Source organism: Raphanus sativus, chromosome 3 (assembly GCF_000801105.2).
Source record: "Raphanus sativus cultivar WK10039 chromosome 3, ASM80110v3, whole genome shotgun sequence".
Lineage (NCBI taxonomy): Eukaryota > Viridiplantae > Streptophyta > Magnoliopsida > Brassicales > Brassicaceae > Raphanus > Raphanus sativus.
Window position 1 is genome coordinate 17566430 of NC_079513.1, and position 140519 is coordinate 17706948.

General features: G+C 34.4%; 22 protein-coding genes, 1 long non-coding RNA gene and 6 other non-coding genes across 43 annotated transcripts in view; 19 read left to right on the forward strand and 10 right to left on the reverse strand.

Annotated features, from left to right (window-relative positions):
- Positions 1 to 210, reverse strand: part of LOC130510046 (uncharacterized) — a 1775-nt gene extending 1565 nt beyond the window's left edge. Inside the window, exon 1 of the mRNA XM_057006386.1 lies at positions 1 to 210. This exon is cut by the window's left edge and continues 86 nt beyond it. Coding sequence (XP_056862366.1) covers positions 1 to 210 — 210 coding nt within the window.
- Positions 211 to 12106: 11896 nt separating this feature from the next.
- Positions 12107 to 12367, forward strand: LOC108845361 (precursor of CEP4). The gene has a single exon (XM_018618581.1). It carries the CDS (start codon positions 12107 to 12109, stop codon positions 12365 to 12367), a length of 261 nt encoding a protein of 86 aa, XP_018474083.1.
- A 6900-nt stretch (positions 12368 to 19267) lies between these two features.
- LOC108845362 (serpin-Z1-like) lies at positions 19268 to 20047 on the forward strand. Its single transcript, XM_018618582.1, has one exon. The coding sequence runs from the start codon at positions 19268 to 19270 to the stop codon at positions 20045 to 20047; it is 780 nt and encodes a 259-aa protein (XP_018474084.1).
- Positions 20048 to 20081: 34 nt separating this feature from the next.
- On the forward strand, positions 20082 to 20748 carry LOC130510047 (serpin-Z3). Its single transcript, XM_057006387.1, has 3 exons — positions 20082 to 20125; positions 20243 to 20246; positions 20428 to 20748. Exons 1-3 carry the CDS (start codon positions 20082 to 20084, stop codon positions 20746 to 20748), a joined length of 369 nt encoding a protein of 122 aa, XP_056862367.1.
- An 838-nt stretch (positions 20749 to 21586) lies between these two features.
- On the forward strand, positions 21587 to 23071 carry LOC108846448 (serpin-ZX). The gene is made up of 2 exons (XM_018619677.2): positions 21587 to 22051; positions 22281 to 23071. Exons 1-2 carry the CDS (start codon positions 21650 to 21652, stop codon positions 23010 to 23012), a joined length of 1134 nt encoding a protein of 377 aa, XP_018475179.1. The 5' UTR covers positions 21587 to 21649; the 3' UTR covers positions 23013 to 23071.
- Positions 23072 to 23672: 601 nt separating this feature from the next.
- LOC130509593 (protein BASIC PENTACYSTEINE7) lies at positions 23673 to 25224 on the reverse strand. The gene is made up of 2 exons (XM_057005746.1): positions 25063 to 25224; positions 23673 to 24548 (listed from the first exon to the last, which is right to left on the reverse strand). The coding sequence occupies exon 2, from the start codon at positions 24510 to 24512 to the stop codon at positions 23835 to 23837; it is 678 nt and encodes a 225-aa protein (XP_056861726.1). The 5' UTR covers positions 24513 to 24548; positions 25063 to 25224; the 3' UTR covers positions 23673 to 23834.
- Positions 25225 to 27084: 1860 nt separating this feature from the next.
- Positions 27085 to 29908, forward strand: LOC108836567 (bZIP transcription factor 16). 3 transcript variants are annotated; one of them, XM_057005515.1, is made up of 12 exons: positions 27085 to 27208; positions 27442 to 27566; positions 27657 to 27713; positions 27808 to 27882; positions 28090 to 28182; positions 28265 to 28327; positions 28407 to 28570; positions 28709 to 28763; positions 28844 to 28874; positions 28966 to 29207; positions 29274 to 29399; positions 29489 to 29908. In XM_057005515.1, exons 2-12 carry the CDS (start codon positions 27498 to 27500, stop codon positions 29600 to 29602), a joined length of 1089 nt encoding a protein of 362 aa, XP_056861495.1. In that variant the 5' UTR covers positions 27085 to 27208; positions 27442 to 27497; the 3' UTR covers positions 29603 to 29908. The 3 variants fall into 3 exon arrangements, with proteins under 3 accessions (XP_056861495.1, XP_056861494.1, XP_056861496.1); XM_057005514.1 differs by lacking the exon at positions 27085 to 27208 and having other exon boundaries at positions 27215 to 27566; XM_057005516.1 differs by lacking the exon at positions 27085 to 27208 and having other exon boundaries at positions 27215 to 27566; positions 28975 to 29207.
- Positions 29909 to 30084: 176 nt separating this feature from the next.
- Positions 30085 to 32151, reverse strand: LOC108836566 (uncharacterized). Its single transcript, XM_018609709.2, is given in 6 exon segments — positions 30085 to 30338; positions 30425 to 30658; positions 30757 to 30894; positions 30997 to 31184; positions 31187 to 31258; positions 31582 to 32151. Coding segments are annotated over 6 exon segments (1230 nt in total). The 5' UTR covers positions 32096 to 32151; the 3' UTR covers positions 30085 to 30254.
- An 8978-nt stretch (positions 32152 to 41129) lies between these two features.
- Positions 41130 to 42288, forward strand: LOC108830415 (endochitinase At2g43590). The gene is made up of 2 exons (XM_018604011.2): positions 41130 to 41544; positions 41702 to 42288. The coding sequence occupies exons 1-2, from the start codon at positions 41166 to 41168 to the stop codon at positions 42109 to 42111; spliced, it is 789 nt and encodes a 262-aa protein (XP_018459513.1). The 5' UTR covers positions 41130 to 41165; the 3' UTR covers positions 42112 to 42288.
- Positions 42289 to 48860: 6572 nt separating this feature from the next.
- On the forward strand, positions 48861 to 50162 carry LOC130509762 (uncharacterized). Its single transcript, XR_008943725.1, has 2 exons — positions 48861 to 49448; positions 49542 to 50162. It is a non-coding gene; the product is annotated as an uncharacterized LOC130509762 (long non-coding RNA).
- LOC130510292 (small nucleolar RNA U61) lies at positions 48960 to 49052 on the forward strand. The gene has a single exon (XR_008943969.1). It is a non-coding gene; the product is annotated as a small nucleolar RNA U61 (small nucleolar RNA).
- LOC130510304 (small nucleolar RNA snoR14) lies at positions 49123 to 49210 on the forward strand. Its single transcript, XR_008943981.1, has one exon. It is a non-coding gene; the product is annotated as a small nucleolar RNA snoR14 (small nucleolar RNA).
- Positions 49278 to 49369, forward strand: LOC130510285 (small nucleolar RNA Z101). The gene has a single exon (XR_008943963.1). It is a non-coding gene; the product is annotated as a small nucleolar RNA Z101 (small nucleolar RNA).
- On the forward strand, positions 49418 to 49503 carry LOC130510286 (small nucleolar RNA Z101). The gene has a single exon (XR_008943964.1). It is a non-coding gene; the product is annotated as a small nucleolar RNA Z101 (small nucleolar RNA).
- Positions 50163 to 50986: 824 nt separating the features above from the next.
- Positions 50987 to 52682, forward strand: LOC130509512 (eyes absent homolog). 2 transcript variants are annotated; one of them, XM_057005641.1, is made up of 6 exons: positions 50987 to 51074; positions 51233 to 51493; positions 51571 to 51738; positions 51829 to 51922; positions 51991 to 52158; positions 52238 to 52682. In XM_057005641.1, exons 2-6 carry the CDS (start codon positions 51260 to 51262, stop codon positions 52498 to 52500), a joined length of 927 nt encoding a protein of 308 aa, XP_056861621.1. In that variant the 5' UTR covers positions 50987 to 51074; positions 51233 to 51259; the 3' UTR covers positions 52501 to 52682. The 2 variants fall into 2 exon arrangements, with proteins under 2 accessions (XP_056861621.1, XP_056861620.1); XM_057005640.1 differs by having other exon boundaries at positions 51236 to 51493.
- Positions 52683 to 55671: 2989 nt separating this feature from the next.
- On the reverse strand, positions 55672 to 56940 carry LOC108830423 (AT-hook motif nuclear-localized protein 21-like). Its single transcript, XM_018604021.2, has one exon. It carries the CDS (start codon positions 56759 to 56761, stop codon positions 55943 to 55945), a length of 819 nt encoding a protein of 272 aa, XP_018459523.1. The 5' UTR covers positions 56762 to 56940; the 3' UTR covers positions 55672 to 55942.
- Positions 56941 to 62698: 5758 nt separating this feature from the next.
- Positions 62699 to 64426, reverse strand: LOC108830417 (uncharacterized). The gene is made up of 6 exons (XM_018604016.2): positions 63995 to 64426; positions 63832 to 63900; positions 63643 to 63745; positions 63490 to 63555; positions 63205 to 63293; positions 62699 to 63092 (listed from the first exon to the last, which is right to left on the reverse strand). Exons 1-6 carry the CDS (start codon positions 64424 to 64426, stop codon positions 62943 to 62945), a joined length of 909 nt encoding a protein of 302 aa, XP_018459518.1. The 3' UTR covers positions 62699 to 62942.
- Positions 64427 to 68202: 3776 nt separating this feature from the next.
- Positions 68203 to 69427, forward strand: LOC108830418 (multiple organellar RNA editing factor 6, mitochondrial-like). Its single transcript, XM_018604017.2, has 4 exons — positions 68203 to 68691; positions 68768 to 68865; positions 68930 to 68995; positions 69163 to 69427. The coding sequence occupies exons 1-4, from the start codon at positions 68279 to 68281 to the stop codon at positions 69303 to 69305; spliced, it is 720 nt and encodes a 239-aa protein (XP_018459519.2). The 5' UTR covers positions 68203 to 68278; the 3' UTR covers positions 69306 to 69427.
- Positions 69428 to 69749: 322 nt separating this feature from the next.
- Positions 69750 to 71105, reverse strand: LOC108830425 (protein HAIKU1-like). Its single transcript, XM_018604023.2, has one exon. It carries the CDS (start codon positions 71050 to 71052, stop codon positions 69844 to 69846), a length of 1209 nt encoding a protein of 402 aa, XP_018459525.1. The 5' UTR covers positions 71053 to 71105; the 3' UTR covers positions 69750 to 69843.
- Positions 71106 to 72433: 1328 nt separating this feature from the next.
- Positions 72434 to 72518, reverse strand: TRNAM-CAU (transfer RNA methionine (anticodon CAU)). The gene is given in 2 exon segments: positions 72434 to 72469; positions 72481 to 72518. It is a non-coding gene; the product is annotated as a tRNA-Met (tRNA).
- Positions 72519 to 73657: 1139 nt separating this feature from the next.
- Positions 73658 to 76195, reverse strand: LOC108830412 (novel plant SNARE 11). Its single transcript, XM_018604009.2, has 10 exons — positions 75760 to 76195; positions 75581 to 75673; positions 75390 to 75483; positions 75255 to 75292; positions 75031 to 75125; positions 74877 to 74956; positions 74678 to 74734; positions 74471 to 74563; positions 74293 to 74367; positions 73658 to 74061 (listed from the first exon to the last, which is right to left on the reverse strand). Exons 1-10 carry the CDS (start codon positions 75834 to 75836, stop codon positions 73966 to 73968), a joined length of 798 nt encoding a protein of 265 aa, XP_018459511.1. The 5' UTR covers positions 75837 to 76195; the 3' UTR covers positions 73658 to 73965.
- A 1723-nt stretch (positions 76196 to 77918) lies between these two features.
- LOC108830427 (protein NARROW LEAF 1) lies at positions 77919 to 80985 on the forward strand. 3 transcript variants are annotated; one of them, XM_018604026.2, is made up of 6 exons: positions 77919 to 78100; positions 78781 to 79292; positions 79376 to 79519; positions 79583 to 79823; positions 79909 to 80409; positions 80493 to 80985. In XM_018604026.2, exons 2-6 carry the CDS (start codon positions 78789 to 78791, stop codon positions 80861 to 80863), a joined length of 1761 nt encoding a protein of 586 aa, XP_018459528.1. In that variant the 5' UTR covers positions 77919 to 78100; positions 78781 to 78788; the 3' UTR covers positions 80864 to 80985. The 3 variants fall into 3 exon arrangements, with proteins under 3 accessions (XP_018459528.1, XP_018459529.1, XP_018459527.1); XM_018604027.2 differs by having other exon boundaries at positions 78784 to 79292; XM_018604025.2 differs by having other exon boundaries at positions 77920 to 78100; positions 78747 to 79292.
- Positions 80986 to 81597: 612 nt separating this feature from the next.
- LOC108830413 (glycine cleavage system H protein 2, mitochondrial) lies at positions 81598 to 83041 on the forward strand (the record flags this gene model as incomplete). Its single annotated transcript, XM_018604010.2, has 3 exons — positions 81598 to 81862; positions 82157 to 82419; positions 82711 to 83041. Coding segments are annotated over 3 exons (657 nt in total), but the record flags the coding sequence as incomplete, so codon positions are not given.
- Positions 83042 to 87878: 4837 nt separating this feature from the next.
- Positions 87879 to 93807, reverse strand: LOC108830426 (serine/threonine-protein kinase STE20). Its single transcript, XM_018604024.2, has 9 exons — positions 93645 to 93807; positions 90098 to 93089; positions 89942 to 90001; positions 89507 to 89659; positions 89013 to 89173; positions 88777 to 88924; positions 88573 to 88695; positions 88379 to 88466; positions 87879 to 88270 (listed from the first exon to the last, which is right to left on the reverse strand). The coding sequence occupies exons 2-9, from the start codon at positions 92948 to 92950 to the stop codon at positions 88080 to 88082; spliced, it is 3777 nt and encodes a 1258-aa protein (XP_018459526.1). The 5' UTR covers positions 92951 to 93089; positions 93645 to 93807; the 3' UTR covers positions 87879 to 88079.
- Positions 93808 to 95427: 1620 nt separating this feature from the next.
- Positions 95428 to 95501, forward strand: TRNAT-AGU (transfer RNA threonine (anticodon AGU)). The gene has a single exon. It is a non-coding gene; the product is annotated as a tRNA-Thr (tRNA).
- Positions 95502 to 102660: 7159 nt separating this feature from the next.
- Positions 102661 to 104013, forward strand: LOC108830419 (receptor-like protein EIX1). The gene has a single exon (XM_018604018.1). The coding sequence runs from the start codon at positions 102661 to 102663 to the stop codon at positions 104011 to 104013; it is 1353 nt and encodes a 450-aa protein (XP_018459520.1).
- A 2144-nt stretch (positions 104014 to 106157) lies between these two features.
- On the forward strand, positions 106158 to 111869 carry LOC108830420 (receptor-like protein EIX2). Its single transcript, XM_018604019.2, has 2 exons — positions 106158 to 108828; positions 110674 to 111869. Exons 1-2 carry the CDS (start codon positions 106158 to 106160, stop codon positions 111867 to 111869), a joined length of 3867 nt encoding a protein of 1288 aa, XP_018459521.2.
- Positions 111870 to 121548: 9679 nt separating this feature from the next.
- On the forward strand, positions 121549 to 123063 carry LOC108830424 (receptor-like protein EIX1). Its single transcript, XM_018604022.2, has one exon. The coding sequence runs from the start codon at positions 121549 to 121551 to the stop codon at positions 123061 to 123063; it is 1515 nt and encodes a 504-aa protein (XP_018459524.1).
- Positions 123064 to 128340: 5277 nt separating this feature from the next.
- LOC130509111 (DUF724 domain-containing protein 5-like) lies at positions 128341 to 136030 on the reverse strand. Of its 10 annotated transcripts, none has more exons than XR_008943271.1 (6): positions 135663 to 136030; positions 135449 to 135555; positions 135185 to 135255; positions 134655 to 135066; positions 134457 to 134544; positions 128341 to 128817 (listed from the first exon to the last, which is right to left on the reverse strand). XR_008943271.1 is itself a non-coding variant. In XM_057004754.1 (4 exons), the coding sequence occupies exons 2-4, from the start codon at positions 135460 to 135462 to the stop codon at positions 128621 to 128623; spliced, it is 282 nt and encodes a 93-aa protein (XP_056860734.1). In that variant the 5' UTR covers positions 135463 to 135555; positions 135663 to 136030; the 3' UTR covers positions 128341 to 128620. The 10 variants fall into 10 exon arrangements, 2 of the variants coding, with proteins under 2 accessions (XP_056860734.1, XP_056860733.1); XR_008943265.1 differs by having other exon boundaries at positions 134457 to 134552; XR_008943266.1 differs by having other exon boundaries at positions 134457 to 134552; positions 135185 to 135258.
- Positions 136031 to 140519: the final 4489 nt, after the last annotated feature.

Here is a 140519-nt window from a genome sequence, read left to right on the forward strand (position 1 = left end):
AGCAAAAGGAGCGGTCGGCGGCACCCGCAACTCCGGATGAATGTATCCGGGTGCAACCGGATCTGGAACCGCCTGAGGTGCAGCAGGTGGGGGTGGTGCACCAGATGGAGGAACCGGTGGTGGCTGTGACTGAGACTCCGGGACAATCTCCGGGATGGAGGAACCGGGAGCTGAAGATGATGATCCAGCAGCAGGATCACCACAGAACATCTGACTGTAGTGGGGGGGTTTTCTTCTGCTTGTTCTTTCTAACCATCTGAAAAAAATTCAGATTGTTAGAAAAAACAAGTAGAAGAAATCAAACTAATCAAAATTCTCTACACTAACCACCTAATCAACTATAAACCTATCTAAATTCACTAAACTAAACCACCTAATTCTAGAGAGAGATTAGAGAGAACCTTGGGAGGTGTAGGAGAGGAAATTGGGACGAAATGAAGTGGCTGGTTCTCGCGGGTATATATAAGATTACATAGGGACGTAAAGTCCTCGTAAATTTACGACGAAACAGCAAGGCCCGTGTCATAATTTATGACGATTTTGCAAGGCCCGTCTTTTTAACTTTACGACGAAATTGCAAGGCCCGTGTTTTTTGTTCACGTGGATATTACGACGAAACCGTGGATTTAGCATTTGTTTTTTACATTCCCTAAACCCTAAACCCCAAATTCCTAATTTTTATTATTTTTTTAATCATGAAATTTTAATTATATAGGTTTAATTTATTTTTTAAGTGAATCGAAACCGTATATATATATTGAGGTTTGGGGTTTAGGGTATAGGGATTTCATAAAAACATGTTAATTCCTCGTAAACAAGCGTGGTTATTACGACGAAAAAAGAAACAATCCTTGCTAATTCCACGTAAGCAAGTTTCGTCGTAAAGACCTCGCAAGCTTACGTGGAATTAGCAATGATAGTTTCTTTTTTCGTCGTAAAGGACACGTTAATTACGAGTTTTTAACGAGGTTATTTTGTAAATCCCTAAACCCCTAACCCTTTACCCTAAATCCCTAAATCCCTAAACCCCTATCCCATTACTAGTAACATCTATATGTGTTAAGTTAATTTAATCAAGAAATTTTAAATATGCATGTTTATTAAGTCTTCTTGAGTGAATTGAGTTTAGCAATGTAAACCTTATATATGATTCACTTATAAGTTAAGGAAGTTTTGGTTAATTTTGGGTTTGATGTTTTAAATTCTTAATTTTTTTAATCATACAATGTTAATTATACAGGTTTATTGTGTCTGCTAAGTGAAAACATATATAGATTGAGGTTTGGGGTTTGGGGTTTAGAGTTTTAGGGATTTAAACACGAAACTCGTTAAATCAACGTAAATTAACGAGGTCTTTACGACGAAACAGCTAAAAGGCTTGTTATTTCCACGTAAGCTGATTTCGTCGTAAACACCACGCACGCTTACGTGGAATTTGCAAGGCCCGTGTTTATTTTTAACGTGTGCTTTACGACGAAATCAGCTTACGTGGATTTTGCAAGGCCCGTGTTTTTCTTTACGAGGAATTAACGTCGATAACCTTAAAATCCCTAAAAATAAACCACAAACACCAAACCTCAAACATCCTTTAACTTATAACTCAATCTCAAACACCAAACCCCATACCCTAAACCCCAAATGCATTAATCAAGTCTGAAAATAAATAATATTTTTAAAAAATTACATCATCATTCAGATACATCATCATTCTCTTCAACACTAGAAACATCATCACTTTCATTAAACTCGTCCTCAACAGCATCGTCAGTGGTATCGTCGGGAAGATCTTCATACTCATGATTATGCGGATCAATGAGTAGGATGTCTTCCATTTGTTGTTCAGGTTCTTCGACTTCATTGATGTGTTCTTCTTGCAAAGGTGGTTCTTCTCCACCGATTATTCGTCCACGGGGTGTAACTTTGATAACAGCTAACCAACTTATTCCAGATTCTCGCAACCTCGGGTATGGTAGGAAGCTAACTTGGTCTGCTTGCGAAGCTAATATGAAAGGCTCGAATTTGTTGTACCTCTGTCCACCATTGACAGCAACTACACCGAATTTGTTAAATCGAACACCTCTGTTGACCACAGGGTCGAACCAGTCACATTTGAATATGACGCATTTCAGCTTCAATAACCCAGGGAATTCCACTTCAATAATCTCCTGCAAGATCCCGTAGAAATCGGTTTCGCCTTTCACACAAATTCCATAATTGCTGGTCGCCCGGTGTTTACCATACTCGTATGTATGAAAAGTAAAGCCTCGTGAGAAATACATTGGTGATGTGGTGACCTTTGCAAGTGGACCCTGAACTAATTCATGAAACCATATGGGATAATCTGGATCCTCATATTCAACTTGCAAAATTAAATTAAAGAGAACATTGAAACAAACGTCTTTTGTTACACCCCGTGGACGAAACAAATATCGGATTGGAGTAAATACCTGACTCTTCAACCATTTAATAAAGTGTCGATCTTTCCTTTTATCTACCTCACTTGTGGATATACCTGGGATAGCTTCTTGGACTTGACTAACAAATAGGCTGTAAAATGCACATATTTTATTAGTTATATCATCATTTGAAAAATATATTTTAATTACAATTAGTTTAGAACTTTCCATATATGTTACCTTTCAAAATAGCGCATAAATGGATCCTCACAATTAAGTAGAATGTAAGTGTGTGCACTATAGGCGTCTTCATCACTCGACCACCAAACCTCTTTCGTTTTCCCACCCATTCGCCCAATCTGGCTAAAGATATCCGGAACACCAGCAACTGCATATGTTGGGGCAACACCACCATCATCATATCTTCTTGGAGCTCTTTGTCGGGTCCGTACATTAGGTGCAAAGTAGTACGATGTGAAGTGAGATGTTTCTTCCGTCAAACTTCCAGCAATTATAGAACCTTCAACCTTTGCGAGGTTTTTTGCCTTTCCTTCAAATATTTCATTGCCCGCTCATACTGATACATCCATCCATAATGTACTGGTCCTCGAAGCAATGGCTCATACGGGAGGTGGACAGCTAAATGCTCCATGACGTCAAAAAATGAGGGAGGAAATATCATCTCCAAGTTGCACAATAAGATCGGAATGTTCTCGTGAAGTTGTTCTACGACATCCTCTTTAAGAGTGCGAGTGCTCAAGTCCCTGAAAAATGCTCTAATGGCTTTGTATATTCTAAAAACAATTAAGCAAATTATTAGTGCATATTTTTGAAAAATAAATTAAGAAATTAATTAGTGTGAGTAATAATATATTACCTGCAAGTGCTTCATGTACTTTTGTTGGAAGTAGCTCCGCAAATGCAAAGGGAAGTAGTCTTTGCATAAAGACATGACAATCATGACTCTTCATCCCGGAGAACTTTTGGCCCTTTTCAACACATCTAGAGAGGTTTGAAACATACCCATCAGGAAACTTCACTGCTGATGCAACCCAGTTGAACAAGACCGACTTTTGTTCTGAAGACAATCTGAATACCGGTACAGGAACTTGTCCATTGCTTTTTATATGTAACTCGGGTCTTGAGCAAATATCAGGCAAGTCCAACCTCGATTTTTGATTGTCTTTTGTCTTCCCTGGAACATTCAATATTGTATTCATGATGTTCTCAGAAAAATTCTTCTCAATATGCATCACATCTAGGTTGTGGCGCAAAAGAAGATCCTTCCAATACGGCAACTCCCAAAATATACTCTTCTTGTGCCAGTTGTGCTGAACTCCATAATAATCAGGCATATTACCGGGAACATGCCAATTACCACCACAACGAACTGTTTCTTGAGCTCCGTAGTAATCGATTTGCTGTTCAATTTGTTCTCCAGTTAAATACGGAGGAGGAGTGTCTCTCACAACCCTTTTCTGCCTAAACAATTTCCTGTTTCTTCGATAAGGATGATTAATGGGAAGAAATCGCCGGTGACAATTGAACCCACTTGTCTTCCTACCGTTCTTCAGCTGAAATGCATCTGTCGTTCCATTACAATATGGACAAGATAATCTCCCATGTGTAGTCCACCCAGACAACATCCCATAAGCAGGAAAGTCACTTATGGTCCACAAAAGCATCGCTCGCATCGTAAAATTTGTCTTCGTTGAGCAGTCGTACACCCCTGTTGACCACAAATCTTTCAACTCTTTTATCAGTGGCTGTAGAAAGACATCCAGAGACCTTTTTGGATGGTTCGGACCAGGTATTAATATGGTCAAGAACAGAAACTCCCGTTGCATGCACATATCTGGAGGCAGGTTGTATGGCGTCATAAAGACTGGCCACAATGAATATTGTCTCCCTGACATACCGAAGGGACTAAATCCGTCCGTGCATAATCCCATATACACATTTCGGCTATTGCTAGCGAATTGTGGATATATTTTGTTAAAATGTTTCCAAGCTCTTGCATCTGATGGATGAGTCATCTCACCATCCGTCTGAGTATGCTCGGCATGCCATCTCATTTTTCCAGCAGTCTCCTCAGATTGGTACAATCTTTTCAATCTGTCGGTAATTGGTAGGTACCACATCCTTTGGTACGGTACCCTATTACGTCCTCGTCCTTGCGGTTTGAATCGTGGCTTCTTGCAGAATCGACACTCTTCTAACTTCTCATCATCTCCCCAGTAGAGCATGCAGTTGTCGATGCAAACCTCTATCATCTCAGAAGGCAACCCCAGACTATAAACTAGTTTCTGAATCTCATAATAAGAATCAGCAGAGACATTGTCTTCCGGCAAATACTCTTTAAACAAGTCTGTCCATGCATTCATGCAACTTTCAGGTAGATTATGATCAGTTTTAATACTCATCATTCTAGCAGCCAACGACAATTTAGAGAGACCTTCTCTACAACCACTGTAAAGTGGCTGATTCGCAGCATCTAACATTTCATAAAACTTTTTTGCATCTATGTTAGGTTCTTCAACTTCATCATCATCATGAGCAACAAATGCATCAGCTACCATATCATGAACCCTATCATAATTATCTACCATCTGCTCCTCCTGATGGTATCTATGTTGATTATGCAAATGATCAACCGGTTCATTCTGAAAATTGCTATTAATACTACTAGCTTCATTCTCATAATTATAACCTTCTCCATGTTGAAACCAGATATAGTAATTTGGCATGAAACATCTATTTATTAAATTCTTCCAAACATTTTCACGAGTTGCCAGTTTTGAATTGTTGCATTTTCGACAAGGACAAAACATATTACCGCTTTCTTGGGCGAGCGGTGTAGAATCTGCTTGATGCATAAATGTCTCTAGTCCTTCCAGATACTCTTTCGTCACTCTCCCGTTAGCATCTCTATGCGTGTACATCCATCTCCGCAACTCTAAATAATTTCCATCACCAGACATTTTTTTTCACGTTTTTAGATTTTTTTTTCTTTTGCATGTGGTGTGTTTCAAATGTTCCTCAAATGACATATTTATAGGAAAATTCGAAATTGGTAGGTGAGATTTTACTACGAATTAACGACGAAATATGGGTAGTTAGACAAGATAAAAAACGTGTGTCACCTAAAATTAGGTGACACTCGCAAAAACCACGTAAATATTTTCCTCGTTAATTACACGTTAATTATTACGTTTTCATTACGACGAAATGCTGTTTCCTCGTAAAAACGACGTTCCTTTACGTTTGGTTTACGACGAAACTCTTTCGTCGTTAATTAACGACGAAATAACGTGTTTATTGTCTTTTCACGTAACTTCCTCGTAAAGGCCTCGTAATTTTACGAGGAAATTATTTCGTCGCTAACTTTCGTCGCTAAGCCCGTGTTTTTTGTAGTGAGTAGATTAGTGATATCTTGTGATTTTCTTTGTATTTATCATTATTTTATCATGTATTTGATCATATAAACTAGTGTCTAGTCATTTTTAGGTTGCATTTCCATGCATGTTTCTCTATTAGATGATGGAGCATTCTTAAGAAAATTTTTGAGGAATTGGGAGCCATTTCAAGTTAAAAAGAAATCAAGAATGGTCGCTGATCGAGTTGGTTATATAGAAAGTGCTTGGAGTGGAAGCCTGCAGCGGGTCATGTACCTCGCTGGTACTATGGCGAAGCTATGAGCAGATCATCGCAATGGTTTGGTGAGATTATAGCTGTAAAAGAGGTGGGATGATCACTGGTTGTCCATGTCCAGATATAAATGGATATCTATTTTGTTGACACTCATTTGTCCATGTGGATTATAAATGGACAAAGATCACAAGACCAATGGACAATGGGCATTAGTGGATTTGGACTATATGGACGCGGTCGGTCCAATGATCACAAAACTGTAGGATTTTTAAATTTGAGTTTTTCCATCAAAATCGTAAAATCGAATTCTTCTGCTAAAATCTTAATATTAAAATTTTCCGCCAAAATTATTAAATCAAGTTTTCAGCTAAAATCATAAAATCGATTTTATGTCAAAACCGCAAAATCAAGTTTTCCGCCAAAATCTCAAAACCGAGTTTTCCGCCAAAACCACAAAATCGAATTTTTCGCCAAACCGCAAAACCGAGTTTTCTCGCAAAAACTGCGAAACTGAATTTTCCAGTCAAAACCGCAAAACGAGTTTTCCAACCAAAACCGTAAAATCGAGTTTTCTGTCAAAACCAAAAAATTGAGTTTCCCTCCAAAACCGCAAAATGAGTTTTTCCACCAAAATCGTAATATCAAGTTTTCCCACCAAAATTGAAAAATCGAGTTTGCCCGCTAAAATCGGAAAATTGAGGTTTTCCGCCAAAATCTTAATATCGAGTTTTTTCAAATCAAGTTTTATGCCCAAATCAAAAATTAAGTTTTTCGCAAAAATCAAGTTTATAGGTTTATAAATTGAAATTTAGAATTTCTTATATGGTCGGTCTATTATGGATCCCATGGCAGTCCAAATAAACATGTGTGTTAGTGGATTTGGTTCTTAATGGACATGAACACTTTTTGTCCATGAACAATAAATGGACAAATGGATATGGGCTAATGGACGTGGACGAGCCCAGTTTACAGCTCTAGGTGAGATCACTCCAGCATTTTCAATCTTCAAGATGACTCAAATGGGAACAAGCAAGTGGTAGAGCAGGATGCGGGAGTGAGTTACGACAGCCACTCTACTGCTGCGAGTTCAGAAGTGGGTCATCAAAGCGGTTTGTAGCACCTGCCGGATGCAGGACAAGATCATGCGCTCTCGATAAACGAACAAGTGTTGGAGCGAGTCAGCACAGTGAGGCATCAAGATCAATGTATCTTCAGCGAGCCATGGAGCGAGGCCACACACCAACTACACCAAGCCGCTCTCACCCTCCGAGTGAAGACATCTCGAGAAGTGCAAGAGCGGGTTAGCGCAGCAAGTCGAGGCAGTCACTGTGGTCGCAGCGAGTATTGGAGCGGGTTGGCACAGCGGGATGACAAGGCCGCTCCCACGTCTTTATTTGGTGGAGTTTTATTTGTTTTATGAGCTTTTTCAGATCTGTTAACTGGGCCCATTAGAATTTTAAGAGTCCTATAAATATATTTTAGACTTAAAAGTTGAGACTTATCTTGTTTTCGCAAAACTTCTTTGCAATTTTGGTGAAAACTTGAATCTTTATCTATCTAATATATCTTTCTTGAGAATCTAAGTTTATTTCATCTTCTTATGATGATTATTCTTAAATCTATTATGGTTTTAAGGTTAAGCATGGTTATTAGTGACTAAACTCCTTTTGAATTCATGGGTTAGGGTGATTATACGGTGATTAAGAGAAGAACTATGGTGTTTAGTGTTAAATCTCTTTGTTTTCTTGCTTATATATTACTATTAATGCTAGATTAGTGTTGACCACTCTGATCTAGATCATTAGACATTTCATACCCGAAAGCTGTTTGATCAAATGTTTGAACCAAGTCAAAAAAATTTCTTTTTGTCTTCCTAGCCAAGAAATTGAGGCTAGGGTGCTTAGATAGTTATTAGAGTAGCTCTTAATAATTACTCGAGTTCATCAAACCAATGGGAAATGATGTTTGGTGATTCATTGCAAATGATCATTCATCTTGAGAAATAACTTGTTTAAATTCGTGATCTAGACTAAGGAAATATTTTAATTGATAATTTACTACTCTAGATTGAATCTTAGTCACCTGAAATCAAGTCCCTAAACTCATGAGTCTTCTTTGCTCTTACTTATTGAAAGTTGTAAGTTATTTGTTCTTATTTATTTAGTTCTCGAACTGAAATCACTTAACTACCTTGGTTGCATTCATTCTCTTAAATTTTCTTTGCATTATGATTGCTTAGAATTGGATTGACATCTTTGTATACTACTTTGATACTTGGATTCAGTTTGTATCAATTAGAGTATATGGATTTAATCTGTTTTAATTAAGCCTCTCTGCCCGGTTTACGAGTGATTCAATACCGACTAATCACTGGCAATGAATCTCTAACTAATGACCATGATTCTTGTACATGAGATCTACAACCTCTTGCTTGTTCTGACGTAGTCCTTTCTTTCCATGCACTGATAGCTGCTTCTAACCAAATTAATGTCTTAGAGCTGCATGTTCGCTTACCAACCTAAGAGCATCTCCAACCATTTCCTATATTTGCCTCTATAATAACATTTAGAACCAAAAATACTCTAATCCTACACTATTTATGGAGTAGTCACTTTTTGTTTCTTCATTACTCCATTTTCCACTCCATTTTACAGTAAATTATGGAGTGGGGTTGGAGATGCTCTTATTCATCTAAAATAGAGATTGCTATATTTTTCTCTATTTATAGAAGAAGAAATAGCATTGCTCTATATATGGAAATCTCTAGTATTCCTCTATATTTTGCTATATATTTGGGGATCTCTATTTTTTTAAAAAAAATATACTTTGAAACAAACCACATTTCTATTTATGGAGTTCTTCTATTATAGAGAAAAAATAGCAAAATACTCCGAGGCAGTACATTAGAGATGGTCTAATAGAAATAAAGATTTCATTTACCGAGTACCGAGGCAGACTCTGAAGCCAAGACTTTGGACAGTTTGTACCCAATGGCATGTCTTTCATCAAGACTGTAAAAACCAATGGAATAATTCATATTCTTTTGACATTCAACAAAAAAAACAAGCTTTTACCTTGGGCGATGCATCCTTAATAATAGTAGGAACTTAATATTATTATAGTACTTTTAATTCTTTTCTTTTTAAACGCCAGAAAGATAGACACTACGAACCCAGATAATATTATATTTAAGTATACTACATTAAAAATTCTATAAATTAGTAATATTGAGACTATAATATTTTATTAATTTATTAAGTTACTAATTTACAAAAAAAAATTTATTTTTATAATATTTTTTATAAAATAAACAAAATAATTGACTCTATCGTATAAACATTAATTATTTTTTTTTAAATTCGAATTTCATGTAATCTTTATTTTATTATTTACTCTATATAAAATATATTTTATAAATTTTAAATGTGGTTAAGATATAATTCTACTAAATATTAGAAAAATATATTGAAATGTTAAGAAAATATAGAGATAATTTTATTGTGAAATAAATGCAAATAACACAACTGTTGGTTTGTATTTATATAAAATATTAATTTATAATTTTAGTGGGACTATATATTTACAAAATATTTTCTAAAATATTATTATCTTACTTTCTTCGATTTGTTTTATATTTTGAACCGATCCAATTCGGGAACGGAAAAATTTATTAATTTATAATATTTATTAATTTTTGATTATTAATCTATAGAGTTTTTACTGTAATCATTTTTAGACTGTAATACATTGATACGTATTCAATTTCAAAACAATTTTAAAATATACCGCTTTGGGAAGAAACGGTCTAAGCATTTAAGGTAACTGTAAAAAAAAAAATAGTAAATCACATGTAAACTATACAAGATTTCAAGAGTGAATTTTATAGGGTTGGTCGTTGAGCTAAAAAGTAATGTGTTTCGTTTAGACTTTAGAGGAATACCGTAATGATACATATATTTTAGTTTTAACGTCAAAGTTCTACGTTAATTTTGGAGGTTTCCGGCTGGTTTCAAAAATGTTTGGTATGTTCATTAAAAGTTGGAATATCACAAGAAATCCCTTTTTCAAAAAAAAAAAAAGTTGGAATATCATGATGGGTACGTAGCCATTTCCCATTTGAAACCCTTGCCACTAGGGACTTCGTTCGAGCATCGTTTGTGGATGAGCAGTCTATATTAAGAAGCCAAAACCTACAGGAATTTTTAATCTAATGAATGAACACATGTTCTCTTTCATTTAGTAAGGATTTTTTAATCTAATGAATGGACCATGGTACCTGACTTCCTGCAACAAATAGAATATGCCAACACTAAATTCATATCGAAACAGACTATGAAAGTACTTACTAAAATACTAGAGAAAATCTTTGAACAGATTATAGAACCCTAGCTTTCGTGAAACAATAAAGAGTACACATGAATTTATTATCAGTATCCTGTAAAATAAAGTTATTGGTTTGCTTACAAAGGAGAAAATAATAATCACGGTCTGATTTTGTAAGATTCGAAATAAATATAATAGTCTTTCCGTGAATATAAACGTACGTAAAATCGAATATATGTACTATTAGCTTTTATGCTGGGATTCCTTGAATAGACCATTTACGGTAAGGGTTTCCTTAACAGAAAAAGAATTAATCTTAGTGATGGTGACGGCTTGGAATTCCTTTTTTATTCTGATTGGCTGAAATTCAAAGTTCCATGATGTCTTAATATATGGAGTATAAACAAATGCCTTTAAATTATTTCTTTTCGCATTCTCTTTGTTTTATACTACAATTAGGCCAATTATTTTCATATCTAGAAGTGAAGTCTCTGGCCTGTGTACAATTCAGAAAATTAATTGTTCGAATATTTGTGGTGATAATAATATACGTAACTCTTTTTTTCAAAAAAATAATAATATACGTAAATATAAACAAAAATGCATAACGCCGGAACCTAATTAAATACTGTAAAAAAAAAAAAAATACTGTAGTTTACAAAAAAGGAACCTAATTATATACTAATATATATACATATTATAGGGTTGTGTTATCAAGAAAAGTGCTTCTAAAACCAAGAAAGATGCGATCGAGGAGATAGAACTTACCATTTTAGGAAAATATTCGAGGGCGAACTCGCTTTCTCTTTAATATTGGAAGCCAAAAACAAATTGTCCAAAGTATAATACGGCGGACAATTAATGTTCCATGTGTTTGTACAGAGGATCAACTTAATTGAATTACTCCTTCTGTTTTTCCAAAGACTGATATTCAAAAATTTAAAACTTTAAATTAATTATTAGACTTTATTTATTGTATTTTAAAAAATAAAAAAATTACATAAACTGTATAAAAGTGTTGAGATATTTATTAAGAAAAAGATAAAACAGTACAATAATTAAAAAACACAAATAACAAAGAAAAGAAATATACTTTTTAGTGTACAGAAAAAAAAAATCAAAAATCATTTCAAAACCGAGAAAATATATTACGTACGTTATATATGTCTTGATCTATAATAGTTTTTTTTAATAACTTCTTCTTAGTAAACATACACAAAAAATTGTAGAGTTGACTGTATATAGTAGACGTAAAATAAAATTAATGGAATAACATTGGATGGATGAAACAACATGAATCTATCTAAAAGTTTTTCAAAATTTTCCATTCGAGAAACTTTTTGATAGTATTTTAAAATTTTAATAATTTATCAACTATTACAATATTTTTTCTTCAAATGTGAGGGTTTTACCTTAGATAGTCCCAGTGGCAATTGTGTAAAAAATCTTAAATGTGTTTAAAAAAAATCTTAAGTGTACTCCTCTACGCATCTTCAAAAGATGCCTTATATATATAAGATATACACTATTTACTTTAAGAACTACCTATATATGTGCCCATGTTCTAACATTAGTCTTGAGCATCGAGTCATACGGTGTTCTGAGGTCCTTAAACCCTCTATCGATTCTTCTAAATTTACATATTTCCCTCTTGTTTCGGAGAAGAAAGCAACCACTTAATTAAGCATTCGCTTTAAAAGGTTTAATATCCTAACCAAAACCCAAATTTCTCAGTGATGATGAATCGTGGTTGTTCATTCACGCTTTTGTCTGGTTTTCTTATAACTCTTTTGGTGACACAACTACACTTTGATCCCACAACGGCAGCTCGACATGCACCGGTTGTTTCCTGGTCACCACCTGAGCCGCCAAAAGATGATTTTGTGTGGTACCACAAGATCAATCGCTTCAAGAACATAGAACAAGATGCGTTCAGGCCAACTCACCAGGGTCCTAGTCAAGGTATCGGACACAAGAGCCCTCCTGGTGCATTTTAAATATGGTTCTGGAGAAATCTACGGCTTTGTCGCTCGTTCGTGTCTGTTTTTGATATTTTGTGTTCCGTTTTACGATGGGTAAAGTAAAATAAAAGAAGAAGATAAGAAGTTACATACCAGTTTCTTGTGGACAGTACATGAACGTAGATCCACAAGAAAATGATTTCAGAGTTTTTTTTTCCTTTTCTAAGTGATACTTCGTCCTTAAAGAAAAGGCCATGAAAATATCTCTGTGGTTGCTTATAGTGTTTTTGGTGTTTTTCTATGTTGAGATGTAAGATTTCCATCTTTTCTAGTCAATTTATATTTTGTCACTTTAAATAAAATTAATGATTGATGGCATAATTTTATCATCTATTAAAAAGTTAAATTTGCATTTATCAAAATTTTATAGCTACATATATGAATATGTAAATATAAATGTTATTACAAATATTTATAATATCCGTTAATTTTTTTAAAATGTTTTTTCAAGAAACTAATAAATTGTAAATATTCCTTCACAGAGAAATCAATCAGATTGTCTTTATATTTAAATTTTAAACTTGCCATACAACGATAAATTAAAAGGAAATTATTCTTTTCGTGTAAAAACATTTAAATATTAGTATTACATAACTTCGAACAAGTTAATAATAGTTTTATCATCATAGATTCTCTATTCAAATTCAGTGAGACTCTTTAGTGTTGTTATTCAATCGAATTTTAGGTTAGCATGCAGAGGTTGTCTTGAAAAAAAAGTTCTTACCAAAAAGGTAATATTCTCGACAAAATTGAGCTGTATAGTACATGTGCAAATGTTTGGGTAGCAACTCCTATAAGGCTATAACTTTAACAACAAGCAGATATACAAATATTACGTGATGCATAGTAAATGGGAATGTACCATATATTAATACATAAATGATAATATGGCATTTACACGCTTTCAAGTTTTCAAAAAAATGTTTCCATAAATACATATTTTTTAATAAAACGTCTGAAATGATCAAATGTAGAAAACCAAGAATTCATATTTCAGTTTATTTTGACATTTTGTTTTTAATTTTTATAGCACAGAAGCTTAATTTTTTTTAATTAATATTCCCTCCATTTTAAGTTAGATGACATTTTAGTTTTTACACGCTAATTAAAAATAGTTAAATATTCAGTTTTACTTTTATTTAATTATCCAATTCTTTTCTAATTTATTAGTGATATAAATTGCATTAAAATACACAAAATGAGATATATTTCATAACAAAAAAATTATTACAGAGACACTTAATATAAAATGGAGGGAATTGTAATTTTATGTTTTTCATTTGTTTTACAGTTTTACTTATATAGTTTTTTAGTCTACAAGTGTTCTGGTTTCAGTGATTTTATTTTATAGTTAAGGTACCATTTAATTTTTGTTCCTTCATATTTAAAATGCCAACTTATTAGTGCATCATAGCCTTCAAAAAAAAACTTATTAGTACATCATTTGGCACCTTCTGTTTAACACAATGAACTGGATATATATAATCTAGGGTTGAACATAAAAAGAAGAAATATTTTAGATTAACTATCGTGGGTGGAGGTGGACCTAACGCTTTTTCTTTGGAGTTGGATTTAGCAAAAGGTTAGTAATGATGAGATACATAAATGGAACTTGTACTAGGTTATTAATAAGTTGGTTACAACTATAGAATAGTTAAATTAATAGAAAACATTTATGTTTATATAAGTACTCAAGAGGGTTATTAAATATTAAGACATAAAACTTTTTAGTTTTAATATTCGAGCTTATTATAATAAATAAAAAGATTGTACTTGTGCGCTGGTTCTTTATTCATGTGTGGGTATGCGTTTCGGAGTGGACGAGCCTATATAAGTATTAAATATACAAAAGAATAAATAAATAACGGTCGAGTATTGAACATCGATTGAAAAGAAGATTTATCCTTTTTAATATACAAACTAATGAAGAAGTTAACGTTTGTATATTTGGGAAGGAAAGTATTGAAGTTAACGTACGTCGCGCGAAGTCATCCTAATTGGTTATTTGAAGTCTTTGTGAATGAGAGCCGAGGTCTCTAATTTTTTTGGGGAGATTGGACGGGTGGTCCTTACAAGTGTAGGCTTGTGGAAGTAATTTTGTTGCTCTTGTTGTTGTGGAGCTTAAGCTGTGTCATCCCTTATATTCAAACGATGATATATTTGGGAAGGAAAATTTAAAATGTGTTAAAAAAAATCTAGAAGTTAACGTTTCTTAGTAATTAAATTTATTTGACATTAATGTTCAAAAAAATAAAACTTGGCATTTGGATCATCCAACTAAGGAGGTTAAGTTTCAACAAGGTCACTTTCTGTGGAGACTCAGCAACACTTTATGAGCAACTATCCAAAAGAAACCAGGGAGAAACTGAACTGAAAGCTCAATACAATCATCACCAGACCTATGTTGAAGACATCCTAAACCTCATAAAAGGTTCCCATTTTGATTTTAATTTCTTTAAGATTCCAGGAATTGCCATTGATGTAGCTTATAAACTAGCTAAAAAGGGTAGAATGGAAAACCCTAGCTGTGTAATAAAGTAACTCTTGTATGTTTTAACTTATGGAACGAATCAAGTAAAATGTTGAAACCAAGAAGTATTCGGCAATATTGGAATGTAAACTTACATGTTTACCAGTTACACCCAAAGAGAGTTCTTATTTATTCTAAATCCTAGATAAAAAGCGTGCGGAAAGAAAGTCGGATTTTCATTTGAATATGAGAAGAGTCTTTTTATTTATTCCATATCCTAGATGAGTGAGACGAATAGTAAATTAGTAACTAGTAAGCATATATGACATGTCGATTACTGCCTCATGTTTATTTCACCTTGGAATTCCTCTTCAGTTATTAGTTTACCAAGAGATTCAACAGTCTCAATTCGGGTTATTCGAAAAAAAAAAACCTATCAAATCAAATCACGTATACTCTATAAAAGATATAAGTTGGACTGTTTGAATAACAGAAAACCCAATGCTTTTCTCAAAAAGAAAAGAAAAGAAAAACGAGTGCTAAAGTAACGAATAAGCATCGACTTGCTCAAAACTACTCCCTCCGTTTCGATTTAATTATCGTTGTAGAGACATTTTTCGTTTTAAAATAAGTGTCGTTTTAGAATTCCAATGCAAAATTTATTAAAAAGATTTTCATTTTATTTTTCTATTGGTCGAAATGTAGTTAGATATATAGATAATTGTATTTTTATTTTAGAAATATATAAAATCATGTATTTTCTTAACATGTGTGTATAAACCTAGAACGACAATTAAAATGAAAAGGAAAGAGTATTAAAAGAACTTTTTAGTACATGTTGGGTAAAGAAGCTAATTTTCTAAGAGTTATTAATACTAAGAGGCAGTTTTCATGTTTTTATTACAATATAAGGCAGTTTCAACTACTGAGGTAGTTTTTTCTAACTAAAACCAAAAATAGTTAACAAAATAAATTCATGTGACCAAAATAGTTTCACACTTTGCAACTTACATTATCTCTCTCCTCTCTACATAATCATCACCACGTTTTTTTCTCCAACTTGCATTATCTTTCTCTTCTCCTTTTTTTTCTCCTTCGTCTTCTTCCTCATTCATTCTCTATTTTTTTATAAAATTCATATTTGATTCTTAAATTTCTTTTTTCAATTTTTTTTATGAAATCGTTTTCTCCATCACTCAATCTATCTTTTGAGATCTGTGAAGCTATAGTTTTGAGATATATGTTAGATGCCCAACATGTTCTAAACTTGTGTACATTCATTAGTGTACATGTGTACAATAAAGGTTAATGTGTAAAGTTGTATATAGTTGTGTATATTCGTTAGTGTATATGTGTACATTCGTTAGTGTACATGTGTACATTCGTTAGTGTACATGTGTACATTCGTTATGCTCAAAAACAAAAAATGGTGTTACATATGAGTGTCTATGCATCGGTGTACAAGTGGACACAATTATTCAAGTGAATCATTATACATGATAGTAATATTTGTATGTACACATGAACTTCATTTGGTTGTACATCATTTGGTTGTACACATGTGTGCAGGGGTGAGAGTTTTGTTTGTAAATGATACTCTTTGTATTGAGAATTGATTTTGATTTGTGTACATATAATGGAAAGTGATAATAGTATAGGTGCACAATGTAAATATTGTACACAAATAAGTGTGTACATGTGTATTATGTTGCATGTTTATCTATGTGCACAATGTGTCAAATTATATTTGGGTTTGTACACATGTACACCCTCAAAATTAAGAGCCGAATTGAAACATCTACAAAATTCAAAGACCCATTTTATGAAAAATATGGCATGTACAATTAAAAAGTATGAAATCAATTTGAAATGATATATTTGCAAATCAGAAACGTATGGGTCAGAAATGAATATATCCAAAATGTCTAGGGACCAGATGTGCAATAAAATCAAAATTGGCCATTGTTGCTCATCGAGCTTTTACAACGAAGGCGGCGAGATGGAGGAGATGAAAACGGCGAGACAGAGGTGACAACGAGAAGCAAGCGACGAAGACGATGAAAAAAAGGAAGCGACGAAGACGATGACGAAAAGGAGGCGCTGAAAGAGTGACGAGAAGGATGAGACAAACACGGCGACGAGAATGAGACAGATGACGAAGCAACAGAGGAGACATGGCCGTAAAGAAAGGAAGTCGTGACAGATTGAAAGCTGATGACGGCTAAGATTCAAGGTGGCTTGGACATAAGAATGTGTGGGTCTGGGTTGCAGAAGTAGAAGCTAGCGGAGTGATGGAAGATGATGTTACAATTTGAGGTCTAAATTGTGTCCACTTGTACACCGATGCATAGACACTCACATGTAACACCATTTTTTGTTTTTGAGCAATAACGAACTAACGAATGTACACTAACGAATGTACACATGTACACTAACGAATATACACAACTATATACAACTTTACACATTAACCTTTATTGTACACATGTACACTAATGAATGTACACAACTTTAGAACATGTTGGGCATCTAACATATATCTCAAAACTATAGCTTCACAGATCTCAAAAGATAGATCGAGTGATGGAGAAAACGATTTCATAAAAAAAATTTGAAAAAAGAAATTTAAGAATCAAATATGAATTTTCTAAAAAATAGAGAATGAAAAATTTGAAAAAAGATTTTTTTTTAGATTCGTTTCGGCTCCGAAAGATGATTACGATTTTGATCTTCAAAACAAAAGAAAATAATACAAAGTGGAGATGGTGAATGTGGTTTTTTGCAAAATAATAAATCTCAACCATTAAAATAAAAAAAAAATCCAATGGTTAGAAAATGAAACAGATATAAATTTTGTCAATTATGTCAGATTTAATCTAGACCACAGAATGAGAAGAGGGATGTGTGGTTGAGCTTATACTTAGTTACAAGTTGACTAATTATTTAGAAAAGAAAGACGTTGTTAGAAGAAAGTGTTCTAAGAGTTGAAACTGTCTTTTTGTGTAATAAAAACTTCAAAACTGTCTTACAATGTAATTGTTTCATTTTCTAAAAAGGACACCAGTGATTCCATCACGATGGTTGATATGTTGTAGTCGTGACTGTCTTCAAAAAGATGGTAAATCTCGAAAGGACCTTAATCCATGAATCATCTATATTATTAAAACTGAAGTACACATTAAGATTGTTTGGAAACATGAATAGTAGTCTAAATTAAAATTGTTTGGAAACATGGATAGTAATATTACATTAATTGGTTTCAAATTTTACTTAATTTAACAATTTTATTAATTATATTATCTTAACAATAATTCACATCATTAATTATATTACTATAATAATAATAATGCAGATTTTTATTTATTAATTAATAAATATAAACTTGTCCAATTATAAAATCAAAATATAAATAATTATATTTTCTATATGGTTAAAAGTTCGGTTTAGTTTGTTTTATTAAAATATTTTTTATTTTAGTTTCAATTCGTTGGAAAACTACGTAATCAAAAATATAATTTAAAGACATGTTTTTGTGAATAAAATAAAAACATAAAATTAAAATATTAAAAAATGTGTTACTTTTACTGTCACTTCAATTTTCACTCCATAAAATATTTTACTAAATAAAAGAACTTTTTATTTCACTTAATTTAGTCAAACACATAAAAAGATTTTTTTTTATTAAAATCAGTTAGGCATGAACATTGGTTATTCATTTATGTACAAATTGTTCATTTTGGGTATTGTTTTTTTGTTTTAAAATTAGGTCAGTTTCAATATTATAAATTTATGTATGGGTTTTTAGTTGTATCCTTTTGGATCTAGAAGAATTCGGTTTTGATGTATAGAAACCTAAAAAATATCAAAATAACCAATATGTCTAAAACTGGTTCAAATAGTATATCAAATAACCATATTACCCAATTCAGTCATGGTCTTTTGAATATAATTAGTTATATTACATGACATCTTAAACATATAGCACTAATTATGAAAAATAAATATCAATATCTTAAGAGAAATTGCCAAAAATATCATTTTCATAGTACCACTTTTCATGTTTACACTAACCATTTTTACCACTACTTTTAATGAAGGCTTTAGATTTGAAGGTTTAGGATTTAGGGTTTAGATTTGATGTTTTAGAGTTTAAGGTATATAGTTTAAGGTTTAGAGTTGAGGATTTAGGGTTTAGAGTTGAGGATTTAGGGTTTAGAATTGAGGATTTAGGGTTTAGGGTTGAAAGTGGTATTTTTGAAAATTCCCCTAGATACTTTCGGTTGGATTTCCAGTAATTTTTAGAAAACCACAATTAAATATACTAATATTTATATATACTAATTTTAAGAAGCCTTCTCTAATACATATACATTGGTCCACATTGTGATTTTTTTATTGAAGTGTTTATGGTCCCCAAAATCTCTATGTTTGATGTTGATAGCTTTGTTTTTTTTCTTAAAAAGGCTGATGAAGTGTCTAAAGAGGTGAATGCATGGGTTGAAAAGCAGACAAATGGACTCATCACTGATCTTCTTCCACCAAAGTCTGTGTCTCCTTTGACTGATTACATATTTGCTAACGCCCTGTTCTTCAACGGGAGGTGGGACAAACAGTTTGATCCGTTGCTTACCAAAGATTCTGACTTCCACCTCCTCGATGGAACCAAAGTACGTGTGCCCTTCATGACCGGTAACTTCAGGTACCATCTCGATGTTTACCCAAGTTTCAAGGTCCTAAAGCTACCTTACAGAATGGGAAGTGACTGGAGAGAAGACGGTCGTGGTTTCTTGATGCAAATCTATCTCCCTGATGACAAAGATGGGTTGCCTGCAATGCTGGAGACGTTAGCTACCACCCCTGACGACAAGGAGATTCCTAGCTACAGGGCAGATATGAAAGAACTCAAGCTTCCACGGTTTAAGTTTGGATTTGGTTTCAAAGCCTCGGAAGCTCTGAAAGGTTTGGGGTTGAATCTACCGTTGGAGACTATCTTACACAAGTCTTGCATTGAGGTTGATGAAGTGGGATCCAAAGCTGCTGCTGCTTTGAGGAGCATCGGCGCTTGTGGTCCTGCGGAGAAGAAGTATGACTTCGTGGCTGATCATCCTTTTCTCTTCCTTGTTAAAGAATGGAGAAGTGGAGTGGTTCTGTTCCTTGGCCAAGTTCTTGATCCTTCCATGCATTAACCTGCGTCTTAAGAGATAATCAGACAATGTTATAATGGCTTTTCAACAATGGAGCATTTCAAATAATAACTTCACCTAGTCCTTGGATTATATTTCTTAATTTTTTCTTTTTCATAATATTAAGTCTGTTTTTTTCGTCTTCTTTTGACATTGAATCACTCTTCAATTGGTGGTTATATTTAAGAATTAATTAAGTAAGGTGAAATATGTTGTTCGAATTTCTGATTGGTCCAATAAAACTAATTTTTTTATCAAATTATTGTCATATAAGTCGCCTTTTATTCTTATATCTTTTATGGAAGAATTGATGAAGAATAAATTTCCTAGAACCAATAAACAAAATAATCACAAAATAATTTATTGATTATTTTGTCCATTAGATCCCTAGCCACCGGGCAGATGTAGAAGAGCTTAAGATTCCAAGGTTTAAATTTGGTTTTGACTTTGAAGCATCGGAAGCTCTGAAAGGGTTGGGGTTGAATCTACCATTGGAGACTATCATCCACAAGTCTTGCATTGAGGTTGATGAAGTGGGATCCAAAGCTGCAGCAGCTGCAGCTGTGATCGGCATCGGCGCTTGTGGTCTTGCGGAGAAGAAGTATGACTTCGTGGCTGATCATCCTTTTCTCTTCCTTGTTAAAGAATGGAGAAGTGGAGTGGTTCTGTTCCTTGGCCAAGTTCTTGATCCTTCCATGCATTAACTTGCGTCTTAAGAGACAGTTAGACAATGTTATAAGGGCATCATTATTGGTGGGCAGCCCTTAACTTTTTTTTTTTTTTTTTTTTTTTTTGTTCATCAAACACTTAAGGGCACATAAGGGCAGCCCTTATCTAAGGGCTGCCCTTATGTGCCCTTAAGTGTTTGATGAACAAAAAAAAAAAAAAAAAAAAAAAAGTTAAGGGCTGCCCACCAATAATGATGGCCTAATGCCTTTTCAACAATGGAGCATTTCAAATAATAACTTCACCTAGTCCTTGGATTATATTTCTTTTTTCTTTTTCATAATATTAAGTCTGCTTTTTTCGTCTTCTTTTGACATTGAATCACTCTTCAATTGGTGGTTATATTTAAGAATTAATTAAGTAAGGTGAAATATGTTGTTCGAATTTCTGATTGGTCCAATAAAACTAATTTTTTTATCAAATTATTGTCATATAAGTCGCCTTTTATTCTTATATCTTTTATGGAAGAATTGATGAAGAATAAATTTCCTAGAACCAATAAACAAAATAATTTATTGATTACTTTGTCCATTAGATGGTCATCGGTTTTATTTTTATATTTAATAAATAATTATTTAAATTATAAATGAGATTTAATTATATTGTTATTTTTACTTAATAAAAATGTTAGATTTCAAAATTTTGGAAATAGTTAATTTTCATTAATGAAAATAATCTAATTATTAAACCATTTATACCTACTTAGTATTAATTTTTAAAATAAAGGATTTAAATTTGGATGATCTCTGAAATCAAAAATTAAATATAGATTAGTTCTTTTTTTTTTCTTTTGGTACATGTATATATAGGGATTAGTAACCCTACTTGACCTACTCATATCTAGGCTTTCAAAGTTACCGTCTCATCCGCCCGTAAAAGATGAACGTGCGAGACCTTCGAGAATCAGTAAGTTGTCAAAACGACAACCTGTGGAGGCTGGCTAAGCACGTGATCGCCACCACCGCCGGTAAAACCTCGAACCTCGTGTTTTCGCCTGCGTTGATCAATGTTATCCTCAGCTTCATCGCAGCCAAATCTCCCGGAGCCACCCAAGAAAAGATTCTCTCCTTACTACAAGCTTCTTCTACCGATGAGCTTAACGCCGTGTCGTCCCAGATCGTAACCAAGGTCCTCGCCGACAGCACAGCAACTGGCGGACCGATGATCTCGGCAGCGAATGGTGTATGGATAGACAAGTCTCTCCCTGTCGAGCAGTCTTTCAAGAATCTCTTGGAGACTTCGTATAAGGCTGCCTTCAACCAAGTTGACTTTCGCACAAAGGTATATTTTTCTAGACAACCTACTCCTTAGCAATGCCGGACACAACCAGTTAGGTTCGGCCCCATAATTTATGTTTTATACATATCTGTGTTTAAAAAATTGCTAGGTTGCCTATATTTAGAACACTAATACATATACATAGGTCCGAATTGTAATTTTCATTTATTTAAGTGTTTGTCCTCAAAATCTCTATGTTTGATGTTGATAGCTTTGTGTTTTGTTTTAAAAGGCTGATGAAGTGTCTGAAGAGGTGAATGCATGGGTTGAAAAGCAGACAAGTGGACTCATCACTGATCTCCTTCCACCAAAGTCTGTGTCTCCTTTGACTGATCTCATATTTGCTAACGCCTTGTTCTTCAACGGGAGATGGGATAGAGAGTTTGATCCATCGCTTACCGAAGATTCAGACTTCCACCGTCTTGACGGAACCAAAGTACGTGTGCCCCTCATGACCGATGACGTCTTCGGTTACCATATCGACGTCTACCCAGGTTTCAAGGTCCTCAATCTACCTTACAGAGAAGGAAGTGACTGGGAAGAAGACGGTCGTGGTTTCTCGATGGATATCTATCTCCCTGATGACAAAGATGGGTTACCTGCAATGCTTGAGACGTTAGCTTCCACTCCTGATGACGAGGAGATCCCTAGCCACCGGGCAGATGTAGAAGAGCTTAAGATTCCAAGGTTTAAATTTGGTTTTGACTTTGAAGCATCGGAAGCTCTGAAAGGGTTGGGGTTGAATCTACCATTGGAGACTATCATCCACAAGTCTTGCATTGAGGTTGATGAAGTGGGATCCAAAGCTGCTGCTGCTGCTGCTGTGATCGGCATCGGCGCTTGTGGTCCTGCGGAGAAGAAGTATGACTTCGTGGCTGATCATCCTTTTCTCTTCCTTGTTAAAGAATGGAGAAGTGGAGTGGTTCTGTTTCTTGGCCAAGTTCTTGATCCTTCTATGCATTAACTTGTGGCTAAAGATAAAGTTTTAATCCTTTTCAACAAATGGATCATTTCAATTAATAACTTCACCTAGTCCTCGGAGTTTTATTGTCATTTTTTTCCATAATATTATTGTCTGCTTTTTTTTTCTTTTGACACTGAATCACTCTTCAATTGTGTGGTTATATTTTAGAAATAATTAATGATGAAATTCCTTGTTTTTCAAAAATTTTACTGGTCCAGTTAAATTAATTTTTATTATATTGTTGTCATATAAGTCCCATTGTATTCTTATATTTTTATGTACGGAAGAAATTATGATTGTTTAGTGTATATTTGGAGATTACAGTTTCATCATTCAGGATTATTTAGTGTACATCTTGGAGTTTTACATATTCAACCTTTGCTGGAAGAATTGATCTATTCTCTAAAGAGAAGTTATCCCAAAAAGTTTTATTAGGCTATTGAAATGTTCATGTTTGTTTTAAAAATTTAGATGAGTAAATTTGCTTAGACAATAGAGAAAAAAAGAGATTAAATTAGGGAAAGACTGTATTGTTTAGGCTTAATCACCGTGGCGAGGCCCTTGTCTACAGACTACAATAATACTCTGTTGTGTTGTTTTGTTTTACGGTTTCAAGTCCAGTTTCCACCGAACAATAATGTTGATACCAATTCGCTGCAATACTAACTAACATTCCATCTAAAAACTAAAACTTGTCTTGGCCTATTATAGACACTGAATCTCCTTCATGATTTTAAAGCCACTACGAAACATATGTACGAAAAGATACATGGAAATCACAAAAGCTAAAGCCTAAAACCAAACCCTAACAGATGAAAAGGACTACTTGATGGTCACGAACTTGTTAGTACCATGCCTGGCCCAATGGTTCCTGAGGTCAACCGGGCAAGTCAAGTCATAGCCTTCACCAGCAAGTCTCATAAGTAGCTTGACATAAGCACCATTGCTCATTTTCCTTCCGGCGAGACGAGTTCCAGGCCTCGTGGTGCTCATGGGCAGTGGGAACGTCGATATGCTGATGGTACAGCACGACGATTGCCAACCGCCCATGCCCCATTTGTAGCAAACTTTTGGAACGCCTGTACACGAACAGACAGGAGGAGGAACACCGGAGACATCGAAGCTCGAGATGTCAACAACGTTGATGTCAGGATTCTTTTTCTCTCGCTTTATTTCGGGTACGCTCAGTGTCTTCTTTGGGGTTTTGGGTGCAGAGCGTTTCTTACTTTGTGGTTTTGGCTTCAACGCTTTCGAAGGAGACTTCTGCTCTATATCGTGTCTAGATTCTCTTGTAGGAGGAGGAAACAAATGAACCTGAGGCACCACGACAACTTCAGCAGGCTCTGCTTGAGGGACTTGAGAAAGATCAAAGCCTGTGGTCCTTGGAACAGGGAAGTAAGAATGGAACCAATGAGGATTAGAAGTAGGCAAGCTTGTCTCCTTGGTTGTGCTTGTAGTAGCAGGTTGTTGCATATGATTTCGTGATGGATATGAATTCATCTCGTGGTAAGACCCGCACCCTGAAGCAGTAGCTTTCTACATTGATTTTCAAGAGCAGACAAGATTAGCCAACAACACCCCTAATAAAAAAAAACTGAAACTAAGATTATGAAGCAACAACACAAGGATCCAGGAAGCAAGACAACTATAAAAAAATACATTCCACATCCTCAAACTTAATGCCTTGAGCATAATCTACTATGTTATCAGTCAATCAGACAAAGGTTTACAAGACAGAACAGATATGAATATGACTAATTATGCACAGAAACATCTTCAAGAAATAGCCGAACTAACTCTTAACTGAGATATATAGCTCAAAGCTCCAAACTTGATGCAATCAAAAGACATGACACACAAATACAAACATCTAAAGCGTAAAAAGAGAGAACTTTCTATCTTTCCTGATTTTTTTTGAGTAAAATTTGGCAAACCCAGAAGAGATTACGGAAGAAGAAGCAAGACCCGTGATCGAAAAATCTCAACTAGCAACAGTCAACCATGAAAAATCAAAACTTGGGGGGAGGATAGGGTTTCGAAGGAGTCATACCTCGAAACAGAGTCGAATCCAAGAGCAAGAGAGATATCGACGAGAGTTAGTTACCAACGGCAACACTTTTACTGCTACGCTCTCGCACTCCACTCTCTCTCTCTCTCTCTCGAATTCTAGGGCTCACCGATTTTCAAAACAATCCGCTTCTTATTCGCCCCACGCCACTTTTATGCGATATTGGAAAAAAACATTGGGCATATGATGAAATTAAGAGAAAAACTGGGCCCAAAGAGAAAAAGAAACCAGGTGTAAGCCCGTATAGTTCATAATGGGCCTTAAATCCACACTGAATGTTGGAAATGTTTAAACATGTAGTTTAATCTGATCTTATATATAGATGACAAAAAAAAAAAAAAAAACTGATCTTATATATAAAATAATTAAGGGAAAATTCCATAAAAAACCTCAACTAAATTTTGTTAAGTTTTTTAATATCTAAAGTTTTTCTCTACCCAGTTTAATACTCCAATTAATTATTTTTCACATTTTAATACACAAACTATTAAAACTTTATCTATTTTAATACCCAAACTTTATATATTTTTATAAAAATACTAATTATTTGCAAATAGAAATTAGAAAAATCTCTAAAATTTCAAAACAAAATCTCAGAAAATTCTAATTTTGTTTTTTGTTTGATAAACAAAAGTAAATAAATTGTGTATAATCTTAAATATTGTAATAAATATTTTAAATTTTTAAATATTTAATTTAGTTTGTTTTCTGAAATAAAATAAAATTTTATTTTTTCTTACAAAATTAAATTTTCAAAATTTTCAATTTTCTCCATATATTACTTGCCTTCTCTCCTAAATCCTACAATAAAATTAGAATTTATTTTATTTTTTCTTAGATTTTATAATTTTAAAATTTCGTTTGAAACTTATTAGTATTTTAATTAAAATAAATAAAGTTTGGGTATTAAAATAGGCACACTTTTAAAAGTCTGGGTATTAAAATGAGCAAAATAATTAGTTTGAATATTAAAGTGGGTAATGGAAAAGTTTGGGTATTAAAAAGCTTAACGATATTTAGTTTGGGTATCTAATTTTGTCGGTTTTGTATATATTTCCTAAAAGTTAACATTAGTATTAGGTTTGTAAAAAAATCTGAATCCAAAGAACCGAACTGAACTCAATCCAAAAAGATAGTTCCAAATCCGAATAGAAATTAACTACATATTCAAATGAGTTCAAAATTTTATTATTTAAAAAATTGAAATATTTTGAATATCCGAATGTATCCGAGATAGATTTATATATCTAAATATATTAATTATTTTTAGATCAAATATATATTAAAAATATCCAAAATATATAAGATACTTTTAAGTTGTCCAAAATACTTGAAAAATACATATAAATAATCAAAACTAAATGTCTAAAATAACTATAGTGTACTTAAAGCACCAAAAATAGTTAAAAAATATCTAGCTAGAATATACTTAAAACACCTATTGTTTTTCTATCCAAATATTCAAACCAAACTAATTTATATGTTAAATTTAGATTTCTTGACATATGTTATTCAAAATTATATGTAATATATTATTTTGTTTATATATTTCGAGAAGTTTAAGTATATTCTGGATTTTAAAATTTTTAAAAATAATTTAAATAGATTGTCCGAATTTGAACCGAACCTGTAAAAATCGAACGAAACCGAATTAAATTTTAAAAATATCCGAATAAGACTAAAATTTTTTACCCCGAAAACCCGAAATCCAAATGGATCCGAACCAACCTCAAATGGGTACCCAAACACCTACCCCTAATTAGTATATCTATTTCCTAAGTTGATACACCAATTAGTCGATTATTGTTTTTACCAATATGATTCCTGTACATAACAATTGATATACATTTTGAATTTCAAACTTTTTCATATGCATACAATTTTGGGTTAGTGGACCTACTTTTTCGATCAGAAAAAGAAAAAAAGAAAAGAGAATTTACTTTTTTTCCAGTTGGGTAAAATTCATGAACAAGTTTTAAAAAGAAGGGCTTCTCCGTCAAAATAACGCAAACAATCAAAGCCAAATTTTACTTTTTAATTCTCTGCGAAACTTAAAGGTCATAGCTCTTTATACAGCGTCTTTTGACTGTGCTCAGAGTTTTTTATTCAGACACTACCCGGTCGTTAGGTATATTCATTCCAATTCAAGTTTCAATCCTCGTATTAGATTCTGCGGTTGTGTTCTGAATGTTGTCTGAATCCATTAGAGAAAGAGGCTAGAAACCTTTAGGAATATGGTCTGTAGATTGTAGTGCTTAGGAACTGTATTGGTCAACGATTATTTGCTGGATTCTTGGCTGTGGTAGGGTTTATGCATTAAGTTAGACCTCGTAGTGAACTAGCTGAGTGTTAATCTTGCAGGTAGCTCTCACTGGTTGTTTTCGAAACTTGTGAGTGTGGTAATTACTAGCAGTGAGATGGAGAAGTCTAGTACTGAGAAGGAACCTAAACAGCCTTCTTCTTCTGCTGCTCCTCCCTCTTCACAGGTTTTGCGTTTTTCTTTCCCCCTTCTCTACTTCCGGATTTAAGAGAAGAAGGAAGACATAGGTTTCGTTTGGAATATTCTGTGTTTGTAGGAACCTACTTCTGCTGTGAGTGCAGGCATGGCTACTCCAGATTGGTCTGGTTTTCAGGTTTAAGACAGATTCATCCCTCTATGAACCTGTGGTTCTGTTTTCTTATTATATATGATTGTTAAGTGTTTCTTTTTTTTTGCTCCTCTGACAGGCATATTCTCCTATGCCGCCTCATGGTTTTGTGGCATCAAGTCCTCAACCTCACCCTTATATGTGGGGGCCTCAGGTAAACTTGCTTACAATCATCACTTTTCATTGTGTATTAGTTAGTGTTTAGAGTGCTGGGAAAAGTTTCAAATGACTAGTTGACTGTTCTTTGTTAGACTTATTGGAGGTTTAGTTTGATATTTGGTATATGCATATGCTTGGGGGAATTGGTTCAGCTCTTTATCATCATACCGTTGATTGATTGCTGAATGTGAATCTTTTGCAGCATATGATGATGCCTCCTTATGGAACTCCTCCTCATCCATATGTTAAAATGTATCTACCAGGTGGCATGTACCCCCATCCTTCAATGCCTCCGGTACTAGCCATACTCTAGATATCTGGTTGCTATGGACATGTACTTGAAAACGTGTCTGTTGATCATCTCTCTAACTTCTCAGGGTTCTTATCCATATAGCCCTTACGCTATGCCTTCTCCAAAGAATGGAATGACCAAAGCTTCCGTGAGTTCTCATTTCTCCTCTAATAGTACTTGCTTCCTTTTTTTGTTGGCTTATAACTGAGGGACATGCTTATACGCAGGGCCATTCTAGTGGCGGCGGCACTGAAGGTGATTCTAAACGATCTGCTGTGAAAGAAAAATTGCCTATCAGAAGATCAGAAAGAATATTGAACATGAAAACAGGAAAGAACAATGGGACTGGAGAAAACTCAGAAACATCAGCTAATGAAGCTTACTCTAAAAGGCATGTGTATATTCCTTGACTGTATGTGTAGCATGTTTGGTTGTCTCTGCACTTATTCTTGCTTCATTTGATAGTACCTTACACTATTTTACTGCTCTGACATTGTCGGAAATTTTGTTTTTTTTTTTTTTGTTACAGTGGGGAGAGTGCTTCTGATGGTTTGAGTGAAGGAAGTGATGCAAACTATCAGAATGTAAGTTCGCTCTGCCTATAAAGGGTGAAGAGTTCTTGTATATAATTATGATAAATGATTTGCTTTTGTAATCCTTGTAGGACTCAGGATCAGAACAAGACAGCAAGGATGGTTGGTCTCTATGATCCTTTTTCTATTTTTCTTTTCCACTTCATTTTCTATTATGTGACTAACACCGTGAAAGCTGCAAATTCACCTGAAGCATCATCAGAGAGTGGTGGTTCTGCTAATGGTCCAAGAAATGGAAGTGCTGGTAGTAGTACACCTCTTCCACCGGTTAGCCAGAACGTGCCAGTTATGCCAAAGACAGCTGCAGGTGCTCCTACATCAGCCCCTATCCCTGGAATGAATAGGAAAGTATATCAGGACGAGAGAGAAGTTAAGAGACAGAGACGGAAGCAAACCAATAGGGAGGCTGCTGAAAGATCCAGGTTGCGCAAACAGGTACTATTCAGAACTGTGAATCACGTCCGTGTGAGAAAATTATGGACGTTTTTGTTATGTTTTCAGGCGGAATTTGATGAACTGGCAAAACACACAGAGGTGTTGAATGCAGAGAACGCAAGTCTCAGAGCAGAAATGAACAGGCTGAAACGCCAGCGGGAAGAGCTCACGTCTGAGAATAACTCTCTCAAGGTATAGAAGAAAAGCTTCTCAATTTTTAGTTTTTAATGTTCAACCAAAACTAAAACAACAACTAAGTGGTTTTCTTTGTTGTTTTGCAGCTCCAGCTTTTATCATTTCCTCCACTTGAAGGTATAAACATAAAAATAGAGAAGGACGACCAAGAACCAGACACCTATCAAACAGACTTCACAGAGACAAAGTTTGTTATGTAGACTCAACGTTAGAAAGCAAAACCAATTCTTAACGTAGGTATAAAAAAGTAGGAGACAACAACACTAAGCGGTTCTTTGCTAACAGATGGTTGTAGGATTTTAGGGGTCAGGGACCAGTAGGTCGGTCCAGTGGTCTGGTTGCAGAAGCGAATTTGAGGCATCGATTAAGGCAAATATCTGTATGAAATGCAGCCTTTTAAGATTATCATATGATTCGATTTTTCTTCACTTTACTTGACGAATGTGGTATAGGTGGTTTACAAGTCTGCACTAAATAGAAAAACAGCAAACGCTAATTGTTTTTGATAGTATGTAACCATGTCTTATTATTGATTTATTAATTTAGGATTAAGTTGATGCTCTGATAGAATCATGAAGCTGTGGGGACTATCATATGTTAGGATGGATATTGTGCATGCTGTGACTCTTCACTTCTGTTAGCATTCGGATGTTTGCAAAATAAAAACTAACACAAAACAAAGAATAAACAATTTCCGCAATGCTGTTTGTCTGATAACATGCTAATGCAAGTTTTATTACAAGAGAAGTTCACATGGCAGCAATGAGTTTCATTGCTTATTAATAGCATATGGGTGAGCAAGAGAGAACTGTGTGGTGTGTCACACGGACCCTTGTAACTCAACCCTCTCTTTCAGGGGGAAGAGTATGATGTGTAAGCCTTGATGATTGAGACATACATATCAATGCCCTTCAAATACTCAGCTTTACTCAGATACTACACAAAAAGCAAGATGAAAGAAGAGCATTAGACACCGATCAACCAGATAATATAGGCAAACAGAAGGATATTGACAGTAGTACCTCATTGTGATCATGAAGCAAACTTGGGGTGTTTGATATAGGAGAGAACCCAAACGCAGGCAAGCCTGCTTTCCGGAAATACCGAGAATCTGTTGATGCAGGGAAGATCTCAGGCTCACTAGTACTCCCTCCAGCTTCATTCACAGCGTTTTGTAAGAGCTCCCACCATGGATTTGAATCATCTTTTGCGGTAAGTAACTGTTTCCCTGAAAGATTCTGGTCGAACCGCCGCAGCTGACATACCGAGAGAACTCTTTCATCAGATACACACACAACTTTGTCTAAGTCCTGACCACAACAGTACTAAGAATATTCAAAAAGAAAAAAATCACCTTATAGGACATGTTGCGAGCAACAGGTGCCCATTCCTCCACCAAACGTTTTTCTAGTGCTACTAGATCAGCAGTGGGTGGGATTCGGATGTCGAAGCCAGCTTCTGCCTCGGATGGTTGCAGATTCATCACAAAACCCTTCATTCAAAACAGGAGGGTTCGTCAGGTTCAGACACAAAGTTACAACTATGGTTTGGTCATCATGTGTGAAATAAAAAAAAAAAGAGGAGAGAATAATACATCTGGAGAAGGAGTGCCAGCTTTGAGGAAGACCATGTTGACAGAAACAACTCCACCGTCAGGCTTCAAACCAGCTTTGAGCATATCAAACTGAGAAGCTCTGAATCTCATCATGCTCTCAATGCTTTTAGTGAGATTCTCCGAGGCTGAGTCGTCATAGAGCTTTGATCCATGGCCAGGTTGTCCTACAGCTTGATCTGAAGCGACCATGGAATCCTCTCTCCATTGAACACCCTGTAGCTCTCCGTTGGAGATGGCAAGCCTGATTCATTCATTGCCGTTAACAATAGTTATAAGCTCATCTCTTCTTTTCAAATATATTTCTTGTTTTTTAACTAACTAAAAACGTAAAATCCAATGACGATAGTTCCATTTGTATCACGAGACCAATATTTTTTTTTTGTATTACTCAGATTTGGATAATACAATTTCGAGTTGAAATATTTTTAGTGATCATAACAAAATAAACATGAAAATTATACTTATTTTAGATATATTAGGATTTTCAATTAATTTATTTGGTTCTTTTTGGGGTTTGTATGAATTTTTCCTGATATTAATAAGCGTTACTATATATGCTTATACCTTCGTCGAGCACAACTGCAATGCTCAAGCTCTTGAATATTTCCGACTCCACGAACCTCCCAACACCATCAGCGCCGCCGATCTCTTCATCAGGAACAAACGAGACATAGACCGAACGAAGCGGCTTATATCCAGAGGCTACAAGCTTGCGAATGGCTTCTAGATACTGCATCCCAACGCTCTTCATGTCCTGACTTCCCCTCGCGTATATTCTACCCTCTCCATCTATCTCTGCTCCTAGCGGAGGATGATCCCACTTCTCTGCCTCAAAAGGGACCACGTCGACGTGAGAGTTCAAGAGAACCGCGGGTAACGAAGGGTCTGAACCGGTCCATTTCAGGAGAACGATAGGCTTCCCCTGGACGAACTCGATTGATTGGTATAGGAGAGAGATGGACTGAGCTTGGGATATAATGAAGTCTGCGGCTGCGGTGTAGTCAGGGTTGGGTTGTACGGTGTTGATACGGAGGTAATCTTGGAACCTGGATATGATCGCCTTTGATTCTAGAGCCATTGGTGGACAGAAGTATAAGCAGAGTGGTGAAGATTGAAGAAGCTTATATCTTGTAGCTATATGAAACCGCGGTTTTATAAAGCAGGTTTCAAAGTTGAAACAACGTTTTCCACGTGACCAAGCACATGCAACTCTCCACCCAAACCGGATCCCGCCTCGTTATTTAATTCATGACTAGGTGATTTTCCCGTGTTCATGCACGGATCCAAATATTTATAAATTAAATATGTTACAATAGTTGATTGTTATTTAATTTTGAATTAATTTATAATTTGTATGCATGATTTAAACTAATAATATTATATTACTTTAATCAGACATATGATTTTAATAAGTTATTATTTGGGTATATTGGATTGCATCAGTTTTTCTAAATTCAATTAATATTTTTTTTATTTTAAATATATGAAAACTATGATTAAATTTCTTATTTGCATTTACGTTGGTTGTTATCTTAGATATGTAAATATATTTGAGAAAGATTATGTATAAATTAAGATATATTGTGCTTGGAATGAATTAAAAATAAACTAAAGTATTTGATTAAAAAATTACAAAAACTAAATTATATGTTGATTTTTAAAATAAAATATTAGAAAGTAAAACGATAATCAATAGGAAGTTACTTACATAAGTAACTAATACATTTTTATAGAAGCTTATGAACACATATATATATTTACAATAATTAAAATATTTATAAATTATAAATAATTTTATGCCTTATATTATTAATTGGTAAACTGAAATATATTTTAAATAATCCTAAAAATGAGAATTCAGATTTGCTTTGGTATTTTGATCATGGTTATAATAACTTTGACAAACATAAAATACAAAAATTAATATTATTTTTTAAAAAATAATTATAATATATAATAGATCTACTTTGTTAAATTATATAGTGTTATGTTAATTTAAAATATTTTAATTATTTTATCAAAATTTAATTTACTTTATTTTTAATATCTCTTTACAATAAACAGTTTTATTTTTTGTGATTGTATTTGGGAAATCATATTATATAAGTAAAATATAATTTATAGATTACGAAATCACATTATATACAAACATATATTTTCATCTAAGAAAATATAGATATAAATAAATATTTTATTACTTCAAAAATATATTTTATGGTATTTAAAATAGTTTAAAATGGAATATTTCTATTTTGTGAAATTTTCTTTTTTAATGAAATCATATTATATAAACATATATTTTCGTTTTAAATTTGTTTTTAAACTTTATAAATTTTTCTTTTTTTATTATATATGTTATTTGAAATTTTTTTAAAGGAAACTAAATATAAATTTCAATAATAGTATTTAAATGTAAATATTTTAATTTATTAAGGATATCAGCGTAATCAATCATCATAAAAGTTAACGTGAGAGCGACACATAGGAAATTGACTTTTCAAATAATATTATAGAGATTTGGATTAACTATAGAGTAAATGTTTATGTAAATAAAACAATAAAAAGGTAGTTAAAGACATGTGTTAAATCTAACTTTAAAAATCTTTTATTTCAGAATAAAATGATATTCTATTATCGGTTTACATTTCTTGAGAATTTAATATGAAAATTCAGTGTGAACATATTCCACCTTCCTCGGAGATATAAACATTGTTCCAATAAAATAATAGTTAAAACTAGATGTTATGTACTAGATTGTGATCACATAACCGGACCGACCAGGACCGTAACGACCGCATGAGATAATGTTTATCGACTGTTATACTTATCCACTTAGAATAAATACGACCTGATGTATATATATATATAATATATTATATATATATATATATAAGACCCTGGTCAAGATTAATAACAAAAAAAAAACATGTTTCTCCACTTAGTTTTATAACACGTTATCAGCACGAGACTATGAAATCCCGAGCTACCTAAAAAACCCTAATTGACGGCGCCACTTCAAACAGTTTGTTCTCTCCAACCGTAAGGATCCAGACGAGGAGCCACATACCAAATCGAAGCTATTGACGAGACGAATCCAACGCCGTCGGCCTCGCCTCTATTTGACTTCGAACGCGCCCTCACGTTCTATTCTAAGACGCGCCGTCAAGTGACCTAAAACCCTGAAATTCTAAAAACTCATCCGACGACTTCAAACCGCCGTTTCTCTCAAACCGTAAGGATCCAAACGACGTGTAATATATCAAATTGAAGCTTTTGACGTGAAGAATCCATCGCCGCAAACCTGGTATCAATCCGATCTCAAACGCGCTCTGAAGATCCGTTCCAACCCGCGTCGTCAACTACCCTTAAACCCTAATCAAAAGCCTAAACCGCAACCTCTCTCTATACTTTGTTATTTTCTACGATTTGCTTCATCTATCTATACTAACTTGTTTTGATTCGTTTTTGATTAAGGTTTCTAAATCTACAAGAGGGTTTTTGCTCAACCTAAAACGCGACCAGATCCTGATCCGTTCCGGTCATGCAGTTCGCGATCCGACTTGTTCCAGCTCTCGGTGGTCCAAATCTACACTTCGAAATTCTAAAGGTAAACTTTGAAATCCTAAAAGAACACATAATCAAATGTGGTTGATTGATAAAGGTTTAAGACCACTAAAATTTGCAAAATCCCAAATCCTAAGATAATAGATCCCAAAACCCCTTTGAGTAAGTTGGAGCTTTTTAAGTTCAATAGAGATTGTTTCTAACAATTAAACTCGAAACCCTAATGGTTTTGAATCTCACAGCCTGATCTATTGATCTATAAAGTAACTAAAACCTTAAATATGACCTATTATGTATTATGGTCCAAAAATTAATTAAAATTCATGATAATCTCCTAAAAATTCCCCAAAGTTAGTTTTCCATCATCAGAATCCGACCCATTGGTCTGGAACTATGTGGAAAACGATTTTTTCGGTTTCTGGTCAGAAATTGACCTCTTCAAATAAATTCCGAAAAGTTAATTAAAATTCACCAAAACTCATGATAAATCCTAACTAAGAAACCCTGTAAGTAGTTTCATCAAATTCATTTTTAATCATATAGGCATAGTGTAAATTTTTTATACCGAAAAAACTGCATAAAAAGCGTGTGATTGTTTGAAGTGTTTGAATCACCTAGAAATGATTGTTAGGATCTCATTCTGATTTTGGTTGAATCATTAGAGATTGCTAGAAAAATTTCAGATTTTTCCAGATTGCTAAATTGCAAATTTTACTTTTTCTAAAACTTTCCGGTTTTGTGAAATTGACTTTTATGGTTTTTGAGAATTTCCATATTAGTTTTAGAATAATGGAAGATTGCTAAAACTTGTTTAAAACCATAATTGAATGTTTCCAGATTGCTAGAATGCAAAAATTAACTTTTCTAAAAATTTCCATCTTTGAGAAATTGTCTTTTATAAGTTGCTGGAAACTTTCCATTTTTCTTTTGAAAGATTAGAAAAATGCTATAATTGTTAAGATTGATCTGATTTTTTTTAAGTCATATATTGACTATTTAGATCAATGGTTTCGAAAGTTTTTATAAAAAAGTAAAACCCTATATTTTCGAAACCCTAAACCATATTTTCTCTCTCTAGAATCCAATTACTTTTAAATCATCTAGAATCATTTATTTGATCTGATTTATTTTTTTACCTCATCTTGATCATATAGACATTGATTGCTAAGGTTGCATCATGAAACAATTTTTTTTGATTGATCATATGGGAAAATCGGATTGCTAGATTGAATGGAAAATTGGATTGCATTGCATAAAAATCAAAGGTTGAAAGAAACCAAAGTTGCATTGCTATATTGACTAAAAGAAATCGGATTGAATTGAATAATTTAGAGGTTGAAAGAAACCAAATCACATTGCATAAATAAAAGGTTGAAAGAAACCAAAATGCATGGTTTGAATCCGATTATAAGTCAAATAATAAGACTCTAAAATCTATATTTTCAGATGTCGAATTTGGATTATGCAGCCCTTAATCTCTGTGGAGATAATTATTTAAAAATGGCAATGAACACTGCAATTGTCCTGAAGATAAGAGGATTTGACAAATTTATCATCAAAGGCGAGTATGCAACTGAAAATGAAAAATATGGGGCAGTAACAATTATTCGCCAACATCCCACTGAGGATCTCAGAGATCAGTATCTAAATATTGCGAACCCTCTAGACCTTTGGACATAGTTAAAATCCAGATACACAATAGTGTTATTACCAAAGGCTAGGCATGAGTGGATAAATCTCAGATTTCAGGACTTTAAGTCCGTAGATGAATATCACTCAGCTCTAAATCAAAATCATTTCTAAATTGAAACTATGTGGTGAAGAGGTAACAGAGGAAGATTTACTGGAAAAGACATTCCTCACAGCTGATCCAAAAGGGATCTATTGTTACAATATACCTACAGAAAAAATGTTTCACCACTTATACGAATTTGATCTCGTATCTATTACAAGCTGAGAAGAATAATGAGATACTAAAGCAAAACCAGTGAGATGAGACTTCCTGAAGCCAATAAAGCTGGGGAGAATAAGGATGAATCCAAAGAAGCCACGTCCAGAATAATAAAAGGAGTGGCCGGCATATACATTGCCTAAGAATCGAGATTTCGACATTCTGATTTTATGTTTTGATTTGTTTGTCATTTACGATTTTTTATATAATAAGAGTTGTTTTAGTTTTATATTATCATGTTTGACTTGCTTGATAATTTATTGATTGATAAATGACAAATGAAAATTTAAAAATGAGTATAGTAATTAAAATTATCCAACCAAAGGCATTGCCTAAAGGGGGCATGAACTATTAACCCAAATAAAAAACCCATTTGAGTTATAAAATTTTGAAAATGAATGGTTTCCACATTGAACCAATGGGCAAAGGAAATAAAAAGTTCCTTCAAAATTATAAATAAGAAATCGCCCAAGGCATAGAAATGGTTGAGACTGTACTCCCAACTGATCTAAACTATGCTAAAAGATTAGTATGATAAAGGCAAAAGGCCTAGGTAACCAGATAGGTTGACCACGAAATTTCATACACTTTATGGCATGACTGGACTAGCCATCCATGTCTTTAAAATTGATGCAAAGATTGATATCGAAAAAGGCACAAAAGAGTTATCCCAAAAAATCTCACGTTGTGTAACATGTACACAATGGAAATTCATAAGGCTATAATGTTCCAAGCATCTAAAAGATTTATCAGCATGTTCATGAGGGGGAGAAATGACACTCCCGTTGTACATGAACAACACTATAAATCCGAGTGACATGGTTTATGACCATGGTAGAACTTGGCCGAATTCTTTGTGATACAAATATCACTAGCTAATGGTTGGGAACACATGGATTTACATGTAATAAAAATATGCATCATGCCATATAAAGTGAGCATAGATATTCCCATCTAATAATTATAAAGGATCATGATCCAGACATAGACCATCCTAAGAAATTATGTATAGACCACCACAATAATATGTGCCGTCTAGGATGGAACCTCACAAGAAGATGAAATAAGATTGGGAATATATGTTGGATATGAGAATGTCTTCCTCCCACGATTTTATAAGAGACCTTGAGCCAAATATGGGTGATCAAATTAAGGCAAGGTTCACGGATTGTATGATTAAATCCGACTATCCAACATTAGGGGGAGAAAGAAATAAGTTGGTACAAGTATAAAGAGAAATGGAATGGTATTAAACCATCTTTGTCTTGGCAAGATCCTCGGACCAGAGAATATGATTTAAGACGTCCAAAGAAAGATCATACAAAGCTAGCTAAAAGAATGCCAGACAGATTAGACCCAAGAAGAAAAGAATGACTAAGTCATACCAGCTTAAGCACCACGAAATTAATGTCCTAAAAGAGACATAATCAAGTTGCTATAGATTCTAAAGATAGACCAATATGTTCCATAAGAAAAGGAACCTCGGAAATGAAAAGAAAGGTGCATAGAAATGACATATCCGAGGTCATAAGGGAAACCAGACCAGACATTGAGATAAGGTTGCGCAGCTAAACATCTAAGGTACCAGACCATGTAGTTTGGGACGCCAAATTGCAAGGTAATGAAGGTTCTTAGTAAGAATGAAATCTCTAATCGATTAGTTCATGTCTAGAACACAATGGAACCATACATATAAAAGAGTGTCGACACATACACACATAAAAGATAAAGATGCATAAGAAAATAGCACTTGAGTTTAAAATATATAAGCGAGGATCAGAACCCACGTGAATACAAGAATGCATTCATATATTAAAAGGTTGAAACCGTGGGGGTTCAAAGAAAGATTCAAAGAATCTATAAAAGAGATGGGTGTATTGGCCATATATAGAAACACCATCTGATAAGATAAAACCAGTGAAAAATAGGTCATGTGTGGGAAAGGAAAAGAAATCGTGAGACATGAACTAAGGTGTTCATATTCCTATTTAAAGCATTCAAGGAATGGCTTGATTACACAAGGATACTCACAGAGACCAAGGAACAGATTATAAGGAGATGTACTCTTATGTGGTGGATGCTACTACAAATTCGAAAATGATAAAGGTCTGGATATAAGAAAAGAGAAATGTAGTAAGCAGCATGATTGATCACTGGATAAAGGAATGATAAGAGTATCATAAAGATGAGAAAAGAAATTCTCATAGAATAATTTTGTTCCTAAGCTATTCATGGACTGAAATAAGGCAGCTGCGAATGATAATGAAAGACTAAGAAAATACTTAGTACAATCAGTCCATAGATCCTTATAGAGGATATTATAATTCCTTGTGTTTATATTTATATCAAACCAACCTAAAGAGAGGTTCAACGGTTCAATGATTTCAATGATACAAGTTATCGATTGATTTTAGACAGAATATGATGGGACTAGAAACCTTAGCCATATATGAGTATATTGGCGTGTGATGACAAGGTCTATGACTTAACATGTATGTTTTCGAAAACATAGCATTGTCTACGACAAAATGAAAGAAGTCATGAGACATCATCCAGAGATAGTGATCAGAAGAATGTCTGAGTCAATAATAAAATGAAAGTGTCCACGGTATGACAAAGCCATGAGACTAGAAGAACCGTGGGACATGAGAGGACCTGTAAGAAAGATTTAATCGCAGGATAGAGGTACATCCAAGTACTGGTCGAGTACTATCCGAGTACTGATTAAGCATCATCCATCCGACCAGAACATGAAGACATTGTCGAGTGGTCAGCATCAAAGGAGCACGTCTTGACCATGTCCAAATGAAGTTCCAGAAGGCCGGCGAAATTACAAAATATTACAAGAAGCTCATCGACCAGATAGGAATGCATCGTCCAAAGATCTACAGTGATGCATTCATCAGAGGGAGTTCATGTGTTGTACTCTTTTTCCTGTCCATGGTTTCCCATTTTGCCACATTGGTTTTGGGATTTTCCAGGAGAGGTTTTAATGAGGCAACATTAAACATGCAACGAACCAATACCGGATATGTCGATCAATGGGGAGTGTTATGTATTAGATTGTGATCGACATAACCGGACCGACCAGGACCATACCGACCGCATGAGATAATGCTTATCGACTGTTATACTTATCCACTTAGGATAAACACGACCTGATGTATATATATATGTAAGACCCTTGGTCAAGATTAATAACAAAAAACACGTTTATCCACTTAGTTTTATAACACTAGACTAATTTTGGTCATGTCTTGCAGTCTAGATCAACGATTAGATGCTTTATGTTAGACATGGACTACATACCACCTTGGTTAAGATGGTTTAAAAGAACGGTCGTCAAATTGGTTCTGGAGGTCACATTTAACGGGACATTTCATGGGTAAGGCAACGGATGCCAATGTGAAGATCAAAGGAAGACATTACCAAACAGGGAGCTGTGTCTCGTTGGATGAACTTACTATACCCGGTATGGTGTAGCTACAGAATATGGAATGGCTTGGTGATTCATCATAAATAGAAGGTAATTAAATATTATTATTGTTGAGAAATTTAGGTAGCCTCTCACCATTGTGGATGCTTAATATTTTGTGCTTCAATGAAAACCACACGTAGAAATATAGAATGCTAGAGAGAGAGAGAAAGAGAAGTTTCTACATAAGTAGTCGTCTTGCATAATTTGTTGACAAGAGAAGCCAAGTTATACCGATACTTGTTGAAAAACTTCCCTTACTAACAAATTATTTAGTCTATTTTTTTCGTAGTCAAATCTCAACATAATGGAAATTTCTTCTTGATTTACTACAAATCTTCCTCCCTAACTGAGTGTAACTCCAGTAAAAGAAAATATTACTATAACCTGAATGACACTTGTTTGACTGCTCACTAATTTTGTTACATATTGTATTCATGACGCATGATGACTGAAATCAATATTGATAGTATACACTAATTTTGTTACATATTGTATTCATGACGTAAGATGACTGGGATCAATTTTTTTTAAGATGTTTCGATAAAGTGGAAAATTAATTAAAGCTGAGAAACCTATTCACATTGATATATATATGACTTGTCTTCTTAGGGCCGGCTTTTAGTTACATCACGAGAGCTATCGCCATCAATAAAACAAGATTGGATGTAGAAAAAAAAATTATCATTGATTTCGGTTGAAAGTTTCAATATTGGTACACATTAAATTTAGGTTGACATTGAGTTTTAGAAAGAAATAACAAAACAAAACATAGTTAAAATTGTTATGTCGAGAGACGCGGCTATTTGCTCAATTAGTATGTACATGCGTACGATACAAGTAAAGTACTAAATCACTAAAAACGTTTTTGCCTCTGGTATGTTCCTTCATCTCATATACCAAAGAAGACATTGTTGTATTTGTTTAAAGAAGTGATATACAGAATTACATAACAGTCTTGTTTTGAAAAAAAAGAAATTAGAATCTTAGACCAAGTCCATGTTGAATATGGGCAAAAACAAGACTGAATAATAAAAGTCGTCAAAACCTTCACTATGTACATCCGAAAAAGTAAATGACCAAGCTACCCAACATAAACATATCCCTATATATACCTTACAACATCTTCCTTCTCATCCACAAAACAATCACCAAAACATGACTCTCACAAAAACCTCATTAGTCTTTCTTCTTTGCCTCTTAAGTTTCTATTCCGAAACCGTCAAGTCGCAGAACTGCGGCTGTTCCCCGGACCTATGCTGTAGTCAGTACGGTTTTTGCGGTACGGGTAATGACTTCTGTGGTCTCGGTTGCCAATCAGGTCCTTGTACAACCCAAGCCGAAGATCTTGGTACCATTGTGTCACAAGCTTTCTTTGACGGTATTATCAACCGAGCCGCTAGTGACTGCGCCGGAAAAGGATTCTACACACGTGACGCTTTCATCAACGCTGCGAATTCTTTCCCCAATTTTGCCAATTCCGTTACTAGGCTTGAAATTGCAACTATGTTTGCTCATTTCACCCAGGAGGTCGGATGTAAGAATTCATTCCACTTTTCTCTAAAATGTTTATTTTTCTAAGTTTTTTTCGTACATCAACTTTGGTCAACACCAAGTATATATATATAAACATATTTGAAACATTTGACCTGGTCCAAATTATTGAGCAATGTGTCCATCTCTATGTCATATAGATTTCTGCTACATAGAAGAGATAGACGGAGCGTCACAAAACTACTGCAACGACAAGGAATACCCACAATACCCATGTGCACCGGGCAAAAACTACTACGGTCGTGGTCCGATTCAACTATCATGGAACTACAACTACGCACCATGTGGTCAGAGTCTCGGTCTCGACCTTCTAGGGCAGCCCGAGCTCGTAGGTAGCGATCCAACTGTAGCTTTCAGGACAGCTTTGTGGTTTTGGGTGAATAACGTAAGGCCGGTACTGAGCCAAGGATTCGGAGCCACCATAAGAGCAATCAATGGAAGAGTAGAATGTGACGGTGCGAGTCCAGATAAGGTTAACTTAAGGATTAGTTACTATAGAGACTATTGTGGGCAGCTTGGTGTGGACCCTGGTTCTAACCTTAGCTGCTAAGAAGCTCTTTAAAGACTACTGTTGGACGGTCGTGTCTATGTTGAAATAATATGTAATAAAATAAAATTTCATGCATGTTTGGGTCAGTGTTCCATGCTTCATAAGCAAAAGGATTGTTGCAATGATCATGTAAAAGTTAATTCAAATTTATAAATGTCCTGAGTTGCAAAAAGAAAAACTAGTGGAATCATATATAGTTTAGTTATTCGATAAAGATGTTGTAGCAAAAGTTACAACTATCAATTATATATAGTAATATTTGAGGGTTGGATTAGTCTAGAAAATACAAAGAATTCAGTAGCTTTTAAAATAAATATGTAAAAGTTATAACTTGAGACTTGAGAGCGAAGTGAATGAAGTGAGGTAGTTTGAGAGAAGTGAATGAAAAGAGTGAGAATTCATGAAAAAATTGTCAACTTCCAGACCTTTTTTGGCAAGATCAACTTTCAAACTTTCTTATGACAATGTAAACAAGTTGAAACCAGTAAGAAAATGAGCCAAAAGTGTGTAAATCTTGTTCATGTTTTTATGTCCTTATTTTGCTTTATAATTTGAAGACCGTAATAAAGGTTCCATTTCTTCCGCTTTATTTGATACTAACTAAAATTATTTTTGTGGATTTAGTAGTATTGATGAGAAACATCCCACATAGGAAATATAAGAATTATTCTACTACTATATAAATGGTTAGGGTCAATTCACTAATTGTCAATTGGTTTTAAGTTAGAAGCCCATAATTAACCCGAATCTAACATGGTATCAGAGCGATAAGATCCTTTGACCTAATTTACTACAACTACTACTACACCGATGTTGGGCCCTCTGTGAATGTTATTCCCACAAATTGTCCACGCTTTAGACCTAGATGTCTGAGCGTGAGGGAAGGTATTGATGAGAAACATCCCACATCGGAAATATAAAACAAATAACTAACTCGAATCTAACAAGTAGTTTATAGCCAGAAAAATATTATAGTTATTCAATTTTTGGAGTCGACATCAAATTTGAAATTGACAATGTCATTCATTCCTTTCAGATCTGAACTCAGTGATCATGACCAAAGATTTCAGTTCGCTAATACTTATTCACTTCATTAAGGACCATTGATTTATGTTTTACTCGACTAACAATAAACTATAAAGTAAATATTCAATACTAAAGGAAGTAACACTGTTAAACCAAAAGTAAAATAACCTAATTTAGTAACTATTCTATAGCTGTTGTTTTATAGTGACGACTGGACGCGATTTGATTTGTATATAGTTTTGCAAATGGCAAATTACAACATACTAGCGAGCAATCGAGTTAGTAAGTTTATTATTACAATGATCAAAAGCGATTGGAATGTTCTAGTCACCATCGTGTGTGGCCCCACCCCGTGCAACTTCTCTCTCGATTTGAAAGTGTTATCATCATCCGGACAGCGACAGTCTTATTGAATGAGTTTCGAAAAGAAGACAGTCTTATTCTATGAAGATTGAGAGATTGTTTACCAACCTTATAATTACTACATGATATCACTCATGCGATATCAAAAATACCTTTTGATAGATTGCATATTTTAAACTAGCTTTAATACCTCTAGTTCTAGAGTATTTATGCATAAATAACCAAAACTAAAGATATATAAGGTGAGGACCAGTCCTAGGCAAACAAAAATAAAACATTTTTCTATGGATCTCGAAATTTTTGAGGAAAATTGTATGGATATAGATACTCAAATTTATATATAAAAAGTTGTTGAAATCAGCTACCATATCTGCAGACCAAATCAAGCTGTGATTCGGGTCTATATATCAATCTATGCATGTGTTGAACAAAAAGATTATACTAATCTATGTATGTGCCGTGATCGTTTTCGTAATATGGGAGTACTTTGACCAAATAAACTGAAAAGTCAATCTTCAATAAAATTATGTAGTAGCCCGCGTCAAATGAACATGCATAATGGTGAGAGACTTCCAATGCAACCTTAGTCTTTAGTGGTCTTTCATACTCCCTCTGTTTCATTATAAATGTCACTTTAGACTTTTGCACACAGATTAATAAATCATTTAATTTTGCATATTTTCAATAAAAAATCATCATTACCCATATAACTCAACCAATAGAAAAATAAAATAGAGAATAAAATTAATAAATTCTGCATTGAAATGCTAAAACGACACTTATTTTGCAACGAAAAATTTTCTCTACAACAACACTTATTGAGAAATGGAGGGAGTATAATTGCTGTTTTACTTAAAACTAGATTATGATCCGCGCTTTGGAAGCGCATAATATTTTACGATGAAATTTTTTACTAATAACTTAACAAATATTTTGGTAACTTTTAAAGAGTGTATATAAAACATTTTTGCATTTAAATCAGTGTTTCTAAATTTAACCCGATTATGATTATACCGGTTAATCCGGAGATCTGACAATTCAATTTAGGTTTTTAAAATATTCATATTAACAAAAATCATTAAAATTCGAGACTAACCGATTGAACTGATGGATGACCAATATGTAATCTAATTTGATTTAAATTGTAACTAGATCTTGATCCGCGCTTTGGAAGCGCGAAATATTTTACGGTGAAAAATTTCACTAATAACTTAACAAATATTTTGGTAACTTTTAAAGAGTGTGTATTTAAAATATTTTTGCATTTAAATCAGTGTTTTTAAATTCAACCCGATTGTGATTATACCGGTTAATCCGAAGATCTAACAATTCAATTTAAGTTTTTAAAATATTCATATTAAAAAATCACTAAAACCCGAAACTAACCGATTGAACTGATGGATGACCGATATGTAATCTAATTTGATTTAAATTGTAATAGTTTCATAATTTGTAATCTTATAATCCAAATTTTAAAGTTCATTATTTTGCAATTTATGAAATTATGACGTTTCTACAAAATTTTAAAGAAAAAAAATGATGTTATAAAAGAACTAAGATTAATTATTGTATTGTTTGAAAACATTGATAGTATATAAATAATTGTTTGGAAACATTTATAGCAGTATAAGGAAATAAGTATGTTGTTTGGAAACATGGATAGTAGTATAAAGAAAGGAACATTAATGATTTAATGTAGGTTTAACTATAAAGTATAAAGGTGTATTTAATTTAAAAACTTACAAAATAAATGTTAGGTCTAATAGAATATTTCTGTTTTAATAAGATAGATAGTTTCATAATTTGTAATCTTATAATCCAAATTTTAAAGTTCATTATTTTTGTAATTTATGAAATTATGATGTTTCTACAAAATTTTAAAAGAGAAAATGATAGATATAAAATATTAAGATTAATTATTGTATTGTTTGGAAACATTGATAGTAGTATAAAAATATTGTTTGGAAACATTGATAGTAGTAAGAAATAAGTATATTGTTTGGAAACATGGATAGTAGTTATAAAGAAAGGAACATTAATGATTTAATGTAAGTTTAACTATAAAATAAAAATGTGTATTTAATTTAAAAACTTACAAAATAAATGTTATGTCCAACAGAATGTTTCTGTCTACTAAGATAGATATGCATACAATATTTAATTAAAAGATGGCAAAACTTATATAATATATGTTTGATCTGCTATTAATAGCAAAAATATTTGTTTGTCTTTAAACTCTCACATTGAAAATTTGTTAAGATCATTATTGTACTAAAGTATGTGAACTACCATATTACTAGGTGATAACCCGCGCCATGCGCGGAGTGAGAAAATTTTAAAAAATTATAAGTTTGAAATTATAGATATTATAAAATTCCAGAGCATACAAAAATTTAGAAAAAAATTATAAAATTAAAGTCGGACGAAAATTTGTGGTTAACTAACAAATTATACATGTTTTTTAAGTTGTTAATGTATTAGTTTATTTGTCATATAGGCGGTGGAAAAAAATCAAAAAGAACCACAAGAATAAACAACATCTAATATAAAATAAACTATGAATTTATAAAACAAAACAAAATAAATAAATGTATAAAACCCTCCAATAGCATAACATAATATAAAAAAAATTAAAATAGAGAAAAACATAATATCTTCAAAAACTCTATGATATAATAGGGGGTGGAAACTTATGTAGTGGTTTAGTGGTTTTGAGAAGAAAACAATTGTGAAGTCAATATGATAGTTTGTATCTCCTATTTATTCATGCAATGGTATCTAGTTTGAAGTAATCTCCACGCAAATTAAAAATTCCACCAGATGTCGAATTATTAAATGCATTTTGTAAATGTTTGAGTAATATGCGCAAGTAATAAGTTTTGAGTAATATCAATCTCATATTTAAAGGTGATTGAAAATACAATAGGAAACACATTTTGGCATCTATAAAATCTTAATTTAAATCAGCTATAAATTGGTGATTGATATAAGAGTTGATCCCTTATACATGAAATGGTAATTATATAAATTAATCAATTTCGAAACTATTTATGTAAAATATTTATTATTTTTCCTATTTTGATTTGAATTGTGTGTATAACTTAACAAAATTTATTTTAAAATGTATCTAGAATTATAATTTTACATAATTAAATTAATAAGTGTAATCTAAAAAACTAAATTTTATGTTTAACTTAATCAAATTTATATTAAAATATTGGTATGAAATTAATAAAATCTACAATATAAACTACAGTTATTTAAATATAATATAAATTTTAAAATTTATTACTGCAGGCAAACACTTAATAGACCCGTAAATTTGAAAATTTGATTCAATTTTGCACTAATTACATCAATCTTGCACTTAATAGACCCGTTTAATACTTATAATCTGTCTTTTAAACCTTATATGATTACATGTAGTTAAGATTGTGTGATTGTTAATCTAAAAAAGTTTCCAATAATAAGTATGTATTCATAACAAAATCAATCATAATGGCATGATTGATAATCAGACATAAATTTTAGAAAACATATGGTGACTAACAACTCTTATAGAAGAAACATTGAATTACACTATGGAAAGTAAGATAAATGAAATATAAGCAATAAAATAATAAAATATGAAAGGAACAAATTTAAAAACAAATAAAAAAATTAAACAATTCATATGGAAAGTGTTTTTTAAACTCTTCGTTTGTACTTTTATTAAGAGTAATAACAAAGGATATTATAATGAAGATTTGAGAAGAAGATTGTGATGAGTATATGTGCTCGAGACAACCTATTTATATACAAGATATAAAGATAGGATTTCAAATGATGAGATCATATCTGATTAATTACATAACATATTCACAAATTAATTTACCAAAATTTATGTTCCAAAATTATCGTCCAAATTTCATTAACACACAAATTACCAGATTGATTTTGCAATTTGCTGTAAATAAAAAGATCTTGTCATTAAACTTAACTTATATACAGCCACGGATCACACAAATTCAGCATTGGCAAGAAAATTTAAATTACATGTATATTGTATTGTCAAATTTGAAACAGCAATAGTTATTTATAAGAAAATGTAATTAATTGAATCAATAGGCCATTCATTTTATTGACTTTCGTTTTTTATATGGTCAATCTCGATTAATTTTTTGAAAGTTTTTTTTTTGACTATTATCAGTGAGAATATTAAAGATGAGAATATAATTTCATTGATCTACATTCTTAATATGGAAACATATAATATTATGATATTGACTTTCTTTTTCAAACTATTAGAATATTATCAAATAGATTATGATTGGGGCATTGCCATTAAAATCATTTTTAAATATGTGATTAGCAGTAGTGATTACGATATTAAATATTGACTTTCCGATCATCATTTTTGAAAGTGGTTTTTTTTATGGACTATTTGAATAAAAAATTATCAAATATTATGGTGTGATATTAAACCATTGGTTTTTTTCATTTGAAAAAGTGTTTTTAAATCCCAAATATAATATGATTATGGTGTGTATATAATATGGTTTTATATACTATATGGTTATTGATAAAATCCCAAATATAATCAAAGTCGTAATTACAACTATAATCAAAATGGTATACTTTGCGAATTTTTTTTATAAAAAAAGTTGATTTGAATATCTATTTGATGACATATATTATTAGTAATATAAAAAATTTGTATACATAACCATGCAATATATTTAGAATTTACAACGCAAATATATTTAAAGTTTGTATTAAGCAATTGTTTTATTCTTGAAACATGATTTTGTAACAAATATATGATTATATTATAAATAATGCGTAACATACTATAGTATACATAATATTCGAAACTAATAAATGTGATCAATGGCAAAAGTTGTAATTAATCTAGTAAACTAATGGTTTTTAGCTAAAAGGGGTGAGAGTGATTGTAGAGTTGTCACGTGTAAATGGCACTCTTGTAAATCACACATGAAGGTAAGGTTTATTTTTAAAAGTGTTTCTATTTTAATATATAAGGGATTGATATCCGCACATCATACCAAATTAACCAAGCGAGGGCATGTAGTTGCCGGTTGGTCATTCTTAATTCTCAAGCTCTGCACTCTAACAGAATATACTCAACAAATGATTACCCAAAAAAAAAAAGAAAATACTCAACAAAGCCCACACTTGGATGGATGATGGGCCTTCCGTAATTTAGTAAATTTATAAAGACCCTAATATCAAAATTTGATAAAATCCGAAAAGCCCATAAAAAGAAGAGTAAAATTAGGGCTTCATCTTTTAATCCCCTCTCAACTAATAGTATATATATACATACATACAAACACAGACTCCAAACAATATATCAAACACAATTCGTACGAAAAAAGCTAATTGTGCTCATCCGTCATATATTTTTAGGTTATATCATCTTTTCGATCGTGTTAAGTTCTTGATTTGTTCCTATCTATCTGCTGTGATGAAAAAATCGTGTTCCAGAGATGTGTGCTTTTTGTTCATCGTCACTGACGGTTAAACACATCCCTCTAAGAAGTTCTGAGCTCTTTATTCTTCTTTAGTTTAGCAAACAAAAAGTATCGAAATCCAGTAGTAGTTATTATAGGGAGTTATAAGTCGAGGTGGCGATAGAAATTTCACAGGTCTGTCAATCCCCTGAAACATATAATGATGTTATTGTGATATCTCGACAGGTTCTGATCGACTCAATTCAAAATTTAGAACTTTTTTTCGGTTTTTTTATATATATATATATAAAATGTTTTAATGGATCTGGGAAGATGATGAATCTCATAAAACAAATGGGTAATTTGCGACTGATATTATATTGATGTCTATTCACCTTGGAGAACTGATTCTCAGATTCAAAGTTTCTTGCTTTTTATTATTTGTTTTTACTGATTTCAAGAATCCTGGGCATATGATGAAATTATATTTCATGGGTAATTTGCGTCTGAATCTTCTTGATGCTATCTTTATGATTATCTGATGCCTTTTTTTTGTTTTAAGTTGATATATTTATATATATGCTGCAGTTTTGTATTTTCTCCCAAAGTTTTTTTGAAAACTGAAGGATTGCTACAAAAGGAGAGAGCGATGATTATGATGATGATGATGTTACCATAGAACAATCCAACTCTGACATCTTCTGATGAACTTTACATCATGCACTACCATCTGAATCTCGCTCTCCCTCTTTATCTTTTATTACATGGTAATTTTACTTGTTCATAAACTGATTCTGAATCTTTTAGAAGTTGTAATCGATTTTGGTTAGAAGCATATGCACTAATTATTGCAGTTTAAATGTTATGATTGTGGTTTTTCGATTTGATTAGAGGGAAATACTTTGACAGAATATTCTGTCTTTGCATGGTAATCGTAGGATTCTTTGGAATGTGTTGTGGCTCATCAACTTAGAATGTATGTTCTCTAGCTTAAGCCTTTACTCTAACGCCTGAAAGAACGATGAGATCTTGTATGTGAGACTTTGTTGCTTGAAGTTTATGATTAGGTATTCGAGGAAACACCCATGTGGATGAAGTAACATGAAGATGCAGTCACGACGTCATTGGCGGAGAGTTACGTTTGGAGTTGCTTGTTTAAGATTATGTTATTGTTGTTGTATTAGCCATTCATCATGCAAAGCTGTCATCTTTAATATCTTTGTCTAAAGGGCTAGCTAGATTCATCACATTTTATAGAAGGGACAAGGCTAATATGATCTAGCCAGCTACTGACCTGTGTCTACAGGTAGCTTACGAAGCAAGTACCCCGGTTCTAAACTTAGCTTTTGTCACCTGAGCATGGTCCGGTGATATGGTTGCAACATAGACACCCTTCATGTTTAACGACTCGTTTGAATTTGCATACATCAAAACCTATCAAAGCCTTCCGACTAAAGCTGTGTAACACAAACTACATACACATTCACAATCACCTTAGTAGAAGCATTTAGAGATGGAGAAAGCGGGATAGAGCTGAGATTTGGAGACGGAAGAAAACTTGTGAGCGTTTGCAGTAGAAGAAGCCCACATTCTCAGTGTCATTTTCTTGTTTTTCTGATTTTTCTTTGTTGTCTTGTATATAAGATATGTAATGCAGAAAGTGAAGGCAGTTACTTCTCTACTTCTCAGAAGCTCTTGCAATTACTTTTTGTTGATTCCTTTTATATATGAAAAAAATATATTGCTCCTTTTAATATGTGACTAATTCATATATACTTCAAAAATTTAAATATCCCTATTTACTTCAGAATATTTTCGGACTAGTAGTTTCAAGATTATGTTGCAGAAAAGACACTAAAAAAAGAACCAAAGGAATGTAAGAAACAGACAGATAAAGACATAGCTTGTCCAGTTTCCGGTGTGCGTGTCTGTGCAGCGAACACTATGGGCCAACATTGTGCCTAACTGGGCCTTACACTGGGCTAGGAGCAAAATAATATAACAAAACGAAGTCGTTTCTTTAGCCGCTTGCAGCTTCCCTTCGTCTTGAAATCGAAAACATTCATCGGATCGTCATTTAGCTCCGGAGCTCGATCTTACTCATCCTATCGTCGGCGGCAGGTACTGTATTCTCAACTTTATGTTATCTGCCACCGATCCTCGCTCCATCTGAAAGCTCCAATTCTCTTATATATTAACTTAAACATAAAAATCGTTACTTTTCTCAATTGATTCTGAACTTTGTCCCATCTCCTGACTCTCTCTGTTATTTGATCAAGAAGTGATTTCAGGGACGAGGGCACACTATGAATGCTAATACATCACAAAATCTCGAAGCTTTGGCTTCTGATGGTGGTGGACCAGTGAATGTATACATATGGGACATGGACGAGACTCTCATCTTGCTTAGATCTCTCTTAAACGGGACCTACGCCGAGTCTTTCAACGGCTCTAAAGATGTCAAAAGAGGTGTTGAGATTGGTGAGATGTGGGAGAAACACATACTTAAGATCTGTGACGATTGCTTCTTCTACGAGCAAGTAAGTTAAGTTCCTTTTTTTGATTCCACAAAACTTATTTCAAACCAGACACTAAAACATTAGTACTTGTGATGTAGGTTGAGGATTGTAATGAGGCGTTTATTGATTCGTTGAGGGAGTATGATGATGGGAAGGATCTTTCTAGGTATGACTTCAAGCAAGACGGGTTTACTTCTCCTACTGATGACTTGAACAAGAGGAAACTCGCCTACAGGCATAGAGCCGTTGCGCGTAGATACGAAAAGGTGTTGCTGATGAGTTTCATTTGTTTATTTTGTTGCTGCTGATGTTATATGACTCAAGGTGGGAAGCTTCTCTTGTTTTTGTTATTGCAGGGTTTAGCTCCTCTTGTTGACAGTGGAACAATGAGTGTGTTGGATGATTTGTATGAAGTAACAGATGGATACACAGACCGGTGGCTTTCTTCCGGTAACTATAGAATGTTCTACTTCTTGTTGCGTGTATAATGCTCAGTATGTTTTTTTTTTTAATTGCAGCAAAGGATTTCTTAGAGCAATGTTCAAATGTGAAAGAAGCGTCTAGTGATGGAACAATAGATCAAAGCTCTCAGGATATACATATTCTAGTGACTTCAGGGGCACTCATACCAAGCCTTGTGAAGTGCCTGCTCTTCCGGCTAGATACGTTCTTAAGACATGAAAATGGTAAGCTCGAAGACACTTCCATGCATTTGTTCTGTGTAGAAGGTAACTGCATCATAAACTCTTTTTACCTTTTCCTCAGTGTACAGTTCAATAGATGTGGGGAAGCTACAATGTTTCAAATGGATCAAGGAGCGTTACAACCATCCTAAGTTCAGATTCTGTGCGATTGGTGACGGTTGGGAAGAGTGTGCAGCCGCGCAGACGATGCAATGGCCATTCGTTAAGATTGATTATTTGCAGCCGGATAGCTCCTACAGATTCCCTGGCGTAACGCCAAAGACTGTGAGCTACTACTTTGCTGCTGTATATGGGAACTCTGATGCTGATACCAACAAAGAGTAATCACCAGAAAGCCTTTTCTGTTGTAACATATGCAAGTAACCCAACAAAATCCATTCTGTGTTTCACATGAAAAGTTACCATTGTTTATACATATGATTAAGCTGAGATAAGTCATGCATTTGGTATCTATAAACCAAACGGGTCCTCTTGTTGTTTTATCTTAAAGCTTTTTGTCTTTGGAAGATTTGATTGCTAGTTACTGTATGGTGAGCTATCACAAGTTATTGGAAATTGGGAGTGATACACTGATATAACCTCAAATGTATGTATTACAACTCTCACTACGGTATATACCGTATGTGAGGCCAAAGACTAGAGTAATGTAACTCTTAATCTCCCAAATACAATTCGCTAAAAGGCCCAACCCTTCTCATTACTTAATCCAGCTATTTATATAATATCACTAGACTCTAACGACTTCTCCCGCGTCTTCTAACTGCTTTGGTCCACCTTCAGCTTCTTCTCTTGGTCTGGCTTGTCTCGAATTTATCCATAGCTTTCTCCCTCAATCTCCTTCTCACGTAGCATCTCCAAGGCTTATCGATGTTATCATACATGTACATTCATGAAGTTTGATTTGCAAGGGTGTGTTGCTTCTACTCGTCTCACATGGCTTATTAAAGTATTAGGAGGAGTTCTTAGCATTTAAAGAAAAATAAAAATAAATGAAATTAGAAAAAAAAAAGAATAAACAAAAGTTTTTAGTTATGACTTCTTAAGAAACTATGGGATACTAAAATAAAACATGTCATTCATATAGATGACTAACTAGTTTCAAGAAAATAAAACATAAATAAATAATTATAATACTAATACTTTTTTGTTTTCAGAAATCTTCATGGTTTCTAATGATTGGAGGTGCTCTAAGAAGTTTCTTCGTTACTTGATTGAGGAGATACAATGGACGTCAACATGCATTGTAAAGAACAATTAGATTGAAACATTTAGAGAAGATTACGAGTTTTGTTGTTTTGATGGATTAGGATTTGATTAAGATGCTAATAACTATGATAAAGTACTGATATAAACACTTTGATTATTAGAAATATAGTTATCTTACAAGGATTTTAAAACAGCTCTTTTAAGAGATAAGAGAGAAGAAATATAAAATACAAGGGAAAAATATCCTATATATTGATATGGAAGATGTCGTCATATTCTGAATTTGGATAACTATGAACCAACAAAAACGGGTTTCTCTGAAAAAAATCTCTTGTTGCAACTACCTGCATCAAAGTAACGAATTTTTAAAATAACAATTTGTCAACTGGTAGGCGCTAGCGCTACTATAGCCATGTTCGGCAAGGAGCCGCTTCAGCAGCCAACTGAATTGGTTGTTACGGTTGCTTTTATGGTTGCTGCGTTTAATTTTTCCGGCATTGTTGATTTGCTCTCCACATATTTGGGTATAATTTTGGACGCTAGTTGCTAATGCTGCTCCTTAAAAGAACAAGGCTTATGTCAAATCTAATCTTAGCTTAATAAGAGAAGAAGTAGGCATTACATTTATTTAAATGAACAAAAAAATATTAGCGGTCAAACGTTTTGGTGTGATAGTTTTGATCATTAATGTTTTACTAATAAGTATTATGTATTTAATTAGCAAGTACTCTTTTACAACTTTATGGACTTTACATAAAGAAGGATTGATTAGCTTGTTTTAGAATTCTTATATTCTTGATAATAACAGCATTTTTTGTTAAAGTTAATTAGACACACAAAATCCTGTGAAGAAAGGACAAGGATCCGTGGTACTTGGTAAAAATCATGGCTGTCCTTACTTTAACCACACTTTGTATTTTTATATCAACACTTTCATCTTTAGATTCTAGATAAGTATCTTCATGGCTACGGTATATTATTTTGAGATTATGCAGGCAAGCTATTTCATTAGAAATTCATTGGGAAAGTCTTAACAATTGTGTTTTTCTTTGCAATATAGAATTATATTTCATTGTGAAAGGTTGAATGAAAACCAAGAAAGAAAGAAAAGTTATTCAAATTATTATTTCAACCGATTATAGTGGAACCATCAGCAGTATAAAAGAATAAATTAGTCAAAAAAAAATCCCATCAGCGGTATATATAAGTAATAACATTGTAAAAGTTTTTTGCAGATTTATAGATATTACAAGATGAAATCTTATACTAACTTTCGGATATATAAGTACAAGAGGAAAATAGGAAAAACATATATTAAAAATGTTTTAGTTCGCAATCACAGTAAATTAGCACTATATATATTAAGTTTAGAATCCATAATCGTGTTGGTTTTAATCGATGAAACAGTATGTTAGTAATGTTTTGTTTATTCCAAGCTATAAACGATATTATATTCGAGATAAATTATGTAATGATTGTAAATCAATACTAAATGTTTTGTGATGAACATTTTCGGCTACTTTGCTTTAGATAATTGCGTGTGTGACAGCTTAGCTAGCATCAAATGGGTTGGACAATTAAAGATATGATTGGAATGGAATGGTCAGATTAATAATTTAATTTTCTTAATTAGCACTCCACTTGCACTTTTCTTTGTAGTGTTTTACTAGTATTACTTTAATCTTCTTTGTCGTTTAGTATTTCTTGTCACTTAGTACCTTTTGATACACATGCTGGTGACCTCAAACTTTGAAAAGGCGGAAATTCATTCAGTCATGTGTATTTGGAAAAACCCTAGCGAGCTAAATGATTGTTAATTTTTTTAGTAAAAAAATATTGTTTGATTGTTATTTTTTCCCTTTGATTTTGCATTATATTTATACAGTATCTTTTATCATTTTTACTCAAAAATATATTGTAAAACATTGGAATATATTGATTCAGTGATATATATTGCTACAGGATGTTTGCCGCTGCCAAAGATAGCAACTCGGATTTGAGCCTTTGAGGGTTACAATAAAGTATGTTTTTTTTTTGACTAAAGACAATAAAGTATGTTTCTTCCTGTTTTAGTGATTTTGGCTATAAAATTGTAATGATAAACAGTAAGAAATTATAATATAAGAGAAAAAGTGTGTATGATAGTCCCATAATTAATTAAAAAAATGAGTTAGGATAAGTTGTTACTGGCTTGATTTGCATTAATGTATGAAAATCTTAACCGTTAATCCCGTTGAATGTGGTATCACAAAACAAATAATGTGAAATTTTTATATAGTATCTAATAAAAACAGAGAACTCGAAGCATTACATATGGATACAAAATAACTGAGAAAAATAAACAACAAATCGATTATATATAGATGCTAGTATTAATTCGAATGTAGTTTTAGAAACTTGAAAAATAAATCGGCAACCTAAGTGAAAACTAAAAACAAAACATGTAACGAAGGATCAATACACGAACAATTGTTATGTAAGAAAAAATTACAATTCCATAAATTCCGTGAAAATAAAAGAGTAAAAAAAAACAAATAGAAGTTTTTTTAAAAAACAGAAGCTAAAACGGAGCCCTACCGGCGCCGGCAGAATTCCCCGGCCAATGTTCACCTACCATATGAGGCAAACTCATCGGTAAACTGAAGAACGGCAAGCCACCGCCACCCCCGGTAGCTTCCGAGTACATATTACCTCCGCCTCCACCGCCGCTTTGGACTTGTAACTGCTCCTCATGCTCGTCCAAAGGCAACCTTTCGTAAGCCACGTTCGTAAAAGATGCCGCCATGACCATCACCGGCCCCGCCGCCATCAACTCTCCAACAACGTTACCTCCGACGACCTGTCCCTGAGCTCCAGCGATTAATATCGTCAAACTCGTAGCTCCTGGAGGAGCAGGCGGCGGAAGGAAAGATCCAGAGAGAGAAAGAATCTCGAAAGTGCCTCGCAAAGTCACAACAGCTCCGACCGCTGTCGGCTGACGGATGCTCACGTTAGTGACGGTTCCGGTTCCGGACATAACACAGATCCCTCGCTGTCTCCGCCGCGCGTAAGTGGAGATGCACTCGAAAACGTCGAAGCCACTTCCGACTTCGAGAATGTGAGCCCTAAGAGTGTTTGCGCTCTCGCGCGTGACGATGGTCGGAGGTTTCGGTTTGTTCTTTGATCCAGCTGGTCGGCCACGCGGCCGACGCATAACGAGGTCGCCGCTTCCTCCTCCGCCACCACCTAGTCCAGAGTTGTCATTAGATACTATTAAATCTAAACCTTGATGCTGGTGGTTTCCTCCAGCGCCACCATCATCTTCGTGGTGGTTGTCGGTGGAGAATTGGCCGACGTTGTGGACGTAACGAGAGGTTGAGCCTAGATCGAGACCAGCCATGCCTGTCAAATAGAGAAAAGCACACAAGATATATATATTTCTTTTAGAAAAGTAACTAGAGATCTTAATGATTTAGGTTTAGATATAATGGAAGAGATAGTAGTCAAGCGGGAATATTAATAAAAAGTTAGAGAAATGAAATGTATTTGAAGTAGAGAATGGGGAAGAAGAAGTAGAAGACCAAGGGGGGTGTATTCAATTTACTATTTGATGTGATTTGATTTTTAATGGAGTTTTAGATGATTTTAATAAGTTGCAGAGATTTAGGTGAGTTTTGTTAAACTACTCAATATCACCTAAAACTATGAGATTTGAGTTTTATTTTTTTTAACTAAAAAACTCCACCTAAACACCCCAAAATCACCTCAAAACTTTAAAACTCCACAACTTAAAATAGTTTCAATAACAGTGGATTTCAGAATACTTTATGAAATGTCAAATTCAATAACAGTGGATTTTAAATGAGTTTTTAAAATTCATGTTTGAATAACAGTGGATTTGTCATTTTAATACAAATCACCTAAAACTCTCGGTTGAATACACCCCCCCAAGTCTTTTCTCTGGACCCAATTGGCCCCAAAAGACAATTATTATTATTGCAAGGCTTTATTCTCTGTGTATGTAGTGCAGTATATGTATAGAATAGAATCCAATCAAATTCGAGTCCAAGTTACTCACAAGTCTTAATTATTACATTGCCGAGTATGTATAAAGACGTTATTGCGGTTCTAGATTTTGTTAGGTGTATATATGTTATTGAAGAATCTACCATTGTACTATTTCTTCTTGCCTAATTAAGCATTGAATTTGGAGACAACATCGAGATCCCAAGAATGTGGAAAATATATAATTTGTTTGATCTTTTTCATGTTATAATAAATCAAGTATATATATTTTATTATATAATTACATGTTTTCTAGAGTGTCATCAGTGAAAGTTTAGACTAGGATTCTTAGTAACAATACATATAACCTATAGGTGAACCAATATATAAACTAATGCAAACATAAACAAATGAGTAAATAACTAACTATATAAGATTTGGGCAAAGAAAATGTTAACTCCTCCTATAAGTTGACCAGCAATGTATGTAAGCTTATCAGATTAAATTTTATGTCAGGAACATATCATAACAATTTATATGTAGTTTTTTAATCTTAAACTAGTTATTACATGAGAATGGAAAAGCGTATTGACCTCTAATTTAACTGACCCAAAAGGCCAAAAGCCATTGGACGTCTATCAGAACTTTTATCCTGTTTTTTTTTACCATCGGTTGATTCTTATTCAGACACTCATTTGGTAAACATAAATGTAAAACTTTCACTTTGAGCAAGCCCTTTATCAAAAAAAAAACATTCACTTTCACATAAATTTGTAGGCTTAAATTTAAAAGTGTAAAGGTCCGCTAACTGTCTTTCTCATTCAAATTTACGCTGTCTCGTATGAAAACTCAAATATTTTGTTGTAAATTTGTAATAAACTAGTTTTTATACCATTTGCAGAAATAAAATTTTTAAGTTTAAATCATATTTAAATAATTTTTAATTTTTTAGATTTTATTGTTTTCTTACAATATTTCATATTTAATTTAATTATATGTAAAAATTAAGACAATAAATATTTTTCTTTTTTTAAAATTCTATTAATAATGTATATGTATATATTTAAAATTATAATTTTGGAAAGATTTTTAATTTATTTCCTTTAGTTAAAATATATTAAATAAAAATTTAAAACATTAAGAGAATTTTTTAAGGTATATAATTATCAAAACATTAAATTAATCTAAAATTTGTAGATATTAAAAGAAACTAATCGTATTAGAATTAGAAATTTACAATTTTTTTAAAATACATAAAATTTTGAAGATTTATTTAGTAAGAAAATTATATAACTATAAAAATAGAATTAAATAATATTTCAAAAATTGTAAATATTAATATTTCTACTATTATAAATTTATTTTATATCAATGATGATTTATGAGTTATTATCATATTTTAATTTTTTTTTACCAAAATATAAACCACCATCAGATATAAATATCTATGTCACAATTATATTTAAACTATATTTTTTTTTTGTTTAAAAAAGAATATATATTTAAACCATCTTATCATTGTTATTATATCATATCATTATTTTTATTTGAAAATCAATATGTGATGATATATGGTAAATCATTTTTTAAATAATGTTTAAGAAATTACTTGGAGCATAAAATACGAAGTCGAGTTCAATTGTAACTAAACTATAGTTAGTTCACCAAGTCGACACATTAACTATGGTTTTATTTTCCTTGTCAACGATTAACTATGGTATGGTTAACAACTTGAGATACTTTATCATTTTGATTAATTTAAAATAATGCGGAGAAACATTAAACAAATGGTAAGCAACGCGGAGATTCAGGCGGTCAAGTGATGGATGCGCAGCGGCGTGTGGTTCCATGCTCTTATGAGGTTTGCTTGCCCTTTCCGTTAACACAAACCTCAATTGTTAGAACAAAAAAAATACCAAGTTAACTAGTTCTATATGTGATTTTCTGGAATTTTTTATGACAAAACTATATAGTAAAATGAGTTTGATTCAAATTATAAAACTAAATTATTTATTAAACTTTAACTGTTGACAGTAAAACATGAAAGAAACTAACTCCTAGCTAGTGATCAGACCAGTTGACAAATCTCCTAATATTTTGGAATTGACCAATTAATCGTGGACAAAGATAAACCTCATCAACTGATAATAGACCAAGTAGTTTACAAAAAAAAAAACTGATAATAGACGAGGAAACGTCAACCCCACATAGCAGTCTACTACCATACCTTATTGCTCTATTTTCAGCAGATTTAGTTTATATTTGTTTAACCCATCACCTACGGATACCTAGGACTTAATTAGGGTTCCAGTTGCAACCATCTTGAGATGACAAAATGCTGGTGTATAGACAAAGGGAGATTAAAAACATGGCTTTAAATTTTAAACTATATGTCTTCCTAAATAATAGGAAAGTTTAGAAATTAAAAAGAATTACAAATGGCAAAAGCAATCGTTTACAGGAAGAAACAATAATTTAAGAACAACGCATTATACGGAAAGGGATAGAGACTCAGCCACAACGTGTGACGGCTTCTTGGAGCCGTTTTTAATACTAACAAACAAGAAGCCGTCATTAATTATTTATTAGCGTAGTTAATTATCAATTCTACTCTACCAAACTTATTAAAGCAGATCATCTAATGTTATATCATATGATTCCATCAATCGCCAATCTAATACAAGAGTTAATTAATTGCATGACTTTGGAGTTCATTTATTTAGATCATATATACGTTAAATATTTTAATTTTCGTGTTATAATTGAACAGTCTGTGAGTGATTTGTTGGTCTTTGCGACAGACAATATGCTTATATACACGCGGATCATTAATCAGCTGTATGCTATTGTTAAAATATGTCCGTATACAGAGTATCGAACTTTATAAGCAAAAAGAAAAGAACCTTATAAGCAAAGGTGATTTGAACAAATGTTTGTTTTTGCTTGTCAGTGTTTTAGTTATTATTTTTATAAATTTTGAAATTTGAGATTAATTACCCCCAAGTGTGTCATGTAAAAACTTATAAATGAGCAAATATGCATTAATTTCCATTTCGAGAAATTGATCTGATCTGATGATTAATAAAACCCCACGGACGCCAGCATCTTATTATGCAACATTTTTGGAATCTTCTTCTCCTCATAGCTAACTAAAGATATCGAAAAAAAAACTAAAGATACGCAAAATTTGAAGCTATGTATATATATAATTAATCTAGGCAAACCTTTTCCATGTCAATATAATTTTAGTGGAAGATTATATATTTTTCCTTATAAAGAGTAACATCCGTTTTGTTAGAGTTGTTTTTTTTATTATACAGAAATATCTTAACCCCCATCAAAATGGATCCAGACTATCCATGGGTTGATATCCTACATATTCATGCGATCAAATGATGGATGTACAACAGTGCGTGTTAGAGTTGGTGTTTATAATAATCTCTTATAAATTATTTCCAAAGTGATTTCATTTTACTTATGTATGCTCTCTACAATCAATTTCACTAATCTTCTAAACATTACAAAAGTAATTTGTCATATGTTAACATCACATTATTTTTTTTTAATAATGACATGACATAGTAACAATAATAATATGGTTTGAAATTATTCGTGAATAGGCATTTACATTTAGTGTTGATTTATATTTTTTGGTAAAATATTTAGAATATTATAATAACTAATAAATCATAATTAATATAAGAATAAATACTATAATTGTAAATAGAAATATATTAATGATATAAAATATTTAAAATATTTATTTAATTCTATTTTGTAATTCTATAATTTTATTACTAAAAATAATATTCAAATTTTTGCAGTTATTTTTTAAAATTTTAATTTTCTAATCTTATTACCAATTAGTTTTTCTTTGATATCAACAAATTTTTAAAATATTATTTTGTTTTACGTTATGATAATTATATATCTAACAAAAAAATTCTTTTAATTTTGTAGAATTTTATTTAATATATTTTAGCCAAAGAAATAAATAAAACAAATTTAAAGATTATTAATTTATATATATATATATAAATTAATTATAAATTTTATTATAAAATATTTACGTTTATCTTAATTTTTACATATAATTTAATAAAATAGCTTAATTAATCTTAATTTTATCTTTAGCTAAAGCAAAATTTATAAGGACATCATAAATTTTTTAAAATTAAAATATTATTTAAATTTTTAAAAATTATATTACTTAACATGGTGTGTAAGAAATAGTCTAAAATAATAGCCAACTTTAGAGAGATTCAATAAAAAAATTAAAATAGTATTATTTTTTCTTACCAGCTACCAGTATAATAAGGTTTCTCCCCAACATGATGCCTACCCACTACCGCCTTCTTTTGTCATTTTCTGAAAATTAATTAAGATTTGAGCGTGTTAAGAGGAGAAGACATTAGCTCAGTTGACAAAAAAACGTGACATGATTCCAGCAGTTGAAGTCATTATTTAGTTTATCCTTTTTCCCTTCCATCTGTGGTTAATTATATTACGCTTAGACCAATGGTTGTGATTTGAGAAGTTAGATGCTGCAATAAGTCAAATGGTTGGTCTCGACGAAGCTATAGAAAAAAAATAACTCAAGTTCAAATGAAAAATAGTCTGATACTTGATACACACAAATATACATTCATACTTGTGTGTGTGTGTATACAAATATACATTCATACTACTTTGTCAAAAAAAAATTTATACATTCATACTTAACATTTAGACCAAAGAAAAAAATATACATTCATATACATTACTGATATTTGATAAACACACTACACTGTACGGTTAACTAGTTTGTTTCAAACACATCAGACCAATTGATCATTCTTGTAAATTTTCACTTCATTATATATACTAAAATTTTATTAATAAATTTTCTTACTTCAGTTTTCTAACTTCCTACAACCAATTATAAAATATCTATTGTGGATTTTAACATCCACAATTTGGTCTCCAAATCAAAAGTTTGATACTGAAATTATTGAAACTCTTTCAAGTGTTCCTATATTCTTTCTCTGTTATTCAGTCGCCCATCTGATTTGTTGTTTTTTTTTATTCAAACAAAAGTCAAAGATACAAAAAGAGCTTAAGACTTTCTCCAACCCACCTCTATTTTAATCTTTATATTTTCTTCTTAAATAGAGAAACTCTATTATAGAGGTGGATTTACTCCAATGTATGGCTCTATAATAGAGTTCCTCTATTTATAGAGGAAAATATAGAGATATACTATTTTCATCTCTAAATATAGAGACAAAAAGTAGAATTTTTCTATATTTTCCTCTAAAATAGAGAAACTCTATTATAGAAGCATATATCGGAGCAAATCCACCTCAGAGTTTTTCTATTTTAGAGGAAAAAATAGAGGTGTACATTGGAGAAACTCTCAAAGAGACTTAAGTTTATTAAAACTCACAAACACAAGCTTATATATATATACTTGTGTATATGTATGCCTAAATTTTATGGAAGAGGTCCTACCTAATTTCTCTAATAGTAATACGACCCCATACCAAAAAAATACACACAAATCCACCAACTAATCAAAATCTATATCTATATACGATTTAAAACTGCTCATCAGTGGTCTCCGACCTAATCCGTTCAATTCTCCGACGTAACCTTCTACGGTGATCGTGAATTTTCCACAGCCCATGCCCTAATATTACCCCCGAGTATATACCATGCGTCATCATGGGCGCTAAAATATTATACGTCTGGAAATTACAAAAAATAAATAAATAAATCAGGCATGTAACAATTTTTAAATTGATTAACGTGTTGATTTTTTTGGTATTACTGCATACAAAACCGAACCGGAGATTTTACCTGAACCCATTCAACACCAAGGTAGAGGGATAATAGTCCTTCAAGGAGAGGATAGTAAATCTTCTTCATAAGTCTCTTCTCGTACCAAGCTGTGCACAAAGCAATATGCCAAAAGAAAGATGCCAAAAACCAGCGGTTCAAATAGTATGGAAAACAAAACCCTATTTTCTTCTCTACCAAATCAGTTTACATTTTCTTGTTCCCCAAGCTATTAGACCAACGCTTGGTTGATTTAAACCCTAACCCAGAAACAAATATGATCCTTCGAAAGAAGGAGCTTAGTACCTGACAAAAGCTTCTTAAAATCATCTCGGCGTGATCTGAGGACTGGGGCAACAATGTATATCGGGTCTGTAAATGAAAACAGAGGATGAGAAAGGACAGAGAATCAACTGAGAAAACTAAGAGATTATAAGAGATCAAACACTAACTAAACACCTTTGGGAGAAGCAGCAAGAAAGTAGAGGGAGCCTGTGAATGTTGCGGTGATCACAGCTGCAAATGCTTGAGCAAATGGTACAAATGGAGGAAAGACTCCGGTCTAGAGGTTAACAACAATTATATTAAAATCCATGAAGAATTTATATATGCATGTAGATAAAAAAAATGTGAGTTAATTAGTTTTACCAGAGCTGCCATGCCTCTAGAATCTGTCATCAGTTGTGTTCCTCTCAAGAACATATCGGACAGAGCACCCTGTGAGAATATCAGAGACTTGATGATCAGAAATAATAACTCAATCAAAGTGGTTAATTATTCTAGGACTAGGCTAAGTACAATGAAACCAAACCTGCACAGCAACACGGTAAAAGAGCTCTTCTCCTATGGAACTGGCCACGATCAAGTGTAGTGACCTCCATGGCAGGACCAGAGCGAACTGTCTTGCTTCTCCTCCGCCGCCGTCTGTCTTCTCGATACCTTCACTGCTTCGTCCAGCGGAAGCTTTAACGCTTCTTGACGTTTCTCCACCATTGAATGTCATTCTCAAGATCCTTTTTCTCTCCAAGAAGTCACTAATACTAGTTGAGGAGGAGGATGAAGAGGAAGAAGAGCATAAGCCTGTCCGAGAAAACGAGGCTGAGTTGGTGTAAGAGAGTAACGGAAGCTCCATTGTCGCTTCGTCGAGGTACTCGGAGACTAATAATCTCAGTCGTGATCTCCGGCGGGTGAAGTCCTTCCGTACTTCGTCGTCTTCATTTGTCTCTTTCACTCTTCTGTGCATGTTCCGTTCCTTTGGCTTATTCGAGTCTTTGAATTTATACAAAGATCTGAAGCTGGAGAGATAAGGTTTTGTCTGATCCGTTGGATTTCAATCGAACGGTTACAAGTATAGCTAATGTTGATGAAGCATATATATTTGCAACCATTGGATCTTCGACTGTCGTGTCATAAATTATTAGTTTCTTTTAATAGCTTAAAAAATATATTTACAATGCTTATTCTATTGTATTATTTGTAACTACGTGGTTTTTTCCTGCGATATAGATATTTACAAAATAAATATATTAAAATTATTAGTGTTCTAATTTTAATTTTTACTTATTTTTTAAATCGTACATATGTTTTTTAAAATAATAATATATTATTTTAGTTAGACATGTAATTGAGATATATAATATCTAGTCGATTTAATTATTACCTGATATATTAAATTGTATTTACATTTTTCGATTTTAATCATACTATTTTGTACTGAACATAAAAATTTAGATTGTTTAAATTACTCATTTTGTGGGGTATATTGAGTTATACATATTTTTCAGACCAAATTATTTTTGATTCTAGTTACTCTAAATTTGATTAATTTTATCTATTATAATAGTTTATTACTTCATCTAAATAAATACATATTTCACAAATTTTTTTGTGCAATTTAATATATGTGGATTTGTAAAAATAGTAGAAAAAACTAAAATGATGATAAATACGAAGTTTTATAAATGAAAGTTATTGATAAAATTTCTTTTTGTAAATTCTAAATAAATTTATACTTTAGATGTATTAAATATAAATTAAAAATATTGTAAATAATATTAACCATAAAATTCATATTGGTTTATGTATTTTTGTTAATTATAGGTATATTATGTTGTATAAATATATAAAAATAAAATAAAAATATTAAGCCTTACAAAAAATTTAGTGGTACTTATGTTTGATTAAAGTTTGTAGATTTTTTTGTTTATGAAGTTTATCGTATAAAAATGTAAATCAAAATCAAAAACTTAACAAAAAGAAAATATGCAAAATGAATAAACATCTCAAATTACCAATTATAAATATTTTAGTTCATCAATGATATTTTATTATATGTTTTTGAATTAATTTTTGTAATAGTCTAAGGAAATATACTGATTTAAATACAATATTTTTATTAAATATTGATATCTGTTATGTTCTTTAATATTGTCTGTTAAAGAGATGATTATTTTAACATCAAACTGTTTTTGTGAACTTCTTTTTTTATAAAATCACATCATATATATATATATATATATATATATATATAAAGTATATTTTCATAAAATATGTTTTATTTCCTTTTCATAAATATAATTTTCGTTTTTATTGTATGTATATTTCCTTTTTATTATATATGTAATTTGGAAAACATAAAAAGGCAAATGAAATTTTAATTTTAATTGGCATAAATTATTAAATATCTTTTAATAATGGCAATTAGATATAATATTTTAATTCATTAAGTGTGCATTTGAAATTAAACATCATAAAAATTAACGTGAGTATGACACATAAAAAATTGACTTATCAAATAATGTTATAGAGATTTAATTTTGAATTCTCTTTTTATTATAATACTGGCTATGTAATAATTAGAATATAAGTAAATGCAACAAAAAACTGAATATAATTTATGATTTTGTCAAAAAAACTTATGATTTGCTTATATTTTTCTTATATTGTTCAAAAAAACATATGATTTGCTTATATTTTTCTTATGTATTTCTTTGTTTTCACTTATTTTTATAATTTTATTGTTATCAATAAGATGTAAACGCATAATAATATTTAATAAAATAAGTTGAAAACAAAGGAGTGCACAGATTATATATATAGTAGTGAATAATTTTAACAATTGATATATATCTAACGTACACTATATTATATAACTTTTTCTAGACAGGTTCAGAATTTACATAAATAAGGTGATATAAGGTTTCCATGACCGAAGGTGGTTCCGGAGAATCAATGGTTAATCCAGTTATATTTTATGTTGTTTAATATTATGTTTTAAAGAAATAATTATTTTTAACATCAACTGTTTTTTGTGAATTTGTTTTTATGAAATCATATTTTTTATATATATAAGTATATTTCTAAAATATGTTTTATTTCTTTTTGTATATATAATTTCCGTTTTTATTATATGAATATTTCCTTTTTATATATATATATATGTTATTTTTGTAAAGTATAGAAGAAAAAGAACTGATTTCTCTAATAACATCATCATCATCATGGATGCAATTGTTGCATTCATTTAGCACTTATAAGAGGAAATCTTCTTCTCTTTCTTTCTTTAAGGTTCTTAGTATTGGTGAGAATGATCACTTTGTGTTGAAAAGAAACTAGCTTTTCAAACATATAAAAGGGTAAAAAAGTTGGTAACATGGTAATGTTTAAGAGAGTTGTGTAATTTATCAACTACCCTTCATGCAATGTTAACCATTCCAACACTCAACTTATACTTGGATGATTTTGTTTTGTTTTAAACCTTGGACAACAAGAAAATGATGTTTTACTTGAAGTTTTGGTTGCATGTAAATATTTTGGTTAGCATGTAAACTAGATAGTGAAGTTATCTACATGCCAAAAGTTTTTGTTAAATCTCCTTTGTCATGACTAAGATGGAACATTGATTTATTCGGATCAGAGATTTATCTCTTGATTGAGACTGTTCTTTGTATTGTTTCAACAATAGATTAAAGGTATTAAAAATGAGCTACGATGAGACTACAAGAAGCTTATGATGAAGAATGCACTCTCTCTCGAGCTTGGTGAATTCTATTAAGGAAACATATTGCAAAACAGAGTTTTTTGTGATAGATTTTAATATGACAATTAGATATAATATTTTAATTTATTAAAAGAGACTTTGTAACTAATCATCGTAAAACCACCTAAGGCCCATTAAAAGAAAATTTTGTGAGCTCCATCGAGAAGATTTGACAACTCGAGATTATGGTCGCCTTGAAATTTCGAGAGTTTCAAACAAATGGAAATTAGAGGTCACTATATTATATTACTGAATTTAGTTATATAGATTTTATTGATGCTTGCAGTTGAGAAAGAAGAAACCAGATAATTTTTTTTACAAGAAAAAATGTTAAAGAATAGATAAAAAATGAAACATTAGTGTAAAATAGATATTTTGTCTTATAGGCTATATTTTCAAATTTTATTGGACCACTAAATTGATGGATTTTTTAACCACTGAATTAATTAAGTTAATAACTTTTGTCTGATCAGTAAATAAAAAATATTCATATGTATAATATATTTGGATTTTTGCTAAATGAAGACATAAAAATGGGAGCATGTGGAAATGTTTCATTAGGCATCACCTAGGCCGGGCGCTGCTCGGTATGGAACAGCATCACTTATGCTAACGACTCCACTTTCAGGGTACGAAGGGGACAGAAAACTTTTCCGATGAACCGTTCTATTATGTCTCTCTGCTTTTTATTTTCTCTACTCCAGTAGCGATGATATTCATGCTTTATTTAATCGAAATTTTAAAACTTTTCTCTCGTTTATTTGTTTTGTCGATTGAAACTCATTTCAGTTCCAAAAAAACATGAAAATTATGTAGTACTGTGAATATACTGCCAAGAAAGTTATAGAATTTTGATCTTTTATAACCAAATAACAAGACAAAATCATCACAAGAAAAGTGACCTTACAAAACTTAAAATTGGTCTGTTACGGTGCTCATTTAAATAAGCCTCATCATATAAAAAGCCTATTAACAAACCTTAAGCCCAATTTGTTCATATCAGACGATCGTTAAACCCTTAGGTCTCGTCATCGCCAAGAAAGCGCACCAGTCTCAATGGCGAAAACCCTCTCCCGCTCCACCGCCTCGCGAGTGGCTAATCGTTTCTTCTCCACCTCCAGAGCCCCCGCTCCTCCTCCTCCTCCTCCTCCGGTTCCTTCTCAATCTAACATCATCTCTCATCGATCCTCGCCGACTCTGTTCCAAGCCGTCGGATCAACCCTTCTGAACGACATCCTACAGACGCAGAAGATCCGGCCCCGAGTAGTGCATAGGTCCCGTGGATCGCATTCAACCCGCGAGTCCAGATCCAGATTCAGCGGCCGACCATCTACTGAAATGACGCCGCTACCTTCTGGCTGCGACTACAAGCATTGGCTCATCGTCATAGACAAGCCCGGCGGATATAATGCTAACAAAGAGCAAATGATCGATTGCTATGTTCAAACCCTAGCCAAAATTGTCGGCAGGTAAGTTTTATTTCCTCCTTCTTGTTTTCTTGTACCACAAGTAACCGGGTTGTGAGTGTTGGTTTTGTTTTATCAGTGAGGAAGAAGCTAAGAGGAAGATATATAACGTTTCTTGCGAGAAGTATTTTGCATTTGGCTGTGAGATCGATGAGGAGACATCAAACAGACTTAAAGGTAATGTATGTCTCTTTTCCGACACAACTGGTTTGTGTAATTGATGTGTCTTTGGTTCTTGTAGGAATTCCTGGTGTTCTGTACGTGGTTCCGGACTCTTATGTTGATCGAGAGTACAAAGACTACGGAGGTAAAGTACATCAACACTTGTTTCTTCATCTTTCAAAGATCATTTCTCTGATGCTGTGTTCATGTGTAAGAACGATTGAAATTAGTCAAGTGCTTGTCTAGCTAATGCATAATGTATATCAAACTTTTTCGGCTGGTTATAGTTGATCTAGTCTTTGGTGAATGCAGGTGAGTTGTTTGTGAACGGAGAAGTAGTTCCGCGCCCTCCAGAGAGACAGAGGAGGATTGTGAGGTTCACGACTATAGAAGATATACCGAGGCCCAATGACCGAACCAGAAATGTCCGGGGAGAGAGAGAGAGCATGCTTTAAGCCTCCAATTCTCAAGCAACTTATTTTTCCCTTTTGAACTTTGATCGTATTTTTGGCCTTTTCTTTCTGTGTTATTTGCTCCACTCTGTACGAATAATTGTAAATTTGTGATCATGGTGGATGGTGTTAGCAGTTATCGAATTGATAATATTAGTATTGATCATTCTTTGTTTTGTCACCTTCTTGAATATTGTAAGATGGAGAGGTGAAATACTGAAATGCTATGTCCAGATAATTCATTTTTATTTATTTTAGCGCAGTTCCAATTGACATTTTTTTTCATGTCGAAGAACAAATTAATTATAATTATATGATTTTTTTAAAGTAAAAACACAGGGATGCATGCTCTAAAGACACCCCCAAAATCATAAAAACTGACAGAGTTTTGTCTCTAGTCTGTGGAAAAAAAACAAAACAAAAGTAATGATCGTCATCATCCTATGATTCCCAATTCAAGCTTTTAAACCCCCAAAACAAAGGGAAAAAAATGTATAAAAGGCACCATTTTGAGTTTCAAACCTAGTGAAGAGAGCACAACCTAGTAATCACCCCATCTTGGACTTGGGACTGGGAAGAGTCCTGGTGGAGGTGGAGGCGGCTGAGGAGGACCTGAACCTGCACCGGGTCCAAGACTTCCCGATTGATCTAGTTGTGAAAACGAGAAGTTTGGCGTGAGTGGTTGAGGATACTGAACTCCTGGTGATCTAGGAGACAACATGTTTGGATAACTGGTAGGAAGAGATGGTAGAGCAGACTGAGATGTAGGTGAGTGCGGTTGTCCGAACCCGAAACCGTTATACTGAGGAGAAGGCAAACCACCGTACATCTGGTTGAAACTTGGAGAGGGCAGAGAGGGTGTCACAGGTACAGGATCGTTGAACTGAGGGAGAGGAAGATTAGGAGGCACTGGGCTAGGAAATAACCCCGGTGGTGGTGGTGGATACTGACACCCTTGCATATTCATTTGAGGTTGCGATCCAGACATCATATATGGCTCTGGCTGAGGTTGAAGCTGAGGCTGAGCTGGCATATATGGCTGAGGTTGAGACTGAGCCGGCATATAAGGCCCATGTTCGTGACCTGGCATATACGGCTGAGGTTGAGCCGGCATATATGGCCGATGTTCATGACCTGGCATATATGGTTGAGGTTGAGACTGAGGCTGAGCTGACATATAAGGCCGATGTCCGTGACCTGGCTGCATTTGGTTACCACTAGGACCTGCATCGCCAAATGGACTTTGAAGATAACGCATATACTCTGAGACGGGAGACTCAGCTGTATTAGACCAAAACTGATCCCCGTGACCCATCATTGGTTGTTGTTGTTGTTGTTGTATGCCTTGTGGCATACGCCCTTGGGGTGGAGGAGGTCTGATTAAGCAGTGAGGATGATGTTGTTGTAGAGAAGCCATCGCAGGCCTGTTTATCTGCGTCAACGGTGGTGGTCTAATCCTCTGCAAACGAGTATTCTGAGGCTTTGGCGAGTTGTTGTTCTGAGGAGGCAGCGGCCGATGGAGGCTCTCAGGCGATGGAGAGCCAGTTAGCTGCTGAACAATACTCCTGAAGTCGTTCCTGTTAATGTTGTAAACCTGAGGCTGCGCTTGAGGCCTCGCAGCAGCATCCGCAGCGGCTAAGTTAGCATGCGCAGCGCAACTTGGTTGGGGTTGGTGGAGAGGACTCTTTCTGATGTTCTTCCCGATCTTATTCACACCCAAATAGTGATCATTCTCTTGAGGCCTATCCATCTCCACTTAAGTTCCTAACACTAACAAAACTAATTGTCAATCAGTTTTTTTGTATTGTCTTGTCAAAAAGAGAATCAAGATGTACTCTAATTCTGTCAATGAAGAAGAAGAAGTGAGATAAACTTTAGATTCGATTCGCAGTATTTATCTTTATTCTAATTCGTGTACTGACAGACTGGAGTGACGTGGAGATGGCGTCACACTGTTCTCCAACGAACATTTCCCGGATTATTTGGTATGACGTCACTGATTGGTGTATGCAATAGGAAGGGAACAACTGTGTACATTAAAAAGTAGAAAGGTTTGTTTTTCTATGTAAAATAGATCATTCTCCTCATCTAAGAAAAGATATTATTCCTTTTGTAAATTTTCAGATCCATTCCAATTCAAGAAGGAATATAAGATGGTATCTTTATTTTCAAAAATATATTCCTTTTAGTTTCTAGTCACTAAAAATTACTTGTAGTATATTAGTTACAAATTTTTATGCATATTAATTTTTTTTGTTCAAATTTTATGCATATTAATATTTATTAATATTCGTTACTATGCTAGTCGGAAAATTAGTCTAAATTTTACAAATCTAATATTATTTATTACAATTTTATTTTAACTAATTTATGTTATAATTTGGTTTATCTTAAAATTATATTAATCCATTACATTTCAAGAAGGAATATAAGATGGTATCTTTATTTTCTAAATTTTAAATTCTTTTTAGTCACTAAAATTTATTTACAGTATATATGACTTACAATTTTTAAGCATATTCAAGATTTGAAATTATGCTAGTAAGACAATTAGTCTGAATTTTACAAATTTAATATTGTTTATTACAATAAAAATCAATATTATTAATTAATCTATGTTATAATTTGGTTTATCTTAAAATTATACCAAAAAATGGAAAAGAAAAAAAAATCATATTATTGAAGTTAGCATAATATAAAACTCTACAACAACAAATTAGCAAAGACAGTTTATATCATTCTTTTGTTGATAATTAGCAAATATAGCAGCCAGTCTGGAGTACATTCATGTTGCCCTTTTATCTACACCTATTCAACACCTATTCAAGCACTCTAGATAAGTGTTACCTCTAAAACAAGAGAAATAGAGCATCAGTGTCACCTTTTTATTTGACCAGTAAATACAAATATTATTGAAGGCATGTTAGTAAAAAGACTCAAATGCTGATGATTAGCAAATATAGTTATCCAGTCTGGAGTATATTCATGTTGCCCTTTTACCTACATCTATTCAAGCATTCTAGATAAGTGTTACCTCTCTAAAACAAGAGAAATAGAGCATCAGTGTCACCTTTTTATTTGACCAGAAAATACAAATATTATTGAAGGCATTTCAGCAAAAAAAACTCAAATGGGGTGAGAGAGGCTCGAACTCTCGACCTCAGGATTACTCTGTAGCTATGAGACCTACGCGCTAGCCAACTGCGCCACCACCCCAATTGCTGAGTTATTCATCAGCATTTTTATGTCCATAACTAACTTATCAACATGTTGGAGCTAGTGATCTCACTCACTTGTATATCCTTTTTGCATAGTTTTTGTTTCTGTTCCTGCATTTTCCATTTCCCATTGCTGCTAGCCTGCTAGAGTAACAGGGCCTTGGACTCAAAAAAATCATATGGTATTGAACCTGAGGAAGAAGCTAGTGTGTTTTAGGTTTTCATATATACTTTTTTGTGGTTTTGAAACTGAGGAAGAAGCTAAACGTCACAACTGGCCTTATAGAAACTCTATTTATTATGCTCAGTGGGTTGATAAAACGTTTATACACTTTTGACCATGGATGAGAACAAAAAAGATTCAAGAGGCTTCAGTGACCTCATGATATATGAAGGATAGAAAAAGGCACGCAAATATAGGGAGAGGAAACGGCTGACAGAAGCAGAGCGGCCAGAGGCAGAGTTAAATCATTAAATGGTTGGAAAAAACACGGTAGAAGGGTTCACAAGATGAACATAACTTACTCTGCAAGAAACTTTCATGAGCTAAGCATTTAGGATCTTTTTAAAGAAAAAAAGGCATTTAGGATCTTTCAAGGGTAAACTTAGCTTCTTAGGCTTTATTGGGTGAGAATTTGAAAGCACAGAGAAAACATCTTAACAATCTGAAAACTTTAATAAATTTTACAGTGCGCAGGGTAACCTTATAATTTGAAAGGAACGGTGCAAATTGACAACAAACACATTAGAAGAAGCCATGGAAAAGGACGTCATATTCTTTTATTGTCTCTCCAATTCTTATTTGATCTCTTTATTTCTTTAGGCTTAAAAACTCCAATCCCTTCTAAGACCACTGCTTTTAACCAGCTTGGGCTCATCAAGATCAATGCTAATGTGGGTAAAAGGGTGAACACAAACAAGAGAGCAGCTTGAACTTTTTTTTACACAATCCTTTTATCATATACCTTTTCGTTGGTGTTTACACATCAAACTTATTAACTCATACTAAAAAGCAAGAGAGCACCTTGAGATATAGTGCCTTGATCACTGTTTGTTACAGTTGACCCATTAGTAATATGAAATAACCGAGTTTCAACTTTCAACATAAACCAGTTAAAACAGAGTAACCAGAACATGAAACAGAGAAGGCGTTTTAACAAAAATAGACATGCATAAGAATATATGATATAACATTCCATTTGTTATACAAAGCACATGAACAACAAGGATGATTTTTTTTTTTGAATCTGGGATTGTAATGAAAAGGAATATGATTCCTGCAACTTCTCAAATGCGCAGCAGCCAAAAGCCATGGGAATAAAAAACTGGTTAATTTTCTCAAGTGATGCGGGTCTCATCTACAGCAACATGGACTTAATGGAAGGACCAAGAAGCCTGCCCAACGTAGCAGTATTATGAATGCATGAAAGGTGAAATTTTTGTTTTCAGTAATGGTTCCAGAGTAAACGTCTGTTCATGGCTGGGGGAGCTAGGCCTAGGCCAGGTATGTCACGGATGTCTTTGTTGTTTGGGTTCACAATCTATCCAAAAAGACAAGAAAAGAAGATGTTACGACTATGATAATGTGACACAATAACTTACGGAAGGAAAGATAGCAAAGATGAGCGTAGAAGAGAGATGATATTAACAATCATAGAGGAGACAAATTTACAGGAGAAAACTTCATTCCCTAATTGAATAACTGAAGAAAGAACTATGCAAGTGTGTCTATATTTATATTATTTGAATAAAAAAAGGAGTTGAGAGAGTACCTTGACGATGATGATGGCTATTACACCAATGACAATAAGGAAAAGGAATGCCATAATACATTTGTCTGTGGCAACCTGAGAGAAGAAGAGCAGAAAGTCAGTAAAAGGGACAAAGAGGAAGCTTCAAATAAATTGGAGCTGTGTAAAGAAGATATGAGGAGAGATTTTGGAGACTGACCTGCCTACCAATTTCCTTGACCAGCTTGGAGGCCTTCTTGAGTGAGAAATGGATAGAATCAAGTTCATTGACGACTCTACTCATTTGGTCGGTCTGAATAGTAAATAGGTAAACAATCATAACAAGGAATGTTGTAAAGAACAACTGAAAATTCAGAACAGAAGCACAGAATGTTTGGAAAAAAAAGAGTGTGGCACAACTACAAACCTGAGCCTTGAGAGCTGCTGAAGTATCTGTTCCCACATTTATAGTCTCCAGAACAATCTGTTGTCAACAAATCCACACAAAAAAAAAAAAAATGAAGTGAGAGATTGATTTTGTGAAAATGGACACAAGTTATCAGATGGCAGAGCTCCATGTATAGTAAGGCGTAAATGACATTCAGAAAATAGGCAAAAGTAGTGACCTTTTTCCCCCTTTCAATTGCTTGATCAGTGTCATCCATCATGGAGTTTCCTTTATTCATTAGTTCTTGATTGGACATGTCTGAAAGTGATTAAGGGATTAGGTAGGCATATTCATATAACAAAGCAAGATCCTTGAGTTAAAAAAAGGCTTACTTGAAGCAAGTAAGACATTCTCTTCCATGTGGTCTTCAGCAGGTCCATCGAAAAGATCTACTCGCTTGTTATTGCTTGCCAGATTGGATGAATATCTGTACAATCATCTCTCATTGTCATCAATCACCACAAACATAATAACAAGCAACAACAACAACAAAAGGAAATGTAATTCGAGACATTATCTTAAACATCAAAAAAAAAAAAGCAAACGTGTGACATACTTCTTCTTAAGAGCAACATATGAGTTTAGTTCCTTAACCTGCACAATCACAACATCACTTGGCATTAGAAAACACTCTTACACTATTGAACAGACTCGTTAACGTCGGAGAAATGGTCAGTTTATGCTAGCTAACCATAGATTGACGTCTATCGTTCAGCATCCGGTTAGTGTTGGCATCGTTTCCACTTTCCAAGCTTTTGACTTCCCTATCGAAATCTTTAATAAGGCTGCCACAAAGGAAGAAATCAAATTCATCAAAAAAAAAAAAAACAGATAATAATAAAGAAAAAAATCCATCAATTCATCAAATCAAGCGTTTTATACCTCTTGCAGTCACGCATTTTATCAGTGAGCTCTTCGAGCTGCCTACTCTGCCTATTAGCATCTTTGATCTTCTCCAGCTTCTGGAATCCATTTCTGGTCGCCAAAAAAAAAGATACGAACTTTAAGAACAAAAAAACAACAGATGAACAAATGGGAAAGAGCTAAAAAGAGAATCTCACGACAGAGCACGGAAGATGTCATTGATTTGTCCTTCGAGCTCAGCCAGCTCTTCGCTAACCGCCGATACATCCACCATCTCTCCCTTCTTTCAGATCCCACCTAACAATGTCCCCCCCACAGATTAGATCCAGAAAGAGGATCCAAACCAAATCAACTCGCTCCCTCGTGTCGTGACCCTCGAACAGAACAAAACAATCGAATCTCGATGTCAAGCTAATCGTAATATCCAATCCGTGGGGATGTTTTTATCTTCTTTTTGTTCAGATCTAGGACCAATGTGGTTGTCTGAAATCGATAATGGAGAGACCGGAATCAAAAATCACGAGCACGAAACTCTTATCCCTTACACGCAGATTTGTTTTTTTTTTATTACCTATTTGGTTTCATGTCGGACAATTTTTTTTCTGGGGACGAAACGAGAGAGAGAGAGAGAGAGAGAGAGAGAGAGAGATTTGAAAAACTGCGATTACAGATAATAATCAGTGGGACCCGCCACGACGCCGAAACTCATTTTACCTGGGACGTCGGATTCGTCACCTCTCCAGATCCAACGGCTAATACTTTTTCCGTAGCTTTTTCCATCATTTTGACTTTAATAACAAGATAAATCTGCCTAAAGTACTAAAACCAAATCAAATGTTAATTAATGTATACTGCTTTTGTTTTTGTATCGCATATACTTAAACCGAATCTAAACCAAATTTGGAGAGAAAAAAAAAACCTTAATCAAAGTTTGAAAACTAACAGTTTCAGTTAAACTATATTGGAAACGGATTCATTTGTCCCAATTTTAATGACATTAGTGATGCAACAATAACACTAGCAAAAAACTATTACACCAAAATTCATAGTCGTATACAATTCCTTAGATTCTGCTTAGTAAATACTATACACGTGTACAGGGACAACCCTAAAGTTTTAGGAGTTATATATATTTTAATTAAAAATTATCATTATTTTTCTTTTATAAATTTGGAGTTATATGTCAATGTAAATTATTTTTAAAATTGTAGGGGATATATATAGATCAAAAGCTAAAAGAGCATTGTAGAATAATTTTCGAATCATCAAGAAAGTAATATATGAAAAGTAACAAAACAATGGATCCCACAACTGAAAATAATCAAGTAGCTGCCTGTTTTGGTATGTTAGCCAATCCTGGAATAGCATCAATAATGTTTTTCTGTTATGAAATTACAAATCAAACCAGATGTGAGTTTAGTTTGGTACAGCTACGATCAAACACAGACAAGAGGATTAACTGATTCTCTGGTGCGTAAACGACCACGAATACATATCAGTTTATTGTTTGTCTCTGTCAATATGATCAAGATCCATCCACATCATCATTGAACAGTTTTGAAATTAATCAATAAACAAGTGTATGAAGATTTGATCGTAAGGTCATGGATTTGATTCAGAAAAATCATTCCATAGACAATAGATGTGGGAATTTTATGCTCTAGATAATTGTTATGCACACACACAAAACAAATGTAACTGCAAACTTGCAATACATATGGAAGACTTAGCACAAGAGTTGAACAATGCAGCTAAAGCTATACAACACAAACTGACGTAGGAGAAAGACTAATACCAAGGCTAGTAGCCTTTTACTAATTCACTGAACATTAAAATGACAGAATTAATAAGAAGAAGAAGAAGAGCCTGAATACAAGGAACACCAGCTTGTCTTCTTGGTATTACCATCAAAATCATCACCTGATGAATCTTATAATTGTAATAGTACTTGATCAGTTCCTTAAGTCCAGGTATATATAGTCCTTTGCAAACAACAACATCACATGAGGTTTATAATCCTCCCTAGAAGCAAAGAGAACAACCACTTTAGTACCTTTTCTTATACTTTAATAAAAAAAATCGTAATTTGATATGTTAAAATAATTTCATTAGGAAAAAAACAACAACTCAAAAGAGGATAACAATAACCTAATGGCGAAAAGAAAATCAAAATACTAAAAAGTTGAAGGACAACAATAATTTTAAAAGAGATTTTATTGGTTTTGACTTTTGACCCAAAAAGAAAAAGAGCTTTTATTAGTAACAGAAGAATATAAATAAGATAATAGTAATAATTATCCATGCGTCGACAAAAATAAAATAAAAAAGGAAAGAAGAAGATAATTGATGTACTGTATAGACAACCACCATCAACAGTTACAAAGAAATTATTATGCAGCAGCCATTGCTATCATCATCTCTCCCCCTCCTCGTCGTCTTCATCCATCTCTCTCTCTCTCTCCCCTTAAATGCAGCTACCTCTTTAGCTCCCATTTTCTCATGAACTCCTCGCTGATACTCCCACCAATCGTCTTGTCGGTGAGTTTTCGCGCCTTCCCCGAATCATAGTTTTATGTATGGGTTTGGAACTTTTTCAGGACTATGCATGATTGTAGATTCTGAGTTCAATCAGGTTTGAAGGTGATTCTTACTTTTCGGATTGTAATTTTGAAATTCGAAGATGGTTCTACAGGTTTACACAACTTCTAGGGTTGGTGAAACGTAATCTAGGTTCATTTGGATTATTTGCTCTTATTGTTACAATTTTGATTACTTTTTTTTTTGAATAAATCAATTTTGATTACTATTGAACAATCTAAAAGTGAAAGTGAAAAGAAACATTTATTCGGCTGTCCTTGAAATGACCACGCTGACTTACTCAAAGATCTATGGATTGGACTTAGTTTTCGATAGTAGTGAATCTAGAGCATTTTTTTCATTACTTTCAGTTATATATATTTCTTGCAGCTTAAATATGTGTGCTGACTTTCTTGCTAAAAAAGCAGAGCAGGATCTGGTCACATGTCTATGAAACATTAGTCTACCTTCTTATTTTTTTTAGAATATATATATATATATATATATATATATAGTTATAAGTCCTCCAATTATGATTTTTAAACTTTTTTAATTAAAGTTCTTACAACCATCATTGATGGAATCTGTTTTTTTTTTTTTGTCACAGAGCTGAAACAATACGGTGGTGTTTTTTTTGTCAGCAGCAGCTATGACTTTGGGAGGTTGGGGTCAGAGACTCATCCAAGCAGTATCCTCTGAATCAGAGGACTCTGCTTTGGACTTAGAGAGAACCCATCACTGTAACCACAACATGAGTCTTCCATCATCTTCAAGCCCTTCTCCTCTTCACCCATTCACGCTCAACACCCAGCACGCAGAGAGCAATGCCCCTTACTTCTCCTGGCCTACCCTCACCCGCCTTAACGACGCTGTACAAGACCGAGCCAACTACTTTGGTCATCTCCAGAAAGGTGTTTTGCCTGAAATCGTTGGGAGGCTGCCTTCAGGACAGCAAGCCACCACCCTGCTTGAGCTCATGACTATCAGAGCGTTTCATAGTAAGATCTTACGCCGGTTTAGCCTCGGTACTGCAGTTGGGTTCCGGATAACTCACGGCGTGTTAACGAATACTCCAGCGATACTTGTGTTTGTTGCTAGGAAAGTCCATAGGCAATGGCTGAATCCAATGCAGTGCCTTCCTTCTGCTCTTGAGGTTGAGTTATCTTCAACACATCATACATAGCCTTTTTCAGATATTTAATCACATGATAAGTAATGTGGTTGTGTCCTTAACAGGGTCCTGGTGGGGTATGGTGCGATGTAGATGTTGTGGAGTTCCAATATTATGGTGCACCTGCTGCTACCCCAAAGGAACAGGTTTATAATGAACTTGTAGATGGCTTGAGAGGAAGTGATCCCTGCATTGGCTCTGGCTCTCAGGTACATTTTTTTTCTTCTTCTCTCCTCCTGCAAACCTGTAAGCTTAAAGTCTCAGTTGTGTAGGTAGCAAGCCAAGAAACGTATGGAACGTTGGGAGCTATAGTGAAAAGCAGAACGGGTAACCATCAGGTTGGTTTCCTTACTAACCGGCACGTGGCAGTTGATTTGGACTATCCAAGCCAGAAAATGTTTCACCCTTTACCTCCAAGCCTTGGACCTGGTGTCTACCTCGGTGCAGTTGAGAGAGCTACATCTTTCATCACAGATGACCTGTGGTACGGCCTATTTGCTGGTACAAATCCAGGTACAGTTCCATTGCTTATCTCTCTGTATCATGAACCGCCATGCATATCTAGAGACCTCTCTGAACTCTTTATTTCCAAATGCAGAAACATTTGTGAGAGCAGATGGTGCTTTTATTCCATTTGCGGAAGATTTCGATACGAGCAATGTAACCACGGTGATAAAGGGTATAGGTGAGATAGGCAACGTACAAGCCATAGACTTGCAGTCTCCGATTGATAGTCTCATTGGGAAACAAGTTGTGAAAGTTGGAAGAAGCTCTGGGTACACCAAGGGAACTGTGATGGCTTATGCATTGGAGTACAACGACGAGAAAGGGATCTGTTTCCTCACGGACTTTCTGGTGATCGGTGAGAACCAGCAGACTTTTGACCTTGAAGGTGACAGTGGAAGCCTTATACTGTTAACGGGTCCGAACGGTCAGAGGCCACGACCGGTTGGGATCATTTGGGGAGGGACTGCTAACAGAGGAAGACTGAAACTAATAGCGGGTCGAGAGCCTGAGAACTGGACGAGTGGAGTTGATCTTGGTCGGCTTTTGGATCTTTTGGAGCTTGATCTCATCACATCTAACCATGAGCTTGAAGGTTTTGTAACTAACTCTTCTTCTTAGCTGTGTTCTTAGATAGTTCTGAACTTATTCTGTTATGGGCTTTTTATGTGCTTGCAGCTGCTGCAAGAGAAGAGAGAAACAACACTACTTCGCTTACAGGCTTTGATTCAACGGTTAGCCAGTCATCCCCACCTGACCCGGTTCCCTCAGGAGACAAGCAAGATGAAAACTTTGAGCCGTTTGTCCCGCCTGAGTTTCACATAGAAGAGGCTATCAAAACGAGACCTGAAGTAGAGGAGCATCTCTTCATTGCTCCTTTGTTGTTTACTTCTTCTGGTAGTAAAGGGGAAGAGAAACATAAAGTTGATGATCTTGTCGCTTTAAAGAACAGTTCAGATGAAGAGGATGATAGCGTATCGTTGCATTTAGGTGAGCCTAAACTAAAGAAACAAAAGTTTTCATTAGGTGAAGCCACAAATTATATGTAAGGGTTGTAACTGTGCATAGTATTGTTATTCTTTGCGGACGTATATTATACAGTCCAAGACACGTATACAGACTAGCGAAACTGCATAAGCTTATGTTGTATGAAAATGAAATTCAAAGGTAATATGGGACATTAAACCCTACGGATATAAAAGCACATGCAACATCTTGGTAAAATTCTATGGTGAAGCCAGGTTCTTGGAGAGAGTCAAAGAGCTCTGTGGTGAACTCAAGGAGAGAAAATGTATGTGCACCAGATGGAGGGAACATGTAAGGTTCTTCTTTCTTCTTGTTTTGCTGAGGATCAAGTGGAACAGCTTACTTCAATGGTTAGAAGAACAACGCATTAAGGATGTGCCTTGAGTTCTAATGTAAACCATTCACTGTGTCTTCTTGATAAATGTTGGGTTTTTATGATCAGAATGTACATAGCAGACCTCGAGATTTATGGGACTTGAAACAATTATTAAACATATATTTTTCTAAATAATTTGTGGGCCAAAAGAATATATGCATATTAACCATTAATATTTCTGGGGGCTATAGACAAAGTTTCATCTGGATATTGCCAGAACAGGCTCAGTACATTATTCATGTTACAAACTTCTGGATATCCCCCAGAACAGGCTCTGTACATTAATTCATGTTACAAACTTTATAATATATGGTCTAGTGTCATAATCCCACAACGTTGCTTTAGTGGGGTAGTTGAAGCGAAATAGGTCCACGAGCATAATCATTTCAGAAAGTGATATTTTATGGAACAAAAGAAAAAAAAAAAGCAAACCTACCAAACCCTTTTCTCGTAAAGAGTAGTAGTAGTATAATAATAATAAGGCGGTCGGTGAGTGCACTCACTCTTTCTACCTCTCTCTCTGTCACTGTTGTTTTCTGTGCTTTGAGATCTCCACGAACAAAAAAAATGGCTGCAAGATTCTTGTGGGCTTCCAGGGCTGCTTCTCATCTAAGGATCTCCATCGCCCAACGAGGGTTTTCTTCAGGTGAGAATCTCTGTCTCCTCCTGATTCGTTCCTCTTATGTTTTGATGATTGAATCTGAGATTGTTAATTTTTTTGAAAGTATGGATCTTTCATCGTTTTTTATGATCAGTACCATGATGTATGTTATGAGTGGTTTTGTTGTGGAACTAATGTTTTGTCTGAAAACAACTTGTTTACAGAGAAAGTATATGTTATAAAGACCATTTCTTTTTGAAAGTTTGAATCTTTGCCTTATAACCTTACTGGTTATTCTCTTTTTTTTTGTTTTGTTTTGTTGATCTGTGTGTGTTGTAGTGGTTTTGAAGGATCTGAAGTATGCTGAATCACATGAATGGGTGAAGATTGATGGGAACAAAGCGACCTTTGGTATAACGGATCACGCTCAGGACCACTTGGGTGATGTGGTCTATGTTGAGTTGCCTGACTTGGGGAGATCGGTGTCACAAGGTGAGAGTTTTGGAGCGGTTGAGAGTGTGAAAGCTACCAGTGATATCAATTCTCCCGTCTCCGGTAAGGTGGTCGAAGTCAATGAGGTGCTGTCCGAGTCCCCTGGATTGGTGAGTCCTCTTTTGATATTTATATTTGTGTAAAACCCAGGTTGAATCTATCTGAACCGCAACAAAAAAACAACTGCATTGACATATTGCGTGGTTACTTGTTTCATTTGATGATAAAATGATTCTTTTGGTGGCATCATTTGATTCTTGGTAAGTTTTGGCGGATGGGAAAGACTTAAACTTTGAGAATCTTGATTCACTGGTTGCTGATATGATTGTTAAACATCATGAAGCTTGGAGATTCTTGATTCAATGATCTTGATCTGAGATTGTTTTTGTTGGAATCCACAGGTGAACACGAGCCCGTATGAAGAAGGATGGATCATAAAGGTGGAGCTGAGTGATGCAGGCGAGGTAGAGAAGTTGATGGATTCTGACAAGTACTCCAAGTTCTGCGAAGAAGAAGACGCCAAGCACTGAGCTTTTGTTTTTTCTTCTTGAAGCTTCCATTGCAACACAGGTTGATGTTGTTTTCTCAAACGAAATCTTAATTTATGTACATGGATGAATCAAGAAAATCCTGAAGATTTCGATCTCTGCTTCTCCTTTTTATGTTTTTGAACTCTTTCTATTGTTTGAGAATAAATGGTACAAGATAATAAAGCCCTGTTCTTTTGGAGAACGCAGAGTGTCAGCGGCAAACAGACCAAAATATGAAAGATTTAAAGTGACAGGTCAGCAAGAAAGTTAAAATAGAGAGTCAATAACTGACGTTAGCGACAAATCAGGGATGTACGGGAGACGCTACTTTTTACAGCGGCAAAAGAAATACGGAAAAGATGAGTAGCGTCAATGCCCGGCGGGAAGTGTTTAACGGCGCTGCACTTACAACTCTCTGTTTTCTTTGTTAATTTTGTACGCTCACCGCTGCGTCAGCGTTGACGAAAAGAACAGGGCTTAAAGCTTTGGCAGTTGCATTGATTTTATCTTTCATGAGGTTATGACTCTCTGTTTCTCACTTTGGTCTCTTTACTTCAGCTGAACTACAAAAGTAAAACATCCTATGCCCTTTTAGGATAAGTGATAGAACTGAATCTTAAAACAATGTCTCACATGGAAATGAGTTTGTTACAAGTGACTACTGATGATTCGCCTTGGCAACGCTCTAATAGTTTCAGGAAAGAACAAAAAAGCGAAGACGGATTTAGAGAGTGGTGCCAATGCGAATCCTGAGTATAAAATCTTGATGTAGATTTAATTCGTTCTATAAGGCTAACGATAAAACAAATCTTGAATGTGATTTGATATTTATACATATCAAAACAAAATACACAATTAACATATTTAGTTTATAAATATTATTTGATATTTATACATATTATATTTTATTACCATGATATGATATGTATAAGAGTATTAAGTTTTAAGGCTTGACTTTAAAAGATCCAGAAGTTCTGGAAAACAATCCAAAGAAAAGAGATGATCACTTGAATGTGATTACTTAAATCTCATTGTGTATTTTGTATCTAAAGATTACAAGATCTGAAGTCTGTAACTAAAACTCCACTGTGTTGGATGATTTAATGATGCAAAGATGAGAATACATTTTTCATACAAGTAATGTTGTCTGGTAGACACATGATTGACAAAAGAGAATAAAGAAATTTATACTTGTAAGTTGTCTCTTTGAGACTCAGAAAAACATTGAGCTATGATATAAGGTCAAAATCTATAGAGTTTCTTTTTAGAATTCATAAAGATTGTAATAAAGAAGAGATATGATTTAATCATCTAAAGATAAAAAAAAATTATTGTGAGTACAATAAAAGGCAATAGAAAGTTCAGGAAGAAGATATATATAAATGCTCCAGAAGAGTACATAAATATTGCTGCACATAATAATGTGATTTAAAACCTTTAATGGTTATATTTTTCTGTCTCAAAAGTTTGAAGGATCTAAGAAAGAATACATGACTCATGTAGTGTATTCCAAAAATGAAATTGATTCGAGATTGATAAACCTATAGTATTATCATCTCGAGGAGAAGAGTTAAAGAATCTCATATTTTATGATAAGTGAAACATCCAGAAGATTATGTTTACACTAAAAGTTAGATTGATGAATCTTTCTTAAAGTAAATCTATTGAATTTTGAGACAAGTTATGTTGAGATACTAAGCAAGGCAATTCACTTCCAAAAATATTTTTCAAGGCAGTAAACGCATTTTTAAAAAAGTATCTAATCCTCTCATAAGTTGTACTACACAAAGATTAGTGTAATGGAAATAAATATATAGTAAACCAAAAGTTTACAAAGTATTTGGCATGAACCAGTTAGACCATTTTGGTTCAGTAATGATGCGAAAAGATACATAAAGATTTATGTGAATATTCATTGAAGAACTAGAAGATTCTTGTGAATGATTTCACAAATGTTTCTTGCTCATAAGATAAAATGGAAATACGGTTTCACCAACCAAATGAAGTTATGGCATGAATAAAGGAGATGTTGGTGGACTGATCACCCTCTATGCATCTTTATAATATTGGTGAATTCACGTCTTAAGTCTTTGACGACTACAACAAATTCACTTGGATAAGTGTTAAATATTTTGAGCAACACTAATTCGTATCGAGCCAAAAGTAATCATTAATTCTCCCCATCATTGGTATTAGGTCAGAAACCAACCATTTTCATCTAAAAATGGTGGATGTGCGATATACATTCCCGTTGCTCCACCACAGAGCTTTAATTAAGATGAATTTCAAATGAGGTTGGTAATATATGTTGGATATGAATCTCCATTGATACTTAAGCATCTAGAGCCATCCCCGAAGGATATAAATAAGGCTCGATATGAATGCTAAAAACTGAATTAGTATTTCCAACATAAGGAGGAGAAAATAAAAAGCTGGAAAAGAAAACAAGTTCAAAGGAATTATCATTGATCCTCAGACTAAAGAGAAAGTGAATCAGAAGTCCAAAAGATAATTCTATAGCTTAGTAAATCAGTTGCCAGAAGCAACTAATGACCCTAATATAGTGTGACCAAATCACATATACCAGCTATAAATGCTCTAAATAAGAATTAATGTTCCAGAAGAACAATATCAAACTGCCAGTTACGCCTGAAGCGTAGTAGACATATTGGTTCCAAAGATAAAAATCCTCGTAAACGAAAATGAGCATAAATTAATAATGGTCAAGAGGAATAAGAGTTTTGAATGATCTTTAGAAGAGACATTAACATGACTGAAAGAAAATTCAGGTACCTGAGACAATGAAAAAAGATCTCAATAAGTTATGTCATGTGTGAAATAAGAAGGAACCGATAAGCAAATCGACGTCGTAGATATTTATGCATGCAAAGTAGCAGTTGATATGATGAATGAGAAAGAGGATCATGAAATAAAGTCTATTGAAAAGTGTACACACAGAAATGATTGGCCAGATCATAAAGAAGTAATAGACAAAGATACAAACTCTTGTGAAAGAGAGATGTATTTGGACCAGTAGTCCCTACACTAGAAGGTGTAAAACAAGTGGGATAGAAATGAGTCATTGCACCAAAGTAAGATCAGTATGAAATTGATTGTGAAGAGACATAGTCTCATATGATAGATGCAACTACTTTCAAGTTTCTTACTAGTCTGGCAATAAAGGAAGAACTTGAACTATACAACCCATTGGAAACTGATAATCCCTAAGAGATATAATCCTTGAAGGATTGGTGATTTCAAAATCATGTTCTCAGAAACTCTATGTATTCGATCGAAATATGTATTATGTGTTATGGGATATATGAAATATTATAAGTTAATCAGTACATCCATTTGTATTTATCAAGAGATTATGAATCAATAGAATCATTGATTTGAATAAAATCCAAACTCTTGAAGAGTTATAACAAATGGTTTGTTTGGAAGAAAGATCTTGAAAAGACTACACTGTTATGTGCTCCAAACTAGACAACTAGAATAAGAGATGTTATCTTAAAAGATCCTTAAATATTTTAAGATGATCATAATATGACTGGTCCTGAAGTACCATACTTAAAAGTGTTATTTGAGCAAGTTACTAATCTCTTTCATAACTGAAAGATGTAATTTTATATGACAAGAAAGAAAATCATAATAGTAATTTTTATAGTTATGAATGAATAATTCGTATGTACGAGATGAATGTCTAGAAGACTGTATGTAAGATATTTGGCTTGAAGTCTAAATAGACCAAGAAATTATTGTCTATATCAAATGAGAATTGTGTACTAGAAGTTCATAGATCTTGAATACTCTAATGGAATAGTTTATTATGATATTCTCAGTTTCAAAGGAATTTATTTGATTGAAATGTATATCCTGAAGATATTGCTTTCAGGGGAAGAAATATGAAAATGTGTATGGTTGTACTCTTTTTCCTTATCATGGTTTTTATCCTATTAGGTTTTCCCATGACAAGGTTTTAATGAGGCAACAAAGAACACACAAATGATACACACCAGAAAGGAGTATTCGAAACTCTAATGCTGATTTAAAGTCTTTGAAAGCAAGAGAATCGAAGAAAATGATCAAGTCATAGGAGGACTCATGCACTGCAGAAGAACGGTGATACTCGTGTCCTACAAATTGGCTGATTTATTCATCAAGGCGGTACTCGCAGCTACTTTCGAGAAGTTAGTTCACTTGATCAGATTACATCATCTCAAAGATCTCGACGAATGTACACATGAGGGGAAGTCATTACGCGCTGCACTCTTTTTCCCTTAACCATGGTTTTTCCATTGGATTTTCCTGGTGAGGTTTTTAACGAGGCAACATCTACGGCGTTTTGAAAGCACTTTGATATAATGGACATCAAGGGGAAATGTTATAAATATTGTAGTGATGTCCATATAAAAAGTCGTAGATATACTTGTTCCCCACTCCAAGTTAGACTTTGTCTCCAAGCTATTGTATTCATATATATAGGATTCATTACTCCGGTGATACATTTGAGTCGATAACGCCGGTGAAACGGGTGAGCCACATGGAGACAGCGTCGAGCCAGATGAGCGATGGAGTAGACGAGCTGGAGTTCATAAATAGGCGCAGGGATGCGGGAGTGGTGCACATAATGGGGAACACGGTGATTCGAGCGAGGAGGCAAGCAAGGTTCAACAAGAAGATAGCCATTGACTATGTATATACATTTCTTAGGAAGATTTGTAGAGAACATAGTGTTATCTTCAATGTTCCTCAGGAGAGCCTTTTGAATGTTGGTCAGATTTTCTATGTATAAAAATTATTTATCTATACATTTAAAACCCCATGAATTAATAAATACAAAACTAATATTTTTTTCAGTTTTAAATTGGACCAAATAAAATTTAAAAACTATAAAATGGAGTAATGGCTGATGGACCCTGTACTAGTTTTCTGCAGTAAAATGAATAAATCTTAAGATATTTCTACAAAATTATTAAACCAAAAATCGTGCATATAGTAGATTGCTTTTCTATTGGAAGAAAAAGACTCAAAAATACAGAAAATGAGTAATGTCATTGTACCATAACCAATTTACTTACACTCAACAATAATAATAATGGCTATACAAATATGTATTTAGGACTTCTTGTACAAATCAACACTCTCAAATCCGAAAGAAGACGCAACGATGTTTTTTATACACAAACCTTTTTCTGAAACAAAATACGTACCGGTAATAATATGAACATATAGATTTACTTGTGGATTTGGTGATTGGTGGCGTGGGCTTTTGCCGCAGAGGACATAGTGCGGAGACGTCTCGCTATCTCTGGGAAGGAAGGTCGAACAAATGGATCAGGAGCCCAACACTGCTCCATCAGCATCCTCCATTCCGGGTCACAGTAGCTTGGCACGGTTGGTCTCAGTGTATTGTTCACTATGCCTCCTACAATGGGTAAAAAGATTCAGACAACCATAACATATAAGCTTCAACCTTGTTTGGTAAGAAAAGAAACGGGAGAGCATAAATGATAGAAGAGACAGCAATTCTTACCGATGATTGCACCGTAATGCATATTGGCGTAGGGTTCCTCACCAGTAAGAATTTCCCACAAGACGATACCGAAAGAGAACACATCGACCTGTATGTAAATGAAGGCGAAACATTACTTGCAAAATCATTTAAAAGGACACAGAAACTCTGTGTTCATCTTCCAACACTAATTTGAGAGCATTGGGTTTTCATACCTTTTCAGAAACTTTGCTACTGCTGCCACTAAGTAGTTCGGGAGCCATCCAAGGGAGGGTTCCTCTTACACCACCGCTGACCAGAGTGTTTCTTTTAATCTTTGACAAACCAAAATCACCAACCTGCATTAACCATCATCTCTCTTATCACATAAGCAAAACGATATGGGCAATGTTACATATCGAACTGTCCAAGAGAACTACCTTGCATATTGGACGGGCGGGATCCTTTAAGTTGACAAGCAAGTTGTCACACTTCAAATCGAAATGCACTATGTTCTTTGAGTGCAAATACTCCATTCCGAAAGCTGCATCCATTGCAATGATGAGTCGCTTACGTCGATCAATCTGCCTGTAATTCTCCAAACGTGAACTGGTGGTATACCATCTAAAGTTGTTTTCATGAAGTAAGCATTCCAAAGAGCTGTGTAAATAGTTACCTGTTGCTGAGCAGAACATGTCTAAGCGATCCATTGACCATGTACTCTGTCACTGTAGCTAAAGTCCCTCCTGGCCCATCTCTCACTACGCCGTAGAATGCCATAACATTTGGATGATGTAGCTTGGAAAGAATTTCAGCTTCATGCCAGAACTCCGAGGTCTGCAATTTTCAATCATTGGTTACTGAAAATGAAAATCAGTTAAACTAATGCGGCTTTCTTGAGAGTAAGAACCGTTTCTCTGCACTGGAGGACAAATTTAGTAAAACTAAACAGGGAATGTCAACTTCGTGCTCATAACTAGCATCTAACAGCCGCTTCATGCAAGAGAAAAAAGAACAACAAACGGCTCTGTTTTGGGATCAGATAGTAGTAGTGTCTTCTAGCAGTACTCTAATGATCCTAAAGCAGACAAATAACGTAATTTGGGAGAACCACGAGGTGGCAGATATATAAACCGCAGACAACCCAACTATATAAGAAAGAAAGCTCACCAGTCTCTCTTGTTCAGATGAACGACCAATGAAACAGCTCTTTTTTATTCGCTTGATAGCAACATCTGTACCCCTCCATTTTCCATGGTAAACAGTTCCGAAGGTACCAGAACCTAGTTCCTTCAGTTCTTCCAAGTCGTCATTTTTAATGACCTGAAACAGCAATAAAATGGATACAATCAGTGAGAAAACAGAGTGAGATTATAATTCTTAAGCTCCAATGGTTTCAGCTGCCAATGGGGACATGCACTACTATAGTCTAGTCTATAAGCAGCGTACATTGTGCTCTTTCTAAAAAAAATCCTTAAAACAACAGAAAAATACCAAAAAATAGAAAGACAGCTAATCATGTCTTGTAAACATGTTATCTGGTTAAAAAGAGAGCTGGTATATTCAATACCTAGTAAACATGTTAAGCCATAAACTAAGGCATACCTGCAGAGACCTGAGGCTACTGTCCTCAGCGACAAGGTCAATAAGAGGAACTCCAGTATTCTACATATCCAAGTATATTAGTCGAAACATGTATTTTTTTCCGGTAGCGAAATTTTATTAGATTTTCAATCTTTGGGTTGAAAACAAAAAGCGTACCACATTTGCATCTGTGCTTTCAGCACCTTTGAACTGTGACTGACCGTAATTTTCTTGTGTGTCTGCTGTTCTCGAATCAGCTACGGCAGCAGTTGACACATGCGGCTGGATATTCTCATCAAAGTGGATTTGTGGATTCAACCGAGTTGGAGCAACTTTCCCAGATTGCAATGGTGGGTAGCTATAATCAATAGGAACTCCATCGGTATTAGTCAGGGAAGTGGGAAATCCAGGGTGATCCTGATCCATAAGGGATAGATCCTTCCTCTCAAACTCATCCTGCGCCAAATTTCGAAAATACGACCAATTTTTAGGGTCAAGATTCTGAACATTTAAACTCACTCCAGCTCCATCAGCATGCAATGGCCCTAATCCAGGGAAGCTTAGAGACTCTTTCACTTTCAATATATCAGCTAGAAAATCACGAGGAAACCTGTCATTGATATCAACAACTATATCGCCGTTCTCTATGTGTCCTCGTGGAACAGCCTTAACTGAAGCCTCTGAATGACTTACGTGCTCTGGGGCGCTAGGTTCCAAGTTCCTTTTTTCAGATTGTGAGATACTACCCTCGGCTTTCCAGAGGCTTTCAGGAGCTGGTCTTACTGGTGCGCTAGAATGAACATTCTGGGACTCCATATTTGCTTCATGAAAAGTTTCAGCTGATTCGCTGATAGGTAGGAATGCATCTGAAGTTGACTTAGCCATTACAAACTGAGAACCAAGGGAATCATCAGATTTAGACAAACGTTTACTTTCTGCTATATCTCGTGGAATGCGCTCAGAATGAAAAACCCTTTGATGAATCGCCGGCTGGTCGACATTACTCACATTCGATGAATCACCAACTGAAGTAACAAGCCCCGATGGAGAGATTCTCCCAGGCAGAGAAAATTGGTTGTCCTGATTGATTTTTTTGCCTTCATTTTCTGTATCTAACGCAGCCGTTTTCGGAACATATTCCTGGGGTGTTTTGAGGCTTCTTTCGGGATAAACAAAGGAACTTGAATCTGGTGTGGAGTTGGATATTTTCATGGAAATAGGAGCTTCTTCCTTGAAGGTGTGATCTGGGACCATAGAATCACTTGATACAGAGGAGATGGAATACTTCATCTTTGGCTCCTTTGCTGAAACATTGTTCTCAACATGATCCTGGGATTTTCTAGGATTCTTCTCTTGACAAGCTGAGATACTTGGATCTGGTGTTGAATCGGATATTTGTGTGGCAACTGGAGTTTCTTCCTTCAGGACGCGATCTGGGACTATCAAATCACCAGACGTAGAGGAAATGGAATACTCACTGACCCTTGGGATTGAGGATTCTCTCATCATCTTTGGTTCTTTTGCTGAAAGATTGGTCTCGACAGTAGATACATTAGCAGAATCATTTACCTTCTTAAATGAGTCATCTCTTCTCATTTTGGCCTCTTTTGATGAAGCTTCTGGATCTTGTACATGAAAGATCCGCTCATCATGCAAAACTCCTTGCTCAGGTTTATGTGGATAGTGAGGCGCCACACTTTGAAGAGGCGTTTCAGGATTCACAGAATAAGGGATATAATGAGGCTGTGGTTGAACATGCAAAGGAGCAGACCCCTTCTCATCTATATAGCCTATGCTTGCCATGTGAGCTGATGTGTAAACTTGGTGGTTACCAAGTCCGGTGAAGGACACTTGCTGTCCTAGATAAGGCTGTGAAAATGGTTCATTTCCAGTAGAGAAACCTGCCACAGGTTGGGAAATTTGTCCCGCTAATGAAGACTCATTACCAGCCAAGGGAGCAACCAAAGCTACTGCTGGTTCTGTGGCAGCTTGACTGACCTCCCTGTCAGTATTCCTGTGTAGTTCATCCAAATTGTTCCCTGGAGCAGTTATGCCAAGGGAACTTTTACGTGAACTAAGATCCATCCCATTGACAGCAACAACATACTGAACCTCAGAATCGCCCTCGGCAGCTTCCATACCGAACTGACCTTCCTCTATATCACTGCTTGAAAGCAAGAACATCCTGGGCTTGTCAGATCCTCCACTACCAAACACATTACATTCCTCCATCATGTTTTGTAAATCCTCATCAGAAGATACAGAGACTAAGGCATCGAGATCCTCGCCTGGCAGCTGATATTTTATGGTACGCACTTCAGGGAACATCTCTGACATTTTACGCATGAGTTCTTGGAAAGAAATATCCTTGCTAATCCGTATGATACGCGTTTCACCGCCTACATATCTAAGTTTCTGATCTCTGGGGCGAGGTATGATTCTACCACCAAAACTGCACAAGAACTTTGCCTGGTTCAAAGAGATATCAGAAGCTCTAGAAGAAACCAAACTATGAACCCTTTGACCAGTGTCATTTCTAGAAGAAATAACCGGGGCTGACTGGACCAGCTCATGGTAGCTCTTATCTTCATTTCTAGAGGGGGGTTTTCTCTCTTGCTCAAAGGTATGGCGTTTCTCTGCTGCGTTAAGCACCGTGGTGTTAGAAACACTCTCTGACATCGGAAGAACCATCCCCATAGCACTTAAATTAACCGAAACAGGCATACCACCGGGCGGCTCACTGTACATATTGGGTACGAACTGCGGTTTCATAATCACCCTATCTCTCATAAACTCAAAAGCAAATTCTTCACCAGTCTGTATGGAGTAGTTCAGCACTGGCCGAGCAGGAGTCGAAATACCATAATCTGGAGGTCGTACATTCATGTTAACGTTAGTAGAAGAATCGTGAGAAAACCTTGGATTCATAGAGCCAATCCCCTCACTCCTAGGGTCAGGGGGGGCAGTATACCGAACGTGTCCATAACCCTTCGCTTGATCCATGTTATCTTTATCAAATTGTCTATCCATCTAGTTCACTAGCTCCTTCCCAGATGCGTGAAGTCCACATATCGTAGCCCAAGTCAAAATCTTTGCATATGCATCCTTTGTAAAACATCCGCAGAGCAGGACTTATAACATGAAACAACTCAGACTCTCATTGATGTGCCTGAAACGGGAAAGAGAGTAGTAATTTTACTTAAGCATCAAACATATTCTTGAGAAACAAAAAAAAAAGGCACTCCTCAAGCACAGAGCCCTTAGATTTATTGGGGCTTGAAACAGTTACGGGGCATAAAGGTAAATATTCAATAAATATATTTTGTCTAAGCGAATGTTTCATACCTACTCAAGAGCAAATCTACTTCCAACCATGAAACTAGCTAAAAGTGGCAACTCAACTATTCAGGTCACATGAGAGAGAACTCAATCGCCAACAAGTAGCTCGAATCGCTGAACTGAAATCGATCGATTGATCAACAGATCGAACTAAAAACACACAATCACAGCCTCAAATACACGTTAACTTGAAGCTAAGAACCAAGACCTAAACCGATCAAAGCATGAAACTACGAATAACGCAAGATCTGAGTGTCATTTGAAGATAACACACGAAATTCAAGCGGAAAACACATCGGATCCATCCAGCGATTTTTTCCAACAGAGCGAAAAGATCAAACAGGGAAGCGTAAACGAAGGAGGAGAGTGAGGAAGAGGTTTTTACCAGGAGAGACTGAGGGTTTGACGATCGATGAGCTGGAGGAGACGGAGACGACGAGTCCTTTAATCTCTCTTCTCTAGTTTCGTATATTCTCCGGAGATAATAATGTATTCTGTGTGCGTTCTGCCAGATATTATTATCTGTAATTTTTATTTTAAAAAACTAATTTATGAGAATTACGTTTTACTTGTTTCGTAGTATCTGCGATTCGAAATTCAGAGCTCTCTGTAAGAGTATTTTTAAATTTAAATAGTTATTAATCCTAAGATTTTCTTGCAAATCTAATTTAATTGTATATATAAACCAAATTATGATTTGTAGATAAAATACACGTAAGAAGCTTACGTCATCTCCCTAGACAGTCATTGGATGATTAGTTAATTCACCACTCTAGTCCAGTTATTTTTTTTTAACTAATTGTCGTACACTTTACAAAGAGAATTTTGGTTTTTTTTTTTGTATAAAATTTTAAGTTGATTTTTGGGAGAAACAAAAAGCTTTTTCGAAATATTCCAGGCGAAGATACAGGTGTAATCTAACTGGCACAAACTCTCATAATAAAGTGTACTATTCTTAATATAAAAAAATTTCCAACTGAGAGCCAATAAAATATCATTAGATAATTTTGCATATTTATAATTTTAACTTCTTTCCAGTTAGCCTCAGAAACCAAACACTACATATATGCTCAGCTCCGCAGCCACACTCTCTACGGCTATCTTCACAGAAATTGCTTAGCCTGTGAGTTCTCCTCCCTTCGTAGTCTTCTTCTTCTTGGTGTCTTTGTTTCACGTTCTGGTCAAACTTTTTAAAAGGCTAGCTGGATCTTGTATAAGCAGCAGCTCCACTGTAAGTCGCTGCTTCCGAGTTTCCTTGCAGTCCAAGCATGTCAGAGTCTCAGACAGCTCCAAGGAGTCAGCCAGGCTCCTAGAGTTGGCTTTCTTCAGTTATAGTTTGTCAATAATAAGGTTTCTAAAGTAATCTGGGGGAATGTATATATCAGGAAAGAAGCAAAGCTTTGGTATCTTTAAGTTGTGTTCAGTCCTAAGTTGTAAATAGGCGAAAAAATCCCCATGGCTGGTGGTTCCTTCGCCTATTTACGGATCGAGCTTGGGGATTTCGCAGCGTTCATCACTGCTGGAAATATACTTCTTGGTAGTATAGTTGGAACTGCAGCTGTTGCTAGACCATGGACTTCATACTTTCGCAACTCATCTGAATAACAAACCAAACGGTCTGTGGATCAGAACACATGTCGTTGTTCTGATTTTGATCTCCTGGAGGGTCGCCTGATAGTCGTCTTATAGCCTCTTCAGCTACACTCGCATCAATAAGCACACGAAAGACTGGATTACTCACCTTACCTGGATAGCTTCTGCTATCAACACTTGAGTGATGCTATTCATGATCATCGCGGGTTTTATCTACGCAGACATCTCAAACTTGACTCCATTCTTGCCTTATATGGACCAGAGGGCGTGTTCCGAGCAGCTGTCGTTGTGTACTTTGCATATGGAGGGTTCGATAGTATGTTTTGATCGCATTGTCCTTGAGTATGATGCAAAAGTACACATATATTAATCCAAATGCAGCTTACTCGGTAGCGTTTCAGAGTTGTAAAAGTACAATTGATTCCAAAACAGAGTCTAGTCTGCGTTCCATGAACTGATCTAGAGTACAGTATTTGAGTCCATCCTCTCTTACAGTATTCAAAATCAACCAGCATCAGTGACCAATCAGAATTTTATATGGTCTTTATGATACTTTGTTGACAAGCTGTACAAAAGCTTTCATAGCTCAGTTGGTTAGAGCACCCGTTTAGTAAGCGGGAGGTCTTGAGTTCAACTCTCAATGAAAGCATGTTCTGTAATATTTTTGCATTGCGTATAACTTTCAGAATAATAGATGGACGCCACAAATTTTGATTTCTGACAAAAAAATAAACTTTAGACGTTATGCTAAAATCCAAACAAGATTACCAGTGTTTTGGCTATCGAGCTGTATGTATTGAGACATGTAGGTCTGCATTATTGTTTTGATAAAAGGGATAACTGAGTTCAATGAACGATGATGCATAAGAGACGCCATAGGTTGCCAAGTGAATACGTGAAGTCATAGTACTCGTAGAGAATATAAGAAGGTTGTATTCTTCTCCTTCATTTAACACCTGATGTTAAAATTCTGTCACACAATCCCACCAGACCCAAGAAGTGTTCTGTATACGAGCTGCGAAGTAGCCGATCATGAAACCGTTGTATCGGCCCTATCGGGAGAGAAACTAAATTTGAATGCTTTTTGAAGTCCACAAGACATCCAAAAATATTCAAAATGTAATGAGACAGAGAAGCCCATTTTTAATTTGCAGTTTTAATCTAGAACTATATCTTGATCTACACAATTGTGCGGATGATTATTTTCATTTCATACATATAAATATTTGATTTATATGATTAGTGGTGTATAATTTTAATAATTACCATATTGCTAATAGTTTAATAGAATAAATATTTTCAAACACAAAAATTTCATAGTTTGCATACAATAATTTAATTTATTGTTTCAAATTATTAATAATATCATTTTTATTAAAACATGAACACCAACTAAAACCTTACATTACATTATGTGATATCTACGACAAACTATGTTCACTTTAATATTAACTTAGATATTAATTTCCTTGGGATTGTAATTGTATTTTAGATTTTGGTCATGCATGTTAACCGGATTATTTGTATGAATTAAATCTTTGACTGAATAACTTATATTAAGTGTAATTTATAAAAAGAGAGCTTCATTTAAAATTATTAAACATAATACATGGTGTTTATTTTGTCATTTTAAATCTAATTTTTTTGTTTATTATCTATTTTTTTGAGGTTTCTTATATTGTCTATTGGTTATTTAGACTTTTTTACCCCAAAATTTTTGGATTATTTACAGTAAATTTTTCAATTTTAAAATGTTTATTTTAATAAAAATAAAATATACATCTAATCTATTATTAATTACGAAATTAATTAAATATTTAAAAGATTTGTAAAGTGAAAAACGAATTATAACATTAATATTTTAAATAAATATGAATATATATTTATATAGTAAATAAATAAATTTGAAAAGATTTTATTTGGACGTAATTAAGACTCAAATTTCAAAGAATTAAATAACATTACAAGAAGTCTCATACATTCAAGAAATTGCCACAAACAAAAACAACAAGAACTCTCGAACACTTCCACGACAAATGAGGAGGATGGTGGGATAGAAGAACTACGATTGAGTATCTTACTCAACGATCGCATTCGTAAACCCTTACCTTTACGTATACGATGGAACCTATCATGAAACTGCCGCTGTCGCCAGGGAAGTTAGATTTGAATGTTTTAGAAGAGAAAATTTTATATTAATACACAACTTTATTAACTATTTTCAAAATTATTTAAACTATCTAAACTATTAAAACTGAAATACAAAAATGAATTAGCCCCTAAAGTTGCACAAAAATTACATTCAATTGCCACTAGCATTAAACAGCTATTTTATATTCATTGCCTATTTATATTATAATTTCGCTAGATCATTAATTCGCTGAACATTACTTTCTTTTCGTTATGCATTGTTGTTATCCCTCGGTTATAAACAAGAAAAGGAATATTCTAAGCTGTATCAACTAATTTACATATATATGCCTACAATCTAGATCTCTTGCGTTATACACTCCACAAAATCTAACTATTAAATACAAAGATAATAATGTTCTATATTGATACGCATGAGTCACAGCCTTATACATTTATATTTCTTCTACTTACAGAACAAACAAAGAACAATATGGTAGTATGGCACCAACCAAAATTTTGTTTTTCTTAAGGAGATGAAACCTACAAAACCAGTTCGCGAGTACAACGTGAAGTTTTTTTTTGGGAAAAAACAATCTATTTTATTAAAAGTGAATACAAATAAAAAATCACCATTAATTCTTCTTAATATTTACCAACTTGTGCCATTAATATTAATATTCTTTTAATAAAATCGGAAATTAAGTATAATTAATGGAATATCTTTTTAAATGTTAGTTACCTTAAATTTCAAAACAAAATCTCAGTAGATATGCACAATCTCTCACAATAACTAAAATATGGAGCATAAATAAATCATTGATTAAATTGTTGGCTACTAATGACCCGATTGGCTGATTTCACTGCATCTATAGTTTTTATTATAAACAGTGATTTCATGACAATATATAGGTATTTACTATTTTTAATCTACCTTATTAAAATTGAAGTACAAATTAAATTTGTTTGGAAACATAGATAACAATTTTTAAAAGATGTTTGTTTGTAAATTTGGATAACAGTTAAAAAATAGGTTTGTTTAAAAACATGAATATCAATTTTTTAAAAATATGTTTATTTGGAAACATGAATAGCAATATAAAAATGATATAATATTATTTGAAAATATAGATAACAGTATATTAAGAAAAAAAAATTTATGTTATTAAGAAAAATTGGAAATCTATTATATCATGAGAAACTATATATTTATGTCAATTTTAAAATATACAAAAAATGAGCTAATCTAATTATCTAAAAAATATCATTTGTCTAAAATAATCATAAAACAAAATTTAAAATTTATATAAGTATTTCAAATCAAAATAATAATTTAAAGTTGATTTATATCAAAAATTGATTTCAAATATACATATATTCAAAAAATTATTTTTACTAAAAAAATTTCCAATAATCATTATAAAAAATGCTTTCAATATATGTCATTATTGAAAATGTAATATATGTGATTATTTATATGATAGTACATATAAAATACTATTAATTATATGCTTGATGTGTTTTTAAAGGAAAAAAATAGATTGTGAATTTGGTGTGGGAATTCGGGTACCCATTCGAGTTCGGTTTAGGTCTGTTTGGGTTTTGGTTTTTTGGGATCAAAGATTTCAGTTCCATTCGGATATTTATAAATTTTTGTTCGGATTTGAATTCGGGTCTTTGTGGGTTTGTTCAGGTTCGGATAACTCATTTAAATTCATTATATACTTTAAATTTCTCAAAATATATAAACAAAATAATATATTACAAATAAATTTGAATAACATATATCAAAATACCTGAACTTAACATATAAATTGGTTTGATTTAAATATTTGGAAAGATAATCAATAATTATGTTAAGTATTTTTGGTGATTTGAGTATACTTTAACTATTTTAGATATTTACATTTGACTATTTATATATATTTTCAATTATTTAAACCAACTTATAAGTACCATATATATTCTAGATGTTTTTATATACATTAAGTCTAAAAAATAATATATATACAAGTATATAAATCTATTTCAAATACATTCAAGTATCTGAAATACTTTGGTCGGATCGGAATCAGTTTCGGTTCTCTAAATACCAAAATTTTGATATTTAATCAATTCCGGTTCGGGTTTTGTACTTTTTTGGATCGGAATCGGTTCGATTTTTTAGATTCGGATTTTTTGCCAAACTCTAATATTGACATGAAAAATAAAATATTTTATAAAAATATACACCCGCACGGGCGTGCGGGTCAAAATCTAGTTTTCAAAATTATTTGGCTATTTTAATACCTGTACTAAAAGCAGCATAACCAATTTACATGGACTTGTTGACACCATTAGCCGCAGTGGAAACAAATAATTAAGCTAAACTATTTAGTACTGCATCATGGTAAATCTAACACCCTAACGGAAGCCTAAAACGACTTCCTTCTTCTCTATGGCATCCAAAGATATCAGAAAATTATTTGCAGGCCTAAGAAGCCCTTTCTGAATTTGCAAGTCAAATGGGAACTGAGTCGGTGAGAGTAGTAGACAAGATCCACATCAAGTCGAGGAGTGGTCAGGAAACACTACCACGAGCCATGTGATGATGCTCAAATATCGAACTGCACTTACTTCCATGCACACCAGCTATTTTTTTTCAAAAAAAAATAGCTGGTGTGCATAGAAGTAATTAAATATATGAACATGTAATGGTGGTCAAATATATATTATAGTTTTTATTAAACTAACTATCAAATTAATTATTAGTATTAACTATTAGAGTACAAAAAATATCCTCAACTATTTACTTAAATAAAACCTACAAAATTATCTAATATAACTTACATATATACGGCAATGAATGATTATGAATTACACATATTTGATAACAATTATTTTATCATCTCTTCTTTTTATTTAGTTTTATGTTATTAAAAAATTAAACAATCACATTAAACATATAATAAAAAAATTTAGATTTTTTCTTATATATTATATTTTGAACTTTTTGAAACAACTATAAAATTACTAAAAATGGTAAAAGTCTCACATTGATTTTTTTATCAATGGTTTATTTGTTTTTTGTTCAAACAAGATACAAATACTCATAAATCGTATGACTACGAAGTCTCATTCATATATATAAATTAAATTATCTACTATATAAAATACATAAATATATAAATTTCAAAATCTGCACTGAAAAATGATAGAGATCTTAATATTTTAATTTTGAAACTTGTATTGAAAAATCTCACATTAAAAATATATGTGATTAACGGTTTAAGTTTTTGTTACATCAAATATAAGAATGTTAATAAAATCATACGATTATGAAGTGTCAATAATAAATATTTATATTAAAATATAATATATATATATTTATAACTAATTTTTAATTATATACCACATAAGGTTAATAAAATGATTGTTTTGATTTTTATACCAAAAATATATTAATTTTTAATTATATACCACATAAGGTAAATAACATGATTGTTTTGATTTTTATACCAAAAACATGATTGTAAATATAAAAAAAGTATTGGTTTTGATTTATGTTCTCACTCTAGTTTATATACTTTTATATATACAAATTATTTTTTTAATTGGTAGTTTCTAATATGTTATTTGATCATGACAATTCCAGAAATACACTTCTTCAAAATCGAAGTGACTTTTAATATTGGAAGCACTATATATACACATATATATATATCATTTCATTTAGATTAAATGAGTTAGTCTTTATTATTATTCATAAAGAGCTTTTAATGAAATATCATAACAATATTCTAATTACCTCCTTTTGAGTTTGTTCAAAGAATGGAGATTTGATCATTTGTCTAATATCTGTTTTTCCTTATTATCCCATCTAGCTATTATAATTATAAGAAGGAGAGACTTGAACTATTTATTATAGGTTTTTTGATTTATTATTTAATAAATTAAACAGCTCTTAGTTTATACAATATGTGACATCTATTAGAATGGTTAAACCTCAAAAGCATAGGTTAATAAAATAAGTTATTTGTTTTGTTGTTTTAGCTAGATGATTTTTAGACCGAACTCGTGAATATATACTAGACAGACATTTATATTTCGAATGTGCACTTATATTCTATAACAGCTTGATATATTAGATTTAAGCACTAATCTGTGAATACAATTTGAAGGTGATTTTCTTTAAAAAAAAAATTGATTCTTAGATATGTATTTGGATTGGAACTAATTTTTACAAATGGCCATCTTTTTAAGTTGACACTTATTAATTCACCGAATTCACATAATAAGTTAAAAAAGAAAAAAAGACTCATATCAGTGAAACAAGAACGAAAGCACAATTTTATGAAGGTAGAAAATGAAATCACTTATGAAGAGTCAATAGTAAACAAATTGAACAAAAATTCTAATCACTTTCATCATTTTACAATTGATGTTGTCTATCTGGTTTTGGTGATTTGTGTCAAGCGCAAAACTTAATTTTTTTTATGCATATGAAATTTTTAAACTAAATAAAATGAGATGTAATATGCTAACTCTTCAACAGTGATACATTTAAGATACCAATATTTGTATTTGTCATTTTATAATTGATAAAAATTGCAGTGTTATAAATTGTTAAAATCATTTAATAAAGAAATATTAATGTAAAAAAATCACTGCACTGCACGCATACACACGGGTTATCGTCTAGATATTATCAAGTCAAGGAGTGGTCGTCCCAGGCAACACTACCACGAGCCATGTGATGAGCTCAAAGATCGAACTGCACTTACTTCCATGCACACCAGCTCTTTTATCACGTGTTTATACTCCTAATTAAATATATGAAAATGTAGCGGTGGTCAAATATGTCATGGCTTTCAAACATTTATAAATTAACGTTTGACAAAAGGAAGAGAACATAACGAAAACACATAACTGAAGCATGGACCCAGTGCCGTGCGAAGGTCTACAGGGACTTGAGGCAAGTATAAAAATGGGGTTTTTAACCAAATTTTTTTTTGACTAAAATATAACTATAGTTAAAATAGCATAAAGAAAAACTAAAATAATAATATAAAACTACGACATAATTTTTCTCTTCTCTTTTTCAATAAACCTTTTCACCAAATTTTCATAATCTAGATTCCTTACTAGTGTGAAATGTTAACTTAATTAAAAAAAACTAAAAGCACTAGAAAAAATGATATCGATGCGGTCTATACGGAAAGAAACATATATTTTGATACAATAAGAAATGGTGATGGTGATTAGTTTAAAAAAAAAATGGTGATGATTAAATAAAAAGATACACTTGTTGATAGAAGGCTAGAAGCACAGAATGAACAATGAAAAAAAATGCTAGGATACTGCGTGAGAAATAAGATGTACAACATGAAAATATAGATAGATCATGTATAAAGTAGTTGAGATATTTATGTCTTTTCTATTTAGGAATTTTGGGGATCACTAAAGAGATTTTCTTTTTCTGATTTTGGGAAGTTGACAATATAACAGAAATAATTTTTTCTGATAAAAGAATTGAAAAGCAACAATGGGGGAATCGAACGTAGGATGACATTATAGTGTGTTCACTAAAACCACTATGCTACACCAGATTTTTGGAGAATTTTGGGTCCTAAAATTTGTATATATTTTTGGGGCCTGAAGCAAAAACCTTTTTGATTACACATGAGGCACGCCTCTGCATGGACCTCAAGTTTAGGCCAAGTTTCTTCTTTTCCTTTCTGATTTTCATCTTTCTTCTCTCAAAACCTGATTTGGGATCAGCATCTAATCCTAAATGCACATCCACCGAGCGCCAAGCTCTTTTCACCTTCAAACAATCACTTACTGATCCTTCTGGTCGACTCTCTTCTTGGTTTGGACCTGACTGCTGCAACTGGCGCGGTGTTGGCTGCGACAACAGAACCAGCCGTGTCATCAAGATTGATCTCAGAAACCCAAACCAACTAGTTCACTTCGATGAGTCTAAAAGGAGTAGCTTGGGGGGCAAGATAAATCCGTCTTTGACCAGTCTCAAGTTCTTGAGCTATCTGGACTTGAGTTCAAATGATTTCAACGGCCTTGAGATCCCCGAGTTCATCGGCCACATCGTTAGTCTAACGTACCTGAATCTTTCATTCTCATCTTTTTCCGGTGAGGTCCCTGCCGTTCTTGGAAATTTGTCGAAGCTCGAGTCTCTTGATCTGAACACTGGACCAGAGCCTTCCTTATATCATCCTTGGTTTTATTTGCGGGCAAGCAACCTCGGGTGGCTTTCGGGTCTGTCTTCTTCACTGACTTACCTCGACATGAGGCATGTGGGTATGAGCAGTGAAACCTGGTTACAGGATTTCAGTAGACTCTCGAAGCTTAAGGAGTTGCATTTGCACAAATGTGGGCTCGGGAACTTACCTCTCTCTTTGTCCTCGCCTGCGAATCTGAAGCTCCTTGAAGTTCTTGATTTGTCTGAAAACTCTTTCAGCTCGCCGATACCAAACTGGCTATTCGATCTCACCAGCCTCAAAAAACTACTCCTCAAACAGTGTGAACTCGAGGGCTTGATTCCTTCCGGATTCAAGAAGCTTCAGCTTCTAGAGACACTAGATATGACTCATAATCTACTCTCAGGAGAACTTCCACCGGTTCTTGGAGACCTTCCTCGGCTTAAGTATCTCACCCTTTCCGGAAACTCTTTCCAAGGTCAAATCCACAGGTTTGTCGACGCCTTGTCCAGATACAAAGGAAACAGCAGCTTGCTCTCTCTCCGTCTTTATTCCAACCGTTTAGAAGGGACATTGCCTGAGTCGCTTGGAGCGTTGAGGAATCTAGAGACGCTTGATCTATCAAGTAACAAGTTTTCTGGTGCCATTCCTCAGAGCTTGGCAGCGATATCTTCTCTGCATACGCTGAATCTTTCGTACAATAAACTGGAGGGAAGCATACCTAAGCAGCTGAAGTTTGAAGATCCGTCCATTTACGTTGGAAATGAGTTACTCTGTGGGAAACCACTTCCTAAGAAGTGTCCAAGGAAGCAGCAGACTGTTGTAGTTAATTGAGCGTAAGAAGCACCTTGCAAAGCAATGTACCTTTTTTTGCTCCCCAACATTAATAATAAACTTATCAGCTCTACGCTGATGGTGATGTTGTAACCACTTACAGGAACCTGGCCAGTTAAGACAAAGTTAATGCAATAAACAATATAATTTCCAGCTCTTCATTACAGAGTTCGATGGTGACCATCTTTTCATTATTTGTGTATATGGTCCTTCAGTTTTTAGATTTTGCTTGTTTTTCTTACAATCTCTTAAATCATCATAATCATATATAAATTAACCCCTAAGATTTCAATTTGCACTTCAACCCTTTCTTATAATTGCACAAATGATCTCTCATCTTTTGATTATTTTTAATTTTTATCTCGAAACTTCCAATATACAAAGTTCTCTTTGATTTCTCCCCAAATTTATTAATTGTGCACTCCAACCATGTTAATGCAATTGAACACATGTATACATAAAAAACATTGGAATTCATCATAAAATGAGTTAAGTTAATTAAACATATAAACAATTTATATAACTAATATAAACTTTCATTATATAGCATACTAATAAATTAGTACAACTGGTACAACTTTATCATTTCAGAAATAGACAAAACCAATTTATTATTTCATAAGAAAAAACACAGTCAAATGTCTAAATTGGTAAGTATTCAGAAAGTATAGTTCTCATTTATTTGAAGTTTACAAAAAAAAAATTGACAATTATTAAACCACTTCATAAGCTTACATCATCTAGCTTATACTTTTAGTGTTTGTTTACTTGTCTAGCCACTTTATATTAGAAAAAACATACACCGAGCATTTGACTATTTTTTTCTTATGAAATAATAAATTGGTTTTGTCTATTTCTGAAATAATAAAGTTGTACCAGTGAATCATAAATTCAGTGAATCAAATCAAACCTGATTTCAAATATCTAAAACTAAATATATAAGTGATTGTTATTTTTTTTTTAACGTCTGGATCGATTATTATCGATTAATTATACTATTACAACTATGAGAATATTACAAAGACGATTTTACAGCCGACAATTCAACCACCTTGTGAGAATACACGCCTGACTGCAACTCCGAGCTGTTCTATGAGATTCATGTTCGATGGTACGCCATGCACCAAGCTGAAGATCTCATGTAACATGTTTCTCCATAATCTGCATAATTTGGTATTTTCTAGGGTTTGAACCCCAGATCTCCGGATGTAAAAGCATTAATGAACTCTTAGTCAAACCAGTGGACCAAAGGGTATATACAAAAATATATAAGTATTTATATATTTTAAACTATATTTATATATGTGGTTATTGATATGTATGTAACTAATACTTGTATATTTTTGTATATATGCTTAGTTTCAGTTCTTTTTGTATATATGCTTAGTTTCAATAACCACATATATAAATATAGTTTAAAATTCTATTAAACAAAGTATTTGAAAACAATTAAATTATTTAAAATTATCCAAATTAACCATAAAATGATATTTTAATCTGAAATAATTTAAATTATCCGAATCATCCGAATTATGCAATATTGTATTTGAAATATCCAATATTTTATCTTATATCGAATTACAACAATAACTGAACTGAATCTGAACTGTGTGGTATCCTAATAAATATGTGAACCAACTCAACTCGAACATGAAACTATCTGAACCGAAATCGAGCCAAAATTTTTAGTTGTTCTTATATTAATCCTCCAACCCCTACCAGAATTATCTAATACCCAAACTGATACACACGAGATGCCCATGTCTAGTCTCCATCGTGAAAACCAAAAACTCGTAATGTGGAAACTATGTTAAACAAGTAAAGTGGAAATTGCGTCGGTGAGAGTCATAGGCAAGATCCAAATCTTAAGAAAATATATAATCGCTGTTATTAATATTAAATCAAGAAGTGGTCGTCCCACAAAACAGTACCACGAGCCTTGTAATGATGTTCAAATATCGAACTGCACTTACTTCGATTCACGCCAGCCAATATTCACGTGTTCATATTCGTATTTAAATATATTAGGTCTTTTGACCAAAAAAAATATATTAGGCCTAAAATGTCTGCGTCTCAACACATCTATATATATACACGTTTGACAAAAGAAGAGAGAACGGAACCAACAAACACATAACTAAAGTATGGACCTCAAGCTCAACTTCAGGCCAAGCTTCTTCTTCTTCTCCTTTCTGATTTTCATCTATCTTCTCCAAAAACCTGATTTGGGATCAGCCTCTAGTCCTAAATGTATATCCACCGAGCGCCAAGCTCTTCTCACCTTCAAAAAATCACTTACTGATCCTTTTGGTCGACTCTCTTCTTGGTCCGGACCGGACTGTTGCAACTGGCGCGGTATTCTTTGTGACAGCAGAACCAGCCACGTCATCAAGATTGATCTCAGAAACCCGAATCAAACACTCAGACCCTATGACTATTATGGTACATTTCAAAAGGGTGGCTTGGGGGGCAAGATAAATCCGTCTTTGACCCGTCTCAAGTTCTTGAGCTATTTGGACTTGAGTTCAAATGATTTCAAGTTCCTGAAGTTCCCGGAGTTCATCGGCGGCATCGTTAGTCTAAGGTACCTCAATCTTTCATTCACAACGCTTTCCGGTGAGGTTCCTGCTAGTTTTGGAAACTTGTCGAAGCTCGAGTCTCTTGATCTGTACGCTCAGCCGTTTAGTAACTATTTCTATAAGAAATATTTGCGCGCAAGCAACCTCGGGTGGCTATCAGGTCTGTCTTCTTCACTGACTCACCTCAACTTGGGGTTTGTGAATCTGAGCGGTGCTGGTGAAACCTGGTTAGAGGATTTCAGTAGACTCTCGAAGCTTAAAGAGTTGCATTTGTCCAACTGTGAGCTAAAGAGCTTACCCCTCTCTTTGCCTTCGTCTGCGAATCTGAAGCTCCTTGAAGTTCTTGATTTGTCTCAAAACTCTCTCTATTTGCCGACACCGAGCTGGCTATTCGATCTCACCAGTCTCAGAAAGCTATTCCTCCAAGAGGTTCGTCTCCTGGGGTCGATTTCTCCCGGATTCAAGAAGCTTCAGCTTCTAGAGACGTTAGTTCTGTCTAGCAACGAACTCTCGGGAGAAATCCCGGCGGTTCTTGGAGACCTTCCTCGGCTTAAGTATCTCGACCTTTCGCAGAACTCTTTCCAAGGTCAAATCCACAGGTTTCTCGACGCCTTGTCCAAAAACAAAGGAAACAGCAGTTTGCTCTCTCTCCGTCTTAATTTCGACCGTTTAGAAGGGACATTGCCTGAGTCGTTTGGAGAGTTGTGGAATCTTGAGATTCTGGAACTTACAGGCAATCACTTCACGGGCTCCATCCCTTCCTCGGTAGGAAACATGGCGTCACTGAAGAAACTTGATATTTCTTTCAATGACATGGACGGGACTATCCCAGACAGCTTGGGGAAGCTTGAGGAGCTTGTGGATCTTAACTTGAGGGAGAACAAATGGGAAGGTGTTCTGCTGAAGTCTCATTTCGTCAATCTTAGAAGCTTGAAGAGCTTCAGTCTCAGAACTGAACCAAACAGATCTGTCGTCATCAATCTGCCATCTACATGGGTTCCTCCTTTCAGACTGGAGCTGATCAACATAGAGAACTGCCTGATCGGCCCGTCGTTTCCAATGTGGCTTCAAGTGCAAAACAAACTCAACTCCGTCACACTTAGGAACACAGGGATTGCAGATAAAATACCTCACAGCTGGTTCTCGAGAATAGCTTCCGATGTAACTGAACTGTATCTAGAAAACAACAGAATCAAAGGTACATTACCTCAAAACCTTGTGTTCCCGAATTTAGCAGCCTTCGATTTGAGCTCCAACAACTTCGAAGGCCCTTTCCCTCGTTGGATAGCAAATGTAGAAGAGCTTTGTCTTTACCAGAACAACTTCTCGGGCTCTCTTCCAGCTGACATTGATGTCTTGATGCCAAGAGTGAGAAAGATCAACCTCTTTCATAACAGCTTCACCGGAGAAATCCCATCATCTCTATGTCAACTCACAGGACTGGAAAGTCTCAATCTAAGAAACAACCGTTTCTCTGGTAGTTTCCCAAAATGCTGGCAAAGTTCTTCCCAGATTTATGAAATCGACGGGTCGGAGAACATCATATCAGGCGAAATACCAGAGTCTCTCTCTGTGATACCTCGTCTTGGTGACTTGCTTTTGAACCAGAATGCATTGGAAGGTAATATTCCAGACACGTTTCAGAACTGCTCTAACCTTAAACACATTGATCTTGGAGGAAACAAGCTGACTGGGAAAATTCCATCGTGGCTAAGTAAGCTGTCTTCTTTGTCCATGCTTCGTTTGCAGAGTAACTCCTTTGATGGTCAAATCCCAGATGATCTATGCAGCGCCCCGAGTCTACACATTCTGGATCTCTCCGAAAACAAACTATCTGGCCCGATTCCGAAATGCATCGGCAATCTCACAGCCATTGTGCAGCATAAAAGCGTTGACGAGTACTATGTATACCAAGAGATACGCGATAGCATAGATCTTTCTGGAAACAACTTAAACGGAGAAATCCCAGGGGAGATCCTAGACCTCGCTTACCTTCGAATCCTGAACTTATCAAGAAACTCCATAGCAGGAAGCATTCCCGGGAATATTTCAAAACTTGGTCACCTGGAGAGGCTTGATCTATCAAGAAACAGGCTTTCTGGTTCCATTCCTGAGAGCTTGGCAGCGATATCTTCTCTGAATACCCTGAATCTTTCGTTCAATAAACTGGAGGGGAGCATACCTAAGCAGCTGAAGTTTAACGATCTGTCCATTTACGTTGGGAATGAGTTACTCTGTGGGAAACCACTTCCTAAAAAGTGTCCAAAAAAACAGTAGACTGTTGTATCTAATTGAGCATAAGATGCTAAGACAATGTATCTGTTTACTTTCCAATATTTAACAAAAGTTATCAGCTCGATGTTGTAACCACTTACCGGAGTTAGTCTTGTCTGCTTTAGTCATGACTTCTATTCCTACAAAGGAAAGTTATATGTATATTGTATACAAATTGCTTTTTTTCCTTAAATTTATGAAATGAAATGATATGAAAAATTTATTCCTACAAAGGAAAGTTAAATAATAAAAATTATGTATAATCTATCATTTTATTTAATTCCATATTATCAAAATAAATCAAAAATTACATTATCCATATAAGAAAATTTTAGATTTTTTGTTATGCGTTGTATTTTAAATTTTTAAAATGTTTATAAACTAATAAAACTGTTAAAAATCTAACAATAAAAATTTTGTGACCAAAGATTTTTTTTTTATAACAAGATACAAAAGATCATAAAACCATATGATTAAGAAATATCATTTAATAAATATTCAGATTAAAAATCATAATATTTCATATTAAAAATTTTATTGAAACTTTTTAAAATGAATATAAATTACTATTAAATTAAGTCTTATATTGAAATTTTTGTTAACAATGATTTTAAAAAAATTCTTATAGAAAATACAAATGATCACAACATTATATGAGTAGAAAGTCTCATTTAATATATAACTATAATAAAATATACTATATTTCTATGTTAGTATCATTTAAATTAAATTAAATTATATATCATTTAAAATAGATAAAATGGATTGTTTAGATTTAGTTACATAAATAACAGTGATTGTTTTGATTTAAGTGTTTGCACCAATTTAACCATATATGTAATAACTTAATGTTTCTTTATTATTTAATAAATATTTATTATTTTATTATTTTGTAATATGTAAATATGTAAATATGTAAAAATATGTATATATAATGCTCACTCCTTGAAGACGTGGATCTTGATCTAGTTTAGTACTAAATCGTGTTCATCAGATTACCAAAAAAAATCACGTGTAGTAGGCAAGATCCACATCCTGAGGAAATAAATAATAACTATTTTACTATCAAATCAAGGAGTTTTTTTATCAAAAAAAAATCAAATCAAATCAAGGAGTGGCCCTCCCATGCACTTATTTCCATGCACGCCAGCCATTTTTTTTTTTTTTGATTAACCAGGTCGGAGGTTCGGGCCTTCGGCCCTAATCCCCCTACCTAGGCCCGGAGCCAGCCTGCGTATGTACCTGTTAAGGCCCTGGACACTCCTCCTACTGTGGAAACCCAGAAGCGCAACACCACCAACGGCTGCGCTTAAACCAACTGAGCTGCCACATCCGTGGTGACACGCCAGCCATTTTTCACGTGTCCATATTCGTAGTTAGATATATATAAATGTAATAGTCTAATATGTCTGCGTCTAAGCACATCTATATATTAACGTTTGACAAAAAAGAGAGTAAAACGAAACAAGCAAACATATAACTTGAAGTATGGACCTCAGACTCAACTTCAGGCCAAGCTCCTTCTTCTTCTCCTTTCTGATTTTCATCTTCCTGCTCAAAAAACCCGATTTGGGATCAGCATCTAATAGTACTAAATGTATATCCACCGAGCGCCAAGCTCTTCTCACCTTCAAACAATCACTTACTGATCCTTCTGGTCGACTCTCTTCTTGGTCTTGACCGGACTGCTGCAACTGGCGCGGTGTTCTCTGCGACCGCAGAACCAGCCATGTCATCAAGATTGATCTCAGAAACCCGAATCAAACACTTAGGCTTTAAGGTGGGTTAAAAGAGGGTGGCTTGGGAGGTAAGATACATCCGTCTTTGACCCGTCTCAAGTTCTTGAGCTACTTGGACTTGAGTTCAAATGATTTCAACTTCCTGGAGATCCCCGAGTTCATCGGCAGCATTGATAGTCTAAGGTACCTGAATTTTTCATTCTCGTCGTTTTATGGTGAAGTTCCTGCCAGTCTTGGGAATTTGTCGAAGCTCGAGTCTCTTGATTTGTACGCTCAGACGTTTAGTTACGATGGTTCAAGTTCATATAATTTGCGTGCAAGCAACCTTGGGTGGCTTTCGGGTTTTTCTTCTTCACTGACTTACCTCAACATGGGGTTTGTGAGTTTGAGCGCTGCTGGTGAAACTTGGTTACAGGATTTCAGTAGACTCTCGAGGCTGAAGGAGTTGCACTTATTCAACTGTGAGCTCAAGAGCTTACCTCTCTCTTTTCCTTCGTCTTCAAATCTGAAGCTCTTTGAAGTTCTTGATTTGTCTCGAAACTCTCTCAATTCGCCGATACCCAACTGGATATTTGATCTCACCAGCCTCCGAAAGGTATTCCTCCAATTCTCTGATCTCCATAGCTCGATTCCTTCGGGATTCAAGAATCTGAAGCTTCTAGAGACACTTGATCTGTCTTATAGTAGACTCTCAGGAGAAATTCCAGCGGTTCTTGGAGACCTTCCTCAGCTGAAGCATCTTGACCTTTCTGAAAACTCTTTCCAAGGTAAAATCCACATGTTCCTTGACGCCTTGTCCAAAAACAAAGGAGATGGTTTGGTCTATCTCGCTCTTAATTCCAACAGTTTGAATGGGACATTGCCTGAGGTGCTTGGAGCTTTGAGGAATCTGCAGATTCTGGATCTTTCGTTGAATTCCTTCACGGGTTCGATCCCTTCCTCCGTAGGAAACATGGCGTCACTGAAGAAACTTTCACTTCATCTCAATTCCATGAATGGGAAAATCCCGGAAAGCTTGGGGAAGCTTGATCGCTTGGAGACGCTTGATCTATCAAATAACATGTTTTCTGGTGCTATTCCTCAGAGCTTGGCAGGGATCTCTTCGCTGAAGGAACTTTATCTTACGTTCAATAAACTGGAGGGGAGAATACCTAAGAATCTGAAGTTTAAAGAACCGTACATTTACGAGGGAAATGAGTTACTCTGTGGGAAACCACTTCCTAAAAAGTGTCCAAGGAAGCAGCAAATTGCTGTAGTTAATTGAGCATAAGGTGCTAAGAAAATGTACATGTCCAATATTAATAATAAAGTTACCAGCTCTATGCTGACGTTGTTGTAACAACTTACATGAGGTAGTTGTGTCATGACTTCTAACTTATGCAAAAGAACTCTTTTCATTGTATTCTATTCACCAAGACAAATTTTGTGCATAAGTCCATGGGATCACTTGCCAAAATGAACCAATCAATCCTTTGAAAAGCCGCAAATTCACATGAGCTTCTCCAGGTTAAATCTAAATAGTTCACGCTTAACAAGAACAGTGCACACATTCAACAAGAGAAAGAGCCACTTTAGTTTCTCTACACATAGAGCTGCCTTTAGGTTAAGATTGTGACAACAACAATGGCTCTCCACAACTTCATTCGAAATTCACATCATAAAGATTGTGTCTTTTCACATTGGGAAGCAATGGAATCATATGAACAACATTGTGATGAACAACATGATGAGCATGTTCCATACGTACCAGCATGTGATAGAGTAATGGAGGGTATGCGTGACTCTATTACTATAGAGATGGCAAGAGGAACTAGACTTCCATATAGCATCAAACATGTATGGTTCTTTGTCAATACAGTAATTAATGAGTACGGTTATTTGCTTTGATTGGCTTGTTAATCCGGAACGTACTGACACTGTCTCTCTTTTCAACTTGCTCATAAACCATATGACAGGAAGCTATTGATCTTCATGAGTATTCTAACGCAAAGCTTGAGAAGGTTACTCGTGGAGCATTTAGAAGGTTGGCAATGTTCTGTTTTATGCTTCAATATATCTTGTGTCTGTCCCTTAAGTGGCGCTCACTGATTTTTTTCTGTTTCTTCTGTAGCTTCAGTGTCTTATGTAGTTTCTTTTGTTTTTCTTTTGAGTGGTGCTCACTGATTTTTTTTATTCACCACTGTTTGAAGCTTCCTTGCTAGTTTGATAATACACTTTTAAAGATATGTTGTATTTTATTTTCAAGCTTGCTATGCCATATTTTGTATTGAGAGTACTGATGCTTTATTTGTTGACTTTGTGCGCAGATGTTCTGGTTTTGATAGTACTGATGCATATTGACATTTTGCTCTCAATTGAATTTTTCAGGTTATAATTGTTGGCTCAACTGTTGAAGTTTGAGGATTGAATTGTGTTTCTCAAGTTTGTTATCTTTAAAACATTGTTATTTACCAATGCTTTTGAAACCTTGTTGTCTTAACAAAATCTACTATTTGACTGCAATAAATAAGTTACATAGTATTTAAACTTAATTTAAAATGTTTTTCTTATTTAGTTTGTTTTCTTTCCACGGAATTTTTTTTTTTTTGGCACTCAACTAAAAACTTTATTAAATCACTCCGAAGAGTCAGCTACAAGAGCTGACCAAACCGGATCGTCCAAAGTAACAGAAACAAAAGAATCAGAGCGAGCTCGAGCTGCTTTTGCAAGACAGTCTGCCCGTTGATTCATACCACGCGGTATATGAGAAATAGAAAAAGAATCAAAACACTTTGAAAGAATAACTATGTCTTCCACTTCCTCTGCCATGGATGGCCATTCATCTAAGCTTTGAATCAGTCGTACCAACTGTAGGCAATCAGTTTCGAAATGTATCACCCGGATACCACGCTCTCGCACCATCTTCATCGCCCAGCTCAGTCCCCTAGCCTCCGCATGAAGCGCTGAAATTGTACCTTCGTCATTTCTCGCTCCCGCCAGCCTCTCTTGGTCAACGTCGAGGAGCACAAACCCCATGCCCATCTTCCGTTCCTTCTGAATCCATGATGCGTCTACTTGGCATCGGAACCGTGTCCTTACTTGTTGCGATTGGACCGGGTCTGGTACCTCAATTTCCCCTGCTACCACCTCTGCCTCCGTCGCTGGTAAAAGCTGTGCGGCCTTCCAATTTTGTGCCTCTGTTACCGCGAGCTGAATTGTATCCAAAGGGGATGTATCAGCTCCATTGAATATCTTGTGGTTTCTTGCTTTCCATATATACCAGAGTATCCATGGGAAAGCCTCCATGATTTCTTTAGGAGTTCCTTGCTCTGTTGCTCTCCACATCAGGTGATCAATATTCGTAAATAAAGCGTTACACGGGAATAAGCCCGGAGAAGTAGGAATGTCTGAGATTGCCCAGCATTGAAGAGCCGATGGACACTCAAATAGTAGATGGTTTATGGTCTCATCGTCCGCACCACATCTTTGACATGTTCTATCAGTCGCGCAGTGGCGATCACAAAGTCTGCTTGCCGTAGATACGAATCCGGATATAGCTTGCCATATAAAGTGTTTAATTTTCCTTGAGGTCTTGAGTTTCCACACTTCTTTTTTCAACTTCGTCACGCTAGGCTCCATCCCCTTTTCCAAATTCTCTTTTCTTCTCTTGTTTATAACTTCGTATCCCGAGCGGACTGTATATGACCCTGATTTCGTATGCTTCCACCGGTATCCATCCCTTCGTCCCAACTTACTCGTTTGTATTGCAAGGATCTTTGGGATCTCCTCGTCCGCGACCAGTTCCCGAAGTATAGGCTCGTTTCAACTCTTATCCTCGAAGACGATCAGATGGTGGACCATGAGATCACGGTCCATTATCGTACCCCTCGGCAGAGCTGGTCTCGGTGGTTCAGTAGGTATCCAGCAGTCCTCCCATACCCTCGTCTCCACCCCTGTACCTATCGTACACAGTAGCCCTTCACTAAGCACGGTTCTCGCAGTCCATATACTGGTCCATCCATATGAGGGGTTATTTGCCTTTCCTACGGTCAAGAGGTTGGAGTGTCTGTAGTATCGGCCCTTCATTACTCTTGCCAGTAGTGAATCCGGATACACCAGTAGTCTCCATGCCTGTTTCGCTAGCAAGGCGAGATTAAAATCTCGCGAATCTCGGAAACCCAAGCCTCCCTCCTCTAACGGGACACATATTTCATCCCACGCGATCCAATGTAGTCCTCGATTGTTTGCCTTTGCACTCCACCAGAATCTGGAGATAGCTCCAGTAATCTTCTTGTGAGTCTCTTGTGGCAGGAGGTAACAAGACATAGTATAAGTAGGAATCGCTTGAGCTACCGACTTAATTTGTACTTCTTTTCCACCTTTGGATAGGAGTTTTCCTTCCCACGAGTTGACTCGTGAGTTTAGACGATCCTGGACATAAGCAAATACTTGCTTCTTCGATCCACAAATCTTCTCGGGCATTCCAAGATACATGCCCATACCACCTTCTCTATTAATACCAAGTAACCTTTTTAGGTCTTGTTTAGAGGATGCTATGACCTTAGAACCGAACATAACTGAAGACTTTGATTTATTCAGCTGTTGTCCTGAGGCTTTCCCATAGACATCGATAATTCTCATCAGTTCTCGACACTGACTTTGCTCCGCCTTACAAAAGAAGAGGCTGTCATCAGCGAAGAGTAGATGAGAGACTTCCGGACATGCTCTAGCAATTTTCATTCCAGAAATCTTCTTCTCCCGCTCTGCTTCTCGAATCTGCGCAATCAGAACTTCTGTGCAGAGGATAAAAAGAAATGGCGATAGAGGATAGCCCTGCCGGAGTCCCCGGGAAGGGGAGATGCTGCCTTTTGCATCTCCATTTATCAAAACTCGGTAGGATACTGAAGTGACGCAATTCATTATTAAGTTTATCCACCGCATATCGAAGCCCATCTTTTCCATTAGAGCCCGGAGAAAATTCCACACAACTTGATCGTATGCTTTACTCATATCTGTCTTGACCGCTATGAATTTCGAGTTGCAGCTCTGGTTTGTCCTCAAGGCATGAAACATCTCCTGCGCCACTAGAATATTATCAGTTATCAACCGTCGAGCCACAAAGGCTGATTGTATTTCAGAAATCAATGAGGGGAGTATCTTCTTTAGACGGCTCGATAAGATCTTCGAGATAACCTTATAACTTACATTGCATAAGCTTATCGGCCTAAACTCCGTCATCGAGGTTGGTCTATCATTTTTTGGAATTAGACAAATGTTTGTCTGATTAATCCGCTCGTCAAACTCCCCGGATATGAAAAAACTCCTTCACCATAGCAATGACATCGCGACCAATCACATTCCAGAATTGCTGGTAAAAAAGGCTTGTCATCCCATTGGGGCCTGGCGCCTTATCAGTGTTTATCGAGAACACTGTGCCTCTTATCTCTGTGTCCGTAGGCGGAGCCATCAGTGATGTGTTCATCTCTTATGTTACTGTCTCGGTAATACACCGGATACTTTCCTCTAACTCACAGGGATTCGAGGTTGTAAACAGATCCTCAAAATATTCTACAGCGACTTGTTCTATCCCTTCCTCTGTCTCCACCCATACTCCCATCGAGTTTTTAAGCTTTGTGATACGATTCCGAGCTCTACATTGCTTTGTTTTTGCATGAAAATATTTCGTATTACGGTCCCCTTCCCTTAGCCAAATAGCTCGACTCTTTTGCCGCCAGAATATCTCTTCTTCACGATAAGCTTCACACAGCTTCCATTTGAGTTCTAGTTCCTCTTCCGTAGTGAGACTGTCATCGTTCTGGGCTTGATCAAGTTTAACTTTCAGCTGCTCAATTATCTTTTCATTGTTCGTCGGGTTGCTTCTTTTCCAGGCCGAGATTGCCTTGCGGCATCTTCCTATTCTCTCCACTAGGTTGCCTTGATACTGTTTCCACGGGAATTAATAGAACGAAAACTGTTTTTAATTCTATGTAAATGGTACATTTTTTTTATCAAACTTCCCATTGTTGTAATCCATAACCAAAATTTCTCAAACTAGAAATAAACAAAATTTTAATTTTTATAAATTCTAAGCTTGAGAATAAATTTCATAAATTAAAACGAGTTTCTTAAAATAGCTGTAAAACTCCAAGCCCTTCAACTTAATAATTACTCTAAAATCTCCCAAGATTCCGTTAAATCAAACAATAAAAGAAGTTTAATCCAAAACCTGCGCTTTGAATTAAAATTGCATACCAAATCAAATCTTTAAATAATAGTTTATTGAAAAGAACCAAAAAAATGCTTTAACTGATGACAGGAAAAAATTATGATGAAATCTTTATTCCTAATAGTGTTTTATTTTTTACTTTTTACTTTTTTTATTCCAATAATACTTTATTATTTTTTTAAAAAAATGAAGAATTGAACAATATCTTTTTTTCAGTTTGAAGAAACATTGTTCAGTTCTTCATATTTCAAATATGAACTTTTTATTTGGAAACAAATCCTTAACTTTTATTGTTATTTTGTATTTCAATAAACAAAAATTGTAAATGTCACCCGATTAATATCAACTTTATTACTACTTTCATCTAATAAATGTTAATAATGAAAACATGAAATTATTAATTTTATTTCTTCTTGTGACATGTGGAAAGAGGATTTGTTGACATATATCTTATTTTTCACTTTAGGTCCTTCATTTTTTAGATTATTACAATTTGGTTCACAACTTTCTAATTATGCACTATCTAATCCTTCTCATTGTTCTCACACTAATTTTTATCATTTTTATTTTGATAACTTATTTTATTGGTCACAAAAATGCAAGATGAATAAAGAATAAGTAAAATAATATAAATATAATTGAAATATTTAATTTATTCACAACTAAAAATAACATAAATTTTCAATATTTTTTTATGTTTAACTTTCTATTATTTCATTTACAAATTATTTATTTATTTTAATATTAACTAAACTAAAAAGAATATACTAGAGCACAACACAGTCTAAACATAAGATTTTCAGAATCATATATAAAAGCAAAATGCCAAAAAAACACTAACTCAATAAGGGTCTAAAACTGAAAGAAGATCAAGAACAAAGACTAACTTTTCTTCATTTTATCATATAGTATCTTTTCCATAACAAACAGAAGTCAGAAAATAGTAGAAAGATCAACTCTGAGACAAAGCAATTTGTCGAACACAAAGAAGCGCGATTAAGGACTAACGCAAAGAACCAATAAAACGGGTTATAAGAAGAATAATCAACGGAATGTAAAAATCGCTAAGAAGCAGGAAGACACATGTCTAACCCACCATAAAAACAACCACCAGTTAAGAAGTAAGAAGCATCTCACAAACTAAACAAGCACAAACAAGACATATATGCCAATGAAGAACCACAAAGCTGTGGATAGAAGAGACCAAAACTCCAAAAGACTAACTCCGCACACTTATACTAAAGAAAACATGGGAAGAAGAGAAACAACCTGAGGGAGGGAGAATGGAAGCCAACCACCGAAAAACTAGAACCCAATCTTGAGACGGGAAACAACCTTCCATACCTACAGAGGATACATAAAAGAAAACATTATCCAAACACGGAGTGAAAAACATAGCGAAAGGGAGAGCCACAAGAGACGCGAGCAGCGATGAAAGCTGAAACGAGATGAGAGGACATAGAGCAAAGGGTAAGAAAAAAATAAATCAGAAAACCGTGGAGCTGTCCTCGAACTACGAAAGAGAGCATATAAGGCATATCACCAAAAACCAGATCTTGAAAACCAAGAAATGCAGGGACTGTCGACGATAAGCCAACGACGAGCAAAACAACATCAAAGACGACTAAACTCTGACCCAACCTAAAGAGATGTAGTTCCTAACATCAGCCAAAATATAAGGAAGAAGGGAAACAATCAATATTGACCGGAATATCCTACAACACCGTGAGAAACAATCGGACAACTGGTAATTTATAAACTTAATCTATAACAAATACCAGATAATCCCACTTGAGAAAAATGTGAGAAACAACAAAATCACGGAGATGCGTTTTTCGGTGATGGTGAGAAGCAAATCACACCAGAAAAGAAAAAATCATTTTAAAAGAATAATGTTCAAATAATTGAAATAATAAAATACAACATTTTAATGCTAAAACTGTCAATCTTAGAATCAACAAATGTCCAAATGCAAAGTAATTGAAATTAAATATGCTTTACATCAAAAATTCACTTCACCCACTAATAAGTATTATTATACATACAACAACATATTATTGAAAAAACAAACACATAATAATTAACCTATCACCTATTACTACATAATATAATAAAAACACAAAACAATGATTTTAATAAACAAAGACGACCACATAATTACATCATCCAAAATATCATATTTAACAACAATAAAACAATATTATGCATAAAGCGCGGACACACCTCTAGTTTAAATAAAGTAAGCTCACTTCTTCTTTTTTAAAATACTCTGGTTAATCATTTAAAAGATAAATGTATTTGGTTTTCTTTTTACTAAACTTTAAAATTGTTTTTTATTTATTTATGTTATGTATAATAATTATATCGTATAATAAGTTTTAAATATAATAAATATTAATTGAGTCGGATTACTGTTAAAAGGAATATATGGCTAAAATTAAGGAAATCTAATAAATAAAAATTGAGAATACCACATTTGAGGAAATCTAATAAATAAATAAAAATTGAGAATTTAAGGAAATCTAATAAATAATAAAAATTGAGAACCAATGGTTTTTTTTTAATACCACATTTGTTTTTCTTTAGTTTAAGGAAATCTAATAAATAAAAATTGAGAATTTCTTTATTTTATATTTTCTCTAAAGCCATTAAATTATTTTAAGACGGCCCTGATAGTGGTTGATGTATGTTGAAGGCCATAAGCAACCGCTTCTATTGCTTATACTATAAGCCGGCTCTGGTAACTCTGAAGCTAAACGACAGCATCTAACTGATGTGGAAGACTCAGTTTGAATCCATGTTGTCTAGTCAGAAACTACTGTTGGATCACATAAAAGCCCAATGGCTTTATATATAAATGTGAATAAATAATGACTTGGGCTAGATGTCATTTAGCCCACAGATAAGTTAATTATGTATGTGAAAGTTGTCCCACATCAGGGAAACATGGGAGAGAAGAGTAACATATATATGTTCTCTTACTATGAGAGCTTAAACAGCTTGGAGAGAGAGGAAGGCTCCCCATGCGCGCGCCGCCGCCGCCGGCCGTGGGGGCCCGATAAAAATATTTTTTTTGGACCAAGTTAAGCCCAACGTTTGACCCATTTAATTCTAAAAAAAGAACATGCATTTTATTTTCAAACGACAAGTAGTTTGTCTAGAAAATAAAAACGACATGCAGTTTATCCTCTCGAGATATTTAAACGAGATAAGATCAGAAAGAACGAGTCTTGGGGAATAAGTTTTCGAAACTCAACTTCCCTCGATCTCCGCGAGATTTCCGTCCACGTGCAGAGACTGTTGCGGAAAGTGGCTCGCTGCCGTCTCTTTAAATAGTGGTCTCCTCCTCTCTCATTTTTCACTTACTTTTTCACATCGATATCACAGCAAAAAATCCCTTAGCGTAAGTCTTTAGTTTCGAGAGTGTTTCGTAGCTTTTATAGTTCGATAGGGCGTTCACGAGTGAAGCGTGAATCGTCGCCATGGTTTTATCCTAGGACTCTATATTCGTACAGTCTCGTCTCACTACGGAGCGAATATAAAGAGTAAATGAAAGAGATATCATATCTCGACTCCATGAACGTTTTCTTATCGGGTTTCATTTCGTCTATTCAATCGTTTCTTTCCTTAACATCTCGCTTTTATTATATCGTTTATTTGATTCGGTTTTCCGGCTTCTACAACTACTTGGCTTTGTCCATGGCGGAACAGCTCCTCCACAAGCCATAAATGCGGTCTTTCATGGAAGTGTCACTGCAGAAGAGACAAATCCGCAGCATGAAGCATGGGTTCTACTCTAATCAACTTGTTCGGTCCTGGTTGTTTAGCACTCTATCTGAAGAAGTACTAGGGTCTGTTCACGCGCGTCTCACATCTTGAGAAGTCTTGTAGTCTCTTGCAGAGAACTTCAACAAAAGGAGGACTGGGATTGGTGATTTTAATCAATGATGTGATTGCATTCGCAAGCCTTTGTTGGCCTGCGTATATGACAGAACCGATCATGAAATTGCCGTAGTCGCGTGGAAAACTATTGTTTTATTGTTTCTAAAATAGAAATAACTCAATTTTAATTACTATTTCTAACTTAACACACCATTTTCCAGATAATCAAAACAATACACAATCAAAACTGTTTTGCTCTTTTAATACCTCCATCGAAATCGGTGTAACCAATTACATGGACTTCTTGACACTATTAACGGCATTGTAGACATCATAAACAAATCATTAATATAATTTTCTAGTGCTAAATCATGGTTAAGAAACTAACCATTGTCTAAAATGGTATTGTTTAATATTCTCATTTCTCCCAAAAAGAAAACCCTATTTTTCGCTAAAACCTAAAACGATTTATATCCTCTTTGACATCCAAACATATACGAAAATTATTTTACAGGACAAAGAAGTCCTTTTTGAATTTGCCAAGTCAAATGGGAATTGCATCGGTGAGAATATGCAAGATCCACATCTTAATCAAAAAATATATAATCAATATTTATTATTAAATCAATTAGTGGCCTTCTCACAGAACATCACCACGAGCCATGTAATGATGCTCAAATATCGAACTGCACTTACTTCAATGCACACCAGCTATCCTTCACGTGTTCATATTCGTATTTAAATAAATACATGTACTGGTGGTCTAATATGTCTGCGTCTCAATATATCTATATATATATATAAACGTTTGACAAAAAAGAAGAGGCATAACGAAACCAACAAACATTTACGAAGCATGGACTTCAAGCTCAATCTCAAGCCAAGTTTCTTTTTCTTCTCCTTTCTGATTTTCATCTTTCTTCTCTCAAAACCTGTTTTAGGATCAGCATCTAATCCTAAATGTATATCCTCCGAGCGCCAAGCTCTTCTCACTTTCAAACAATCACTTACTGATCCTTCTGCTAGACTCTCTTCTTGGTCTGGACCTGACTGCTGCAAATGGCGCGGTATTAGCTGCGACCCCGGAACCAGCCACGTCATCAAGATTGATCTCAGAAACCCGAATCAAACACTCAGGCTCTACGGTGGGTTTAAAGAGGGTAGCTTGGGAGGCAAGATAAATCCGTCTTTGACCCGTCTCAAGTTCTTGAGCTATTTGGACTTGAGTTCAAATGATTTCAACTTCATGGAGATCCCCGAGTTCATCGGCAGCATCGTTAGTCTAAGGTACCTGAATCTTTCTTTCTCATCGTTTTACGGTGAAGTTCCTGCGAGTCTTGGCAACTTGTCGAAGCTCGAGTCTCTTGATCTTTACGCTCAGACGTTTATTGACGAAGGTCCAACTTCGTATAATTTGCGTGCAAGCAACCTCGGGTGGCTTTCGGGTCTGTCTTCTTCACTGACTTACCTCAACATGGGGTTTGTTAGTCTGAGTGGTGCCGATGAAACCTGGTTACAGGATATCAGTAGACTCCCTAAGCTGAAGGAGTTGCATTTGTTCAACTGTGAGCTCAGGAACTTACCTCTCTCCTTGTCTTCCTCTGCGAATCTGAAGCTCCTCGAAGTTCTTGATTTGTCTCGAAACTCTTTAAGGTCACCGATACCCAACTGGCTATTTGATCTCACCGGCCTCAGAAAGCTAACCCTCCAATGGGTTGAACTCCAGGGCTCGATTCCTTCCGAGATCAAGAAACTGAGGCTTCTAGAGACGCTAGATCTGTCTTTTAATGCACTCTCTGGAGAAATTCCAGATGTTCTTGGAAACCTTCCTCAACTGAAGTATCTTGACCTTTCTCATAGCTCTTTGGAAGGTCAAATCCACAGGTTACTTGACGCCTTGTCCAAAAACAAAGGAGATGGTTTGGTCTATCTCGGTCTTAATTCCAACAGTTTGAATGGGACATTGCCAGCTGAGTCGCTTGGAGAGTTGAGGAATCTACAGATTCTGGATTTTTCATTGAATTATTTCACGGGTTCGATCCCTTCCTCGGTAGGAAACATGGCGTCACTGAAGAAACTTGCACTTCATTTCAATTCCATGGAAGGGAAAATCCCAGAAAGCTTGGGGAAGCTTGATCGTTTGGAGACGCTTGATCTATCAAGTAACAAGTTTTCTGGTGCCATTCCTCAGAGCTTGGCAGCAATATCTTCACTGCATACGCTGAATCTTTCGTACAATAAACTGGAGGGGAGAATACCTAAGAATCCGAAGTTTAAAGATCCGTCCATTTACATTGGAAATGAGTTACTATGTGGGAAACCACTTCCTAAAAAGTGTTCAAGAAAGCAGCAGACTGTTGTGGTTAATTGAGCATAAGATGCTAAGAAAATGTATCTATTTACTTTCCAATATTTAAATAATAATAAAGATATCAGCTCTACGTTGTAACCGTTTTACTGGAGTAAGTCTTTTTTTAACACTGGCATTCCTTCAATTGAGAAGTCCAAAACAGGACAATAGAGACAGAGTTTGTGGGTAGAACACCCGAAGTAAAAGAAAAGAAAGCTAATAAAAATCAGAAACAGATACAGATATTAGTAGGTACCATCATAAGCTCATCAAGAGCATTCCCAGAGAGCCAAGATGACTTTGGTGAAGACCAAACAGAGGCAGGAAATAGGAAAGAGACCACTTAACCTGTTCTTCAAGAACTCAAAATCCCCACCCCCCAAGTTGATTGAAATATGGTTCACCACCATACAGGCTTAGAAGAGCACTACTCCCAATCTCCAATTGCCAACAGTTGACAAAGAAGGGAGTTCTGGAGAGAATGAGGTATGACAACGCTTCTTATTAGGTGGTGATGTTAAAAATAACGAGCTACATTTTTAGTTATCGCTAAGCTGAGTCATTGGGATCTACTTTGTCAGATCTATTTCCTTTTATCTCTGATTAAAATACTGTCATTTTGTCTCGGCCTATACATCTCAATGAGGGAGAGTTCAGGGCAGAACAAGTATGTTATAGTTATTGCTCACTTTTTTAGACTTTGAGGAGTTTAAAATTGACATAGACAACTAAGTCTTTCAATTTTTTTAGGTGCTTCACTGTTGGTAACGAGTAACGACATTACTTTAACTAACAAAGAACTGGATGGAATTGTTGACCGGACGCAGCAGATGGCTCCCAAGGTACCAGTGCAAACTCTGAGTTTATTTCTTAACAATCAATGCACGCGTTAGCATCCACCCATGGCAAAATTATGTATCAATTATGTTTAAACCTTATGATATACTATGGATTTACCAGTTTTCAGCCATAGTATAAATAACTTTTAGAGTCTATTATATGTGTTTGGAGTCTATTTTAGAGTGCTTTCAGGTCTATACATGTTTTGGAATGTGGAGATTACATTTTAGAGCTTAAGGCTAAGGAAACACGTAGCTGTTCAAAAATTCAGAATTTTTCATTTGTTATAATGAACTTATTATTCTATTGTACTATTCTTTTTCTAAATTTTACTGGTTGTATCCTCTTACCTAAAATGTTTCAGGGCTCTATCTCCTTTCTTAACAGCTATTGATCTGAAAAACTATGTTGGATGATAATAATACCTCTGGGGTCTGCGCATCCACATTTGTACGCCTCTGAGAGCAAATTTAAAAATTGTTGGGTAGCATAATGTATGGTGGGTCGTAACTTAACTTGTAGCGACTAACAATATAAATGCCCATATGCGCATTTGCGGTCTTCTAGTATAGTTCTTGATATGTGAGTTTGGGGTGTTAAATATACTTGTAGTAACAATATTAACATCCATATGCACATTCACAATCTTCTAGTAGAGTTCTTGATGCCAGTACGGAACGGCATTTGTCCATTTAGCATATCGAAATCAACTCCAAACTCATGCTGTAGGATTTTATACATGTTTTCCTTTCGGTTCAAGGAGTTATTTTTGGCCTCACTTGACAATTGAAGCTCCAAATTCTATTATCTACAATATACTCTGTACATCTTTCTTACCTCTTTTACACAACTTAATATTTAGGGGTTTTAGTAGCTTTTGGAGAGAATATCAAAAACAACTCCAGAGATTTGTATTGAAACTCTAATGTTTTTTATTCTATCTATTTATGCAATTTATTCATACTTTCTTTATGATTTGCTTAATTATGTATGAGTAGTTACCTTTTAGATTTAGGATTTATTAGAGTTTAGATGAATTATTGGTACATAACGTTTTATTTTCATGTATCTGTTTACGATTCCATGCACTAGATTAAAAGTATATATGTATTTTCCAAATTTAATAAAGTTTCCTTTTAAGCTCACCTCCCCCTTGCGTTTTATTTTCCAATTGGTATCTTTTCAAGTGTTTTCTTTTATTAGCACAATCTTTCATTAAGAAATATGAAGATTGTTTTATTTCCCGATTGATATCTTTTCAAATGTTTTCTTTTATTACCACAATCTTTCATTAAAGAAATATATATTTTCGCTCTCTAACCTGTTACGTAGGCATATGCGAAGTGAAATTGATTGTGATGTTGGACAATAGAACATATGCCTATCTAACAACAATCATTGATAGATTTTGTTAAGGGATCAATGATTGTTGTTAAGGGACTCTAAGTGAGCCAAAAAAAATCTGTAGACACAAATGCCATGTTACTAAGAAAGTTTAGGATAATTACAGGTGGATGAAACTCATATTAAAAAAAATCTTACTTTTTCAGTTTTTAAAATTTTTAGGCGCTTAACCACAACTCATGAAGAAGATGGTAAAATTGTGGAGTGAGACGGGTGATACAGTTAGTATGTAAATTACATTATTTTGGAACCTTGTGATTTTTTCCTGTAAATGTCACACTTAACTAATTTGAAATGCTTTCACTGTTTCACACATGTAAGTTATTAATTTAACATTTAACACATATACAAACATTTATAAATCATCCACAATATAAGCATTATACAAACATCTAACCGCAATATATGTAAATCATAACTAAATTGTAATATTGTTCATTATAAAGTGATGAGTGATGACAGTCGTACGGACACGCATGAATTAAGATCTAGTATATCTTACAACTGATATTTACTGTTTTATTTTTTTATATTTGATCCCTAAATACTACGTTTAATATTTTATCTGAGAAAAAAGATAGCTCTAGGATAATTTGAGCTAGCACCAGTGGGGCACGTGTCGGGTGGAGCAGCTGACTCGTCTGGTGAACGACCCTCTTCCTCCCTATTGGAGGTGGTGTGAAGCTCTCACTTACCAGCTCAAGCGGATCTATTTGGATCTTAACCGGTGGAGTTAATTTCTATCCTTTTAAGGTAGGTGCTCATGTCTTAGCGTCTTTGGAGAAGAGCCGCTTTCCAGACTTCCACTATTGCTCTCCGCACAAGACATATCCCTCCCTTCCACTTGTGATGTGGCCGTCGGGGTCAAGGTTCCGCTCCGGCGATGTGGTTTTCTCCAGCAGCTCCGTGTTAGTTGTAATTAATACTCAGTTAGGGAGAGTCGGTTTATTTCAGTTTGGGATTATGCTTGTACCGGTTCTCTGTTTTACTATTAATAAGGTTTTTAGAAAAAAAACTTAAATTACTATTTTCACTTAGTGCACATTGCACAGTTTTCTGAATAAGGGAAACAATATACGACCAAAATTGTTTTTTTTTTGGTTCACTAAATACGATCAAAATTGTTTTGCTAGCTAGTTTAATTCATTTTCTAAAATCTGCGTAATCAACTTAGATAGACTCGCTAATCTCATCGTTTAGTACTAAATTATTTGTACTAGGTAATACTCCGCGCTACGCCGCGGGATCTTTAATGTTTAAATTTTACTATGTAATTTTATGGCTTGATAACATTTAAATTGATAAACAAAAATTGATAAAATAAATGTTATAAATAAATATAAATATAACTTTTGAACATACAAATCTAAAAATGGATCAAATCAAAGCTTAAATAAAGAGTTAATAGCGGTTCAATAACCCCAACTACATGTTTATTTTTTATTTTTTGTATGGTCTCAACTCTCGTATTTAGACCAATTTGATTATAAACTGAAACTTTTAATTATAGAATAATGTTATTATTAATTTTTTGTATATTTTCTCTTAATTTTTTTCACGTTGAATATCACTTTAATTTCTAAATTTATCCCGCATATATTATGTCACATTTTTTATTTATTATAAATAATTGAAGCTAAATACACTTTGCTTCCTTAGTGAACCAATAAATTTGGTAAAATCTATAGAAACTTAAAACATTCATTTGTCAAACATATGTGTTTCTACTAAAGTTTATGAGATCACTCACAAGCATATTCAAATTATGCTAAAACGATACGGAAAAGAGTTGGGCACAGTTAAAGTTGTGTATGAAAGACCTATTTATATTAATTTACAACTAAGAGTACCAATTTATCTCCTTTACCAGAACGTAAAGGAAGGTCACACAAAACTTGTGTTGTAGAATCTACATTCACTACCTCACCTTGTATGAAACAGAGAAAGGGGAGCAGTTGGTAACAAATGGACATTTTGATGTAAAAGGACACTACGAGAAGATAGGAAGTCAGCAACTAATGGATATTTTAATGTAAGAAATGAACATCTCGATGTTAGAGGAAAGCCATATCATAGCATCAATATTCATAGCCTTGACTCCTATGTCATACTCAGTCACCCCGGAATTGCTAACGACCAATAATATATATATCCAAACATAATTATCAATGATTATCATCTGCATCCTAACCATGGCGATTTTTTTAGTCCACTCTCATTTCAAGAAAGAAATTTGATTGGTTAGGCTATCATGTATATGACCTAGTTTTCAATATAAAAAGTTTAAGACAGAAAATAAAACTTGATTTCTAGAGTCTGAGAAGAAGGTAGCTATGTGAGAACTTGAATATCTTGACTCTTGGATTGTATGAGTTGTTCAAAAAAAAAAAAAAAAGACTCTTGGATTGTATGTTCGTACCCTCTCTCTGGAAATCCTTGGTTCTCAAATGGTATCTGAGATTAGAATAAGAGATGGCTGAATGATTTGTACCAGAAAAGTTAGAGGCTCGATAGTTGAATTCATGGTTGCAAATCTGATGAGTTATTTGTAACTTCAAGAAGTAGAGTTTTTGAAGAGTTACATAGGCGTCGTCTACGAAGCAACCAGTTTGAAGAAATATTCCATTTTTTGTGTGAAATGATGTGTAAATGATGTGTAAACTTAAAATGTTTTGATTGGAAGTTCAAATTTTTCATTTATTGACGTGTCGATTTCTCAAGATTCTAATAAGTTGATGTGTCAACTGCTGGAGAGAACCAAGCCTTATTATTGTGTTGACTAGGGTATGCCCGCCCTACGGGCGGAGTGGATAGTAGAAAAAAATGTAAATAATTAGAGTAAATATTTAATATAATTTTTTATTATTAAACTATACATAGTTGTCGTATTACTTAGTATGGAAAAAAATAATAATACAATACACCACCACTTGAAAATACATTTATTTGATCAATAAAATTAGTTTTTAAAACAATACATAATTAATAATTTAGTTATAACTTTAAAGTAATAGTTAATTTTACACCTATTAAATATTGTATAAACATACTAAATAAAAATTAAATATATTTTATATATGTTGCAAACTCTAAAAAATATTTGTAATTCACTATACATATATTTGTTCTTAACACGAACATGTACATGGCGTGAAGTGAGCTACAGGAACTTAAATTATTGGTAGAGTTTTTAACATTGTCAGCATTGTTTGAATGTTGTCTTTAGAAGTCTAGATGACAAATAACCAATACACAACCAATAACTTTACATCGTCTTGTTGAAACTGATGGCTGGAGCAAATGGCTTCTCCTTCACGGAACTCTTCCTCGCACTCTAGCAGTGGACTGAAATGTAGACGCTGTGACTGAAATGTGGACGCTGTTCCACAGCCTTGAGGATCTCCATTGATTCAAAGACTTTCCAGCACGGTGACTTCTTTACGAATGGCAGAACCATTGCTGTTTCTTTGGTTTTAGGAGTTTCCACAACAGAGTTAGGCATTGATCTTGGTGTCTGAGAAGCAGATTCCCCTAAGGATCAAACAAAAAGCAAAACAAAAACATACAAGTTACCAATAATGAAGCAAGAGTACAAAAGAAAGGAATGCCGCTTGACTTATCCATTTAAGTTAAGACAACATACCACTCTTCTTCTATTTTTTTTTTTTGAATGAATGTTAAATTTATTCATCAAAAAGCCTTATTACAAACTAGTGCAAAATGTTTACTTGTGCAACAAGCTAAAGGAAACTAAACAACTCAACAATTAAAAAGAACTTTTACTCTAAAGCAACTCCAAAATCCCAATCCCCTCTCAAACTTGACCATAAGACACAAGTCAAGTTTGGTAATGCTATGAGATTCTCCTCATTAAAACCCTCATTAGAGAAAACCCAAATGGGACAAAACTCTAATGGGGGAAAAAGAGTAAGAATCCCATAGCTAGGGGCTCTTAACACTTCACCCGCATCCCACCACTTCACACCCTGAACTTCAAACTCAAAGCACATCACTAATTTCTTTTTTGAAACCAGAATTGAAGTATACCTTCCATCCCTTTCCCTCCCTTCATTTTAACTAGGCTGAGCTTATTTCTAATCCCTTTTTCAGTAAGCTTCTTGAGAATAGAAATAGCCATAGGCTTCTCACCATGACGAATCCTGTTACGCTCTCTCCAAATTGCGTAGATTGCAGCCTGAAAAGCGTATCTGATGCAAAACATACTTCTCCTATCATAAGTACCATTTGAAATCAGCAACATAACTGCATTCCAGTTGCTTGTATGAGAACTACCCAGAATCCCTCCTACAAGGTGAAACCAGAGTTGCGAAGCATAAGTGCATTCAAAGAACAAATGGCTCCGAGACTCTGTAACAGTTTTGCATAGCACACAAACAGCATCAATTCCTTGGCTCCATTTTGCTACTCTGTCCATTGTAGACAGTCTTTCAAGTACTGCTAACCAAGTTATGAAAGCATACTTTGGAGTAGCCATAGCAAACCATACTCCTCGAGCCCATAGTTGCTGCACACTGGATTCTCTAATCAACATCCAAGTTTCATAAGTTGAGAATTTAGCTCTATAACCAGACTTCCCCTTCCAAACGCTAACATCCATGGCTTCACTTTGAGTCAAACTTCTCACATTATCTAAAATGACTTCAATTTCGCTCAGAACTGCAGCCCGATGCCTCCTTCTTCTACGAATACATTGAGCAGCTTCAGCTAGAGTAGCTTCCTTACGAATACCCATGTCAATCATACCTCTGTCTCCCAATATTTCAATTAACACTCCTTTCTCAGACCAGTGATCATGCCAAAATGATATGCTACTTCCATTTCCAACCTCCATTTTATAGAAATTTCTTGCTATTCCTCTTAGCTTCAGTAACTTCCTCCACATCCAAGACCCCATTTGAGTACTAGTTTTTATCTCCCAAAAGCTCTTCTTTTTTAACAGGTTCTCTTTAATCCAACTCCCCCACAGAGATCTTGCTGATAGGAGTCTCCAAATCAACTTCAACCCATAAACCATATTCACTTCTTTTAGACTTCTAATCCCCAACCCTCCTTCCGCTTTCTGTTTACATATAGCTGACCAGGAAACCTTAGCACCAGTAGATTTTAAATCTGGCCCAGTCCATAGAAAAGATGCACATAACTGCTCAACTTCATGAATACATTTGCTAGGCAAACGAAACACAGAAGCCCAGAAGTTTACAATACTCACCAAAACAGATTTAATCAACTGAAGCCGACCAGCATAAGAGAGGAAGCGGCTCGTCCAGGAACAAATCTTACTTCTTATTCTCTCCACCAGAGGCAAGTAGTCTTGTCTTTTCATAGCTTGAGTCATAAGTGGCAAACCCAAGTATCTAACTGGAAGAGAACCTTCTGCAAAAGGAAAATTTCTCAATATTCTTCTTTTCTCCTCCGCTTCTACTCCAGCCATGTAAACTGTCGACTTCTCAAGACTAATACTGAGCCCAGACCACTTAGCAAAACCTTCAAAAACAGAGAGAGCCCCCTCAATGGAATCTTTAGTACCCTCCACAAACACCATCAAGTCATCTGCGAAGCATAGATGAGTAAGAGAGATCACCTGACATCTTGGATGAAACTTGAATTTTTTCTCTTTCACTGCCTTGTCTATCTTATGTGAAAGAACATTCATGCATAAGACAAACAAGTAAGGAGAAAGAGAGCAACCTTGTCTCAAACCACGCTTACTCTGAAAATAACCCGCAAGCTCACCATTTACTTGTACTGAGAAAGATGGAGTTGAAATACAAAGCCGGATCCATTGAATAAACCGAGCTGGAACCCCTATTGCCTCAAGACTTCTAATTACAAAGCTCCATTGCACCGAGTCAAACGCTTTCGAGATATCAAGCTTCATCAAACATCTAGGAGTGACAACTTCTCTGTGATAATCCTTAACCAACTCTGAGGCTAATAAGACATTCTCCATCAATAGCCTACCTTTAACAAAAGCTGATTGATTCTCAGACACCACTCGAGGTAGAATCAGCTTAAGCCGGTTTGCTATAATCTTCGAGACCACCTTATAAATCACATTACAGCAGGCAATAGGACGAAAATCTTTCATCTCTAAGGAATCAGTTTTCTTGGGAACAAGAGCTAAAATTGTTGAGTTGACGCCTTTGGGGAGAAAACCATATCTGAAAACTGATTGGATTGCAATGATGAAATCTTGAGCAACAATAGACCAAGTAGATTTAAAGAATTCAACTGGGTAACCATCCGAACCAGGCGACTTATTGGATGGCATAGCAAAGACCACTCTTCTTATCTCCTCTTCTGAAACCTCTGCTTCCAGACTTCTACAATCATCATCAGAACAACGAAACTCAAGAAGCTCTTCAAGCTCTTCCGTAGTTGCTCCAATAAAGTTGTCAGGAACCTTATTCAGAAACTCTGAGAAGAAATACACTGCCTCATCTTTTATGTCTTGCTGTTTCGTTACCACATTACCAGTAGCACACCTGATTTCTCGAATTGTATTTTGAGCTTGACGGGACTTAATGGCATTGTGGAAAGTCTTATTATTCTGATCTCCTACCTCCAACCAGTGCAGCTTCGCTCTCTGTTTTAGAAAATCCTCCTCCAAGCTGGCAACATGCAGCCATTTCTCATAAGCCTCAGCCTCTTCTTGAATAGCTGTCCCACTAGGATTAGACAAAGTCACATTCTGCTTCTCACATAGCCTTTCATGAGCTTCTTTAGCTTTCTTCGTAAGATTTCCCAGCTTCTCCTTACCTAACTCACGAATCAGAGGCTTCAGATTCTTTAATTTTTTTGAAAATCTATATAATGCTGAAGTCGAGTGAAACAGCTTCGGGGTAGAGTTCCAGAAATCTTGAACCAAAGGGAGAAAAGCATCCAACTTCCCTATTGCATTTACATATTTAAAAGGTCTTCTCATCTTCTCATTTGGCGGAAAAATTTGAATCTTACATCTCATGTGATCAGAACAACCTCCAGCTTCAAACACAGAATAGGCACTTGAGAACTTCTGCAACGCTACATCATTAATAAGAACCCTGTCCAGCTTCTTGCAGATAACACCTTCTTCTCTTTTATTACACCAAGTAAACATGGGACCTTGGTATCCCATATCCGATAAGTTACAATGCAAAGCCACTCTTTGAAAATCCCGCATACCACTTGAGATTCTACCATACTCCAGAAAACCAGAACTCTCCTCCCCATCTAAAATCTCATTAAAATCACCAACTATCATCCAAGCCTTCCCACGAAACAGCACAGAATCTTGATGATGACTTAAATCCTCCCAAAGCTCCCTTCTGTCTTCTGCTAGGTTATTAGCATAGACACAAGTGTAAAAAAACTCCTCTCTGCCTTTCATCACCACAGAAGAAGTAATAAGTTGATCTGACTTATAGACTGGTGTTATACAAACATCATCATTCCAGACTAACCATATTCTCCCTCCACGACTGTATTCATAATTTGTGATAGACGACCACCCTTTAAAAACCTTCTTCAATATACTTCCTGCCTTATTCTCCTTTACTCTAGTCTCCAAAATACAACCAAAACTCATAGTATTACTTCTCACCCATTCTTCTACAACGGAATGTTTCAAATATTTGTTGAATCCGCGCACATTCCAGAAGAAACTCGTCATGGATTAACGCTTGCGACGAGAAGGCCTTATGCTTTTCCCAAGATTTGCATCTGGGATCCTTGCATTTCGGCCTCCTTTCCTCAATCCAATCTTCACTTCTTCCTGAACTTGCTGATCTAGAGCACTGTCCTCCACTAGATCAGTTTCAAGAGACTCCTCATCCTCATTATCTATTACAACAGTCTCCTTTTCAACTTGATTCTTCTCATCATCTAGTAATTCCCCTTCCTCAGCTTCTTCTGTACTCAAAACCGAAAACTTTGATGCAGAAACTTCTACAATATCTCTCTGATCAGATATGAACAACGACCTTCCAGTTTTCCCCGGAGAAACCATAGACCAGCTATTTGTGTTTACTACTTCTGCTACTTTCCTGAAATTTAGCTTCACATTACTTTCTTCTCTCTGAACTTTAGAACTCGTCTCCCCCACTATCTTCTTAATTGTGTTACTTTCCATATCAGCTCCCAAACTCTTCTCCACTCTTTCTGGACTATTAGCATCGACTTCATTTCCATCTTGAGGAGGAGAGCTAGAAACATTCCTATTCTTCTTTCTCTTGCCTTTTGAACCACATACAGCCTCTCCATGCCCCCATTTATCACACAACTTGCATCTCGCTGGCAACCAAGGGTAATAGAACTTCACAGTGAAACTCTTTCCATCCTTTGAGAAAGTAATCTCCTTAGGTAACTCTTTAGAAACATCCACCTTCACAAATATCTTTGCCTCATCCATCTTTGAGCAGGAAGTAGTCTCCGGGTGAGGTTTCACTGGGAATCCCACTGTGCTCGTGATGAAACTAAGCCCTTCCCACGAGTACATATGTAGAGGGACGTTCTCAAGATGTACCCACATAGGAATTGCTTCATCTTCCTTATCAATATCTTCCTCCGTTTTTGGAGACCATTTCGTCACAATCATAGGGACTCCCACTATATTCCACATACCCCGTCGAAGAATCTTCTCTCTTGCCCGCGAACTAGAGACCTTGAATCGCATCGTCGTTGCATTTACTTCATAAACCTCAACCTTTGTATCCAAATCGCCATACTTCCATATCTTGTTAAGCACCATATGCACTTTTGCAACATGAGGGGCTAGATCTAGAAACTTTCCCACCACAAAATCTTCCCATAGAGGCGTAGAGTTCTCTATGATATCATCTGGAATCTCCACCATGTGGATACCTTCTTTGTTCGAGATCTCAACATCATATTTCTTCAACTTTTTCTTCTCTTGTGCTGCATCTACCCAACTTTGAACCAACTTCTTTTGATCGACTTCACCAACCTTGTTATCCTGCTTCTTCAGATCTTCCGAAACCTCCTTGTGAGATGTATCATCCCCCGGTGGATCCGTGGAATCCGGCAAGGGAGCCAGATCCATCGCGAATCTCCCGATCGAAGTTGTTTTCGAAGTCGCCAAAATAGTCGCCAAGAAAATCGCTTATTAAAACGGAGCGTTTTGTAGAAGTTTGTGGCAGTCTATCTACTACCACTCTTCTTCTAAGGCTATGTGCTTCTCAACTTATGTGGATGCTGTCCTATTTTCCTCATGTGCACGCTCTCTCTGTTATTGGACTCCTATGTGACTGTATAGAGTCAGTATGATGAGCATCTTCTCCCAAAAGGATCACGGTAAAATACACAAAAATGGTGTTTCGTTTTAAAAACTGTTGCAAATACCAATTCACCTTTTCTTCTTGTGTTTATCAAGCTCCAACTTTCCACTTCTCGGATGGTCTTAACTGTGACTGGTCAGTCTTTTCTCCGCTTGTTTTGTCCCAACATGACACTGAATCTATTCCCACAAAGAACCTTGCTTACCACACTTGGACACGATCCGCTCGAGATGGGCATCCACATTTTCCAGCAACCCAAAACATCTTGAACCAAAAGACGGTGGTAAAGGCCTAATTTCAGAGGAAGGAACGTGTGTCGTTCTGCATTCACCTCCCAGACTCTTATACTTCACCAGCAACGTTCCATCTTCATTCTCCGTAGTGGTGATACCCGGAGCCCAAATAATACCAAAGGGACAAAGGGTTCAACCCTGGTTCTGACTTCGACAGTCCTTTCAGCGCTAAACTCAGACTCAACCAACAGCTTTAGCCACACACAGAACAAAAAAAAAACAGTAATTAAAAGAATTCATTTATATCTTTTGATACCAACAAAGATGAAACTTAAATCAATATCAATAATAAAAAAGGAAAAGACTAACATTCAATTTCCCTCCGACAGAGGGCCTTTGATTCTTCATCGCCTGAAGTTTCTTCCTTTATTGTGTTTTTACTGCTGAATTGATAAAGAGAAGCTATAAAATGTTGCTTTTAGTCAAACCCACAAGCATGTAAACCCGTTGTTGGTTATGATGAGCTATTTCAGAAACGTTTTATCTATAACACTTCATGTGCACTTTAATGCATCAGAAAGAAACTGCATCAGAGATACTCACATGAATAAAGTAATCTAGAAAGGAATTAACCTTACTATCACCATCGTTCTTCACCGCAACCGGAACTGCTAAACTATTCCCATCTTTGCGCCACAGGGATATCTTCTTATCATCTCCCATACTCGGCACAAATAAACCTGCATCCCACAAATCAGAACCTCAACCCACCAAAGAAGAAGAACGAAGAAAACAAATCTGCAAGATACGAATCAAATATTTGAATATGATTCCCTAAGGTGCTTACCAGTTTCAACAATGAAATTAATTTCTAACAGAAGTTTGTTGAATGAACATCGAACGTAACCATGGTGGCTCCGTCATCTCATCAGAGATAGGTCAGAATCGATGAGGCAACAATGACTGGTGTGAGGTTTTTAAGGATTCTGATGACCGAGGAAGAGAAACTGATGAGTCTGACAGAATCGAAAACCCTATTTATAAACACCAAAACTTCATAGTGGGTGATTGAATTAATTGGAATAAACACAGAAGTTACAACAACATCAGTTTCAGTCTGGGAAAGGAAGCTTAGACGTCATGCGCCGTCGTTGGAGGAAAGGAGAGACGACGGGTTAGAGGACGCACCTCTTCTCGGGCCGGTTACAGAGACCAAACGCAGAGCCCAAATGCAGAATTCACAAAGCAAGCCCATCACGATACGCATTTAATGAAACGGTGAGTTTCTGATGTGTCGACGCGGGAGGCTTCAGTTTCCACGCTGGATCCTAGGTGGACACCCCAGGAGGGATGAAAAACTTCTTTTATATAAATAGATTAGGCAAGATCCACGTCTTAAGAAAATATAAAATATGACTTATTATTATCAAGTCAAGGAGTGGTCGTCCGAGGAAACACTACCACGAGCAAATTGAAAATTATTTATCAGATTATAGTCATAACACAATTTTCAAATTGAAATAATACCCTAAACCCGATCTTAATAAAACTCATACTTCTCCAAATTGAGACTCTAAACACAATATCCTAAAATGAAACAAAAAGTTATTTTTCATTTAACTGAATGACTAAAAAGAACAAAACTGCTAGATTGGGCTTTCGATCTAGGAATGAGGCGCTATATGAACATAAACCAACTACTGACTACTGAATCTTTTATGTCATCTTCGGTAATGAGATATACTACTAAACACATGTTGTCTAGAAAATTTTGATTTTCGAAAATATCGAAACAAAGTATTTGCAAATATTTTCATAATTGCACTTCTCATAATTTACTACACTTCCCATAATTTTCGCAACAATTCATTTTTATCTATAGAATAGACATTATACTATAAGAACTCAGGTTTGAATTCACTTTCTGCATATAGATTCAGAGTCGTTTGTAGTTTGTTTATTATGCAAATTTTAGAGTTATATGTTAAATGTAGAATGTGCATTCCAAAAATATTTAAATAACTTTTATTAAGGTAGAATACTTATTTTAACCTAAGTAGATCTAATAAGAACACATGGATTTCAGTTTTCATTTTATAGAACGTTAGTTCACAATGCATGCAGGTACCGGCCCTCAGGGGAAGCCATAGAAGTATTGGCTTCCGGCCCTCTAATATTATGTATAAATATCGGTCCTGATTTCAATAAAATATTTTTAGTGTAGTAGTTTACATAACATTGAATTGGGGTAAAGGGCTTAGGTTTGAACCATGGGGCAACTTATTTTTCTTATTTTGCTTTCAGCCTTATGAAAGTCATTGCTTCCAGCCTTATGAAAGTCAAGATCGGTGCCGGACGTATGTAAGCATGAAGGAAAGTTATTACGCGATGTATTCTTTTTCGGAGCATTTCTAATCTTACTCTATTTTTTCTTTTAAAATAGAGTGAAATTAAGTATTAAATAAAAAATGCTCCGATCCAACTTCATATCTCATTCTATAACGGAGTTTACTCCATAAATAAAATAATTTTTTTGTTCATTACTCCGTTATAAAATGAAATATGAAATTGAGTTGAAGTAATTTTACTTCATTTTTCATTCCATTTTAAAAGAAAAATAGAATTTTACATTTGAGATGTTCCTAACCATAGTTTTTCCATTAGATTTTCTCGGTAAAGTTTTTAAGGAGCCCATTGTTATATCAATATATAAAGAATTCATTATTTATGGAATAATACATACCGATTCATTCAGATCTCTTCTTTATTTATAACAGAAACTTATTATATGATATGACCCTCAAAACCCCATTTTGAATTTGCAAGTCAAAGGGAATAATAGCGTCGGTGAAGGCTGAGACGGTGAGAGTAGCTAAGCTAGCATCTTAAGAAAATACTAGATTCTGACCCGTCCTTGAAAGGACGGGATTATTTTCTGATATATATTTTTTATTGCGTATATAATTTGAAATGTTACACATAAAGTCTTATATTTAGTGTTTTGTAACCCGGTCTGAACCCGCTGTTAAACCAATAAAATCGATGACTCTATATGTAATCTGGTTAAACTCGCTATTTAAAAATTCTATTAAACCTGTAAATTTATTGTAATCTTTTATATTGTTAAAATTTATTTTATTATTATGTTTTCTGTCATCATTATTTTAAAATTAAATATTGTCGTTCAACCCGTTTTATACTTGATAAATAAAATAAAATATTAATATGAAATTATTTATTAGTTTATATATCATACTTTAATATATTTTTTAATAAGTTTAAGTATGTTGTAAAATTCATGCATATATTTTATTATGTTATTTTATAATTTAGAAAATAGTTAATAGATGGATTAAGTTACTTTATATTTATTACTTAGTGTACTAATTTAATTACGAATATAAATTATGTATATATACATACTATAGAAACTTTATTTCTTAGTATATATACTTTTAGGCAGAGTTAGTTGATATATGTTTAATGATTTTGGGTTATATGTTTTGTTAGGTAAGGTTTATCCGATTGTGTAATTTTTGACATTGGAAAAAGATAACACAAAATCAGGAGTTGTTATCTGCGATTTAAAAAAAATTAAATAAAAAAAATAGTCTAAAAATTACTCAGTAGCATATAAATACTTGTGAAACAGAAGGTTGCCTTTTCTATTGATGATATTTTGATATTTAGTTATTTAAGAAAAACAAATCAAGAATTTTTTTTTGAAAAAAGATCTTCTCTCTTAACTATATGTTTTGGTGGGGAGTAGTTTTAGAAATTTTTTTGTTTTGTTTAAATAAATAATAAATATATTTTTTAAATTAGTAAGTAGTGGCAGTCCTGTAAATACTTTGAAAGATCATGGATATCTAAAAAAACTGTTGTTTTAATTGTATTGATGGATATCTAAAAAAATGTTGTTGTTTTAATTGTATTGATGAGTAAAATACTTAGATTTGTTACAATTCAGTTAAATTGATTATTCAAAAATATTGTTAGTGTATAAGAATATCTTGTAAGCAAAGAATAAAATATATTTTGCTAAAGATATTAGATGAAGAAAAAATATTGTTTACCTAAAATATTTAAATTTAAAAACACATGTAAAAATCTTTGTTAAATATATTAGAGTTTTTAACATTATTTACTTTTTTTTGTCGGCAATATTATTTACTATGTATATAAATTTATAATTAAATATGATTACTATAAAAACATGTGAAACAGTTGTTTGATTAAACATAAGAAAATGATATATTAAATAGGCCTCAGACTTATTATCCGGGATCTGGATTCGACGCGAGATATGCTCCGTCAAAATCGAATCTAGAACCTGGTATCTTGATTATTAGATCTAGATTCATATTTTTAAATTATTTTTATAATATCATAGTATATTTTGTTTTCTTATGTTTTATATATATATATATATATATAACTAATCTAAATATTTAAAAGAGAGCCCAAAAACACCAGAAAGCCTTATGTACCAGAGATAATGAAGTTCTAAGCATCAATACTAACAGCCATATCAGGGAATATTGTTTCCACACCTCGAAAAATAAAATATCGACGAACACCACATCATTCCAGACTCAATACACAACAAACATAGATTAGTACATTCCATCGTTTCTGTTCTGATGTATCTTTTGGAAACCTTAAGTTTCTCACTTGTAAACCCACCACAATTAATCCACCATATAAACCTCATCTCATCAGTATTAAAATCAAACTCAATACTTATAGAAATCTCAAAAGAAATCATTGTGATTTCATCCCTCTACCATTCGATAGCCATAATTATAACTAATACTCTGAATTGCATCCTAACTTAAATCACCAGATTTCAAATCGATTTTAAACCTAGTCATGTCCGTTCACGATCCATCTCGTCTCCGTTCTAAAATGATTAAACGAAGTACACGAAGAACCCTTACCTTTGAGAGAACCAAAAGATATGGTGTCGTGAACCACTGTGAAATCCAAAGCTTTGCGGGGGAAAATCAATGTTTCCATCACCTCCGTAGTAGAAACGGAAAGGGAATTAGAAAAATAATAAATAGTTCTTGAATTAAATTGTTTATCGTTAATATATTTTATATTTAAAACTATAGGTTTTAAATATTTCAATGGCAATGATCTGTAAATATTGTTGAAAAAGAAGGGCACCTCAAAAAAGGGCCTTCTGTTTTAATAGTATTGATATTCTCTTGACTGAATTCTTGTGGCGCAAAAAGACTTTTACTTCCCAGACTAATCCGAAACATATAGCATTAATTTATGACTATCAAACAAACATAAGCAAACCCTACGAAATCGTGACAAAAAAAAAGTAAACCCTACGAAATAGTGGAATAAAATATTATTGAAGCTTTGAAATTGAATATGGGTTTCAACAAGAGATTGATTGACCTTGTCATGTGCTATGTTACTTCAGTCTCATACCAAATTCTAATAAATGGTGAATCGAAAAGACAAATCTTACCAAAGAGGATCTAAAGTAAAGAGATCCTTTATCTTTCTTTTTATTTATCTTGTAGACGGAGGCACTGATATCCCTCCTAAACGGAGCGGATCAGCTAAGGGAAACAATACAAGATCAAAATTGTTTTTTGCTAGTTTAGTCCCTTTACTAAAATCTGCGTAAGCAATTTAGGTAGACTCGTTGACATCATCAACGGCACTATGGACAGTGTAAACA

What these genes read in the sequence shown, in the direction of transcription:
- LOC108836567 (XM_057005515.1), top strand. Translation starts at nt 27,498, where the DNA reads ATGGAGAAGTCTAGTACTGAGAAGGAACCTAAACAGCCTTCTTCTTCT. An exon ending in CCCATCCTTCAATGCCTCCG is followed by an intron (nt 28,183 to 28,264) that starts GTACTAGCCATA and finishes CTAACTTCTCAG; the next exon opens with GGTTCTTATCCATATAGCCC. An exon ending in AGAACAAGACAGCAAGGATG is followed by an intron (nt 28,875 to 28,965) that starts GTTGGTCTCTAT and finishes ATTCACCTGAAG; the next exon opens with CATCATCAGAGAGTGGTGGT.
- LOC108830425 (XM_018604023.2), bottom strand. Translation starts at nt 71,052, where the DNA reads ATGGATAGGCCTCAAGAGAATGATCACTATTTGGGTGTGAATAAGATC.
- LOC108830412 (XM_018604009.2), bottom strand. Translation starts at nt 75,836, where the DNA reads ATGGTGGATGTATCGGCGGTTAGCGAAGAGCTGGCTGAGCTCGAAGGA. An exon ending in TCAAGGAAATTGGTAGGCAG is followed by an intron (nt 74,368 to 74,470) that starts GTCAGTCTCCAA and finishes TTCTTCTCTCAG; the next exon opens with GTTGCCACAGACAAATGTAT. An exon ending in TAGCCATCATCATCGTCAAG is followed by an intron (nt 74,062 to 74,292) that starts GTACTCTCTCAA and finishes CTTTTTGGATAG; the next exon opens with ATTGTGAACCCAAACAACAA.
- LOC108830424 (XM_018604022.2), top strand. Translation starts at nt 121,549, where the DNA reads ATGGACTTCAAGCTCAATCTCAAGCCAAGTTTCTTTTTCTTCTCCTTT.
- LOC108845362 (XM_018618582.1), top strand. Translation starts at nt 19,268, where the DNA reads ATGGTCCCCAAAATCTCTATGTTTGATGTTGATAGCTTTGTTTTTTTT.
- LOC108830426 (XM_018604024.2), bottom strand. Translation starts at nt 92,950, where the DNA reads ATGGATAGACAATTTGATAAAGATAACATGGATCAAGCGAAGGGTTAT. An exon ending in AAAGCACAGATGCAAATGTG is followed by an intron (nt 90,002 to 90,097) that starts GTACGCTTTTTG and finishes TTGGATATGTAG; the next exon opens with AATACTGGAGTTCCTCTTAT. An exon ending in GTAGCAAAGTTTCTGAAAAG is followed by an intron (nt 88,467 to 88,572) that starts GTATGAAAACCC and finishes ATTTACATACAG; the next exon opens with GTCGATGTGTTCTCTTTCGG.
- LOC108845361 (XM_018618581.1), top strand. Translation starts at nt 12,107, where the DNA reads ATGATGAATCGTGGTTGTTCATTCACGCTTTTGTCTGGTTTTCTTATA.
- LOC130509512 (XM_057005641.1), top strand. Translation starts at nt 51,260, where the DNA reads ATGAATGCTAATACATCACAAAATCTCGAAGCTTTGGCTTCTGATGGT. An exon ending in TTGCGCGTAGATACGAAAAG is followed by an intron (nt 51,739 to 51,828) that starts GTGTTGCTGATG and finishes TTGTTATTGCAG; the next exon opens with GGTTTAGCTCCTCTTGTTGA. An exon ending in GTTCTTAAGACATGAAAATG is followed by an intron (nt 52,159 to 52,237) that starts GTAAGCTCGAAG and finishes CCTTTTCCTCAG; the next exon opens with TGTACAGTTCAATAGATGTG.
- LOC130510047 (XM_057006387.1), top strand. Translation starts at nt 20,082, where the DNA reads ATGGCTTTTCAACAATGGAGCATTTCAAATAATAACTTCACCTA.
- LOC108830417 (XM_018604016.2), bottom strand. Translation starts at nt 64,426, where the DNA reads ATGCACAGAAGAGTGAAAGAGACAAATGAAGACGACGAAGTACGGAAG. An exon ending in TTTACCGTGTTGCTGTGCAG is followed by an intron (nt 63,901 to 63,994) that starts GTTTGGTTTCAT and finishes ATATTCTCACAG; the next exon opens with GGTGCTCTGTCCGATATGTT. An exon ending in TCTTGCTGCTTCTCCCAAAG is followed by an intron (nt 63,556 to 63,642) that starts GTGTTTAGTTAG and finishes TTTCATTTACAG; the next exon opens with ACCCGATATACATTGTTGCC.
- LOC108830419 (XM_018604018.1), top strand. Translation starts at nt 102,661, where the DNA reads ATGGACCTCAAGTTTAGGCCAAGTTTCTTCTTTTCCTTTCTGATTTTC.
- LOC108846448 (XM_018619677.2), top strand. Translation starts at nt 21,650, where the DNA reads ATGAACGTGCGAGACCTTCGAGAATCAGTAAGTTGTCAAAACGACAAC. An exon ending in AAGTTGACTTTCGCACAAAG is followed by an intron (nt 22,052 to 22,280) that starts GTATATTTTTCT and finishes TTGTTTTAAAAG; the next exon opens with GCTGATGAAGTGTCTGAAGA.
- LOC108830420 (XM_018604019.2), top strand. Translation starts at nt 106,158, where the DNA reads ATGGACCTCAAGCTCAACTTCAGGCCAAGCTTCTTCTTCTTCTCCTTT. An exon ending in CGTTGGGAATGAGTTACTCT is followed by an intron (nt 108,829 to 110,673) that starts GTGGGAAACCAC and finishes GTGGCTTGGGAG; the next exon opens with GTAAGATACATCCGTCTTTG.
- LOC108830423 (XM_018604021.2), bottom strand. Translation starts at nt 56,761, where the DNA reads ATGGCTGGTCTCGATCTAGGCTCAACCTCTCGTTACGTCCACAACGTC.
- LOC108830427 (XM_018604026.2), top strand. Translation starts at nt 78,789, where the DNA reads ATGACTTTGGGAGGTTGGGGTCAGAGACTCATCCAAGCAGTATCCTCT. An exon ending in GCCTTCCTTCTGCTCTTGAG is followed by an intron (nt 79,293 to 79,375) that starts GTTGAGTTATCT and finishes TGTCCTTAACAG; the next exon opens with GGTCCTGGTGGGGTATGGTG. An exon ending in ATCTAACCATGAGCTTGAAG is followed by an intron (nt 80,410 to 80,492) that starts GTTTTGTAACTA and finishes ATGTGCTTGCAG; the next exon opens with CTGCTGCAAGAGAAGAGAGA.
- LOC108830415 (XM_018604011.2), top strand. Translation starts at nt 41,166, where the DNA reads ATGACTCTCACAAAAACCTCATTAGTCTTTCTTCTTTGCCTCTTAAGT. An exon ending in TTTCACCCAGGAGGTCGGAT is followed by an intron (nt 41,545 to 41,701) that starts GTAAGAATTCAT and finishes TATGTCATATAG; the next exon opens with ATTTCTGCTACATAGAAGAG.
- LOC130509593 (XM_057005746.1), bottom strand. Translation starts at nt 24,512, where the DNA reads ATGAATTCATATCCATCACGAAATCATATGCAACAACCTGCTACTACA.
- LOC108830418 (XM_018604017.2), top strand. Translation starts at nt 68,279, where the DNA reads ATGGCGAAAACCCTCTCCCGCTCCACCGCCTCGCGAGTGGCTAATCGT. An exon ending in CTAGCCAAAATTGTCGGCAG is followed by an intron (nt 68,692 to 68,767) that starts GTAAGTTTTATT and finishes TTGTTTTATCAG; the next exon opens with TGAGGAAGAAGCTAAGAGGA. An exon ending in AGAGTACAAAGACTACGGAG is followed by an intron (nt 68,996 to 69,162) that starts GTAAAGTACATC and finishes TGGTGAATGCAG; the next exon opens with GTGAGTTGTTTGTGAACGGA.
- LOC130509111 (XM_057004753.1), bottom strand. An exon ending in CTGTCGGAGGGAAATTGAAT is followed by an intron (nt 128,818 to 135,184) that starts GTTAGTCTTTTC and finishes TTTGATCCTTAG; the next exon opens with GGGAATCTGCTTCTCAGACA.